Here is a 144,179-nt window from a genome sequence, read left to right as displayed (position 1 = left end):
AATCCGCGCTGCCAGGTGAAAAGAAGCGGTGATTGGCTGGACGTGTGTCGGAGGAAGCACGTGGTAGCCTCCACTCTCCCAGATGATCTGACTGTGGGGGGTAAGTGCGCAGCGACCAGGAAGGGACTGGGAATTGGCATACGACTAACATTGGGATGGGAGAAAATCGGAGGAAAATGGAGGGGGAAAAAGACCAAAAAAAAAAAAAAAAAAAACAGTACTGCATAACATACATAATAGTATACATTAACTTTTTTTTGTATTATTATTATTATTATTATTATTATTATTATTATTATTATTATTATTATTATTATTATTATTATTATTATTATTATTATTATTATTATTATTATTATTATTTTAAGCCAGTAGATAATTACAAGATGATTAAGAACCACTTTTAGTGCTATTTAGCACCCTTTTTGTTAGTTGTAAACAGCAGGCCTTTGCAATAACAGGTTAGTTAACTAAGTGGTTTGGTTTTATTCTATGTGTAGGCCTATATACGCCTAATGAGGGATGATACAATTTTAGTTAAACCATCAAGGTCTTGTCACTGGTAATCATGGAGCATATGATACTAAAACTTCATCTTTCTCAGAGTTTACTGAGCAAAACATCAAAGATAGATCTTTTCATGACCAAGTAGCAGAGACATTGGTAACACAGAATAGTTCCTATCCTTGTCATCATGTCATCATGTCACATGTCATTATTACAGAATACACATCATAATAGAGGCCTTCCACTAAATGTTTAGAATGCCCATTTGTCCTCATTGTTGGAAGAAACAATGGCTGCTATGCACAAAACAAAGGCTGCTGATATGAGAAATATATCAACAAAAATGGAATCAATTGACGTTTTATCACTGCATCTTATAAACAACAAGTCACAGTGGAACAGTAACTGTAAAGGCCATATGAGTGTTTTTGTTATAGATTATTATTATTATTATTATTATTATTATTATTATTATTATTATTATTATTATTAGTATTATTATTATCATTATTATTATTATTATTATTATTATTATTTCCAATAGAAGGATATGATTTATGGGAATATTATGATTATCTGTGTAGCCAATTGAATGGACTCTGTTGTACTGTGGGTGGATCACCTGTCAGGCGGATCAGCCACAGCGCGGCGGAGATCATAAATTGGTGATAGGAATCAGCTGGGTGGTGTAGCCATGGGGGAAAGGATACAATTTTCTGACCGCTTTAGATAGTCTTAGAAACGCTTTGAACCATTTGAACCATTATAGGAACAATAGGATCGCTTTGATCACCTCTCCCATGTAAACCATTTATTTTCTAAATAAATCGGATATCTGTGGTATCTGATAACGGAACTCAAGGTGTGGAGACTATTATTTGGATGGAGCGCGTACTGATTACGTCCCCGGTTGCCAATAGAAGCGGACCCAGGAAGAGGCCGCTACAGTAAAATCATGCTTTTCTGTTGTTTTACCTACTCTACCACTGCACAGAAATCAGGACTTTTATTTTGAAAGTCGTTACCTGTTACGTTCTGGTTGCTGACTGCTGTCTGGAACCACCCACCATTCTGTCATCTGTCACTTGGCTACTGTCACCTGTCTCCCCTGTCACTTAGTGCTGTCACTTAGGGTATGGTTCCTGATTGGCTGTCACGGGGGTGTGTGTGGAATGTTAGAATGTGGTGTCTATTTAACCTTCCTATCTTCTGCTTGATCTCCGTCAGGTCTTCATTATAGCGTTCGGAGATAACACGGCGGTTCCGGTTCTGGACCACCACTAAGCTCCATTATTCTTATCCTCTCTTCTTCCTTCCACTCGGCATTGTATCCTAGTATTACTCTTTGTGTTCTTTACTATTAAAATGAACCTGCTTAAGAGTACACCATCTCCGTCTCTGTGATTGCATACCACAATTGGAACTCACCTACCTCCATCCTGACAGTTACCAATAGTTACAGGCAGCCATGTTGGAAGAAAGATAATTACACCAGCATGCCATGCAAGGCCTCTATTAAACATGTTCAGTGCATTTTAACACACATAGGTCTTCCTACAGTAGCCTCTAGTATGGACAGCTGTGCATGTTGTGACGTACCTGGGTACGTGGGTTGGTCATTACCATTATTACTGTATTTATGACACCTTCTGAACATCAGGTTAGTATATTTAATGTGTTATGTTTTGTAGGTGATGTGTGTGTGTGTGTGAACATGAGAGCTAATGCTGTCTCTTTTCTCTCCCTGTCAGGTGCTGCCCATTCCTACTGAAGAGTGCTGATTGCCTAATGAATGACAGCTGATGGCAATCACCTCAAAAGGGATGGGTAGCCAAATACCTGACAGCACACACACGTCTGGGCGCCTCATTCTGTCAATTGCTAGTGACCAGAGAAGAGTGAGGTTGCCATTGCTTGCCACTGTGGTGGAATTGATACTGTGCTTAGCTACTGCTTCGGGTGGACTAAAGTACCCGTATATGTACATGGATATTGTTGGCCTCTGCGCCACTCCTCCATTGGAGTAAGGATTCTCCTGTTGGCTTTAGGCCTAGATCCCACTGAGTGTGGAATTGTACTTTTGGTACCTTTGTTGGGGGTTTTCCCAGTACCAACCCCTGGCTGGTTGGTGAGTGTCTGTGGGCGCTTACCTAGTTTACTTTATTATTATATTTACCTTGTCTGTTCTCCCCTTAACCTTCTCCCTGTTTGTTAATTGTTTGTGGGTTGTTTTTTCCCTTTGTTGCCTATCTAAACATCAGTGGAGGTTTCAATTCCTACCCGGCATAATAAATAAAATTTACTATTTTTGGAACAACGTCTTGTGTTTGTTATTACCTACCTGCCCGGGACTATTTTGAAAACATTTACTGAGAGAGGCTGTTTCTGTTCATGTACAGCCTGCTCCAGATACCATTCGGTGCGGTCGTTAGACCTTCGTACATGACACATGTACATATGAATTAATCATTATATGAAGGGTTATCATAGGAACCATCATATGAATGGACCTTTGTGTGTATTTTGTGCCACTGATCTCGTTATTTCTTTCAAATATAATACCTGTAATATTGATGTTTGTAAAGCGCATTTCGTTGGCAACTTTACATTGAGAAAAATAACAAAAGACTTGTAAGTAATGGGTGCATCAGAGAGAAGTCACCCAAGGGAGGAGGTCCCACATGCTGTTTTAAGCTTGCAGAATATAACGAAAGGTTATCCTATAACCTAGTTATATGAATACTGGCAGAGCGTCTCGCTCTTTCCCATTATGAGATATCTCTTATTATATCTCCTAGAACCTACTGTGCTCACGAACAAACAATTGCACTCCATGCACGTGACCAGGCCACGCCCCTGCGTCCTGCTATATGACGCCGGACATGGTCACACTCTACCTTCCTCAGAAAAAGTTTCCAACACTGAAAACCCAACCAAGGGACCTCAGGGCGCTAAGAGCGAGACGCTCTGCCAGTATTCATATAACTAGGTTATAGGATAACCTTTCGTTATATTATCATACTGGTCATCGCGTCTCGCTCTTTGCCATTATGAGATATGGGACAGAGAAGACGCGTGACCCGACAAGTGTACCCCCTGAGGGCCCGTAAGCCCCACCACCAGGGAGGAGGGGAGTCCCGTCCACCCGACCGTCCTAACGAAGGGGGGGAGGCAGTCAACTCCACCAAAGTGCGGAAAAAGGGGGAACCAGAGACCCCTGAAAATGCACAGCACAGGCGGGACCACGTGTGACACAGCACCCCGTGGCACACACCCACACACCCCTGCTAGCCCACCAAATGGCGGGACGCAGGAGAGGTCCCAGACCTCAGAACCACCTGGGAGACAGAACCCCCAGTCATGTCCACAAGGTAAAACTTAACGAAGGGACCCGGGGAGGACCAGGAGGCCGCAGCACAGATGTCCAGCCAACGTGCAGCAAAAGGCAATGCCCCCGCTAGTGGACTGCAACCTTGCCCAAGCCCGACCGGGCCCGACCCGGCCCGGCGGGTTCGGGCTGGGTAGGGCTTTTTTTTAAATAAATAATTCGGGCTCGGCCGGGCCCGGGCAGCCCCTCCTTTTTTTTTTTTTTTTTTTTTCAGTTTCGATTTTGCGCGGTGACGATTTAATAATAAACTCGAGAGTAGAACATGTGCTCTTGTGCTGGCTGCTGAAGGACGGTAGCCATGGAAGAATTGAAGCAGAAACTAGCTAAGGGGGAGCTTCTAAAAGTTGCTAATGTGACTGGGAAGTCTAGTTTGTGGAAGCACTTCGACCTGATTGTAAGTAGTACAACTAAGGAGCCTATTGGAAGTGTGCAGTGTAGAGAGTGCAGCGCAATTTTAAAATACGACAGCAAAAAGACTGGCACGTCCTCCCTCTTGCGACACGTTGAACGCGGTGGCTGCGGTCGTTTGAATGCTAGTCAGTCACAACAGTTGCCACTGACAGCCTTCCTTCCAGCACCAGTGCCAACAAAAGTTAAATCTGCAATATTGGATAAATGTGTTCAGTTCTGTTGTCGGGATATCAGGCCCTTTCAATCAGTTGCCGGAGAGGGCTTTGTGTCTCTGGTGCAAGAGCTCATAAATGTTGGAGCTACATATGGCCGTCTCCCAGCTAAAGACGTGCTGCCGCATCCTACCACTATATCGAGAAAATGTCTTGATATTGCAGCCACAAAAAAAGACGAGCGCGTCAAGGAAATATCAGACATAATGTCCAATGTAAATGTGGGGATGACCACCGACATGTGGACCGATGATTACCGCAAGGTCAGTAGTATACATGTCACACACACAACACAATTCACAGCAATAATAGTAATAAACAAATTGCTTGCCAGACTCGCACGCTCTGTGTTCAGCATCCCCGCAAGTAGCAGCAGCAGCGAGAGAAATTTCAGTGTCGCGGGGAGAGTAGTGGATAAAAGGAGAACCACGCTGAAGCCATCTACGGTGGACTCTATTCTTCTCCTCCACGACGCATTTAAATTCTAAAGGAATTAAATGAATAATGTAAATAGTTCAAGAGAGAGAGGCAAGGTTGGCCAAATAGGCATTATGCCCTGAAAGGTCGATTATAATTTATTATTAGCCTATACGTTAAAGTTCATTGTTATTCGATTTTGGACATCTGGAGTGGACTTTGTTCAAAGCGGTAGGCCAATGCCATAAGCCAAATATTGTATTATTATTTTCTGATTTATAAGTTATTATTTTCTGATTTATTAGTATTTGCTGGTGTGTGGTCACGCTTCCCTGTTCTGTTGTGCTTTCATATATAAATATTGCTCTGCTCGAAATCTGATTTCTGATTTCTGTTTGTTTGTAGTGACTGGGTAGGCTATTGTGTCGTGTGTGTGACTGTGTGTGTCAAAGAAGATTCCATATAGCCTTCAAATTACGAGTTTTACGAGGCTGGCTCGCGCTGGGAAATAGAATTTGCGAAAAAAGGCTATATAATGGTTGTTAATTTTCAGCATGATATGTGTTATTTAGTTAGACCTATTGGACATTTTCGTTTTTGTTTATTTATTAAGTTAATATATAAACAGTGTTTAGAATATTTAAAACAAAAAAATAAAAAAAAATTTGGCTATGTTATAATATATATATTAATGTTTCTTTCGTTTTCACTATCTGTTATTTAGGTAGACCTATTGAACATTTTCGTTTTTGTTTATTTATTAAGTTCATATAAAACCGTGTTTCGAATATTTAAAACAAATACAAAAAAAATTAAAATTAAAATTAATAATAATTAAAAAAAAATCGGGTTTTCAGGCGGGCTAGGGCCTAAAATATTATTTATAGTCGGGCTTATTTTCGGGCAGGGCCTGAAGTTCAAGGGCTCGGGTAGGGCTCGGGCTTTATTTCAAGGCCCTTGCAGACCACTAGCCCCCGCACAACCAATGTGACAGGTGCTGCTTGGACAGCGCCTCACCCGTGCAAGGGCCACCGTAACAAACAAACAGTTGAACGGAAGCCCTGAGAGCCCGAGTCCTGAGGTAAACTCCCAGTGCACGGACAGGACACGACAGGTGAAGGCCCGCCTCCAACTCACTAGCGTGAGGAGGCGGACAAACGCCTGAACCACAATATCCCTGGAGCGAAAGAGCTCCGGATATTCTTTGGCACGAAGACTGGATTAGGCCTCAGGGTCGCACAGCTATCGGCCGAATAGACAGGCACTCAGGCCGCACCGAGAGAGCACACATCTCACCCACGCGTTTAGCGGAGGTGATGGCCAAAAAGAACACAGTCTTCAAGACAGCAGATCCAATGGCGCCTGCTCAAGAGGCTCAAACAGGGCCTCCGACAACCGGCCCAGGACCAGTTGGAGGACCCACTTGGAGACAGAGAACGTTCCACAGGCTTGAGACGCAGAGCGCCAAGCAGGAATGATCCACGAGAGGGTGGCTGAACAATGTTTCGCCCCCACACTCGACCATACGCCACTCCCCAGCGTAAGCCGCGGTAGAGGAAGGAGCGCGCGCGTACCGGATAGCATTAAGCACAGAATAGTCAAGACGCATCCCCACCAGATTCACACTGTCAGCAGCCGAGCCTAGAGGCTGCCCCAGAACAGGAGGCAGATCAGAGTTCCGCGTGCCTGAGAGAGGGCCCGCGGTGACCACGGAACAGGCCACGGCGGGGCCACCAAGAGCTGAATCAGGGCCGGGGACCACACAGCTGAGCCCCAGCTCGGCGCGACCAGGACCAAGTCCCGCGCTCCCGACGTACCCGCCCCAACAGCTGAGCTATCAGGTGTAAGGGGGGGAATGCGTACAGAATCCGGGACGGCCACGGAATCGGTCCCAGACCTGCCCGACTATGTCTGGACGTAATCCCCACTCGTCAGGGTGAGGACCGCCCCGCGAAATCACACCTGCACCCACATTCACCCTGCCGGGGATGTGGAGAGCCCTCAGGCAGAGCAGATGGAGAACGCCCATAGCCAGAGCCCGACCGCTGCCCGGTGCAGACGGGGGGAGCGCACTCCACCCTGTCTGACAATATACGACGCTGACGTCGTGTTGTCCGTCCTGACCAAAACATGCTTACCCACCACAAGGTGGTCGAGCCGTTTGAGGACCAGAAGGACTGCCTTCAATTCCAACACATTGAATGTAGCGCAGACCGGGCAGCATGGCAGAGAGAGAGAGAGAGAGGAGAGAGAGAGGCACCAGACCCTCCCCAGAAGACAAGGTCCCCCCGTACTGACATGGGAACCTTCAGCAGCTTCCATATGTCTCACACCGGGTCCATTTCCATACTGGAAAAAAACCACCTCTGCATCCTCCTCATGAAGAGGAGGCCAAGAGGGACCCCAGCAGCAGGCGCATCACGGACAGCGCCGTAACCGTCCTAGGATGGAACCTCCCGAGCGTGCCGAGAACCCAACCACTCGCCACCGCTCCGAGAGGGATGCCCATATAGACCTTGAGCTTAGAAAAAACCCAAGTACTCCACCCGTTGACTGGGAAGAGGAGAACTCTACTTCCAGTCTACAGCAAACCCCAGGCTGGTGAGACACCACCTGCCTGGTATGAGACCTGGCGATCTACCCTGACCGGCCAAGGACCGTCGTCCAGGGCAGAATACAATTCGTAACCCCCGATGACGCAGAGGCCCCAGAGAGTAGCTGAACGGCAGCCTCTGGTACCCGAACGCTAAGCCCTGCAAAGGAAGCGTAGGTAAGCCCTAGGATGGAAGATCGGGATGCGAATACGCATCCTACAGGTCTATGGAGGTGAACGAGGCCCCCACCTGACAATAGGCTCTGTACCAAACCTGAAAATGGGTGGGGTTGTGCAAACTGCAACACAAGTCCCCGCCTCAGCGTTCTCTCCATCCACCTCGACATATGGCACTGCTGTAGCCATATGTGATGATAATCCCAAGCGCACCCGCCGCCACTTGGCGCTGGTCCGCCAGGAACTGTAGATAGGCGGCCCGGTCCCACCCGCTGTGCGTTGCCAACCCTGGGCTCGCCAACCACACGAGCAGGGCGTCTCGTGGAGCTGGGATATCGCACCCTGACACTACCAACGAGGCAATCGCACCCAAGGGGGGACCCCGACAGAAAGGGCCGGTTTGTTACGGGGGAAGCTGACATCACACTGGGTGACAAAAGCTCCCCCACTGAACACCTCCCCGGCATGGATTGCTGAGGAACTTTTCTACAGCTGGACATGCAAGGCGTGAGGTCCCCACACTGCCCGATAGGGTGGGTTCCTACACACCGTAGCCCTGCAGTGTCTTCCGGCCGTGGGAGGCACTAACGTGATACCCGGCCTGGCGAGGGTGGGGCTGGGGGCACTCGCGCTGCGACCCCCGGGGCCTCAAGTTCCCCCGCTGACAACCTTCGTCGTTGACAGACACAACACCAGGCTCACCAAACACAGACGCAGAACGTGTGGCGTGGGAGCCGCTTGACAGCACAGCATTCTCACGGACAGACACAGGCCTAGCCAGCAACTGGGTGTCAGCCCCTGTCCCCATGAGAAGCGAAACGTGGGGCCGCTCGTGTTTCACTGAAGGCACGCAGCCCGCAGCCAAAGGGAACAAATCAGAGCCCGTATCCCGCTGGTGTTGGGGGGGGGAGTGACCGGAGAGCGAGCTAGACACAGCTAGACGGCAACGTTTTTTTAGGGCGTCTAATGTAGCCGATCCCTCGGCCGCGAAGGCTGTCGGCCTTGTGATCACCTGTTGTATTTGTGTCCAGGGTACTTCAGGCGGGGGAAACATGGCCGCTGGTTGGGGGCCTCGCCATAGCTGCTGGCGAGGCCGCGCCCTCACCTCTGGCTGCACGGTGTGAGGCGGTGTGGGGCCTAGGTCAAATACCGCCCGCGCTCCTGTGGAAAGACCAAAGTCCCTCTGCGGAGAGGGGAGCCCTGAAGAGGGAAAAACCTTCTCTCCTCCTCAAGGGGAGACTGATTCAACCAAAGATGTCTGTAAACAAGCGTTGACAGCATCCTAGCCCTCCCTGCGGTTACAGCTTGCGGCTAGGTCAAAAGCTAATAACCTCAAAACCTTGCACGATGTTTCGACGTCGGCTGGCCCTAAGGCCCCACCACCCGACACCATTTTTGACAGAAAAAACAGCAATTCGAACAATGTTGCTAGTCGCTGCTAATTCTATACCGCGGCGGTATAGGCTTTAACAGCCCACCAGCCACCTGCCGGGCCGACTCGCCTCATGGCGTCGGCCGGGCGGGACACCGTTCCACCATGTCAGAGGCAAAGGACTGATGCCACCTGCTTCACAAGCACGGAGCACCAGTGGTGGCTGCAGACAAAAGACTACTACTAGTGAAGCACTGCCTCACCAGTAGGCATGCAGCAACCTCCACTGTGGTGTGCACCCATGAAGGGGTAAATGAATAAATGAATGAAAACTCCACTAACACACTGCAGAATGGGCTAGCCCATACACACAAAAAGCACACCAGCCCTGAGCCTCAGCCCATCCACCCATGAAAATGGTAAACAAGCCCCCATCAAAACCCCCAACATTAGACACCGATTGACCGTCAGCATGAATGGTTAAGAGGAGGGAAGACCTTTTAGTAAAGACAGCCCTCGGCGGGGAACAAAGAACGGAGACCCAGCATTGTAGCATTAGCATTAGCCGCACGCACTAGGATAGTTGGGAAAACACCCAAAACAGAGTCATGACGACCATGTTTTCCCAAATATCCTGCCCCTCGCGCCAATACATCACACGGCTGTCTCACGGGACAACAAGCAGTATTACTCATGCTAGCATCAATGCCTGACAACGCAGGCCTACCTGTGCGCGACGTAGCTCGACTGCTAACCGTCACGCGACGTCCCTCGATCCGCTGTCACGAGATGAGGAACCCCAGGACAGGCCCGATGCGCTGTTAGGATGTGCCGAGAAAATACCAGGGGCTGGTGAACCTCCGGCGAAAACACCACATTGTGTAATTTCTCCCTGCGGTTCATAACAACTAGTTCACGGAGTGCACTGCAACGTCCGTGTTGGAAACAAAAAAGAGGAAGGTAGAGTGTGACCATGTCCGGCGTCATATAGCAGGACGCGGGGGCGTGGCCTGGTCACGTGCATGGAGTGCAATTGTTTGTTCGTGAGCACAGTAGGTGCTAGGAGATAAGAGATATCTCATAATGGCAAAGAGCGAGACGCGATGACCAGTATGATAATATAACTGACTTTATTGTGATCAGACAACGTTTCAACCCAGTGGATCTTCCTCAGGTCTCGGGTTGAAAATGTGCATGGAATGTTCTATGTAAATGAAGCTTAAATATCAATTGGCTGATCCAATGATTGATCGATTGTTTGGTTGATCGATTGATATAATATTGACCATGCGCTTCAAACTTATAGGTTTGTAAGAAGCCACAGTAAATAATCAAACAATGAGTCCAGGGACACACCTCTATATCGGGAGAGGAGAGCAGAATGCTTGTCAAGTCATTAAAAAAACAGTTTATGATTCTGTACTTATAATTGCTTTGTTTCATTTGATTGCACTGCCTCCTTCGTGCCCACTCTGTTTTACCACGCTGCTCCTCTGATTGGCATCTGATCTGCTCTAATTAGCATCTGATGTTTAGTTAATCTCTGTGGCTCGTTAGGGATAGGATTAAAGTCTCTGGTGTCATCTATCTGGCTCTACACACACTTTCAGCTGACACACGCACTTTCCCTCCATCTGTCTCTGCCTCTGTGTCCTGCGTTCCTTACCGGTTTACTCTGTGCACTGGGTATTCCGTAAAGAACCAGTACAATGATGTTAAAGGAACACGCCAACTTTTGGGGAAATTAGCTTATTTACCATCTACCCTGGATTTAGACAAGCAGATACATACTCTTTTCTTCTCTGTGCATGCATTAGGCTTAGGGAACAGCCGGGCCGTTAGCCTAGCTTAGCGTCATTCACTGGAAGTAGGTGTGCCAGTGTAGCCTAGATCCCAACAGTCAGGAAATACACTCCAAATACAACTCCAAAGCATTCCTGTAAACATGTTGTAACAAGTAGGTTATGCAATGTTTTCAGGGAAGCAGATTGGATATCTGAAATTATTTAATTATGTGATTTGATAGCTATCAAAGGGATGACATCTTACTAACGACAACAGTTCTAACATGTTGGGCAATTTTTTTTTATATTTTGTGTAAAAGAATGCAATGACATTGAAAAACACAATGTTCATTGTACTGAATCTTTACAATACTATACAATACATTCTGTATTCCTCACTAGTTCACTATCTATACACTTTGTATTCCTTACAGGTACCCTAACTGGCATGATATACTTTCTGTATGATATATAGAAAGAGAGAAAGAGATAAGTGTGTTGGCAAATTTCCCTATCAATCCTCGCTTTTTGTTCCTCTGGAACAAAACATCAATAAATAAAATGCTATATAAAACATCAATAATCAAAATAAAATATTTCACATGTTCTACCTAGCAACACAGTGCTTCAATCATTCATTTTAACTCTAGTAACATTTAGTTGAGACTTTCCAATGGCTCTAGAACACACCATTACACCAATACATTGTAATTTCAAAATGTTCTTATGTACTTGTATTTGTAAATCTGGTATGTCATAAATGTATAGATGTAGCAGTACTGTCTATCTGTATGTTATGTATGTCATATATGTTATGATGAATTGAAAATGGGGGACCCTGATGTAAACAAGACGAAAGTCTTTCTCTGGTCTGCATCATCTTAACAATTGTGTGTATTGAGCTGTACTGTATTGTACCCATTCTGCAATCTGTTAATACAATTTTCAATCAATCAATCAAACCAACTGTGTCGCCTGTTTTATAGCAACACTACTATCACGACATCTAAGAAGGGAGATCCCCCCTTGAACGGCCCTTCTAAGGTTTCTCCCCTGCACATTGCCTGTGGTACTTTTTTCCTATTGCTAGGTTTTTTGTGAGTTTTTCCTTACCTATGTCTGGGAGTGTTGCATTCATTTATTTATTTTACATTTTATTTTGGATTTCATGGTGTTTTTGTTTTGTTCTTGATTTATAGTGATGTTTCTTCTTGACTTGTTTAAAGAAGACGTGTCCGGCCCATGGGGACATTAACGTGTTGTCGGGCCTTACAAATACATTTGAATTGATTTGATTTGATTCATTGTACATAATAAAGAAACAACAGTGACACTAATAAGAAAGTACTTTAGAATGTGTATTTCTGTGTTTCTTAATTTTAAAGGTTTCTAAAGGTTGCTGGTAGGAATTATAGAGATTGTAACAGAGAAACCACTCAGAAATCCACCAGAGGACCAGCGTGCTTTTGGAGCAGGGTTGGTGGGCGTGTCGCCGGTTGGCATCTCAAGCCGTGGGTCCATACTGGTTGGCCTTTGAGTTTTAACATTGTCCTGGCAACAAGAGCACTAGTTAATGTGGACACCTGTGTCACGGTTCCTACCTGGCCTCTCTCTCTCTCTCTCTCTCTCTCTCTCTCTCTCTCTCTCTCTCTCTCTCTCTCTCTCTCTCTCTCTCTCTCTCTCTCTCTCTCTTGTTAAGTCAGGTGGAGAGTGTGCAGGTGTGGCAGCTGAATGACGTCTGTGGGCCAATGACGTCAGTAATATAACCCCGCCCCAGATGTCATGAGGCTGCCAGATCGTAACTTCGTATTTCCCAGTTAGTCGTGTTATTCTGCTCTCTTGTATTGTTCTCTATTTCATTGTTCTTCAACCTTGTCTAACCCTTGTTCTCATCCTTCCCCGCAGTCCTACCTGGCTCTTCACCCTGTTCTCTGGCTCTCGACAAGACGTGCTCTGATCCCTGCCTGCCTGACAAACTCTCCTTGCCTTTTCCCGGAATGTATGAGGACCTGCACCCGTTTTGATCTCTGCCTGGCTGACTCCCCTGGCCTGTACCCGTTTTGACCCCTGTCTGGTTGACTATTCCATTCCTGTGTATCAACCCCTGCCTGTCTGACTCTCCTGCCCCGCGCACTTTATTTTATTATTATTTTACCTAAGGAGACTGGGTCAGTGTCACCTGTAGTGCAGTGCTTCTGACAATAGCAATGTGTGAGGGGAACATTAAAGCTTCTGGAATTGTGTATGTATTCAGCTAGTATCTAATATGAACTCAGCCGCATGAATAATTATGAAATGATTTTCGATTGTCTCATTAGTGCCCTTGAGTTGTGCCCTTCCTGATGACTTGTCGTACAGAACTTGTAAGTCGTTTTGGATAAAAGCGTCAGCTAAATGACTAAATGTAAATGTAATGTAGTGGTGACAGTGGCTCAGGAGGTAGAGCTGTTGTCTGGTAATCAGAAGGTTCCCGGTTTGATTCCGGCTATTCCCGGTAGCGTGTCGAAGTGTCCTTGAGCAAGACACTTTAACCCCTAACTGCTCCCGATTGGCAGGTTGGCACTTTGCCTCTGCCATCGGTGTGTGAATGGGTGAGTGAATGGGTGAATGTGAGGCAAAAAGTTGCAAAGCACTTTGGATAAATGCAGTCAGTTTACCATTTACCATTTACAATTTCATCAAATGGGCGGAAAACAATAAAATGGTATTATATGTGATCATCGATTAATGTGTGTAGGCACTTTGATCGAACCTCTCAGATCGAACACAGGCCCTTTCCCACTGAGCCCTTCGACCGACGCCCAGACTACTTAGCCTCTTTGCTTCCCGGTGTCTTCTTTTCAAAAACGCAGATCACAAGAGCACTAGTCGCTTACTAACCCATTCAGTTTCAGCTCGCCTGACTGCCACTAACACGATCCCACCGCCCTCTGGTGACTTGGTCGATAGCGACCCCTGATCCAACTTCCAAAAGATCGCTATCCCATCCTGCTATGGGTTATCTAGAAACTAGGACCGTTTTCACCAGCCTCACTTGTTCACAGAGGTTGCTTATCTCACCCCTCTGCCATGTGTGGGCTGTCGCCTCCGACGTGCCACGCGTTGCCTACAAAACTACGCCGGCTAGATGTCCATTCATCCTTCATTAGACACGGAGGCCTTCAGTCCATCTCCCCAGCACTATAGGGAGGTGTAGTCTGACGTCACTTTAGTTTCCCACACAGTCCACCCGTATAAGGATTTATCCGAAATAAAGTTAGTTATAAGGTTTTTAATTTGTCGTTAAAAAATAACTACACTTACCAGTAGAACACCTGCCGTTCAGTGCTGTTTTTTCATGTTGAGTTATAGATTGTGGATGAATACACACAGAAAGGTACACCATGCCAATGTTCATGCTTTATTTGTTTTAAACTAGACGATTTAGAAATGTGTCCATTGGAAATACATTGCGATTTCAAGAGGCGTGGACCGTGCAGGAAACACCAATGGCGTAACCACTACACCTCCCTATACACATCTTTTCACGTGCCCGTGGTACTTTGCAATTCCGCCGCCTGTTGCAAAGGGTGCTGATCCATTCCCTACCCTTCAATTAGGTGAGCACTGTCTAGCAGGTCTGGAGGAAGAAAAGGGTGTAAAAAGTACCCAGAAATTATACTTGGTGGTACCATCTCAAAATCATACTCAAGTAAGATTCAGAGTATCTGGCTAAAAACACACGAGTAAAAGTCAAAAAGTTTCTACTTTTAAATGTACTTAAGTACTGAAAAGTAAAAGTAAAAACCTTTTTTCTGACCGTCTATTCTTCTGATAGCACCACTAGACCCAGGCCTTTCTATCCTCTTTGTTTTACTGTGTCCTACCAGTTTTTATTACTTTCATTGCTTTATTATGTTTTTAATCCTATATCTTGCACCATATTGTTTTGTTTTTGTTGCTTTCATTGCTTTGCTATGTTTTTCTTTCTTTCTTTTAATCTTATACCTTGCCTCACACTATTTGTTTTTATCAACTTGCTTGTGAAGCACTTTGGTGTCAGCTGCCGCTGCCTGGAAATGTGCTATACAAATAAAACTGACTTGACTTGACTTGACTAGCAGGTGGATTTGATTGGCTGTTTTTAAATAAAGTGCGGCCACAGGATTAATAACGTTAACGTTAGTTCGGCCGGAGAAACAAAATACTAATTAAAATGGTTGGACCTGTGAGATTTGTACTTTGTACTTTGTAGGTCTGTATTTTAAAAGTAAGGAGTTTTTTTTTTTTTTTTTATGTAATTGAGTAAAAGTACAAGTATACAAACCTAATAATACTCGAGTAAAGTACAAATCCCCAAAAACAATACTTAAGTATTGTGACGAAGTACAATTACTCAAGTACTTTACACCCCTTTGTGGATCTAACTTGGGACAGGGTGGTGTAAAGGGCGTTGAGTGGGGCACTCTGGCCCCATTGATTGTAGTTGGTCTTTAATACATCTGATGTGTCCTCATTAGAGGGTGGAAATGTTTCCCTCTTTACAGTAAAGCGGTCTTTTTAGTGGAGCCAATATTGTTACACCCTTTACTTGAGCCCATGTTGAATTTGGATGAAGATTAACTTTAACATTTAGTTTTGTCTATAACTTTCTCAAATTGTCTCCCTAAATTATGTAAGTATGTCGGTTAGGACTTTTCAGTGCCACGGACGACATATCTCGTTTTATCAGCCCCCCCATTGAGTGCCCACGATGACAAATATCGCTTTATTTTTTTATTAGCGATCTGAATTCATATTTCATCAACCGAGTCTCCCGTTGGTACACCAGCCCCTACAGGAGCTCAGATTGGAAAAAAGCGCCCCCTATCGTCTATCCCTGTGTAACTGCAGGTCAGTCGCTTAGACTGACCTGGGATCTGTAGATCTCTGGGGGGGGGGGGCCAACTGGCTCCTTGTGCTGGCGAGCAGTCTGCTCAAGAGGGATCTGCCCGCGGGACGGAAATCAGCCTGGAATATATATTTACAGCAGCCAATAATCAATCAATAAGCGTGATCGATATTTGGAATGGCAATCAGGAATTGGAATAATCTTTTTGGAGAACATCTGATCTAAGGTAAGGAGTCTGTTACCAGTCTTAGGATAATCAGAGCTGTATTCGCTGAGATAACAGCGTGTCCCCTATGTGTGATGTGGCTGTTTGGCTGTGATCGCTGATGAGGAAATAAGATAATCGATTTTTCAGCTCACGTCTATAGCGTGCATACGTACACATATACTATCGATAATCTAGCGTTTATTTGAAAACGATTCATAAATAGGCCAAAGAATTACAACGTTTTTGTGTATACTAGAATATTCCAGTAAATGTCTTTTTATCATGGAATCTTTATATTTTCCTTGAAAACGAGGGCTTTTGAAAATGCTATAAAACGAAAATGAACCGATAAAAAAACAATCCGCTTCGACAATGTTGACTGCAAACGAGTCATTGATAAGCGACGGGCAGATTAGACACATAGCCATAATTTAAAACATAGATTAGGCGTTTTTAACGCTAACATTGAAGTGGATGGTGGCATTCAACCGGGTAAATCAACGTTAATCAAAGGCACTATTAAGGGGTATTTTTAGATTAGATTAGATTCAAAGTTATTGTCATTATATATCATAATGTACAATGTACAGGTGATAAAACTGGGTACAAAAAAATACAAATTAGTACTACTGTGTGTTGTGCTAAGTACAGTATTATAATAGGTACACTGTAAAAAGTAACCAGCATTTCACAACATTTAACAGTATTATCTTACAGTAACATATTGTAATTAAGGCCTCCTGTAATATCCCAACAAATACATGTAAAAAAGACAGTATCTTTTGATTTCACATTATATTATTCTTATTTCACAATAAAATACCGCAATCAAAATCCTCTGTAATATCACATCAGATGTTGTAATCTCACAATAGCATACCAACATATCACATTATATTATTCTTATTTCACAATAAGATACCGCAATCAAAATCCTCTGTAATATCACATCAGATGTTGTAATATCACAGTAGCATATGAATATTTCACATAATTTATTTATTATTTCACAATAAAATATTGCAATCAAAATCCTCTGTAATATCACATCAGATGTTGTAATCTCACAGTAGCATATCAACATATCACATTATATTATTCTTATTTCACAATAAGATATTGCAATTTTATACAAAACAAGACGAAAGTGTTTCTCTGTAATATCACATCAGATGTTGTAATCTCACAATAGCATATCAATTTATCACATTATATTATTCTTATTTCACAATCAAATATTGTAATTTTATACAAAACAAGACGAAAGTCTTTCTCTGTAATATCACATCAGATGTTGTAATCTCACAATAGCATATCAACATATCACATTATATTATTCTTATTTCACAATAAGATACCGCAATCAAAATCCTCTGTAATATCACATCAGATGTTGTAATCTCACAGTAGCATATGAATATTTCACATAATTTATTTATTATTTCACAATAAAATATTGCAATCAAAATCCTCTGTAATATCACATCAGATGTTGTAATCTCACAGTAGCATATCAACATATCACATTATATTATTCTTATTTCACAATAAAATATTGTAATTTCATACAAAACAAGACGAAAGTGTTTCTCTGTAATATCACATCAGATGTTGTAATCTCACAATAGCATATCAATTTATCACATTATATTATTCTTATTTCACAATAAAATATTGTAATTTTATACAAAACAAGATGAAAGTCTTTCTCTGTAATATCACATCAGATGTTGTAATCTCACAATAGCATATCAATTTATCACATTATATTATTCTTATTTCACAATAAAATATTGTAATTTTATACAAAACAAGATGAAAGTGTTTCTCTGTAATATCACATCAGATGTTGTAATCTCACAATAGCATATCAATTTATCACATTATATTATTCTTATTTCACAATCAAATATTGTAATTTTATACAAAACAAGACGAAAGTCTTTCTCTGTAATATCACATCAGATGTTGTAATCTCACAATAGCATATCAACATATCACATTATATTATTCTTATTTCACAATAAGATACCGCAATCAAAATCCTCTGTAATATCACATCAGATGTTGTAATCTCACAGTAGCATATGAATATTTCACATAATTTATTTATTATTTCACAATAAAATATTGCAATCAAAATCCTCTGTAATATCACATCAGATGTTGTAATCTCACAGTAGCATATCAACATATCACATTATATTATTCTTATTTCACAATAAGATATTGTAATTTTATACAAAACAAGACGAAAGTGTTTCTCTGTAATATCACATCAGATGTTGTAATCTCACAATAGCATATCAATTTATCACATTATATTATTCTTATTTCACAATAAAATATTGTAATTTTATACAAAACAAGATGAAAGTATTTCTCTGTAATATCACATCAGATGTTGTAATCTCACAGTAGCATATCAACATATCACATTATATTATTCTTATTTCACAATAGAATATTGTAATTTTATACAAAACAAGACAAAAGTCTTTCTCTGTAATATCACATCAGATGTTGTAATCTCACAATAGCATATCAACATATCACATTATATTATTCTTATTTCACAATAAGATACCGCAATCAAAATCCTCTGTAATATCACATCAGATGTTGTAATCTCACAGTAGCATATGAATATTTCACATAATTTATTTATTATTTCACAATAAAATATTGCAATCAAAATCCTCTGTAATATCACATCACATTTTTTTTATCTCACAGTAGCATATGAATATTTCACATAATTTATTTATTATTTCACAATAATATATTGTAATTTTATAAAAAAAAACAAGACAAAAGTCTTTCTCTGTCATATCACATCAGATGTTGTAATCTCACAATAGCATATCAACATATCACATTATATTATTCTTATTTCACAATAAGGTGTTATAAGTGGTTGCTAGGGTGTTTCTAGGTGGTTGCTGTTATGGGTGGTTGCTAGGGTGTTTCTAGGTGGTTGCTAGGGTGTTATAAGTGGTTGCTAGGGTGTTTCTATGGTTGCTAGGGTGTTATAAGTGGTTGCTAGGGTGTTTCTAGGTGGTTGCTAGGGTGTTATAGCTGGTTGCTAGGGTGTTTCTAGGTGGTTGCTAGGGTGTTTCTATGGTTGCTAAGGTGTTATAAGTGGTTGCTAGGGTGTTTCTAGGTGGTTGCTAGGGTGTTTCTAGGTGGTTGCTAGGGTGTTATGGGTGGTTGCTAGGGTGTTTCTAGGTGGTTGCTAGGGTGTTATAAGTGGTTGCTAGGGTGTTTCTAGGTGGTTGCTAGGGTGTTTCTAGGTGGTTGCTAGGGTGTTATGGGTGGTTGCTAGGGTGTTTCTAGGTGGTTGCTAGGGTGTTATAAGTGGTTGCTAGGGTGTTTCTATGGTTGCTAGGGTGTTATAAGTGGTTGCTAGGGTGTTTCTAGGTGGTTGCTAGGGTGTTATAGCTGGTTGCTAGGGTGTTTCTAGGTGGTTGCTAGGGTGTTTCTATGGTTGCTAGGGTGTTATAAGTGGTTGCTAGGGTGTTTCTAGGTGGTTGCTAGGGTGTTTCTAGGTGGTTGCTAGGGTGTTATGGGTGGTTGCTAGGGTGTTTCTAGGTGGTTGCTAGGGTGTTATAAGTGGTTGCTAGGGTGTTTCTAGGTGGTTGCTAGGGTGTTTCTAGGTGGTTGCTAGGGTGTTATGGGTGGTTGTTAGGGTGTTTCTAGGTGGTTGCTAGGGTGTTATAAGTGGTTGCTAGGGTGTTTCTAGGTGGTTGCTAGGGTGTTATAAGTGGTTGCTAGGGTGTTTCTAGGTGGTTGCTAGGGTGTTATATATGGTTGCTAGGGTGTTTCTAGGTGGTTGCTAGGGTGTTATAAGTGGTTGCTAGGGTGTTTCTAGGTGGTTGCTAGGGTGTTATAAGTGGTTGCTAGGGTGTTTCTAGGTGGTTGCTAGGGTGTTATATATGGTTGCTAGGTTGTTTCTAGGTGGTTGCTAGGGTGTTATAAGTGGTTGCTAGGGTGTTTCTATGGTTGCTAGGGTGTTATAAGTGGTTGCTAGGGTGTTTCTAGGTGGTTGCTAGGGTGTTATGGTGGTTGCTAGGGTGTTTCTAGGTGGTTGCTAGGGTGTTTCTAGGTGGTTGCTAGGGTGTTATGGGTGGTTGCTAGGGTGTTTCTAGGTGGTTGCTAGGGTGTTATAAGTGGTTGCTAGGGTGTTTCTAGGTGGTTGCTAGGGTGTTATAAGTGGTTGCTAGGGTGTTTCTAGGTGGTTGCTATGGTGTTATAAGTGGTTGCTAGGGTGTTTCTAGGTGGTTGCTAGGGTGTTATAAGTGGTTGCTAGGGTGTTTCTAGGTGGTTGCTAGGGTGTTATATATGGTTGCTAGGTTGTTTCTAGGTGGTTGCTAGGGTGTTATATGTGGTTGCTAGGGTGTTTCTAGGTGGTTGCTAGGGTGTTATAAGTGGTTGCTAGGGTGTTTCTAGGTGGTTGCTAGGGTGTTATATGTGGTTGCTAGGGTGTTTCTAGGTGGTTGCTAGGGTGTTATAAGTGGTTGCTAGGGTGTTTCTAGGTGGTTGCTAGGGTGTTATATGTGGTTGCTAGGGTGTTTCTAGGTGGTTGCTAGGGTGAAAAGCATGGTGAAGAGGTCGTGACCCGGGTGGGCGGGGTCTGCCATGATCTTCCTCGCCCTCCTCAAGGCCCTGGAGGAATGTAGGGACTTGAGGGAGGGAAGGGGGCAGCCGATCACACTCTCCGCTGATCGTATCACCCGCTGCAGCCTTGTCCCTGACCGTGGCTGCAGGGAACCAGGTGATGATGGAGAGGGTGAGGATGGACTGGATGATGGCAGTGTAGAACTGGACCATCATAGTCCTCTGCAGCCTAAACTTCCCTAACAGGGGAGCCTATATCATTGGGACAGGTCTCTGCTCATCAGCATGATGAGGCTGCTCCTTTTCTCTCATTAACTTATAGGTTAACCCAAACTCTTTCATTTGTTGAAGAAGACGATACTTTTTAAGAATCGTGCCTGATGACACACTCAGTGCTGGTTTTTGGCGGCGTGGGCCAGGAGTTTGTTTGTTTGTCCTCAGCTCTCTTCTGGGGATGTTGTGGAATAGAAGGGCCTTTTGGATTTTCGGATTCCTTACTTTGCTTCCTGATAGCATCTTCTTTGTTTCCGTGCCTGGTGAGTCCAGTGGTGATGTATTTGTAGCCTTTTTTCTGCGCATTATTGTTTTTATCAGGTTGTTTCGTTGCTTTGTTACATTTGTAATATTCTTTCATCGTTTTTATTTCTCTTGAATGCCTTTTTTGCATTTTACTTCGTTGCTTTTCCTGTCTGGGAGACTCCCTCCACTTTCTGGCATTGTTATCTAGAATATCCTGATCTGATTTTTATCTGATCCTGATTTTTCTTGAACTCTACACTTGTGACAACTGATAAGATTGAGACAACTGACTAGCAAAATATGATCCTGTTGATCACTCCATACCATAATGTATTACACTATGGATGGAAAGAGTCAGATAAAGGATGATGTAGCAATCTACAGTAGACACACATGGACCAGTCCTATATTAAGAATTATTATAAAGATATTAAGATGAAATATCCATAGTTTACCACCATTCACCTTTGCTCTGATGATCTAAGTAAACAGTATAATAACAAGAATAACTGTTTTCTTCTGTCTTGTATCCCTTCTGGGATATGAAAGGGCAACATGGAACTCCTTCCCTGCTCTATAAGAGGCAAGAGTGTAAATGTTTGGTAGTGAAAACTACACACTGCACCATTATGATTTTACATCAATCAATCAACCACGTAGACAAGTGATATATTTATATTTATGTATTAACACATGTGCTGGGAAAGTAAGACAATTATTCAATAAGCAGACCACAGCCTGCCCATGCTCTAAAAGTCAGAAGTGTATTGTAATGCATGCTATTATATGCACACTTCTGTGCAGATACAACTCTGAAATAACATTTAAATCCTTTACCATGTTCAAAAATAGTATAATAATAGTATATTATGAGGTTATTGATGGATTTGTCAACTCCGTCAGCTTACACGTCAACTCCGTCAGACACACAATCTGATGGAGTTGACGTCTGACGGAGTTGACAAAAGTGCACACATTTTCCCTCCAAGCCTGTATTGTGCACTGCAGCTAGCTAGTTTTTTGGCAGTTGCTAGCTGTCTTAATAATCTCACTGAAACACTTGAATTCAATCCACAATTGTTTTTTAAAAGTATAATAACGGAGAGATGGTGTTGACATGTTCCAGCTGTGACCATAGGAATATTGACATTGTTTGTTTAAAATATCAAAAAGTATCAAATTTACCAGACCATGTGTGGTAGTGTTGCATTCACCACAGGCAGGAAAAGGAAAAGGGGTCCTCTGGGATAGAGCTGGCCATGCTATTGCCTGATTTAATTAGGTTTATGAAAAAGTCTGACGGAGTTGACATAAACTGAGGACACAACTTTGATAGGCAGATTTCTATGGAAAATATTATTTGAGTTTTTATACATTGTACAATTATACATTGTTTTATACATTTATAACCCTTATCCTTGATTTGATATGTATGTTTTCACAAGTGGAGAGGTTTTTTAAGCTTTTTTGGGCTTGTCAATAATGTGACCCTTGCTGAGGACAAGAAAATTAACATGGGAGCTTCTAACCACAGATTATACATTTAAACAAATATCCCACAAAAAACAAATATATGTGCTAAAACATAACATCAGTATACACAATACCTTTAGATTGAACTTTGTGAGTATGTCAATCATTATTAATTTCTTTATTTTTTATATAAATTAGACTTTTCTATGTAGGACATGTTTTGTCCCGACTCTCAAGAATCAGTGAACTGTAAGAGTAGGATATGTACAGATATAGATATAGTATCTACAGATATGTAAAAGGAATATGTGCAGGTAAGTACAGACAGGTGTGGATAGATACTGTATATGCGGTGAGAATAAATATATACGTATATATATACACCATTATTGTACATGCTATCATACAGAGATATGGGTTATATGTAGGGATGTTCGATATTGGCTTTTTTACCGAAACTGATATACCGATATTGTCCAACTCTTAATTTCCGATACCGATATCAACCGATATCAACCGATACCGATATATGCAGGGTTTCCCCCCCAAAAAAACGGAATAATTTCAACATTACATATCTCTTGTCGTGGAATTAACACAACATTATGCATACTTTTGACAATAAATAAAATCAGAATTTGTTCTTACTTGCTTGCCTGGGTAAATGAAGGTTAAATAAATGTAAAAAAAAAAATTAAAGATTACAAAATAATTTGAAAACCGATACTGATATTTTCCGATATCACATTTTCATGCCAATATCGGCCGATAATATCGGACATCCCTAGTTATATGCAGGTATATATATATGCGTTATATACAGCACTGTTGTACATGCTCATTTCTCATAATAATTTTAATGTGGCGCTATTGATCTGGACTTTGTATAGTATGTTCCTTGAGGCTAATAAACACTAACTGTGTGGTTAAGATAACTTACTGACTCCTAGTGACCTTCAGAATGACATGTTGCAACATGAAGAGACCCAGGTTACAGCAGAGGAGCCCTAGACCAGGTCTCACAAGAATGGCAGGCAAACCAAGTATTTATACATGATAGATATAAATAAACAGATAAATGGAGCCTTGACGTACATAAGATAGTTATAAATGTGATGTACAGACTGTACAGATATGTACAGATATCAGGGAATGACTTAAATAGAAGGCTTTGTGTGTGAATATGTGTGTACAACAAGTTGAAGGCTATGTGTGTATGCTTTTACATGTGTAATAAAAAAGGGTGGGGATAGCGTGTGTAGTAGGTAATGTCTGGGAGTGTATGTGATTGTGCGTGTGTGTGTGTGTACGTGTATGTGTGTAGTGAGAGAGAGAGAGGGGAAAAGATCATGTGTGTGTTAGAAATAGATAAAGTGTTGGCAAATTTCCCTATCAATCCATTCTTTTTGGAGGGGGGGTAGTGTGTGTAGATAGATATGTCTGGGAGTGAAGGCCATGTGTATACGATTGTGACAGAGAGAGGGGGAGATAATGTATGTGTGTGCGTTAGAAAGAGCGAGATAAAGAGAGAAGTGTGTTGGCCAATTTCCACATCATATCTTTAACAGTCTTTCGATCCCTCTCTACCGCCCCTCTCTCTATTATCTCTCCAACCCCCTATATCTCTCTATCTATATCTCTCCAACCCCCTATCTCTCTCTATATCTCTCCAACCCCCTATATCTCTCTATCTATATCTCTCCAACTCCCTATCTCTCTCTATCTATATCTCTCCAACCCTCTATCTCTCTCTCTCTCTCAAATAGAAAATGCAAAATGGGCTTTACTGTAAAGAACTGAATGGTATCAAATGTCGCTGAAGCATATTGAAATAGCATACAGGGAAAAGAATACCATGTTACAATATTACCATACTCTCTCTCATCCTATATGCTAGATTAGAATGAATCCAATACAACAACATTCCGCTGGATATAAAAAATATACTGTTGTTTAACTGCATACAATTTCAAATCTGTCTGTCTGTCTGTCTGCCTGTCTGTCTGTCTGTCTGTCTGCCTGTCTGTCTGTCTGCCTGTCTGTCTGTCTGCCTGTTGTCTGTCTGTCTGCCTGTCTGTCTGTCTGTCTGTCTGTCTGTCTGTCTGTCTGTCTGCCTGTCTGTCTGCCTGTCTGTCTGTCTGCCTGTTGTCTGTCTGTCTCCCTCTCCCTCTCTCTAAATTAAATATATTATATTGGCATGACTATTATCTCTCTCTCTATCTCCCTCTCTCTCTCTTCCTCCCTCGCTCTCTCCCCCTCTCTCTCTCTCTCCCTATCTCTCTCTCCACCACTCCCTTCCCTCCAAAAATAGAATCTGTTACGCCTCATTTTAATAACACCGATATCTTAATAACAATCTCATGTCAAACTTAGCAGTGCAAGATAGTGCCAACCACAGTTCAGGTTTCTCTATGTGCTCCATATAAAAACTGACTCGTCATCATCAACAGCTACACACTCCCAGCCCACGGCTATGTGAGCCAAGAGAAATGTGCAGCGAGAGAAAACATCCCCATGAGATTCTCTACACAGGCCCGAGTCTCAGAGTGTGCGGAGAATAACATTTTCCTGACGTGTGGAGAAACTAGACAGACTACCTTTGACTCGGCCTGTCACTCAGGACGAATGATTCAGTGGCTGACGGGCCAAAGAGCTGGAGGGGGGGTAGTGTATTTCATGGTACTATGGATGATCCATGACTGTGCCATGAAATACACACACACACACACACACACACACACACACACACGCACACACCCCTCTAGCATTTCGAGAAAATTACGTGAGAAAAAGCTACAGTAAAGCATTCTGATTTGTCCTGGGAAATCCACACACCATCAAATAATGTTCTTATGTACCCCAGTTGCTATTGCATGTACTTATTTGTGTTTCATTACAGGTATATGTACATACTTACCAACTGTTTCACCTGTTTTATAGCAACACTACTATCACCGACATCTAAGAATTTCACTGTATACCCTGGTATGTATGTTTACATTTAGTAAACATACATTTAGTATGTGACAAATAAACCTCTTGATAAGAAGGGAGATCCCCCCTTGAACGGCCCTTCTAAGGTTTCTCCCCTTCACACAACGCTTTTTTCCTATTGCTAGGATTTTATTGAGTTTTTCCTTACCTTCGCGTGGGGTATGTCTGGGAGTGTTGCATTCATTTATTTATTTTACATTTTATTTTGGATTTCATGGTGTTTTTGTTTTGTTCTTGATTCATTGTGATGTTTCTTCTTGACTTGTTTAAAGAAGACGTGTCCGGCCCATGGGGACATTAACGTGGGTTGTCGGGCCTTACAAATAAATAAATTTGATTTGATTTACACAATAGAAAATACTGTAACTTTTATGTGATATTTTGGCTATAGCCCTACGAACACGGATGCAAGGAACAATCGTCTTCCTCCTGAAGACATGTTAAAGGAGTAATTTCATGTCCCTAATGTCAACTCTTTCATTATGGATATTATACTGTGTGTATTATCTGGTATGTCCTAAATGTATAGATGTAGCAGTACTGTCTATCTGTATGTCATGTATGTCATATATGTCATGATGAATTGAAAATCGGGGGACCCTGATGTAAACAAGACGAAAGTCTTTCTCTGGTCTGCATCCCCTTAACAATTGTGTGTATTGAGCTGTACTGTATTGTACCCATTCTGCAATCTGTTAATACAATTTTCAATCAATCAATCAAGCACGTTGGAAAGCCTGTGTGGATGCATTAGAACCGTGAATGGGGATGAAGTGGAGGATAAACCCACTAATTCAACAACCTTTTTATTTGTGAAATTGAAATTGAGTTGAGTGAAATTGAACACTCAACTAACCGCCTCGGCCAGTCCTTCATACCAGCGGCCATCAGGCTCCAGAACAGTGGGCAGGGACTGCTGCCAGACACCCAACTACTAGGAACCTAAAAGGACAATATACCTTATGCATACCGCACCTTATGTGAATACTGTATACTTCATCAGATCATATATTTAGCATTTTAGCATTTAGCATTTTTAGATTATATATTAGATTAGATTTAGATTATTAGATTATATAGTGCATATATTTAGCATTTAGCATTTTAGCATTTATTATTGTTATTATTTTTTAATTATATATTAGATTAGATTTAGATTATTGGATTATTAGATTACGTATTGTAACTATTTATTGAAGGGGAAATATAACTGAGAGAGCATACATACCCTCATCTCGCACCTTGTTGCCCATATGCACATGTCCATGAATTATATTGATTTGTTATATTGTTTACACTGCTTTTTTACTACCTGTACCCCCCCCCCCCCATGCTGCCTGCATTTCCCCAAGGGGATCAATAAAGGAATATCTTATCTTATCTCTTATCTAATGTACCCACCTTTCTAAGCTGATATGTTGCTATATGATCATCTGAATGATTGAGATTCACTGTACAAATTGTAGTAAGTGGTATATTGGTGCAAGTTATATTAAAACGGGGTGTTTTTGATTCAATGAAATAATTTGTTCTGACCATCAACTGGAGTTCATCGTTTACCCACCTTTTTTTCACCACTACTGCATCACTTGTTAGAAACTATAGAATAGAATAGAATATGTTGCATTCATTCGTGAAGATTTCTACTTATTATCATCCATTCATGAAAACGTTCACCACCTTTTCACCGCTGATAAATCCGCTATCGCCGCCGCTGCATGTAGTATTATCATCATCGTCATCAATGGGGAATAATAAATACTGCAATGTGGCCTTTGTTCCCAGTGGGCGTGGCCAACCCAGAGGGGCGTGGCTCGAGGGGTGGGTGGGTGCGTGGTGACGTCACGGGTCGGGTCCGCCGAAGGAACTGTCAATGGGCAAAAAAATAAAACGAGGAAAACTTTATTTTTGGGAATGCCAAATTGGGAATGAAGCGTATCGACGACGGGGGGTGGAATGAAGAAGCCGAACTGAAGGAACCCCTCGCTGGGTTGTAATGGTGTTGTTGTTGCCCGTACTACGGTGTTGTTCGCGTCGCAGACCGTGTTTCTCCCCCTCGGGGTCGCAGCCGCCGCCGCACGGAGAGAGAGCTAGTGGGGCTGCAGCAGCGAGCTAGCAGCAGGTTAGCCCACCAGCTAGCCGAGTTGTTGTGAGAAAGTGAAGAAGACGGCCAGCTAAACAACAAGGGGCTCGATCCACCGACACAGACCTATGCGACTGACATCAGGTAATAATAACAACCCGTTCTCCCTACACCCTCCACACGCCAACCCAGTGCTCTGTTGAACGGGATGCATTATGTAAATCTGGGTTGTTGTGTTGCTGCAGCAGCAGGGAGGAAGATGGCTATATTGCTCGTGTGTGGTGGACAAGACAACTTTCCTCTCTCACGATTTATTATAATAACGCAGATTGTGGCCGCTGCTGGTTCCCACCTGGCTGAAAGGGGGGGACTCTGTTTACCAGCCGTAATGTTGCGGAGGATTGAGGTATTTGACACGTTGCTTGTTGTTGCACAACTGTTACTGTACTCTGCTCTGCAGGACCAGCAGGGTGGTGGTGGACCAGCTATCATCATCATCATCATCATCATTGATCCGTCTCATCCAGAAAGGGCACGACCGGGGAGGAAGCGGGGGAAGCTAGGATACGGTGCTTAAAAAAACGTTTTCGATTCCCTTTCTATCACGTCTTACAATTGTGTTGTAGGCCTGCTGCTGCTGCCCTGTTCAGAATGATTTCCACTCGTGTTATTCATCATCATATATCACCAGATGCTATAGTACTACTGACAACAGCCTGTAATCCTCGTTGTTGTTGAAAGTGTGTTGTCGAAATTCTCTGTAGTGTCGGGTCAATCCGACATCTGTCAATTCAATCACCCCTGGCTGGTGGAGATGATGATATTCGGCATTTTATTTACATCCATGACGTGACCTACAAACACGACCACACGCATGTTGGGGTGGGACCCACAGACCGACTGACCGCCCGGGCTTGTTGTTCTGTGTGAGAGCTGCTGGAGCGAGTCCCCCTCACTCCCGTGCAGCAGCAGCAGCAGCAGCAATGCGGTAGACAAGCGGCCGTTTTAGATTTCCACTGGAAGAGGGTAAATTGAACCGCTATTATTTATGTTGGTCGATAGGCCACGGGGTCATAGTTTGCTGACGGCGGCCGATAGAGGGGAGGAACAAGGTCAAACGTGGACCGTGGAGCTTGCTTGCCTGCCTGTCAGTGCAGTCACGATGAGGCTGTCCCATGGGGCGCTACCAACCAGCCAGCCAGGTGATGAGTGAGTGAGGAAGCATGTTGTGTCTGTCTCCTGCTGTATCTTTTACATTGTTTATCTCCTCTGTTTGGAGTCAGCTGTGTTGTGTCATGTCTGTGTGTATGTGTCTGTGGCTGTAGTGTAGTGTGGGTGTAAACCCAAGACACATTTCCCAGCTGATGGGACAATAAAGTGACTCTTGACTTGACTCTCCCGTGGGGCGTTACAAACCACTGAGCCAGGTGATGAGTGAGGAAGCTGCTGTGTCTCCTCTCTCCCATGAGGCGGTACAAACCAGCCAGCCAGGTGATGAGTGAGGAAGCTGCTGTGTCTCCTCTCTCCCATGGGGCGTTACAAACCAGCCAGCCAGGTGATGAGTGAGGAAGCTGCTGTGTCTCCTCTCTCCCGTGGGGCGTTACAAACCAGCCAGCCAGGTGATGAGTGAGGAAGCTGCTGTGTCTCCTCTCTCCCATGAGGCGGTACAAACCAGCCAGCCAGGTGATGAGTGAGGAAGCTGCTGTGTCTCCTCTCTCCCATGGGGCGTTACAAACCAGCCAGCCAGGTGATGAGTGAGGAAGCTGCTGTGTCTCCTCTCTCCCGTGGGGCGTTACAAACCAGCCAGCCAGGTGATGAATGCCAATGAATTATTCAGGGACATGCAGCATATGATCAACGTGGCCCTGGAATGCGCACACGGCTTTCGGAAACAATAAGAGGCTCTCTTTAGTACCAACAGCAGGATCAGGACGGTATAGCCGTGCGTATGGCTACCGGCTAATACACATTCCTTGTTGAGCTAGCCCTTTCCGTTGAGTGTGGTGGTCGGAAGAGGTGAATGGGGGCAGTTGTTCCAGAGCCTGAGACGAGTTGTACAGTGGATCGACTTTTGCTCACAGGGTCATGGCGAATTGTTGTCTTTTCGTCTTAGGGGGGACGGTAAACACTAATGTGATTACCTGCCTCCATTAAAATGAATAATTTAGAAAACGGTAGTCTATTTCTATAGCGGATATACCAGGGAGGCAGGGAGTGCTAGTCGGCTTATATCCCAGGGAAGAGGCACCTGGATCATTGTGTTATTGTCCACAAGTGTAACTAACTGCCATGGCCCCTTTCTGATGCCTGTGTTTTTATTGGTTTTCTTGTGACAGTTTGTCATGGGACACCTTCCTTAGCATCACACTCACACTCTGCATTCTTGTCCAGTGCAGCAGGATGGGGACAGTATGCGGGCGCATGGCTATGAACTTTTAAGAGTATAAATAGAACGTGAAGGTTACATGCCTAAAGCATTGAGGCTACATGGACCAAAGGTTTAGCCTACTGTACATTCATTTAGTGGTGTGTCCCCCCCACACACACACACACACACACACACTGATGGAAAATCACCACCACTTCTAGATAAGGTTAGGTACAGAACTCTGTATTTTTATGGGTACCGACCGAATGACATCGGTACTACAGAGTACCAATTCACACTAGATAAATCGGTACCAGATTTCGGTACTTTTACATGTTTAGTATAAGAGTGTAATATAGGCTACTAGACAAGTGGGAGCCTTTTCCCACAAATATATATATTACTGTCCCGTCTCTTGGGTCTTTGGAAAGACCAGACAAGGTCAGAGTAGTTTGATAACATTTACTGAGGCTGGCCATATAATGTTGAAATTTAAACATTATAAATACATGATCATGCGATTTAATTTGTGTGGTGTGTTACAACAATAAATAACAATGTTATAAATAAATAACAATGTTGAAATTGAGAAGTTTGGACTTATTTTTTACAACTGAAATTATATATTTTTGTTATTTCAGAGTTATTTTCTCGTGCCGAAAAAGGGTACCATTGGGTACCGATACCGAATTCCAGGAACTGGTACCGGTATTGATTCAAATGTGAACAGTACCCAACCCTACTTCTAGACGGGTGGAGACTTGAGATTTCATCACGTGGCCTCACACCCACAGAGCAAACAATTACCAATTACACTTCAATTATTATCAGTAGTACTGTTGTGATAAGAATCCAAAGAATACATTTTCCTTTTAAACTGCAGAAAGTTCTGGAACTGATCCTAGAAATGAGACCGGAACCGAACCTGAAGCGAACACGAGTGGACCTCCCGCTGCTCCAAGTCATCTCTTAGGGGACAAATATGGTTAGATTTGACTGGATTACATTCTTAAAATGCCAGTGCTACTCGTCTATCTGGCGGCCAGTAATAACCCGATTAGGGCCGTGCACAACATGATGTTTCAGCATCTTTATCGCAATGTGCGCATATCAGTGGTGACATCGCGAAGGATACAATGTTGTTGTATTTATTTTTTTGGAAGGATGTTGACACTTTCACTACCACACTACAGACAGTTAACCCTTTCACTACCACACTACAGACAGTTAACCATTTCACTACCACACTGCAGACAGTTAACCCTTTCACTACCACACTACAGACAGTTAACCCTTTCACTACCACACTACAGACGGTTAAACCCTTTCACTACCACACTACAGACGGTTAAACCCTTTCACTACCACACTACAGACGGTTAAACCCTTTCACTACCACACTACAGACAGTTAACCGTCTGTAAACAGCCTGTGATCTCCTGGGTCTCCTCTAGACACCACCCTTCTTTCACCCATTCATACTGTGGACGAGCCTCGTTATTTTAGGGACAAGCAACATGTGTTATTAATATTACGCTGGATCATATACGTCAAATCAAATCCGGGTACTTTGTCTTTTTAGCGGCCGCTCGCAGTTTTGGGGGAAAAGACTGCACACCACATTTCTGCTGATCACTATTGTATTTGGCCTGTGTATAAAAACTGTCGGCAGAACACATACATTGTTTATTTCGTTAGTACATCATAAGTTAAGTCGAGCAATTGCTTTGCAACACTGGCCGTCATTGAGCACTTGTGCTATTGTGAAAAGTTAAGTTTGGAGTTTTTCAGGCAAACTCCTTCAGTCTTGCCCTGTGGTATTTCCCCCTGAAACTAAAGAAGTCATGACCAAAACCCCAGAGGTAATGACTATTTCTGGGACTTGGTAGTCTTCTTCGGCAGGATATATTGTCTGTTTTGTCCTAAAGTTGTAATTCGTGAGCAAACATTTATCCTGATCACTCCCCAAGTTGTTTTCCCCCCAGAAAGAAGTGTGGCCTGATCCCAAATCAGGGCAGATGATGTGATTTGCCCGTTTGATGTATGGACTTTTAGCCTGGGTTGATGATTGATAGATGAGCATTATGGAGAGGTTAGTCCTGGAGCAACTCCGCCCGGTGATCAAACCCCACCTAGACCCACTCAAGTTCGCCTACCAGCCCCGACTGGGGGTAGAGGATGCTGTCATCTACCTACTGAACCGAGCCTACACTCACCTAGACAAGCCGGGGAGCACTCTGAGAGTCATGTTCTTTGACTTCTCCAGTGCTTTTGATACCAAAGGCCTGGGCTCAGGGTTAGAAATTTAAAAAAAATTCCCAGGGCTTTTTTTGCCCCCCTTAATTTATTTTCGGGGGCTTTTTTTGTATTTCGGGGGCACAGAATTTTTATGATGATAATTAACAAAGATTATAAAACATTGTTGACAATTTTTGTTTACAGTCTTCGTCCCTATGTTTGATAACGTAATGTTAATGTCTCCATATATAGGGCTCTACGCTAACCTTTTTCCCAAGGATTGCACATGTGCTCCTAAATAAAATTTTAATAAATAAAATCTAAATAAAAATTTAGGAGCACACAAAGAAATTTAGGAGCACAGTGAAAATTGTTCAAGTAACACAGAGTTTATTAACAAACTATTGATTACATGCATATTATACTGTGCGTGTGCATACTAAGGGCTAAACATCTGTGCAAATAGCACATACCACCAAAATCACAAATTGGCCCCATGCCGCAAAGGATATCGGTTGTCAAGCTGCTTTTGTATGTTGTAGTCTTGTCACGATATCAACATTTTGACTTTGATACAGATAGGAAAGGCAATGGAATATATTATTAGATGACAGAACATGGAAAATTCTTTATACAATTATTTAATTCATTATAATTGAAACGCTATTGAATAATAGTTCATTAACACTTTCTTTGCCACGCTTATGTACATCCTTATACCATCCTCTGCCAGCTCTATTTGTCTATGGAGAAGTTCCCCTTCTTTGCAGGGCTATAACTTTTTAAATTGTATTGCTAAATTGACATTACTATGGCCCATTCGACGTCAATTATCTATCGTTCAGGATGTAGGAACGTTATACTTTTTCATTCACATATTCATACTAAAATACGGTCTAAAGTATAAATATGTTTTTATCGTTTTCTGCAGCATTCTGCAGAACGTGATTTATAGCCCTAAATGCATTATATTGATGATCAAATACAGTTTGATAGCGATCGGCGCGAGATAAAAAATGTCAAATGGACGTGCTTCTAGAAGTTACTACGTATCATCTGATGTTGACCGGATGGGGGGGGGTGTTTATAATTCCGTGGCCAATGTTAGATGATTCATCTAGTGTGGGTGATATGATCATTAGAGCAGTTTGTATCGAACACGGTAAAAATAAACGCTGAAACTTACCCCAGTCTCCTCGGGCCGTTGGGCGATGAGCGTGGAGCAAAAATATTCCTATTATGGGATGTTGAAATATGCGATCCATCTCCAGGTTGTATAATAGTATATATGTCCAAATCATGTTGTTTATCGAGTTATTGGTAACGGATCGCTATCCATTGTGTCGCGCTCGAGTCCCGGGACCTATAGCGAGTGATCGGACCGAATTTGGATGAGCACCAGTTTCCGTTTCCGGTTTCCGGTTTGGGCTATCCACCGATCGGCCACCAGATGGCGCTCTTGAACCGTTGGAGAGTTGAGAGGGGATCAACAGTAGATCTCAAGTCTCCGCGGGAGAAATATGATTGCGATCACAGATTTTTGAAATATTGATCTCAATGACGTGTTACGGCGTCATTGGCAGAATTAGCATGGCGGGGAATGACGAGTTAAGGCGTCCTTGGCAATTAAAGTGTTAATAGTCAACACAATTATTCTGTTACAGCTACAACTGAGCTATAATTTATACGTATAGCTACTGTCCATCAATGTCTTCCTTTTGAATGAAATAGGTTCAGGAGAGAGAGATGTAGAGAGGGGGAGAGGGAGAGAGTGCGAGACACACACACACAGGGACCGAAACTAAAGCCCGCCGCCCGCCAGGGGCGGTCAGTTTTTACCTTTGGCGCTTGACACTTAGAGGGCTGCCCGCCGTGTGGCGTGTAGACGTATAGTTCATAACGATACTCTTATTTTGATTGTGCGAGTACAGATTATAGCCGCTCTCGTCTTTTTTTTCTCCGCCGCGAGATCGTTAAAAAACTACAAGTCCCACATTGCACTCAAGTCAACGGTCCAATCACAGTAGAGTGACGTGACTGGTTTCATGAGAAAGAAAGCAAATGACCAATCGGAAGCTCTCATTTGGCTTGTTTACTTCCTGAAACGCTACCATTGCGATATGCGGGCTGAGCTACCGTTACTGTTTAAACAATGACCCAGTCAACTATTCACTTTTAGTTTAATACATGACGAGGCATTGTCTAACGGTATCTAGCTGGCTAGCTACTGATGGCTGCTGATATCAACAAATGCTCCAGCAATAGTCGACTCGAGTGCATAATACCTCCGTTCCCTCGTTAGCTAGCTTAGCTAGCTCACGTTAGATCTTATCTGTCCCAGTAAACTAAATTGTCTTAACGTTATCTACCGGGCTAGCAGTAGCTACAGATAGCTCCTGATATCAATGTCTTATAACATTGATTGAATGCGTATTCTAGCTGAGGGCATGTTGAATGTGATTTGACAAAATAACCGTAACGTTAAAAATAGGGTCCAGCTGCATCGCCGGAGAATCCTTGCATGCTGAATGTAGGGTCTAGCTTAATATAGGGTCTAGCTGCAGGGCCGGAGAATCCTTGCTGGAGCTGGAGGCTACTCAAGTATACACACAGACAGTGGAGCTGTTTGCAGATAGCAAGCATTTTGACTTATTGCGTGGTGGCGATGTCTCGCAGATAATACAACTACAAGTATGATTATATAATATATATTTTATTTCAAATTTTTTTTATATAAAATATATATATTTATTTTGAATTAAAAAAAATTGGCAGGTAAGAAATATGCTTGGCGGGTAGACTCTTCCCATCTACCCGCCACTGGCCGGTGAGTCAAAAAGTTAATTTCGCTCCCTGCACACACACAGATAGACGCAGATATTCTCAGCCCCCGTTTCCTCTGAGCGTTCCCAGTGATGGCTTACTATGTGCGTGTGTGTGTGTGTATGTGCGTGTTCAAACGGGAACGGGACACACATCTGTGCAATAGCACACACCCGTCACACCACCAAAGTCACTGGCTGGCCCACAGTGTGCGTGTATGTGCTAACTTCGCTAACGTTATCCGCCTCAGTAACATTAGCTGCCTCGCCGGATTCATCTTTCTGGGCTATATAATAATAATGCAGGACCTCTTTATGGGGTCTTTATTCGGCATGCAACGAACTGGACATGCAATTGGAGCGGCACACACACACCGGGATACACACACACACACATGCATTGTCTTTTTCTCAGTCGCCGATGCGATTGAGTCTCTGCGCCTAACCCATCCCGTCGTCCTTCCCCCCATGGGCAGCCGGGAGCAGATAGGGCGTCAACGTGAGCCGCACCCCGGGGACCAATCCAAGTGCTCCTGTCCGTCTTCGTCAAGGACGCCACAGCGTTAGTGATCTGTTGTTGTGCATGTTTTTCCATTGGGTTTATCTTATCGGGGGGAAACCCTTGCGAGCACGGGGAGAACATGCCAACTCCACACAGAAAGGCCTGGGAGATACCCCACCTGGGTACCTGGCATCATGGAAACCTGGTCCCCAAGCGGGAATCGAACCCTGGACCTTCTTGCTGTGAGGCAACAGTGTTAACCACTACACCAGGGCTATTCAACTAAATTGTTCAGGGGGCCACATTGTCAGAAACCCAAGGGGCCAGGGGCCGGACTGCCACGGCGCCTCCCCGTGCTATGAATATATGTACACTTGACACAACACGCAACCACATTTTCACAACTTTTATTTAACTACATTGCAAAAGTAGTATACTTTTCAAAAAAAGTGCTTCATTTATGTGCCACATCTGCAACATCTCCTGCAAAAAGTGCTTCATTTATGACTGTGCAACAACTGCAACATCTCCTCTTCAACATTTCAATATAAAAATAAAATAAAAAAGAAACAAGTGCATGATGTGCATCTGAACATTCTAACATCAACACTTGAACAAAAAAACACATTTATAGTGCAGCTGAGCTTATGAAAAAGTGCTTCATGTCTGTGCAACAACAGCAAATCACAGCATCTTATTAGCACTTATTGTCCACTCTTAACTCTCAAACATCAGGGGGGTGGGGGGCAGACAGGCCTAGCCTACATACACACATCTAATGAGAGCGATTGCACTTCTTTGACTGGGCAATGGTAGAGAAAGAGGGTTCATAGGAAGTGAGGGCTACCCGCAAACAGTGATGCAAATGCTCATTTGTCAAGGAGGCACGGTTGCTTGTTTTAATGGCATTCATGTGAGAGAAACTGGATTCACAGGTGTATGTTGAGCCAAACATTGTTAGCACAGATATTGCCAGCGTTTTTATTTTGGGGAATGTCTTGACATGAATACACTTTATCCAAAATGTTGTGGTGGATTCATTCTCAAGTGCCTGCTTCAGAGCAGATGATGCTTGCATGTCAATTATTTCAAGTTGCAGGAGACCTTCATCAATGTGAAGTGATGCAAGGAACTCTTGTCCTTTTGTGGAAATAGCAGCTACATTGGCAAATGGGTTGCTCACAAAATGCATCAATTCTCTGGACATGTCAAATTCATCAAATCGACTTGCAAAGTTTTCCCTCAATTTATCAATGAAATCTGTCATTAATTGAGTGACTTTTGGCTCAATTGTGCGTGTTAACGTTGACATGAAAATAAAAAAATTTAAAAAAATAAAAATTTAAAAAATGTTAATAATTTTTTTTTTTTTTTTTTTTTTTTTTTTATTATCATGTAATCTTTGGCGGGCCGGTCAGAATCATCCCGCGGGCCGCCAGTTGAATAGCCCTGCACTACACTTTTACCGGATCTCCTCTCTGGTAAACAAGAATACCCTGAAGCAGGGTTCGAAATTAACGGGGGCTTGGGGCAAAATGCCCTCGAAAATTGACCAAATGCCCTTGATAATCAGTTAAGCGGGGCAAAAAAAGCCCCCGACAGTTTACTAATTATATATATAATTATATATATGCTCTACAGTGCGTATTTGCCCCTAATAATATGTGTGTGTGCACACCGGAAAAATCATTTACTTGCAGTGCGAGACAGACGAGTGATTGTGAAGAGTACAAAACAGCTCCGCTGTTAATAGTTCAGATTGAAACTGGACTGAAATTCAGTTTTTGGGTGGAATGTTTGTTCCAAGGAGGAGGGAGGCGGGGCCCGCTGCGTGTTACAGGGAGATGCTTCCAGGCACTTGAGAGGTGCGAACACAGAGAGAGCGCTCTGCTCTCATCAAGCATTACACTGCTATCTTAACGTTAGCAAGCTAAGCATCTGCATAGCGCGACCCGTGTAACGTTAAGTAACTTGTGTTCGGCGGGGAAAGACCGTTCCATTTGTAACACAACTACAAAGAATAACATCAAAATCCGATCCCGATGCGCATTTCCTTCATTCCACAGCGCTGAGCGCGCAACGTATTTCATTGATCTATCTGGCCAGAGCCTATACTCAGAAACGTTGCGTGTGTGGGGTTTTTCATCAATTTGAAACAAGCCTCTTGACTGTTGGAATTAGGGATGTTAAAAATAAAATATCTAATAATATTATTCAATATTAGACATTCATTGATCCAGAGGCAACCGGTTATTCGTCTGCTATTTGTAGATGTATCAAGAAAACAACACAACTTGCCCTCAGGGACAATAATATTTAATCTATTTAGATAGAGTATGTATGTATTATTTACAGATAATTGAAGGTACGTACCTCAAAACATGAAACCAAGCCATGATGTCACACATCGTGTGTGTGTGTGTTACTTGAACAATTGTCACTGTGCTCCTAAATTTCTGTGTGCTCCTAAATTTGTATTTAGATTTTATTTATTAACATTTTATTTAGGAGCACATGTGCTCCTTGGGAAAAAGGTTAGCGTAGAGCCCTATATATGGAGACATTAACATTACGTTATCAAACATAGGGATGAAGACTGTAAAAAAAAGTGTCAACAATGTTTTATAATCTTTATGTTAATTTTCATTATAAAAATATTGTGCCCCCGAAATACAAAAAAAGCCCCCGAAAAGCAATTAAGGGGGGCAAAAAAAGCCCTTGAAAAAAAATGTTAATTTCTAACCCTGCCCTGAAGACTCTAGCAGGAGCACTCATTCAAGGGTACTACGACTATGCTTGCACCTCATGGTACCAAAGCACCTCAAAGGCACTAAAAAACAAATTACAAACATCTCAAAACAAGCTAGTCAGACTACTACTTGACCTGACTCCTAGAACCCACCTCACCCCTGCCCACTTTGACAACCTAGGATGGCTTAGAGTAGACGACAGAGTACAGCAACTTGCAATGGGCCTGGTCTACAAGATACACTACGCGACCAAGGTACCCATGTACATGTCAAAATACTTCCCAAAGGTCAGTGAATACCACGATCACAACACCAGAGGGAGCTCCACAAATCATGTAAAACCCAGATTCGGCTCAAACAAGGGACTAAACACGTTTCGCAATTATGCCACATCAATGTGGAACGCCCTGCGGCCCCTGCCTAAAGCTGTAAAGGAATGTGAATCACTACCCACCTTCAAAAACACTCTCAAAAAACACCTACGTGAGACTGCAATTCGAAACTGGCCCCCACAAATGTCCTAACCTAGTTGTACAGAAAATGACCAAGTAAGGCTTTGTCAATATTCCAATGTACAGTGTAAAATGTGTGTCCCCCCTTCCCAACCCCCCCCCCCCCCCCCCCCCCCCACCTCCAATGTACAGCCCTCACCCAACCCACCCAACCCCACCCCACCCAACCAACCTCCTCCAATGTACAGTTTCTATGCCAAATGTATATACACTCCTTTTCTGGACACTTTTGTATCACAAACAGTACTGTATTTGCAAATCTGATATGTCATAAATGTATAGATGTAGCAGTACTGTCTATCTGTATGTCATGTATGTCATATATGTTATGATGAATTGAAAATGGGGGACCCTGATGTAAACAAGACGAAAGTCTTTCTCTGGTCTGCATCCCCTTAACAATTGTATGTATTGAGCTGTACTGTACTGTACCCATTCTGCAATCTGTTAATAAACTTTTCAATCAATCAATCAAAACCACCGTGCCGCCATGGCTTCATGGCTGGCTGAATCTTTAGCGTTGTCTGATTCTGAATGTATAACTTGCCTATGCCGGTACCGTGACTTTCTGTTCCAGGCAGCACGTACTGTGTTTATCGTTTCATTTCTCTCGTGAAACCAGCCGCGTCACCACAGGAAACGCTACTGTGATTGGACGTTTATGCCCCTTGTGGAATGTGGGACTTGTAGTTTCTGAACTATTAACAGCGGAGCTTGTAATCTTCACTCGCACACTGCGAGTAAATGATTTTTCCGGTTCGCACACACAAATATTATTAGGGGCAAATACGAGTGAAATGCTTGCACTGTAGAGCATATATATAATTATGTATATAATTCGTAAACTGTCTGGGGCTTTTCATGCCCCCCTTAACTGATTTTCGAGGGCATTTGGTGAATTTTCTAGTGCATTTTGCCCCAAGCCCCTGTTAATTTCGAACCCATTCCAAATATCGATCACGCTTATTGATTGATTATTGGCTGCTGTAAATATATATTCCAGGCTGATTTCCGTCCCGCGGGCAGATCCCTCTTGAGCAGACTGCTCGCCAGCACAAGGAGCCAGTTGGCCCCCCCCCCAGAGATCTACAGATCCCTGGTCCTGCAGTTACACAGGGATAGACGATAGGGGGCGCTTTTTTCCATTCTGAGCTGCTGGAGGAGCTGCTGTACCAACGGGAGACTCGGTTGATGAAATATGAAATCAGATCGCTAATAAAAAAATAAAACGCTAATACACGTTGTGGGCATTCAGGCATTGGGCTGATAAAACGTCATATGACGTCATGGGCACTGAAAGTGTTAATGTTGAGCGATTTGCAGTGTCAAATTTCCCTCGGGATAATAAAAGTATTTCTATTCTATTATCTGAATACAGTGGTGTGATCATGGTGAGTCTACCTCATTTCCCCCTTTCAAAATCACCCTAGTCATTGTTAGAGTTATTCATTCTTTCCTAAATCGAGCTCTTGAATTTAAAAGCTGCATATTATCTGGTGAAATTATGGTGTTAATCGAATTTTTTCATGTCGCCAAAAAAATTAAACGCAGTGTAATTCCCCCCCCCTATATTGTGCTGGCTGGCCCTAGTCATTTGTGTCATTGCCCAATCATAATAGTTCGTTAGTTAATTGTTTCAGGGATAAGTGATTTTTAAGCGGCATTGCCTCATTTTAAGCTGGGCATTTTCTGTGTTAATCAGGAACGGGTCTATAGAGGCATTAAAGGTGTTGCAACGACAAAGTAGTAAAGAAAGATTAGGGCCGGTCTTGAATAATTCAATCAGAAAATAATCCTCAATTTGAAAGGAGCGTCTCAACGCTTTGAATAATTTCGTTGATGGGTATCTCTATGGCGTCTGCCAGAAATATACAGAAGAGTATTTTCTGTCACAAGCAGTAGCACTTCTAAATAATGCTCTGCAGGCGTTAACACTACTGTTTCTGCTGGTACATTTTGTATAATAATAATAATAATAATAATAATAATAATGAATAGATTATGTATATAGCACCTCTAGCACCTCATTTGCACCACAAGGTGCTTCACTAAAAATTTATATCGGGTTGGTAAAAAAAACATAGCAGGCCAGATTAAAAAATGTATCATTAAAAGAAGGTGGCTTGCTGGTAGAACATGGTTTTAAGGCCCGTTTTGAAGGCACCGATGGAGAGGGGGCGGGAGTTACAGAGGCACTCGAGCCAAACACTTGATTTCCTGATCGTCCGGAGGTGTGTGTGTGTGGGGGGGGGGCTCGTGGATGGTGATGAGGTCACTGAGCTAGGAGGGGCTATGACCGTTTTAGGGCTTTTATAATGACGACAGGAAGGAAACATTTTCTGAAACAAAGCATAATTTCAACTCCTCAAAATTGCAAAGGCCACACGGTCTACCACATTTATAATATTTAGTAATAAAGCACTTACTAAAGCAGTGTTTTCCCCGTCCAGTCAGAATAATGGTCCTCAGAGATCAGCCCTGGAGATCAAGATGAGAACAGAGAGCCTCTCATGGCCTCGCTGCCTCATTCAACAACAGCCTGGAAATCTATTGCTGCTAATCCTCCTCCTGGGAAAGCAGGTCAGAAGAGGAGAGAGAGGGTTGAGTGATTGACAGTCAGATAGGTGTGGGGGCGGTAAAACGTTTGAACCGGTATATGCAGATAGAAATCCGTGCCACGGTAGAGATTTGACCGGCTGTACCGGTACAAGGCTACTTATAGGCCCTTTGGCAGGTGAAAAATACTTTTTCACATTTACAAATGTAACACACAAAGCTAGTGAAATGCGCGCTGCCATTAAAAGATAATAAACAGTCAAGAAGCGGGCCCATTATTGGCTACACAGAAAAAAGATGCATGGTGGGCAGCTAGCGTGATGTGAGAGCTCCCGTTCCCCACGCAAACAATAATAATTAGTTGGAAAGAAAGGTGCTTCGTCCATCATCATCATCCGGACATGGTTTGGGTTTAAAAAGTCGGACATTGAGCAGAAAACGTATCTGCAAACGATGACGTGGAGCGAGAGTTGTTGCCGGATGCGCGCAGAGACCAGCAGTCCCTCCACAGACACAAGCAGTCGCTCCACAGACACAAGCAGTCGCTCCACAGACACAAGCAGTCGCTCCACAGACACAAGCAGTCGCTCCACAGACACGAGCAGTCGCTCCACAGACACAAGCAGTCGCTCCACAGACGCAAGCAGTCGCTCCACAGACACGAGCAGTCCCTCCACAGACACGAGCAGTCCCTCCTCACGTGGTTGCTTTTTTTTTGTCATAGGGAAACTGGAAAACCACGGTGGTGCTAAACGAAAAACCACAACACACACATCACTAGCCGAGTCATTTTCCAGTTCCCGTATGACAAAAAAAAGCAAGTGGTGGAAGGACATAACAAATTCCATGTTCAATGACCTAAACTAACGTTAAGCTGTGAATGTCAACTAAACTGGTCCCAAAACAGTTAATCTAATCCTGGAGCTGCTCATAGTGGAGCGAAGTTGGTTGGGGCGAAGTTTGGTTCATATTAGGGAACCCCAGCTCAAACTGGGAGGAATGGGAGGGGTTGCTGAGTCTCTCTCTCTCTCTCTTTCTCTTTCTTTCTCTCTCTCACACTCGCGCCTCTCAAAAAACCAACTGGATAGTTGATGATAATAAATATTTCACTTTAGCTGAAATATTCTAAAATCATTAAGTTTGCTTTGCTATAAGCCATTCTCCCCCTCTTGTCTGTGTGTGCATGCATTAAATTAATTGTTACCATTAGGCTTGGGCGGTATGACTTTTTTCATACCGTTATACCTTGATTGCCTAATACCGCGGTGCACGGTATATGACGGTATGACTTTCATTCATCAGCGGGGGGGGGGGGGGGGGGGCAACCCAACCCAACCCAACCCAACCCAACCCAACCCAACCCAACCCAACCCAACCCAACCCAACCCAACCCAACCCAACCCGAGTTACCAAGTAAACAAATCATCGTCAGCTCTCAGAATGGTAGTCCCGCACCGGTAGAAGCCTGCACCGTTTTAGCGTTAGCATCTAGCCATGGCAGACTATTTGATTCCTTAAGGGCTAGAAATTGCCTGGGTTTTGGTATGCTCCCGAAATGCTCCCGTTGTTTGGCTACTTCTATGTGCAGTGAAAACTACTTGAATGCTTTATAACCTAGTCATTGATTTAGTTCAGGGTAATCTAAGATTAGCCGCAGAGCTAACGCTAGTTAACGTGAGCTAACGCTAGCTAATCAAGCTCAGTAGCTCACAGAGAGAGATAAACAGCTGACAGCGGATAGTACAGGACGGTACAAATACAATAAAAAGGCGGGTGGGGGCTGTTGTGTAAACCTTGTACTCTTTAGTTCACATATAATAAGAGACGGATTATTTGCTTGCTCCACCAGTGCACCACAACAACACACACCAACTCTCGTCACAACGCTTTACGGTATTTTCACAGCACTGTCGCAACATTACCGTAAAACGTGAACACCGTTGTGACCCACTCGCTCCACTAGAGCGGTCTCGCCCTCTGCTGGCGCATGTGTGCACTACACTCAGTGTGTGCACTACACTCAACTCTGTTTCACTGTTATAGAAACTGAAGCGCATCTGTGATTTTGACGGTGACTGACGGTATTGAATCAATACCGTCGGTATCTCTAAATACCCCGGTATACCTTAATACCGTCATACCGCCCAAGCCTAGTTACCATCCCAGAGTATTGTACTGCTCCTAAAGTATTTTTTATGAACAAATATTGATATACACTACCATTACCGTCCAAATGTCTAAATATACCGTGATATCGATTTTAGGCCATTACCGCCCACTAGGGGTGTAACGGTACGTGTATTCGTCCCGCGAATTTACGGTGCGGCCGTCACGGTGCGGTACGTGCAGCCATACGATGAATACGTGACAGCGCAAACACACCAGTCGCGCATGCAGGCACTCGCAGGTTCCGTGCGAGAACAGCGTGCGTGGCCCGGCACACAGAGTCCGACTTCAGAGCGAGCAAAAGTACACAGAGAAAGGCACATTTACATTAGAAGAACAGCTGCAGCATGCAGGGTCATTACAATTGTACATATTTTTTCGTTTTCTTGTTCGCCCAATAATGTTAACCATATGAAACCAATGGAAAGACACACACACGCCGCGCATCGCCAACACACACGCGTCGCCAACAAACAACATTCTCCCCCGCCGGACTCACGCTGATCAAATAAAAAAAAGAAACTTACTTTTTTGGACTGATCATCTGAGCTCCTCTCCAGTTGAACTGCTATTGTTTAAATACAAATAATCCTCTGCCATTGTTGTAACATGTCATCTGTTCTGAATCTCTAGTATTCAGTCTTGTGCAGTTAAATCCTCTCTAGAAGTGAAACTGAAACTTACCAAGGATAAGTTGTTAAAGGGCACTAGGCAATTAATTTACTCTGGATGCCTGAACACAGAATGACACCAGTATCACTGACTACCACGGCAAGCCTATAGAAAATTATTCTATTTAATAATAATAATTATAATAATTATCATAAATCTAATATATAAATTAAATTAAATAAAAAAATTAAAAAAAGGTATTTAAAAAAAAATAGTATATTAACACTATGCCGTCCGTCCACGAGTATATACGTGTTTCGATTCCATGCGTTGTGGACCAGAGCCACGTATATACTCGTGGCAAGTTGTTATTGTTTTATTCCATATTTATAACGCTATTAACGTCCGCTATCGAGATCCATTACCTACCCACATATTTGTTTTTCGAAACATGCACTACCAGCCAGATCCGCTTAGGGGCGCCATCGCTCCACTGCAGTATCATTGAGGGGATTTAAAAAAAAATAAAATAAAAGTCTTTTACAGTCCTGTGGGCGGATCATAGAGCCTTAGGCCTGCCGCGATAAGCAATAAATCGATTAATTGCTGCGATAATTAAAATGAATGCAATGATTTTGACGGGCGCGATTAATTGCTATTTGCGCGTTTGTTTTAATGAGGCGGAACCAGTGCCGCTTGTCAGTCACTGTCCGTGTTGGGAGGCGGGCCGCTGACGTTACTAGAGTACAGCACGGGAGCTCCGTGGGGCAACGCCACAGCTTAACTACATTTCTCAATAGTGTTGCTCCTTTTAACCAAGTAGCATTATTTGTAGTGTAACGTTAGCTATTTTTAGACCCAAGTATTATTTATTTATTTTTAGACTCGCTACTGCCCGGAGAAACTGGACTGCTAAATAAAGATGAAAGATAGAGCTTTGATTCTCATTCCATGCTAACAACATTAGCTAAATACCTAACAAACGAAATACAACGTATAGCATAGCTACAAGTACAACACAGAATAACGTTAATACAATTACATGCATCATTGTTTACAATGAACGGGTGGGGCTAGTCAAAGGACTGGACACGGGGACAAGTTAAACATGAATTAATTTATTATAACACTCCGGTAGTTTCGAGTCGTGCTGCAGTGCTTACGCACCACAGCTATTCTATTATATACTGCTTTGACGCTTCCTCCTCATCGTTGATTGCCTGTAGTAGCTGCATCTAACGTTAGTAGCTAACGTTAAAACTACCTAAAGTTAGTTGTTCACCAACAATCTCAACATTTGTTATTAGCTCAAAAACAACCGGACGAGACAAGTTGTCGGCTCATATGTTCTGCTTAGGATAATCACAACAATACTTCCGGTCCGGTCGGTGGGCTTCAAAATAAAAGTCTAAAACCGGAAAAGACGGAGCGGTGGGCTTCAAAATAAAAGTTTTGGGAAATAAATTTCTCAAAAAAAATTCTCTAACCGGTCGCAATAATATCGCTTATCGCGATATTTTCGGGGGCAATTAATCGCCCAGCAAAATGTGTTATCGTGGCAGGCCTCTAAGAGCCTCGATTCCAAACGAAGACCCTCCACCCTCCATCCGAACGTATTTTTCAACCTGGAATAATGGGATTTATGATTAGCCAATGTACATATCGATCTACCAGAATCCGATGACTAATGAAGAAATGGCCTGACGGTAGGATACTATTACCCCAAATTACAGCTGGATTGGACATTGTTTTAAAACGTGATAGACCACTGACATTGGCTACCTGAACGCACACTCTATTGCTAATCAATAATACTAATCGGCGTTCCCCGCCGCCCCCATTTCATCCATAGATGGTCTGTAATAGTCCGGATGCTACGCAGTTTGTTTTATTTCATTCGTATATATACAGCAGAAATGGCGTTTGATATAACGGCGCCAACGTTTAGCCTATTTTCTAGCTTCCTGAAAAAAAGAAGAGACGAAAAGCGCGATAAACCTTATATTGGTTGGTATATATATGGTATATATATACCAACCGATGGATTTTTATTTTCTTTAAGCCATTATGAAGGCACGGTTTATGCACTCAAGTGACAATGAGAATGGACAGATAGCAATACTATAAATTAGGGGTGGACGGTATGGTCTAAAATTTATATCACGGTATAATTTGAAGCATAGACAGTAACGGTATATATCACGGTATCATCGTTTTTGATAAAAAATTTTATTTTATTTTATATATATTTTTTTTTATAAAATATATATATTATATAATTAGACTTGTACTTGTATTATCTGCGAGACATCGCCACCACGCAACAAGCTCCACTGTCTGTGTGTACTCTAGTAGCCTCCAGCTACGGCCAGGATTCTCCGGAGCTGCACCTGGACCTATACTCGAGTAGCCTCGAGCAGAGCTACGGCCAGGATTCTCCGGCGCTGCACCTGGACCCTATTGTATTGGTATAACGTTAGCAAGCCCTCAGCTCGAATACGCATCGAATCAGTGTTATAAGACATTGATATCAGGAGCTATCTGTAGCTACTGCTAGCCGGATATATAACGTTAATACAACGCCTCAGTGAATTATTTAGTTCAATGGGACATTTCGTTTTGAACGGTGAACTAACAGGTAGCACACACGTCTCTACTAGACTTTGTGGAGTGTTTGTTGATGTCAGGAGCTATCGGTAGCTGGCCGACTAGATACCGTTCGGTTAGACAATGCCTCATCATGTATTAAACTAAAAGTGAATAGTTGACTGGGTCATTTTGTAACGGTAGCTAAGCTAACGTTAGCTCAGGGAGACGCCGCCGTCCTCCCGTGTGCCGTGTCCCGTCCCACTAGACTACTAGACCCGTGTTTACATGCGTGCGGTAGGGGCTGGCACGCCCACTGCGCGAAGCCTCCTAAATAACTTTTTCCAGTTCGCACATATCTATTATCTATGACTAATTCTATCTATTTTTAGGGGCAAATGCGAGTGAAATAGTCGCGCTGTGGTTACATGACGTCATTGCTATTTTAGAGCTGCACTACCGGTTACACGGTATAGTCAAAATCCATACCGTAGAGCAAATTCATACCGTTTATACCGTATACCGTTTATACCGTCCACCCCTACTATAAATGATATATATAGCTCTTAGAAAGTACATCGGTTTGTAAACAATCCTCTGTCCTCTGAGGTAGGGCTGGGCGATATAACGATAACGATAAATATCGCGATATATTTTAATAATCGATATCGAATATCGAAATAAAAAAAAAAATCGTTTTTTTTTTTTTTTTTTTTTTTTTACCTGCAACAGGGCAGTTTTAAAACCAGAGACAGTGGACAGACTTGTCTTTCTTGCCTGCAACTTAAAGTAATGGCTTTGCTTGTCCAAATGACAATACTGACCAAATTCAGATTTCTTTTTCTCTTGTCCATTTATTTTGTTTGCTTTCTAATTTAAAATACATTTTGAAACCGTCTGTACACAGTAGGCTATGTGTGCTAGCAGAACTAGACTCCAGTCACGAGTCACAGTGCACATGTGCGGTGGTTTGTCCACCAAAAAAGCGCCAAAAGATCGAAAATAAACTAGCAGAGCCAGAACTGTTCAACTCCTCTGGAGCCACAGCCAGCAGAGAAGCCGGTTTACTTTAGCTTTTAAACCAGCTGCAGCCTGAGAACTGGAGTGTGAGGGGATGTAACACTAAAGATGGCGGCAATGACAAAGAATTGCTGCAAAATAAACATACATCTGTTGTTAAAAAAAAAAGAAAAAAAATGTTTTTTATTTATTTATTTTTTATTTTTTTTATACTTATAACAATTCGATAATTATCGATATCGAGAAATAAAATAAAATTATCATATCGTTATCGCGATATGATTTTTTTCCATATCGCCCAGCCCTACTCTGAGGCATAAATCGCAGAGGGGCTCCGGTCGCCATAGTGTTAATAATAATAATTATAAATATTTTTTTTCTGTTGTACCGAACTCGTACCAAACCGTGACCCCAAGGGTACGTACCGAACCATGGCTTCTGTGTACCGTTACACCCCTACTGCCCACCCCTACACTCGGATCAGACCAGGGTTATTATAGTTTGGCATTTTTCATTATTCATTTTTAAGTTATGTTTTCAATTCAGTTAGAATTTAAATAGTTTCCAGAGTTTATTATTATTATTATCTTTTAAATTGTTCAGGTTTAGTTTAGTTTTTATTCGTTTTTATTAGCATCCGTTAATATAGATCAGTGGTCAGCAACCTTTTTGACATGGAGTGCCTGTTTGAAATATAGTTGTAACTAGTGTGCCTCAACAATATTCCATGCATCGTACTTTTTTTTCTCATAATCAGGTCTTTTTAATGATGATTTTTACATTATTACATCATTATTGTTATTGTTATTATTAACAATATTATTATACCAATTCCAAGCATAAGAGACTGTTCAATTTGTTGACATTTGCTGCTAGAAAGAACATCCTATTGTTTTGGATCAAGGCAGGGTTTCCGTTAGAATTTTTTTTTGCAGGTCTGAGTGTCCGGTAGATTTCAATCTACCGGACAAATGGGATAAATTCCGGTCAGAGTTTATTGAGCTTAAAAACAATTGATATGCCTATATAAAGAATGAGATCATCAAGGCATTTATAATATTTTAACTTAAAACTAGGCTACTTTTGCGTATATACAGTCATTAATATATTCCAAATAAAATAAGTCCCTCGAGACTTCGTGCTGCTGCCGACTTGAGGTGTCGGTGGGCAGTCTGCCCGACCTTAATAAACAGCAGTCTGTTATAATCACATTTTTATGAGCTAACGAATTCCGTTATATTGGACATTTATATTAATTATATCAAGCGAAGAACTGAACATTATCGTGGGTTTGCGTGATTTATATCTCCACCTCCCAACGACTTGGTGCTGGTCATAATGTCCGGTGAAAATAATTCCCTCTAAACACAATTTGATTATTTGAATTGTATTAAAATAGGCTAAAATTAAATAGCCTATGCGATGAACTAAACAATCATTTGTTTCATCGTTGCTTCACCAAGCAGCCGGTCTAATAATGACATTCTGTTGTCAGCGCGAGCTGGCTGCTGATATATTTACGTGAAGCATGGAGCAGCAGTGTTTTTAGGTCCGGTCTGGAAACCGCTCAGCAGCGCCCCCACCCAACAGCTGAATTGCCAATGGCTGAATTGGAGTACTGCACCCTGCCGGCCGGCAGATGGATGCTTCTCGCAAATATATCAGCAGCCAGCTCGCGCTGACAAGACAATGTCATTATTAGACCGGCTGCTTAATGATTGTTTGTTTCGTTCATCGCATAGGCTATTTAATTTTAGCCTATTTTAATACAATTCAAATAATCTAATTGTGTTTAGAGGGAATTATTTTCACCGGACATTATGACCGGAGAGATTAAATATGTCGGACTTCAACAGATTTTGCCGGTCAAAAACCGGTAATTACCGGCTAACGGAAACGCTGGATCAAGGACGAGGTCCCGTCAATAAGGTCATGGCACAATATCATAATGGAATGTATCCCCTGTGAATATATTACGTGTATGCTGCATTCCAAGTTGGACACTTTTTATGAGATCTGGGACCCTTATCTGTCACATATTGGGCCTGCACTATCCACCACTGTACTCGCCGGATTTCCCCATTACCAGTAACCTCCCACTGCTGCCTTGTTTTGTCTGACTGTACTGGCATTGTAAATACTGTACATGTCCTATTGACTACAGTGGTACTATACATGTTCTCTTGACTGCGGTAATACTGTACATGTTCTCTTGACTACAGTAGTGCTGTACATGTACCCTTGACTACAGTAATACTGTACATATCCACTTGACTACAGTAGTACTGTACATGCCCACTTGACTACAATGATACTGTACATGTCCTCTTGGCTACAGTAATGCGGTACATGCCCACTTGACTACAGTGATACTGTACATGCCCTCTTGACTACAATAATACTGTACATGCCCACTTGACTACATTGATACTGTACGTGTCCTCTTGGCTGCAGTAGTACTGTACATGCACTCTGGGCTACTAGGGAATACACGGTCATATGCACACGTTCACAACACACATATATGCATGTACACATAAAACATATACATAGGTAAAGCACACGCACATATGGGTAGGTAGAACACACATATATAGCACACGAGATAATGCGCACACGTGAAAGCCACACTTATTTTATTTTATTTATTTTATTTTCTATTGTCATTTCCTTATTTAATTTTTATTGTCTTTTTTCTTTTTTGTTTGCCTGTCTTGTGATGTTATTACTGTTGTTAGTGTCATTATTTTTATTATTGTTAACGGTATTGTATTGTGATGTCTTGTTCTATGTTAGGTTAGACTACTGTAATGCACTTTTCACAGGTCTCCCTAAGAAAACCACAGAGAGGCTTCAGCTAATCCAAAACTCTGCAGCCCGACTAATAACTAGAACCAAAAGGAGAGAGCACATTAGTCCAGTCCTAGCCGCTTTACACTGGCTTCCTGTAACATTTAGAATTGACTTTAAGGTCCTTCTCCTTACATACAAAGCTCTAAATGGACAGGGACCTAGCTACATCGCCAACACTCTAATAAATTACACACCAGCAAGAACACTGCGATCATCAGCTGCTGGACTACTAGAGGCTCCCAGAAGCAGTCAAAAGAGGATCGGTAATGCAGCCTTTATCAACTATGCCCCAAAACTATGGAACAAACTACCCCAAAACATCAGGGAAGCCAACTCGCTAGACATCTTTAAAAGACAGCTTAAAACCTATCTCTTTGCTCAGGCATTTCACTGATAGATATCTGCTACCACCTAGTGGCAAGAGGAAACATCAGGGATATCCTGACACAACTTGTATTTACCTGCACTATTCTTACCCTGCCTACTCTTATACACTGCCTATCAAATTCATTTGTCGGTTATTGCACTTTTTACTTCTTACTGATGACTATTTTTAAACTGAATCATTTTAAACTATTCTTATTATTTGCTAGATCCAAATGTGAAACACTGATTATTTATGACTATTTTTAAACTGAATCATTTTATTCTTATTATTTGCTAGATCCAAATGTGAAACACTGTGATTATTTGTTCATGAATTACAGGAGTATTACTGAATAGAGAGCCTATTAGGATGCTAGATCCTAATGTGAAACACTGTGATTTGCCATATCTTGCTATGCTCGCTCATGCCTGTATTTTTTATGTCCGTTCTATTTTATAATTTTGACTATTTTTAAACTGAATCATTTTAAACTATTTTTACTATTTGTGTTACTGAAAACTGTAAGCGGAGAGCCTATTGGGATGCTAGATCCTAATGTGAAACACTGTGATTCTACCTGTCTATCTTTTTATGCTCGCTTATGCCTGTATTTTTTGCTGTTGTGAAGCACTTTGAACTGCAACCTCTGTATGAAAAGTGCTATACAAATAAAGTTATTATTATTATGTTGAAAATTGAAAATAAAAACATTTATAAAAAAAAATATATATATATATTATTATGATGGTTGTATCAACCCTAAATCTGAGTTGGGGGGGGGGGGGTGCAATGCAGACAAACAGCTGCATACAGTCCCATTTCACTCACATTTGCCCATTCATTTTTGGACACATCACACACCATCCGTGTGCTGTCATAGCTCCACCTACAGGCCTAATGGAGAACACCAGGAGAACACCAGGATGTGAATGGAGGGTGAATGTGAGGTATATCGTGTAAATAAGTTTTGATTGATTGCAAGACTACACTGTAAAAAAAAAAAAAAAAAAAATTACCAGAACCTAAAAATATTGAGTTCAGTTACTGTGCATTAATGTTTTCAGTTTTCAATCCATAATAAGTTAACAGAAAAATAAGTACACAACCACATTATTTCAACCTAATAAAACTGTTTATTGTCATTGTTTTAAGAACACAAGTTGACTTGGTAATACTCACATTTTGAATAAAACAAATGGCTTTTAACATGTGCAATGTTCAATGAAATAGAAAAATAAATAATAAAATGTGTTGATTAATCCCACTGGTCACAATGGTGACCGTAATAATGTTTTTGTTATAAGGCTCTGCAAATGTTACTGAATGATGTAGCAATGTATTTCCAGCTAAATTGAAATAATAAACAAATAAAGGGTCTCAATTAAATATGTGGTAGTAAAAATAACCTGTGGGAGGATTTCAACAAGATAAATGCGACAACAGTGCAAAATATTTCACTAATATTTCAAAGCAAAAAGAATTATAACTTTTTTTTATTTTATTTTTTTAATGCTGCCCCCTGTGCCTATGCAGGCACATGTGCCTAGGGTTGCCTACCCCTGATATAGATGGTATTGCATCAGGGGCTAATTTAGGAAGTTCAGAAGGTATTGTGTTTGTGTCACAATTGACTCACAGTCATGTAGACATCCATGCCTCAATTATGTGCCTCATGCTTGCCGTGTTGGACATGACATTTTCTGTATATTTTTATTTTAGTTAGTTTTGTAAAGTACACAATATGGTTTCAGTTTGTTTTAGTTTTAGTTAGCCTAACTATAACATCCTGGGACCAGACTCATGTCACATCAGGGTGTCTCACGGGACCGGCACGAGGAAGCGTCCCCGAATGACCCTGACGCACCGGAACCAGCAGCCAGTCTCCTTGTTGACAGATTTGAGCGTTTACACCAGACGCACCGCGGCCGTTACACCAGACGCACCGCGGCCGGCTCGCGGTCTGCAGCGGCGGTTTGTGCGTCTGGTCTATTTGCAGCATGAGCTGTGAGCAAATCGGACAGAAATATACAGATTAGAAAACCCATCAGAACTGGATAAACAAACGCATTATTAAGGTTTTAATATGTTAATTTTAATTGTATATCAGTCAGTGAAGGTACAGAATGATGAAGAGTAGGATGTGCTTTATCAATATATATATGTATACACTAGGCCTGTCCCCGATTAAGGATTTGTATAATCGACTTTGACTGGCCCGAATTTGCCCCCCCCCCCCCCCCCCCCCCCCCATCACAAAAAAAAGAGAAAAAGAAAAAAAAGGGTATAAATAATATATATATATATATCTTTTTATCATTCTATTTGGGCTGTGGGGGGGGGTGCTTAATTGACTGAAGCCTTCTTGTCCTCTGCGAAAGCATGCAATGAGTCCACTGATGGATACATCTTGATATTTGTCTAATGTGTTCATTAGACGGGTGAAACCCCCTTTCAGTGCCTCTGTGCCCGTTTTCTTAGGCAGTTAGCCTCGCTGGTATGCACGCCATTAGCGTTAGCCACGCTTCTAGGCCTCTTTTCTTTTGTAAAGAATGATAAAAAAACATATATTATACTTTTATTTTTATTTTTTTTGCATTCGACTAAGGTTGGCAGTCAACTACGGCTCCTTTCGATCGATTTAGTCGACTAGTCGAGGTCAGCCCTAATATATATAAATGCAGTCCGTTTGCAGTGAGGAGAGGAGGATGGAAAGCCGAGAAAGACACGCACAGAGGAGAGGGGTTGTGGGACAGCGAGTGGAGAGATGTGGGGGAGAGGAACAGCACAAGGTGATGGAGAGATACAACAGAGAGGTCCGAGTGTCCTAGACAGGTACAAACAGACAGACTGGCATCACTCACACACCATTAGTTATTATGAGAGATCATAAGAAACACCTCGTTGGTTTTTGAAGATCAGACTATTGTCATCACTATACTATATAGATGCAGAGAACAGACGATGTAGACTAGAACATCAAGTCCCTCACATACAACCAACACCTGAGTGGTAGAATGCAGATGTACCGATACTGGTATCAGATATTGGTCCGATACCAAGCTAAAATAGGATTTGGGAGAATTTCCCCAATTTCAAACCTTTATTTATTCTCGAAGGTCACTGAGGTTTCCCTCATTTACAATGCTGTCGAGATTACATTCATATTCAAACAGCAGAGATATTTGTAATCGTGTTTTATAATTGTTAGTGGGGTATTGTTCTTTAGGCAGCAGAACAATAGACCATGTCTAGAGGGTTCAGAGTGGAAGTAGCAGCATTTCTATGAGAATGTTAAAAGAAAACAATGGTATGTGCAAGTCAGTAATGTATGCAAATCAGTAATGTATGCAAATCAGTAGCAGTGACGGCTGTAAGGTAGCACTGTTTGCCCTCAGTCACGGGTCATTAGAGCTGTTTATTCATGAGTCTGACTGCTTGGCGGGGGGGGGCAGGTCTTGAGGCTGTGGTACCGTTTGCCAGACGGTAGTAGCTGAAACCGTTTGTGGTTGGGATGGCTGGGGTCCTTGATAATCCTACAGGCTTTGGTGATATCTGTTTGTATATCCTGGCCCTGGTGGAGGGGAGGCATGGTCTCCCTCCTGAAACGGCTATCTGTGATGGTCTCCCTCCTGAAACGGGTATCTGTGATGGTCTCCCTCCTGAAACGGGTATCTGTGATGGTCTCCCTCCTGAAACGGGTATCTGTGATGGTCTCCCTCCTGAAACGGGTATCTGTGATGGTCTCCCTCCTGAAACGGGTATCTGTGATGGTCTCCCTCCTGAAACCGACAGCAAGCAGGAGCGGAATGGCCAGATACGAGGGGCACAGGGTTTTGAATGCATTCTGGACGTGTCTATTTCTATGGAGCACCCATCCGGCAGGCAGAGAGAATTGATGCCTTGATTGTCTGCCTAACCCTGGAGCTACCTTTCTATTAGTGTTGTCAAAAATATCGAAGTATCGATACATATCGATACTGAATATTTAAAATGGTTTCGATACTCATTTCCCGAAATACCGATACTTTCTGCAGTATCGGTACCAGCTGGCGAGTGTTCTACCTCAAGTTGTTGATGCGCTGTTCAGAGCACGCTTGCCCCTCCGCCTGCTCCGAGTCCAGCCCTCTCCCTCACAGAGCCGTCTTCAGTTTGTAAATAAACATTTTAGCTGAGTGAAGATGGCAAATGCAGAGCCTCCGCAACTTGTGCTTGTGGATAAAGAAAACAGCAGAAGTGCTGTTTGGAGGTACTTCGGGTTTGAGTAAACAACGAAGGACAAGCTAAAGCTGCCCCAATGCTATTTGCACGCGGTGTTAGAGCAGTGCCAACGAGGATCTCCATAAAGAAATGAAAGAGGTTCGTGACAGCTGCTCTTTCAACGTCACTGTGACTGAAGCATTAAACCATTAACTCTAGTTTAATACATGATACGTACTGATGGCGCATAATATCAACAGCTGATTAGTTGTAACATTAGAGCTAGCAACTGCTAGCCTTTAGCTCCGTTAGCTTAGCTGGCCACTTTTACAATTACTGCATGGAAACGGAGTAACGTTAACGTTTAAACTTTCAAAACCTCTCAAGGGACACCTACGGGAGACTGCAATTCAACACTGGCCCCTGTAAATATCCTAACCCAACCCCCTCCAATGTACAGTCATTTACCTAGTATGGTTTTGTCAATAGTCCAATGTACAATTTTGTTTGTTTGTACAGTGTCTCTCCCCCCCCCCTCAATGTACAGTTTTGCTTGTATATACAGTGTGCCCCCCCCCCCCCCCCAACCACCTCCAATGTAGATTACCCAGTATGGTTGTCAATATCCCAGTGTACCCAACCCCCCCCCACCCAACCTCCTCCAATGTACAGTTTCTACGTCAAATGTATATACTCCCTTTTCCTGACTCCTTCTGTATCACAAACAGTACTGTATTTGCAAATCTGGTATGTCATAAATGTATAGATGTAGCAGTACTGACTATCTGTATGTCATATATGTCCTGATGAATTGAAAATGGGGGACCCTGATGTAAACAAGACGAAAGTCTTTCTCTGGTCTGCATCCCCTTAACAATTGTGTGTATTGAGCTGTACTGTATTGTACCCATTCTGCAATCTGTTAATAAAGTTTTCAATCAATCAATCAATCATGTCGAGGTCATACAATACTACAGTCGACATAAGGTTAACGTTACCCCGTTTCCATGAAGTGTTTAAATGGCAGCAATCTTGTTGAAAATGTAATGTTACTAAAATGCTCCGAGCATAGCCTCTCTCTCTCTCTCTCTCTCTCTCTCTCTCTCTTGTTATCTTTAAATAAAAATCGAAACTGTTACTAACTGTAATACAAACAGTTCAGTTTGTCAGGTACATGCAACACAGATTACAGTGTTTACATCTGTCTGCTTGGGGAAATACCATGTTCTGCATCTGCAATTAAAATGATTGAAGTGAGATGAACAGTTATTTTTAAATGTGTGATCTAAAGATAAACAAAGGGTTTTAAAAGTGTTATATTTATCTTCTCGTATAGTACCAGAGAGAAGCTGAGGAGAATCAACCAGCAACAAAAGCTAAATTTGTTTAAAAAAATATATATATATATATATTTTTTTTATCTTTTATTTTTTTTTATATCGAAATGGTATCGAAGTATCGATACTTTTCAAGGTATCGTATCGAAGTCGAAATTCCAGTATCGTGACAACACTACTTTCTATTTGTACAACCAAAAGAAGTCCTGTCCTAGTATGTTGTTGTGAGACTATCTCTCTTCTTTCAGTGCATTCACACCAGGGTTAGAAATTAACGGGGGCTTGGGGCAAAATGCCCTAGAAAATTGACCAAATGCCCTCGAAAATCAGTTAAGGGGGGCAAGAAAAGCCCCTGACAGTTTACTAATTATATATATAATTATATATATGCTCTACAGTGCAAGCATTTCCCTCGTATTTGCCCCTAATAATGTGTGTGTGCGAACCGGAAAAATCATTTACTCGCAGTGTGCGAGTGAAGATTACAAACGCTCCGCTGTTAATAGTTCAGAAACTACAAGTCCAGTTGAATGCCACCATCCACTTCAATGTTAGCTTAAAAACGCCTAATCTATGTTTTAAATTATGGCTATGTGTCTAATCTGCCCGTCGCTTTATCAATGACTCGTTTGCAGTCAACAGTGTCGAAGCGGATTGTTTTTTTATCGGTTCATTTTCGTTTTATAGCATTTTTAAAAGCCCTCGTTTTTCAAGGAAAATATAAATATTCCATGATAAAAGACATTTACTGGAATATTCTAGAAAACACAAAAACGTTGTCATTTTTCGGCCTATTTATGAATCGTTTTCAAATAAACGCTAGATTATCGATAGTATGTGTACGTATGCACGCTAGAGACGCGAGCTGAAAAATCGATTCTCTTATTTCCTCATCAGCGATCGCACACACAGACACATCACACATAGGGCAAACGCTGAGATCTCAGCGAATACAACTCTGATTATCCCAAGACTGGTAAAATAGATTCCTTACCTCAGATCAGATGTTCTCCAAAAAGATCATCGCCATTCCAAATATCGATCACGCTTATTGATTGAGTATTGGCTGCTGTGAATATATATTCCAGGCTGATTCCCGTCCCGCGATGACTTCCATGTTGATCAGACTTCTTGCCAGCACAAGGAACCAGCTGGCTCCGCCTCTACATATCTACAGATCCCAGGTCAGTCTAAGCGACTGACCTGTAGTTACACAGGGATAGACGATAGGGGGCGCTTTTTTCCAATCTGAGCTCCTGTAGGAGCTGGTGTACCAACGGGAGACTCGGTTGATGAAATAGGATTTCAGATCGCTAATAAAACGATATTTGTCGTCGTCGGCACTCAGTGGGGGGGGCTAATAAAACGAGATATGTCGTCCGTGAGTGAGAGTAGTAGCAAGGCTAACCAGTGGTGTCGGGTTGAGTGAGAGTAGCAAGGCTAACCAGTGGTGTTGGGTTGAGTGAGAGTAGTAGCAAGGCTAACCAGTGGTGTCGGGTTGAGTGAGCGTAGTAGCAAGGCTAACCAGTGGTGTCGGGTTGAGTGAGAGTAGTAGCAAGGCTAACCAGTGGTGTCGGGTTGAGTGAGAGTAGTAGCAAGGCTAACCAGTGGTGTCGGGTTGAGTGAGAGTAGCAAGGCTAACCAGTGGTGTCGGGTTGAGTGAGCGTAGTAGCAAGGCTAACCAGTGGTGTCGGGTTGAGTGAGAGTAGCAAGGCTAACCAGTGGTGTCGGGTTGAGTGAGCGTAGTAGCAAGGCTAATCAGTGGTGTCGGGTTGAGTGAGAGTAGCAAGGCTAACCAGTGGTGTCGGGTTGAGTGAGAGTAGTAGCAAGGCTAATCAGTGGTGTCGGGTTGAGTGAGAGTAGTAGCAAGGCTAACCAGTGGTGTCGGGTTGAGTGAGAGTAGCAAGGCTAACCAGTGGTGTCGGGTTGAGTGAGAGTAGCAAGGCTAACCAGTGGTGTCGGGTTGAGTGAGCGTAGTAGCAAGGCTAACCAGTGGTGTCGGGTTGAGTGAGAGTAGTAGCAAGGCTAACCAGTGGTGTCGGGTTGAGTGAGAGTAGCAAGGCTAACCAGTGGTGTCGGGTTGAGTGAGCGTAGTAGCAAGGCTAATCAGTGGTGTCGGGTTGAGTGAGAGTAGTAGCAAGGCTAACCAGTGGTGTCGGGTTGAGTGAGAGTAGCAAGGCTAACCAGTGTTGTCGGGTTGAGTGAGCGTAGTAGCAAGGCTAACCAGTGTTGTGTCGGGTTGAGTGAGAGTAGCAAGGCTAACCAGTGTTGTGTCGGGTTGAGTGAGAGTAGTAGCAAGGCTAACCAGTGGTGTTGGGTTGAGTGAGAGTAGCAAGGCTAACCAGTGGTGTCGGGTTGAGTGAGAGTAGTAGCAAGGCTAACCAGTGGTGTCGGGTTGAGTGAGAGTAGCAAGGCTAACCAGTGGTGTCGGGTTGAGTGAGCGTAGTAGCAAGGCTAACCAGTGGTGTCGGGTTGAGTGAGAGTAGTAGCAAGGCTAATCAGTGTTGTGTCGGGTTGAGTGAGAGTAGCAAGGCTAACCAGTGTTGTGTCGGGTTGAGTGAGAGTAGCAAGGCTAACCAGTGTTGTGTCGGGTTGAGTGAGAGTAGTAGCAAGGCTAACCAGTGTTGTGTCGGGTTGAGTGAGAGTAGTAGCAAGGCTAACCAGTGTTGTGTCGGGTTGAGTGAGAGTAGCAAGGCTAACCAGTGGTGTCGGGTTGAGTAGCAAGGCTAACCAGTGTTGTGTCGGGTTGAGTAGCAAGGCTAACCAGTGTTGTGTCGGGTTGAGTAGCAAGGCTAACCAGTGTTGTGTCGGGTTGAGTGAGAGTAGCAAGGGTGATATCGGTCTCAATATTTAGTCATTTAATATAGTCAGGAAATGTAATTGGCTCATTTCCTGACGACGCTCTCTCCAGGTTTGAAGCGCGTTCTCTCTGATGCTGCAGGCAGGAGTACAGTCACAGTGTAGCGTGTTCTCTGTGATGCTGCAGGAGGAGTACAGTGTAGCGTGTTCTCTGTGATGCTGCAGGCAGGAGTACAGTGTAGCGTGTTCTCTGTGATGCTGCAGGAGGAGTACAGTGTAGCGTGTTCTCTGTGATGCTGCAGGAGGAGTATAGTGTAGCGTGTTCTCTGTGATGCTGCAGGAGGAGTACAGTGTAGCATGTTATCCCATAAACTATTTCCTGTGCATTTAAGAAGGGAAAAAAATGGCCGTTGTTCCCCTTTTTAATATGACGTTGAAATGAACCAGATCTGTGCACAAACAGGCTTCAAGAGACAAGATACTCGAGGGCATTGATCCCTCTGTCAAACACACATGCACACACACACACACACACACACACACACACACACACACACACACACACACATACACACACAAAAGCATCTGACTTTTGTTCCTTATTTGTTGTTGTGTCCTCATCTTGATCCCCCCCCTCTCTCTCTCTCTCTCTCTCTCTCTCTCTCTCTCTCTCTCTCTCTCTCTCTCTCTCTCTCTCTCTTGTGTTCAGACACTCCTCTTCTAATTCTATGGCAGACACCCACGCCTCCCCTCCTCCACTCCCTCCTCCTCTCTCCTCCCCTCATCCCCTCCCCCACCACAAACCTCTCTAGCCTCATCTTGAAAATCATCTTTTCTTTCACCGCTGAGCCATTCCTTAAATCTTTTTAGGGACTTTATTGTGTATGTGCACACGACGCATGTGTGTGTTGCACTAAACAATAAGCATCATAATCCCCATGTGAAATGCGGTATAATACAGGGCTTTATTTTTCACACAAATACTAAACGGCTCCCCTGTGTTTTTCTCTCCCACCAGATGCACAACCAGTGATGCAACCGTATGCGATTTTAATATTTTACACAAAGGGAGAAGGAGTCTAAAAGAATGACTATCGGCGATTAGCCTCAAAATACCATAAAACACTATAAAATATCATAGCTTCTAAAAAATAAAAATGCTTACGGTTAAGCGTGACATTGTTAATGGTGGTTCACACTAGTGATATCAGTCAGCCTGGGGCTGCTTTATTACATCACTGCGCCCAACGCCCCTGCTGTCTGTTTCTGTCTCCATCCTCCCCCTCTCCTCTTGTGTTCTGTGTCCCCCCACCCCCTCCGTCGCCTCTCCTGTTTCTTTCATCCTGTCTTTACCCCCCCCCCCTCTCTCTCTCTCTCTCTCTCTCTCTCTCTCTCTCTGTGATCTCTCCTGCTCGGGCGGAAGTTCTGATGTCACCTGCATCAGACAGGCCACGTCTCACCGCATATTGTATCTCTCCGTCTTTCTCATTTCCTCTCTCTCTCTCTCTCTCTCTCTCTCTCTGTCTGGGGCCTGGCTGAGTGATGCAGGGAGGCAGCTTGCCCACTCTCACCTACCCCTCCCATCATCACACTCCTCAATCTCACCTCTCTCTCTCTCTCTCACCTCTCTCCTCTCTCTCTCTATTATTTCTATTTCCTAATTATTTAAATTTCTTTTGTCTGTCATTGTCTTTTCTATCTCCTGTCTTTCACCCCCTCCCCCTCTTCTCTGGTGGTGTCTCTAGGTTGAGAGTGATGGTCATCGATTGATTCCCACTGTGTGTGTGTGTCTCTCTCTTTCTCTCTCTCTGTATTAGGTGAGTGATGCAGATGAGTGTTGACTGGTTCTCTCCCTCTCTCTTTCTCACCCTCTGTTTCTCTCTCTCACCCTCTTTGTTTCTCTCTCTAGGTGAGTGATGGAGATGAGAGAGTTGACTGTGTTGTCTCACCCTCTCTCCTCTCTCTCTCTCTCTCTCTCTCTCTCTCTCTCTCTCCCCTCTCTCTCTCTCTCTCTCTCTCTAGGTGAGTGATGGAGATGAGAGAGTTGACTGTGTTGTCTCACCCTCTCTCTCTCTCTCTCTCTCTCTCTCTCTCCTCTCTCTCTAGGTGAGTGATGGAGATGAGAGAGTTTACTGTGTTGTCTCACCCTCTCTCTCTCTCTCTCTCTCTCTCTCTCTCTCTAGGTGAGTGATGGAGATGAGAGAGTTGACTGTGGTGGCTGGCAGCTTCCTGGGGTTCCAGCTGCTGTTCTCTGTGGCTAGCCCGCTCCTCTCCTCTGCCATCTCACCTGGCTACGGACGCCTACCCTCCACCAAGCTCACCGAATGGAACTCCAGGTTGGTCACCAGAACGGGGGGGGGTTGGTTGGTTGGACCTGGACATTTGTCAAAAACATCACTACATGACAGGAACAGCACCACTGTCCCTCTACTGCTGGCAGGCTGCCCTGCTTAGGGATGGGTACCGAATTCGGTACTTTTGAGGTACCGAACCGAAACACGTCGGTACTACCGAGTATCGAATCAAGTGAGAAACCGAAAAAAAATAAAAAAAAATAATATTTTTTTTTTATTAATTTCCTTTTTTTCCTTTTTTTTTTTTCTTTTTTTTTTCATGTCAACGTTCACACGCACAATATATGCTTACCTAGGATTTGACTTGATTCAACAACAAAGCAGTCGGAGCAATGACAAGCCGAAAACTGTCGAAATTGTAGTTATTTGAAGTTTGGATTTTTTTTTACGACTGAGGTAGGTAAATTAAATTTCGACAGTTTTCGGCTTGTCATTGCTCCGACTGCTTTGTTGTTGAATCAAGTCAAATCCTAGGTAAGCATATATTGTGCGTGTGAACGTTGACATGAAAAGAAAAAAGTAAAAAAAAAAATTAATAATTTTTTTTTTTTTTTTAAGTACCGAAAAAAGGTACCGTTGGGTACCGGTATCGATTCACAGGTACCGGTACCGGTATCGGTTCAAATGTGAAAGGTACCCATCCCTAGCCCTGCTCCTCTGTGTATTTGTGTCTGTGTATAAGTTAACATTATTATATACATGCCAACACGTCTGTCAGGGCCCTCTCATGTCAGAAACCATCTTGCTACAAAGCAGCCGATGTACTGTCTGCTACTGTACCACAGAGGGAGTTAGCTTGGTGACTCAGGCATCTTCCCCTTCATGCTGTGGGAGTCGGAGACTTATTTTGAGCAGCAATATTTCAACCCACGTGAGACGTCTTAATGAAAGCTACAGTAGAACTCTTGTGAAATAATTCCAAAAAACGTTGATACCATTTTGACTAGGGTTGGGTACCGTTCACATTTGAACTGATACCGGTACCCGACGGTACCTTTTTTCGGTACTTTCATTAAAAGAAATTCCGTTGTAAAACTAAACTAAAGTCTAAACTTCTAAATTTCAACATTGTTATCACACCACACAAACTAAAACCCCTCCCTACCTCCCTCTCCCAAACTGTTCCTACAACGATTTCTTAATGTTGCATGATCATGTATACATTTATTATGTATTATTCTTTTTTAAGTTTAAATATCAACATTATCTGGCCATCCTCAGTAAATACTATCAAACTCCCCTGACCTCATCTTTCCAATGAACATAGATGGGACGTGTGCGCACACACACACAAAGCGATAATGGCTTATAGCAGAATTAATGATTTTAGAATATTTCAGATAATAGGGCGGCTACGTGGCGTAGTGGGCAATGCGCTCACCACGAAATCTGGAGACGCTGGGCTCGCCTGTTCGAGCCCAGCGCTCCACATTTGCTTTCAGTTTGGCTGGTCGTCCATACATTGGCCGTATTAGGGGGTGGGAAACTGATGGGTGGGGATCGGGCGTTGTGGACAGCGACTCCTACAGGTCGGTTGGTGCGCCTGCGCAGTAGAATTAGGAAGTGTCGGGGGCAGCGTGAGCCTCCCACGCGTTACTCCTCGTCACTGAGAGATCGAGCTGCGCAGGTGAAAAGATGCGACTGCTGTTACCTCAAGTACCGGAGGGGACTTGTGCTATGTATGACTTAGTCCACATTGCAGCCGGCTTGTGGGAGGCAAGAAACAGCGTTCGTGACAGGTAAGGCTGAGCCCGAACGTTCGAACGTTCGAACGTTCGTTCGTTACGCTGACATTCGGACTTTAATTAATAGGTTCGAACGTTCGGTGAAAAAAAAAATAAAGGATGCGCACGGGGTTCAGGTGATGTGAATGCGAGGCGCTCGGCTCAACCAGTATGGTCTGCCGGGCTGCAGCGGGATACTATTTCTCAACCAGAGCTCTATTTTGATTGACAGGCGATTCTGCCAATTACGTCACACCGCTTGCACCCGCCTCTGCTGTTACCACCAATCGGCAAGCCTCAACAGACTTACCGTAGCTACCGGGGAGCCGTAGTTAGCTCCCCGCCGAGGAAGTAATCGGTAACAAGGTTTCCGTAGGTGAACCTGCAGAAGGAAGGATCATTAATGAATACCATCCTTTTTCGGCCACGGAGCGCGAGCTTCATGGCGGGAGGTGGTTGCGTTGGAAACAACAGCAGGCGCACGGTGGACAGACCCGTCCACCGTCTACCTCGGAACGGTGGTAGGGCGGACGGGCGGCAGGCGTGTTGGGAGCCTGGCCGTTCCGAGGTAGACGGTGGACGGGTCTGTTGAGGAGCGTGCGCCTCTCCTCCCGGCTCCCCTCCCCGTCGACCAAGAGTGAATACATGTTATTGAACGTGTAACACTAACTATATAACGTTATTAATGCCACAAAACGAATGCATTTGTTTATCTAGCCCCTTACATGACTGCAAGGGCTATTGTTTATCATACTTTGATTCAGTAGCTTGTTTATTTTCTCCTGAGTGCTTTGTTTAATTACATGTTTACATGAACAGCCACCACTGTAAACAACATGTTTTTCACCAATAGACTATGCAATGCCGCCCTCCGTAGGATCTATAATAATACAATAAAAAAAAAAATTATTATTAAAAAAATGAAAAAAAGTATTTTATTAAAATTTTTTTTATTAAATATTAAATATTTATTAAATATTTATTAAAAAAACGTTCGTTCGATAAACCCTGGCGAACGTTCGAACCCTAAAAACAGGGTTCGGGCTCAGCCTTAGTGACAGGGGAGGGTTGAATTGGATGATACGAAAATTGGGATGGGAGAAAATATAGAAAATGGGAGAAAAAGTGGATAAAAAAAAAGAATATTTCAGATAATGAAATGAAATGTTTATCATCAACTATCCAGTTGGTATTTATATTTCTAGTGTAACGTTTGGCTACTTTAAATCAGCGAGAGAGGGAGAGAGGCTAATGGAGGTAGTGCACCCATGGGCTGGACAAGTCTTCTTTAAACAAGTCAAGAAGAAACATCACATTGGGGCGCTCCAGTAGCACACCATATAGCGCGCTATAGCGCGCTGAGTCCCACTCCCGGTGACCATTTGCTGCATGTCTTCCCTACTTCTCCTCCCGTTCTCCCTCTCCTCTATCGGCCCTGCGTGGCCAGGAAAAAATCTGTAAAAATGCTAAAAAAAAGATAATTTAAAAAAAGAAGAAACATCACAATAAATCAAGAACAAAAACCACCATGAAATCCAGAATAAATGCAACACTCTCAGACATACCCCAGCGAAGGTAAGGAAAAACTCACAAAAAAACCGAGCAATTAGGAGAAAAGCACCACAGGCGATGTGGAGGAGAGAAACCTTAGAAGGGCCGTTCAAGGGGGGATCCCCCAACTTTGATGTCGGTGATAATATAGTGTTGCTATGGATGATCGATGGGTGGAGAATAAAACCGGTGAATAGTTGGTATGTATGTACATATACGTGTAACAACGCATATATGTACATGCGATAGCAACTGGGGTAGATAAGAACATGTTTGAAAGATTTAAATAGAATAGAGCTAAGAACAACAATAACAAAAGAGAAATCATAGGGAAACGAGCGCTGGTATGAAAATAAGATAAAGGCTAAATGTCGAGGCTTGGAGCTCAAAATATCAGTCATATTCCGTTTGCACACATGTATATATTCCACTCGGATCCATTTGACGAGACATCACCACCTTTCAGATTCAGATTTCTTTATTCACCATATTGTACAGGTACAAATGGAACGTGATTTGACATTTCAGTGCATGATTGATTTTTTTCACAAATAGGAACAACATAATAATAATAATGATGAATAAATAAGTGCAAAACAGGACAGAACAGTGAGACAACAATAAGACTAAAAAGTGCAGTGGTAGGGGACATGGATACAGTGCAGCACAGTTCAAGTCCAGAGGTCCAGCCCTAGCAGCTCGCCATAGAGGGGGGGAGGGGGGGAGCAGGGGGACACCTGACTCGTTTACCAGGCGAGCTGCTGAGGGGAAGAAGCTAAGTCTATGGTGGGACTTTAATGTCTTGGGATGGAGAGGGTGAGCCATCACCTTGGCCATCACCACGAGACATCCACTCACAGGGAGACAGTGACAGTAGTATAGACATATAGTATGCACTATGTAGTACCCCTGTATAGGGTGCTTACTCTCATAAGATCTCATTCCCTCCATAGAATTATTTCAGGGGGAACGTTTGAAATGGAGATGTTGGACAAAGTGCTTAAAATGTGTACTAATAATGATAAATTAGATTTATATAGTGCTTTTCTAGTACTCAAGGTTGCCTTAAGGGGGGCGGGGGAGTGTAGGGGGGGATCAATGTCCAAAAAAACACATTTTCATTTGTTTTTTGGACTTTGTCCCTTCCCTCCACCTGTTTAAGTGAGACACTATAATGTGGTCAGAGAAGGAGGCAGGCTCCCCTATACAAGGCTAGTGGCACACCTACTTTATACTGTAAAGTAAATAGGTGCTTCTGTTGACACTGGCCACTAGCATCATACTAATACTAATCACCAACAACCACAGTATGTTAATTTCCAAGCTCAGTAAGTAGTGTCATTCACGGGCTCTATTTGGCACAATTTTGGAAATACACACAAACGCGAAGCATGGTTTTTATCTGATAAGGCTATTGTAGTTGTGTTTGTTCCAATGCAACGTTTCGTGGCAACGTTACTGCAGTGTAGTCCATAGAATCCTTGTTTGTTTTCCTGGTACGCACACCCACACAGAGAGACTTCTGTTTGTTTGAGCTAGATTTCTGTTTCAGTGTCAAAAACAAGCACTTTTTACTGAACGTACATTACTTGGTAACCAAATAAAAATAAGAGGGAATCACACACACACACACACACACACACACACACACACACACACACACACACACCTACACACGCACACGCACACGCACGCACACACACACACACACACACACAAACACAATGGTGGCTCACAATGAACAGGACAATCATTTAGCAGAATATTAGACTAATCGATCGAAAGGAGCGTTGTCGACTGCCAACCTCTTTTTTTTCATTCTTTCCAAAGGCACTGAAAGAGGATTTCACCCGTCTAATAAACACACTAGACAAATATCAAGATGTATCCATCAGTGGACCAATTGCATGCTTTTGCAGAGGACAAGAAGCCTTCAGTCGACTCCTTCAGACATTAAGCACCCCACAGCCCAAATGGAATGATCCAAATAAATATATATATATATTTATTATTATTATAAAAATATTTGCACTACCAGTCAACTATCGGCAAATTTTGGCCAATCAAAGTCGACTATACAAATCCTTAGTTTATCCGGTTAGCTCTACAGCTAATGCTAATAACACCAGCAAGCGAACCCATCAGAGCTCCCCGTCAACACCCCTCTCTCGGGACGATGGCATTTAAGAAAGTATCTGCTGTTAAAATGACAAACAGCATTGACACTTTAATTCACGGTCGATTAAAAACACGTTTGTTTTATAATGCTCACTCAGCAGACCGCACATGTTTTTGATAAATTACGTCATATGGTATCGGAGCGCAGAATTAGAGGGTACTCGCCGATACCGATACCAGAATTTTAGGCAGTATCGGAGGCATTTCCGATACTGGTATCGGAACAACTCTACTCAGGACCTGACATCCATATCACAGTACCCCGTTAAGCTACGTTCACACTGCAGGAAAGAGTGGCCCGATTGTTTGTTGATGCAGACTTCTTTGCTCATATGTGACTCAGATTTCATCACAGTGTGAACGGCACAAATCACACTGAATCTAGATATTTTCAATTCTGATTTGGCCAACTTTCATATGTGGTCCTAAATCGGATACAGGTCAGATTATTTGCAATGTGACCTCAGTCTGAACAGTCATATCAGAATTCATGCGGCTTTATGTCACTCTAGATTGACATTCATCACAATTCTGTGGCGGGAGTCACTCTGTGAATACAAACATGGAAGACGGCTGTGATGGAGGTCGGCAGTGGAGGGGGGGTCAGTGAGGTGTTAACCTTATAAGTATTTGTGGTGATACTTCTGTACTAAGCAAAACTTGAAGAGCATATTGAAAGAAGAAATGTCTCTCTTTCACGTCCTTCTTGCACCCATTGTCATCTGCTCAAGAATTATCTGGCCTCCACGGCACATCAACTTATGTCCTCCATGTTTACGTCCATCTTCGTTATTGTTAATTTACACATGCGGGTTAGTTCAGGAGCGTGACCACTTCACACTGGAATCTGATAATCGGCCAAACAAAAACATCTGATATACATTTCACATATACTTTTTTTAAACACCAGCACACATTGTCCATTGTGTAGGACCTCCATCAACGGGTTCCTAATGTAATGTTTGTCAACATGTTTCCGGGGGAGATGGGGCGGTGTGTTTTCTTCTGTCATGACGTGCTTTATCGGGGGGGTGTGTGTCTTGGATGTGGATGTGGATGTGGATGTGGATGTGGTAGGGATTGATGTGTGGGGTGTTTGGGGGACTGACTGTTCCGGGGGGTTCATAAGCCTTAGAGCGACATTGTACTTATTTTATGCCTATTCTTGAGTCTGCACGTTTATTCTGTCAATTGTGTGCTGATTTTATGCCTATGTTCATTTTATACTAATTGCTGTGGGGCACTCTGGACTGCGGTCTATGTGTGGGGGAAAAAAAGGTACGATATAGATAGTTATTCATATTTATTATTGTTATATTGTAGAAATGTGTGCATTCAAAAGTCTGTAAAGTCTCGACGACATTGAAAATGAGGGTGACCTCATTTGTCTTTTCGAGAATAAATAAAGGTATGAATGAATGTTTATCTACGTCAGCCTACTTGTCAATATGTGATTGGTTGTTGTTACATTCAGTTGAATTAAAGAGACATTCATACAATGAAACGGCCTACGCACTGGAAGAAACCTGACGGATATGGATACGGGCAAAATCACATCCCTAAGAGATTCATAATGTCTGTATCAGTGACTTCTTGAGTTTACCGCTGATGTGGAATCATTTGACCAGATATTATTCACAGAGGTAGAACAGCGTCTTTGATTTAAGGATAGAGTTTACTGACAGAATGACATGTTGCAACATGGAGAGACCTAGATTACAGCAATGGCCCTAGCCTAAAGAATGGCGAGCTAACAAAATATTTATACAGGAGAGTAGACAAAACAAGTGGAGCATTGACGTACATGATATGAATTATAGATATGATGTACAGAGATATCTGGAATTATAGATATCATGTACAGAGATATCTGGATAAAGACATATAATTACTTACTGTATGAGATATGTGTGTACAAGTTGAAGGCTATGTGTATGCGATTGTGCTTGTGTGTGTGATAGTAAGAGACAGAGATGAGAGATAGTGTGTTTGTGTGTTAGAGTGTAAAAAAAAAAAATAATAATAATAATAATACAAAAAAAGTATTAATAGATTACTTAGATAAATCATCAGTAGTAGCTCCAGATACAATCAAATGTAATATCCTACGTGGAACTTTTGAAACCACAATGTTGATGACCATCAGCCAGGCCAAACCCTTACATGGAACATAACCAGTCAAAGGCCAAGTGCTGATAGGAGCTGAGGTCTGGTTCAGAGGTGTTGTGTAACAGCCAAGTCATACTCTGTGACCGTGGTCTTCATGAGAGAGGGAGGGGGAGAGGGAGACATCTGGAGTGAGAAGAGAAACGGACAGAGAATTAAGAGTTTCACAACATCGGCTTGTATCGGTCATTTCCCCCCCTGGGGTCTTTGGGGTGCGTTCTGGGGCGGATCCTGTTGGGTTGGGTTCCACACATCTGTCTTTGTTTTATCACCGGGTTTGGGTCCAGTCAGTGTACAGTAGGGTTTCAGAGCCGAAATGAAGCTATTCTTATTTGGCTTCAGGATGAATGTATCTGGGGCCATTCTGTACTGAAGGAATTCTTTCTCATAGTTGTAGATTTAGTCAACTTATTGATTAGTTGATTGAATCGCCAAATCTGTAAACTTGCGTTTCCCCCCACATGCAGGAAAAACCTCTGTTCCACCACTTTCCTTTGTTTTGCAAGAGATAATGGCCTTGCACAAACAAGGAAAAGGATAGAAAAAGATGGCAAAAGCACTGAATGTTCCTAGAAATACAGTTGGAAGCATCGTTAGCAAGTTCAAAGTTAAATGTGACTACACTACCTGGACGTGGCAGAAAGAGGAAGCTATCAGTGGCTGACACCAGATTCCTGAAGAGGCAAGTGGTCAAAAACCCTTGAGTGACTGTAAAAGATAGATAGATAGATAGATAGATAGATAGATAGATAGATAGATAGATACTTTATTAATCCCCTTGGGGAAATTAATCTCGCAGCTCACACAGTATACAGACATTGACGGTTCTCATTCAGTTATTTCATGTTATGTCTGCATCATGAATTAAAAATAAGCACATGGTAAAATTCAATAAAATCATATCTATCAATAGGAGCGTGATGAGATAAAAGCAGGTGTATAAAACAAGTGTGTAAAAACAGGTGTAAAAATCTGCAGCAAGACTTGGTGGCAGCAGGCACTGAGGTTTCAGTTTGCACAGTAAGATAAAATAAGATGATCCTTTATTAATCCCCTTGGGGAAATTCAGGTGTCAAAGCAGCATGGGGGGGGGGGTACAGGGGGCAGGGATACAGAGCTTCACAGTCCTATACAGTCCAGTATCTATATACACTATGGGGCGCATACTAAACACTGAAGGGTTCCATGCCCTGACTCCAAGACGTACACCACTACTGACTCAAAAGCACAAGAAAAGTTGGCTCCAATATGCTCAAAACTATATTAAGCCACAGATGTTTTGGAGTTCTGTTCTGTGGAGCTTCTTGGGCCTAAGGATCAGCGGTATGTCTGGCGGAATGAAGCATATGCTGAAACGAACACCCTGCCTACAGTAAAGCATGGTGGTAGGCTCTGGGGCTGCTTTGCCGCTTCTGACACTGGTAACCTGCAGCGTGTGGAGGGCATCATGGATTCAGTCAAGTATCAGGAACTCTTAGGACTGGAGTAAACGTCATGCCGTCTGTGATGAAGCTGAAGTTTGGGCGTCATTGGACTTTCCAACAGGACAATGGTCCCAAGCAGACCTCAAAGTCCACCAAGCAGAGCTCGAAATAAAAAAAAATTACGTGGTAGCACTGGTGCTCCCAACTTCAAAAAGTTGGGAGCACCAGCAAAAATTTGGGAGCACCCACCAAAATGTAAGGAGCACCAACAAATGCAACAATATATATGGAATATTCTTTTTATATATATTTTTTTAATTATTTTTTAAACATAACATCAAATTGGACACGCAAGCATTAACAGTAAACATCCAATGAAATCACCATTTGAATCATTATAAGTGTAGTTTACGAGATATATACCTAATACTTGCTATCTAATACCCTACATACATTATGCTCTTGCTCGCTCACCCCCCCCGGACCCCTACTTGGATAATCCATCCATTTTCATTCGTTTCTAACCAGGCACTATTCATATGCTACCTTTTATTCTCTCCACCACTTCTAACCAGATTGCAATGTTGGTTTCACTGACACCTAAAATTCTTGCTGTAGAAATTTCTAGATAAATCACATCGAGATAGGTAAGAACCCATACCTTCCGGCACATTTTTTCCGGTTGAAACCATCGTGATGCTATCAGCTTTTTAGCAGCTGTGAGACCGGTTAAAACTAGTCTCTTTAGCTGTATAGGGGCTGCAAACTGAAAAACATCATTCAAAAGCAATACAGAGGGGTGTACAGGTATGTTCAGAAATAAGAATTCTGATAATTGCTGGGACACTTCTTTCCAGAATATCTTAACCGGTGGGCAATCCCAATACATGTGCATAAATGTACCCTCATCCCCATTTGTACATAAGGAACATCTGGAGTCTTGTTTAAGTCCCATTCTGTTCAATCGTATAGGAGTCAGGTATGTCCTATGAATATAATTAAGATTAATTTGTTGATGGTCTGGGTTACGTGACGCAATTCGAATGTTTGCCCAGACTTCTTGCCATCAAAATCTATTTCCAAGTCTGGTATATCCCTCCTCCAGACTGAGTCTAGGGGGAGGATTCCATACGAGGACGTTAGTAAGTGATGATAAAAATCAGATACGAAGCCTCTCGATGTCTCTCTTTCATAGAAGAATTTGTGACATCTGTGGTGCTCAATTGGTATCCTTAATGGGACTCCATGAGCCTTCAAACAATCTAATAACTGTGCATAAAAATAATATGTGGAACTGGTGAGGTTAAATTTTTTATGTATCTTGATAGCTACAAAAACCTCGTTTGTTGAAAACATCTCCCAATGTGTGTATGCCCTGCTTTTCCCATTTGGGGTATCTTATAGGTCGTTTTCCAATAAGGAGTGCATTGTTATTGAATAGGGTATGACTATGCCATTTATGTTGGTTAGAATATTTTGTTTGTGTTTCACGCCATATCCGGATCACATGTGTAATAAGGGGGCCAAATTTCAATTTGCATTGCTTAAGTGATAATATGGTGTATACTATGTCCTGCAGTCTATGTGGTGCTACTATATTTTCTTCTAAGTTTCTCCAGGATACAGATGCTTGGGAATCAAACCAGGTTGTCAGTGGTCTTAAAGAGTACGCTTTAAAATAGTGGTAAAAGTCTGGAAATGCCAAACCTCCGTCGGCTTTGTTTCTCTGTGCGGTGGATCTTTTTATTCGTGGAGGTTTGTTATTCCAAATAAATGTATATGCGGTGGAGTGTAATTTCTTTCCAGTAACCATCAGGAGGGGGTAACGGTAACATTGAGCTAATGAAGTTGATTCTAGGTAAAACATCCATCTATTGATACTCGTGCCTGTACTGAGTTTTTAAGTTTGGACCACCTGTCAAAGTCGTATTTGATCTTATCTTGGAATTGTATGTAATTGTACTTCACCGTTTGGCTTATAGTAGGGAATACCTCAACTCCTAAACATCTGAAGTGTTTAACCATTGGTATTTTTTCTGGAAGGAGTATATTCTTTGCAGGGGCATTAAGTGGAAGGAAGGCCGACTTTGGCCAATTTATCCTAAATCCCGATAGATTACCAAAGTCATCAATCAACTTGAGAAGATGAGGCATTGAGGTGTTAGGGTTTTGCATGAACAATATTACGTCGTCCGCATATAAACTAATATGATGTTGTGTGCCCTTAATTGCGATTGGTTCTATGGATTGGGATTGTCTTATATATTGTGCTAAAGGCTCTAATGATAAAGCGAATAATCCGGGACTAAGAGGGCAACCCTGTCTGGAAGAGCGCGATACCGGAAAGATTTCGGAGGCGATTATACCTGTTGTAATCATGGCCGATGGGTCTTTGTATAATACTTTAATCATATCAATGAATCCTTTTCGTAATCCCATTCTTTCTAGTACTGCCCATAAATAAGACCATTCCAACCTATCAAAGGCTTTCATCGCATCCAGGGACAACATCGCTATAGGTGGGGTATCATCCTTGCTGCAATCTAGCACATGTAATAACCGTCTTATATTATCCGTGATCAAGCGGCCTCAATATATATGTAATATATAGTTTTTATTGATAAAAAAAAATTACAATATAACAGTACTGTAATTAGACATTTTGAAGGTATGATAACCTTGTTGGGCAAAAATACCCCGGTTCACGGTATATCACGATATTCGGTAATAAAAAAGTTTCCCATTGAACAAAACGTCTTTTATTATCAGCTTTTCTTTTTTTTTATCTACTTTTTCTCCCCATTTTTTCTATTTTTCTCCCATCCCCAATTTCGCATTGTCCAATTCTACCCTCCCCTGTCTCGAACGTTGTTAGGCCATGCCTCCCACAAGCCGGCTGCAATGTGGACGAAGCCTTGCATCACGTGTCCCCTTCACGTTAGTTTCATTAAACAACTTAAACAGTTCTTGTGTAATTTGTTTATTGTAAACGGTTGAGTAATTGTATATTTAGCCAATAAACCTAATGTGCAATGGGGGTTGAATAGTTTTGATTGAAAGCGGCATGAAAATATATAGAAATCAACTAACAGTCTTGGTCGACTAAGACCCAACCGACCGGTGAATCAACGAAGAGGGGGCCGCCCGAAAATGTATACATTATCTTCATAATTGTTTGGTTTTGAGAGGGAGATTGGTCTATATTCTAATGTTGTTTATATATATGGTCCTATGCATATATATCTCCCATTATCTCTAGCAATAGTGGCAGTTTTCTTGCTATGGTGGGCATTGGTGGCCCATCACTGCTGAGAGAATCTGGGGAAAGGCTGAGCTAAACTGACTAGCAGAGCTGCCCCTTATTAGTTAATTATTCGGTCGGTTTGACAAGTCCATTTTTATTCTTTTTTCCATGCCGAGTAAGTTATTTCCAGGAAAATAAATTATATGCCCACCGGCCACCTCTGGCAAGCACTAGATTTTAAAGAGGTCCTAATGCATAATCTGTAATCTAATTTTACAGATCGATTAATAAGCAAATCCTATGACTGTCAGCTGACAGAGAATTTCCAGAGTCTAGCCCTGCTGACTAGACTAGACGACATTGTCATTTTATGGTTGACCCACTTCCTTCAGCCAAGTTCCTTCATGGCCGTTCCATTCTTAGACGCTCAGCTCCAGCAGGATGACCCTCCCTGCTGCCAGCAGTTATAACGGGCTCGTCCACCCCCCTCATCCAGCCCTGCCATAGCTGCTCTCGGCCAGGCCTGAAGCCAGCTGCTGTGGCCTGGGGGGGGGGGGGGCAGCTGCTGCTCCCTGGAGTCAGTTTAGTTTAGTTTAGTTTATTCGGATCCCCATTAGCCATTGCCACAGGCATAGGCTAAGGTTAGGCTACTATTACTGGGGTCCACACAAATCAATACAATACAATAAAATCAATACAATACAATAAAACACACCTCAATAACACATCAAATATTATATAATAAAATATCTAAGTTCACCAATCACACATACTCGATCATGTTTCAAGGCATATATGTTCACTTAAAGTACAACAATACAACATACAAATATTCAAATCTAAGTTCACCAATCACACATACCCATCAGTGGAGGGACAGTGGGCCATAATACAATATGATCCATTATCGTATTATATGTGATTTATGAAAGCGTGATACCGATTTTACATTCTATAAATGTTAATGAACGATAACCAACCACATATTAACCAATATTAATGTGGTATATTTCATATCGCCGAGCTAGGAGCTGCTGTACTGAGGGTGTCAGTAGAGAGACTGGTGTACTGAGGGTGTCCGTAGAGAGACTGGTGTACTGAGGGTGTCAGTAGAGAGAGACTGGTGTACTGAGGGTGTCAGTAGAGAGACTGGTGTACTGAGGGTGTCAGTAGAGAGAGACTGGTGTACTGAGGGTGTCAGTAGAGAGACTGGTGTACTGAGGGTGTCAGTAGAGAGACTGGTGTACTGAGGGTGTCCGTAGAGAGACTGGTGTACTGAGGGTGTCCGTAGAGAGACTGGTGTACTGAGGGTGTCAGTAGAGAGACTGGTGTACTGAGGGTGTCAGTAGAGAGACTGGTGTACTGAGGGTGTCAGTAGAGAGACTGGTGTACTGAGGGTGTCCGTAGAGAGAGACTGGTGTACTGAGGGTGTCAGTAGAGAGACTGGGAAGATGTAACCAGGGGGGGATTCTACTGTATTATAGGGTATCAGTAGAGGTACTGGGGCTGGTGTAATGGGGGGGGGGGGGGGGTTGTACTGTGTAGGATATCCGTAGAGGGTCAGTGGGCCTGGCTTTGGAGAGATAAGGGGCCGTCGGAGACTTGAAGTGTCTCTTCAGAGGCCCAGATAATCACTCCAAAGGTCATGGCTGCTACAGTGTGAGGCCTGAGAGACACACACACACACACACACACACACACACACACACACACACACACACACACACACACACACACACACACACACACACACACACACACACACACACACAGAGATACAGATGGACATACATATGCACCAATAGATATGAGAGTTTGCTCTTTGCTTCATTGCATAAAGGGAGTGATAATGTATTTGACCATGGCTGCAGTTAACATGGTCCCACACATCAGACCGGGTACTTTGGCCTTTTTCGCGGCCGCGCCTACTTTTGGAGGAAACTCAGATGCTGTTCCTTCCGTTGTATATCTGGCCTGTATAAAAACTGTCGGCAGAACGCTTACATTGTTTGAAAAGTTTGTTTGTTAGTGCATCATATTATTTACTTTCCAACACTGGCTGCCATTGAGCGCTCAAACCGTTATGAAAGGTTATAGGTCTGATCAGTTTTCAAACGGGCCTCTTCAGTCTTCTATGGTATAACAACTTCCTCATTCAGCTGCAGGATATCTCCTCATTTCCCTACCTGGGCATTTAATATCACGCTTATGAATCACCTGAAACTAAGAGGTAATGACTATTTCTGGGCCTTGATAGTCTTTGTTGTGATTTATATCCTTGCGTTTTGTCCTAAAGTTGTAGTTTATTATTTTTTTGATCTACTTTTTCTCCCCATTTTAAATTTTTCTCCCATCCCAATTTCGTATTATCCAATTCTACCCTCCCCTGTCTCGAACGTTGTTAGGCCATGCCTCCCACTGGTCGGCTGCAATGTGGACGAAGCCTTGCATCACGTGTCCCCTCCGGTACACGAGGAGGCAGCCGTGGCATCTTTTCACCTGAACAGCGCGATCTCAGCGTGGGAGGGACACGCTGGCCCCGATGCTTCCTGATTCTGCTGTACAGGCGCACCAACCGACCTGTAGGAGTCGCTGTCCACAACGTCTGATCCCCACCCACCGGCTTTCCCACCCCTAATACTGCCAATTGTATTAGTATGAACGACCAGCCAAGCCGGAAGCAACGCCGAGAGCTGGGCTCGAACCCAGTATCTCCTGCGTTAGTGGCGAGCGCCTTGCCCACTGCGCCACTTAGCCGCCCCTAAAGTTGTAGTTTATGAACAAACCCAAAAAGAGGTGTGGCCATCAAAAAAGAGGCGTGGTCATCAAAAAAGAGGCGTGGCCAAAAAAAATCTGTGCGGATGACGTATTGCCGGTCTGATATTTACCTCCATGATTGCTCATTGTTACAGTTCCTGTTTTCTGGGAATATTATTATTATTATTGGCATAGTAACCTCCTATTGTTCTATATAATCATGTCAACCGGGGTGTGTGTGTCTCTGTCTCTCTCTCTCCATCTCTATCTCTGCTGCAATAGGTAGCCAGACCGTGTGGCAGAGAAGATGCTTTCTGTATCCATAGGCGTTCCAAAAGCGTGTTGAACCTAATGTGCAAATGTCATTTGATCCGCAGATTCAATAAAGTCTTGTCAAATGTTTGTGTCTCCAGGTTGGTTTCCACAGTTCATGCACTGATCGTCGGGCTCTTCTGTCTGTACATCCTGCGGTACGATGACGCCGTCAACGAAGACCCCGTCTGGTAAGAGAACGTGACAGTATTTGGGTTCAGTACTTCATTATCGTACCAATTCAGTTGTTAGGGATGGATGCAAGAACATCAAGCACAACCTCCACAATATATATATATATATAACTGTAGCCTTAAAATAATATAGTAAAACTAAATTATTTATTCTAGAAGTCTGAGCTGAAAACACATCCTCAAAAAGTTATTTACATTAAAAAGAAAGGTTATTTTGACAGATCTTATCGTTGTCACTTTAGCAGGCAAAAGAAGGAGGGGACAGAGGTGTCTCCAGAGGTGTAGTTTCACTGGATTTGCCTCATTATTGTTGTCTCTCTCCTCTCTCTCTCTCTCTCTCTCTCTCTCTCTCTCTCTCTCTCTCTCTCTCTCTCTCTCTCTCTCTCTCTTGTCTCTTTCTGACTACTACTGTATCTAAATCTTCTTTCCCCACAGCTCTCTCTCTTCTCTGCTTCAATGTCTCTCTCTCTCTCCCTTCCATACTCGCCACTCAATCCATATCTCTCTCCCCCTATACACAAACAACTCCTCTCTCCCCCCCCCCCTCTCTCCCTCTATACACAAACAACTCCTCTCTTCCCCCCCCCTCTCTCCCTCTATACACAAACAACTCCTCTCTTCCCCCCCCCCTCTCTCCCTCTATACACAAACAACTCCTCTCTTCCCCCCCCCTCTCTCCCTCTATACACAAACAACTCATCTCCCCCTCTCTCTCTCCCTCTCTATATACACCACGCCTCTTTCTCTCGCGCTCTCTCCATACACATCACTCCTCTCTGTCTATCAATACACACCGCTCCTCTCTCTCTCTCCCTGTCTCTCCCAATACACACCACTCTTCTCCTCTGCCATTCCCTCTGTCCCTCTTCCTCTCTCCAGTTCTCAGAACAGACAGGGTAGAGAATCCCACCAACAAGGCTTCTTTTCATACCATACAACAGCAGCCTAGTCTTGCCCTAGTCTCTCTCTCTCTCTCTCTCTCTCTCTCTCTCTCTCTCTCTCTCTCTCTCTCTCTCTCTCTCTCTCTTCATGTGACCCCCCCCCCCCCCACACACACACTGCCCCTCCAGCTGACCCTCCTAGCAGCACCCCGCATCTCTGGCCGTCCAATCAATAGAGCACTTCCCTCGCTCTCATTGTCTCTCTGTCGGCCCCCTGGCCCAGCGTCGTTGATGGAACGAAAAAGAGGAGAAAGGGAGAGAGGAGGAGGAGGGGTGGGTGTGGGTGTGGGTGTGTAGGGCACCCCATGCTACCATCCTTTGAATGTTTTACATATAGCCTGCCTCCTCCTCCTGCATCCTTATCGTTGGTGTTTAGAAGAGTCCCACATGTTTTTATCAGCTCTAGTTTTCCCTGGTATCATTGCTTTTAGCTAAAAACCTTTGCAGTATTGAGGACAGAGTCGCCTCCAGGGCAGCTCCTCCCACCAGACATTAGTCAGACCCACCTCCTCTCCATTCCCTTCCGGTAGCCCCCCCTACCCCATCCCTCCTTGTGTGTGTGTGTTTATTCAACAATAACGTTTAACTGAGCCTCATGGTTATTATGAGATCGAGACACGGTAAGATTTCAGAATATAACAAAGGATGGCTTTTCTAATTCACACAAGTAAGGTTACAGATCTGTGATTCAAACGCATGGGTATGCAGAATGAAGTGATGAGCAGTGACCGACGGCAGGTTTTATACACGTACATTTAGTGATGAGGTAATGGTTGTTCACACCCAAAAGGCGGTTACCGTTGTCATATGTTGCGTCTGTAAAGTCTCAATCTCATCCAGTCAAACGTCCCTGAGAACCAGTTTGTTCTGGTATAGAATACGATACATTTAAAACTGTTCTCAGGCCTGTTAGGACCCCCAAACTAGGGGATAAGGATGGTCATCCTCTCACAGATGCTGTCCGGGTACCACTCTCACACAGCCCTCTGCTCTGTCTGGGCCCTGGACACCCCAGTGCACTGTACTAGTTACTCGTCACAAAATCAACATTCTGTTCTCTATTCCAGGTAGGGATGGGTACCGAATTAGGTACTTTTAAAGGTACCTTCCGAATCACGTCGGCACTACCGAGTACTGATTCACGTGCCTTCCGTCTGTGCCACATTTCGGTACTGTAAAAAATTTCTTTCAATTATTATTTCTTTCGGCGACGTCAATGCTTCGTTTACCGCGGAACGAAACCTATGAAGTGTGCCGCATGTTCACGTCAACGTTCACGCACAATATACGCTTACGCTTACCTAGGATTTGACTTGATTCAACAACAAAGCAGTCGATTAAAGGGTTATATAACTAATATATATATATATATATATATATATATATATATATATATATATATTCCGATTAATCCCCCAATATTGGTACTGCATACTGGGCAATAATGGCGACTTGTTTACTTCCGTTACTCCGTCGGATTCGTGTATACCTCTGCCCCTTAATCATTTTACAAGTACAGTAGGAGAACACGAACGGATCGTTATTGGGTAACCCAACGTTTTGGTCGTGGGTAATTCCTCTGTATTCTCACATCCTCTGCTACAATCAAGATGTTAACTGTTAGCTGACCGCAGTGGCATTAGCGTATTTGCAAGCTTTCAATGAGACATGGACTGTATCGAATGCTTCGAAGCTTCGATCATAATGTTGACATTCAAATTCTAAATCAACATTTGAATTTTTAATTTTTAATAAAATAAAAAAATATATATATTTTTTTAATATTTTTTTGTCTATTCAATCTGTTTAAACCAATGGGGGTTTTCTTCACAGTTGCAGTTAAAGATTAGGCTACACTAATATTATAATATTATACTATAAGTCGTCACCATCACTTTCATACCAACCGTGCCCTTATTGGATTATTTATGTTGATGAAACTGATGAGTTATATTCATTAAAGAAAGTTGATTTAATAAAAGAAAAAGACTCATTTAATCAGATTAATCACTTTATTCAAATTGAGGATTTAGTTTAAAAAAAAAAAAAATTGTTTTTTGTATTTTTTTTCTGTAATTTTTTTTAAATAGACATTCGAAGCTTTGTTCGAATACTTCAATCGAAGCTTCGAATGTAAAAAAAAAAAAAAAACATTCGGTACAGCCCCAAACAAGTCTATCAACAAGAGCATATTCATTAGATATCCAATACTGGGGCGCCCAAGTGGCCAACCATGTAACGCGCTGCGTCGCGAAGTGGCCGACCCGAGTTCGATTCCCGGACCCGCCGTCCTTTGCCGAATGTCTTCCCCCCGCTCTGTCTCCTGTTCTTTCTCTCTCTCTCTCTCTCTCTCTCTCTCTCTCTCTCTCTTCCCCCCCCCCCCCCCCCCCGACTGCCCGGTAGTAAAAACAATAAAAATCTACCAAAAACATAATCAATACTAACATTATTTGTCGACATACGTCATAATGACGGTCACTCTTTAGGTTGCCAATGGGTCATGGCTAATTACTGGTCTGCCAGCACCCGCAAGGAAGATGCTAACTGTTAGCTGACGGCACTGGCGGCGTTAGCAGTTTGCAAGTTTTTTTATTGAGACAGAACCTGAGACAAGATTATTGTAGACAAGAGTAGGGCTGACCTTCGAAGCTTTTTTTTGGCAATCGAAGCTTCGGGGGCCGAGCTTCGATTTTAATTCGAAGATTCGATTTAAAAAATGTTTACAAATTAAAAAATGTTTATTGTTTTTATTTTTATTTTTTTTATCTTATGTTGTGGGACTTGTACAGCACTTTGGTAAACTTTGTTGTTTTTAAATGTGCTCTATAAATAAAGTGGATTGGATTAATTAATTAAGTAGCCCCTTTCGTGACTGTGACGCAGCCAACAAGGTTTCACTCGGCTGTGTGATTTAATTCAAGGTGGATCGCTGTTGTCATTTGAACAACTTCAGATTTCATGGGAACTACCAATCCCCCAAATCAAGAATGTTTAAGATGAATGAAGTAAGATTTTGATTATTTGAAATATGGCCTGTGTAGACTAAACTATGCACAGAATTATGTCAGTCTACAAGGTCCGGATTCTACACGGTCCGGCAATGTAGACCTTGTAGAGACTCCACTAGAGACCAATTATCAGTGAATGTTCATGCATTTTTAAGAAAGGCTACTTCCACAAAAAAACAAAGAACTCACCAAAACATCTCAGTAGCACCTTATCTAAATGTTCTATTTCATATATGGAGATTCATATTTATTTATGTATTGCATGCATTTCTACATTTTATTTCCTATTTTGTTTATTCATCCCAGTATCTTTCTTTCTTATGTGTGGAATTCTACAAGGCATGTAGGTGTATATGTGTTTGAGGATGATATCCTTCAAACAGGCAATAGTGATGATATAATTTGGGCAGTGCTGAGCTGGGTTACTTTCCTCCAGTGTATTTGTCCCCCGGCCCCACCCAATGGCCCCATGCGCGCACACACACACACACACACACACACACACACACACACACACACACACACACACACACACAAAAATTGAAGTAAAAAATAAAAAATGAAAATCGAAAAGCGAGAGACTAAACCTAATGCTCTTGTTGTTGTTAGCTTACATGCTAACGTGAATGGGATCGACCATAGCATTACGGCTAGGCTAGCTACCATAGCAGTACCTACCTGGGTTCCATCCTAGAGGAAAATCTTTCCTGTGACAAAATGGCATCCAATGTAATAAAAAAAGTCAACCAACGAACTAGATTCTTGTACCGGATCTCCTCTCTGGTAAACAAGAATACCCTGAAGACTCAGGCAGGAGCACTCATTCAAGGGTACTACGACTATGCTTGCACCTCATGGTACCAAAGCACCTCAAAGGCGCTAAAAACAAAATTACAAACATCTCAAAACAAACTGGTCAGACTACTGCTTGACCTTACTCCTAAAACCCACCTCACCGCTGCCCACTTTGACAACCTAGGATGGCTTAGAGTAGACGACAGAGTACAGCAACTTGCAATGGGCCTGGTCTACAAGATACACTACACGACCAAGGTACCCATGTACATGTCAAAATACTTCCCAAAGGTCAGTGAATACCACGATCACAACACCAGAGGAAGCTCCACAAATCATGTAAAACCCAGATTCGGCTCAAACAAGGGACTAAACACGTTTCGCAATTATGCCACATCAATGTGGAACGCCCTACCCAAAGCTGTAAAGGAATGTGAATCCCTACCCACATTCAAAACCGCTCTTAAAGAGCACCTACGGGAGGCTGCAATTCGAAACTGGCCACCATAAATGCCCAAAACCCCCACCACCTCCTAATAGACAGTCTCCTCCCCACCGCATGTATATATTCCCTCCCCGCCGTATGTATATTTCTCTCCCACCCACCCACCCCCTCCTAATGTACAGTCCCCTCCCCATCATATGTATATACTCTGTCAGGATCTAGGGGTAACAGTACTGTATATTTGAATACTGTTTATGTCACAAATGTATCAGTACTAAATACCTATATGTCCCTATGCCATAAATGTCATGTATGTTGTGTATGTCATAAATGTCTATATGAATTGAAAATGGGGGACCCTGATGGAAACAAGACAAACGTCTTTCTCTGGTCTGCATCCCCTTAACAATTGTATGTATTGAGCCATACTGTATTGTACCCATTCTGCAATCTGTTAAATAAAGTTTTCATTCATTCATTCATTCATTCATTCATTCATTCAGCTAGTTGAATGGATAAACGTTATTTAACATTGCAGAATGGGTACAATACAATACGGCTCAATACAAACAGTTGTTAAGGGGGGGTGCAGAGTCATCAACACAATGTACCACCAAGAGCGGAGAGTTTATGTCTCTCAAAAAGCGAGAGACTAAACCTAACGCTCTTGTTGTTAGCTTACATGCTAACGTGAATGGGATCGGCCATAGCATTGCGGCTAGGCTAGCTACCATAGCAGTACAGCAGCTAGTTGAATGGATACACGTTATTTCGATGGCACAAGCTTCGAACATTAAAAAAAATCGAAGTAAATTTTTTTTTTTTTTAGCTTCGATTTTTTTTTAAATGTTCGAAGCTTGTGCCATCGAACGAAGCTTCGAAGTATTTAAGACAGCCCTAGACAAGAGTATACATGTGGTTAAGGTGGTACAGAACGAATACAATGGTACATTAACCACTAACAAACGCACATGCAGAACAAAAACAAGTAGATTATTAATTTCAATAAAGAATATTCGTTGACAGCCCTACAAGTACAATTAGTTACTGCACACTACATCACCCCTGAGTGGAACATGGAAAGCCAAACTTCCCCCCACTGTACCGAAAACCTGTACCGAACCGTGACTTCAAAACCGAGGTACATACCGAACCGTGGTTTCTGTGTACCGTTACACCCCTACTAGTTGGTGTTTAAGTGAGAGACGCTCCCTGCTACTAGTTGGTGTTTAAGTGAGAGACGCTCCCTGCTACTAGTTGGTGTTTAAGTGAGAGACGCTCCCTGCTACTAGTTGGTGTTTAAGTGAGAGACGCTCCCTGCTACTAGTTGGTGTTTAAGTGAGAGACGCTCCCTGCTACTAGTTGATGTTTAAATGAGAGACGCTCCCTGCTACTAGTTGGTGTTTAAGTGAGAGACGCTCCCTGCTACTAGTTGATGTTTAAGTGAGAGACGCTCCCTGCTACTAGTTGGTGTTTAAGTGAGAGACGCTCCCTGCTACTAGTTGATGTTTAAGTGAGAGACGCTCCCTGCTACTAGTTTATGTTTAAGTGAGAGACGCTCCCTGCTACTAGTTGGTGTTTAAGTGAGAGACGCTCCCTGCTACTAGTTTATGTTTAAGTGAGAGACGCTCCCTGCTACTAGTTGGTGTTTAAGTGAGAGACGCTCCCTGCTACTAGTTGATGTTTAAGTGAGAGACGATCCCTGCTACTAGTTGGTGTTTAAGTGAGAGACGCTCCCTGCTACTAGTTGGTGTTTAAGTGAGAGACGCTCCCTGCTACTAGTTTATGTTTAAGTGAGAGACGCTCCCTGCTACTAGTTGGTGTTTAAGTGAGAGACGCTCCCTGCTACTAGTTTATGTTTAAGTGAGAGACGCTCCCTGCTACTAGTTGGTGTTTAAGTGAGAGACGCTCCCTGCTACTAGTTGGTGTTTAAGTGAGAGACGCTCCCTGCTACTAGTTGGTGTTTAAGTGAGAGACGCTCCCTGCTACTAGTTGATGTTTAAGTGAGAGACGCTCCCTGCTACTAGTTGGTGTTTAAGTGAGAGACGCTCCCTGCTACTAGTTGATGTTTAAATGAGAGACGCTCCCTGCTACTAGTTGATGTTTAAGTGAGAGACGCTCCCTGCTACTAGTTGGTGTTTAAGTGAGAGACGCTCCCTGCTACTAGTTGATGTTTAAGTGAGAGACGCTCCCTGCTACTAGTTTATGTTTAAGTGAGAGACGCTCCCTGCTACTAGTTGGTGTTTAAGTGAGAGACGCTCCCTGCTACTAGTTTATGTTTAAGTGAGAGACGCTCCCTGCTACTAGTTGGTGTTTAAGTGAGAGACGCTCCCTGCTACTAGTTGATGTTTAAGTGAGAGACGCTCCCTGCTACTAGTTGGTGTTTAAGTGAGAGACGCTCCCTGCTACTAGTTGGTGTTTAAGTGAGAGACGCTCCCTGCTACTAGTTTATGTTTAAGTGAGAGACGCTCCCTGCTACTAGTTGGTGTTTAAGTGAGAGACGCTCCCTGCTACTAGTTTATGTTTAAGTGAGAGACGCTCCCTGCTACTAGTTTATGTTTAAGTGAGAGACGCTCCCTGCTACTAGTTTATGTTTAAGTGAGAGACGCTCCCTGCTACTAGTTGATGTTTAAGTGAGAGACGCTCCCTGCTACTAGTTTATGTTTAAGTGAGAGACGCTCCCTGCTACTAGTTGATGTTTAAGTGAGAGACGCTCCCTGCTACTAGTTTATGTTTAAGTGAGAGACGCTCCCTGCTACTAGTTGATGTTTAAGTGAGAGACGCTCCCTGCTACTAGTTGATGTTTAAGTGAGAGACGCTCCCTGCTACTAGTTGATGTTTAAGTGAGAGACGCTCCCTGCTACTAGTTGATGTTTAAGTGAGAGACGCTCCCTGCTACTAGTTGGTGTTTAAGTGAGAGACGCTCCCTGCTACTAGTTGGTGTTTAAGTGAGAGACGCTCCCTGCTACTAGTTGATGTTTAAGTGAGAGACGCTCCCTGCTACTAGTTGGTGTTTAAGTGAGAGACGCTCCCTGCTACTAGTTGATGTTTAAGTGAGAGACGCTCCCTGCTACTAGTTGATGTTTAAGTGAGAGACGCTCCCTGCTACTAGTTGGTGTTTAAGTGAGAGACGCTCCCTGCTACTAGTTGGTGTTTAAGTGAGAGACGCTCCCTGCTACTAGTTGGTGTTTAAGTGAGAGACGCTCCCTGCTACTAGTTGGTGTTTAAGTGAGAGACGCTCCCTGCTACTAGTTGGTGTTTAAGTGAGAGACGCTCCCTGCTACTAGTTGAGACGCTCCCTGCTTGATTGATTGATTGATTGAAAACTTTATTAACAGGTTGCAGAATGGGTACAATACAGTACAGCTCAATACACACAATTGTTAAGGGGATGCAGACCAGAGAAAGACTTTCGTCTTGTTTACATCAGGGTCCCCCATTTTCAATTCATCAGGATATATATGACATACTTGACATACAGATAGTCAGTACTGCTACATCTATACATTTATGACATACCAGATTTGCAAATACAGTACTGTTTGTGATACAGAAGGAGTCAAGAAAAGGGAGTATATCCATTTGACGTAGAAACTGTACATTGGAGGAGGTTGGGTGGGGGGGGGGGTTGGGTACATTGGGATATTGACAACCATACTGGGTAATTTACATTGGAGGTGGGGGGGGGGGGGGGGGGAGAAACACTGTATAAACAAGCAAAACTGTACAATTGAGGGGGGGGGGGGGGCTACTAGATGCTACTAGTTGGTGTTTAAGTGAGAGACGCTCCCTGCTACTAGTCAACTAGACCCCTGCATTTCACTGTATACCTGTATGCCGTGACAAATAAAACTCTTGTATCTTGTATCTAGTTGGTGTTTAAGGGAAGAATATCTCTGGAGTCTCAGGGACATTCCTCCCTTAAACACCAACAACAGGGACAGGTTGTCTTTGCCTAACTTCTCCTCCCCTGTATAATAATGACAAGACAACCCAACTATTTCATCGTAACAGATCTGGCAGACCCAACACATTAACTAGCAACACATTGACCACTGTAGTTTTGCAACCATACCGTCAATAATAGTCATTTATATTTTGTATAGTCGTAGCAGTTGGAAAGACGATGTTTCAGACTAGGTGATTGATCATGAAAATGTTTATGTACAAGTGACATACGTGACCCTAACCCTTTGAATACGCTGCTATCGTAATGTTTTGCTTGTAAATTGTTATGATGCCATATAAAACCTCAAAGGCACTGTACGCACGCAATAAAGTGAAAAAGAAACCAGGGATATTGTCTAGTATTCACGACTTGTCATTTTAACAAGAACATCTTACAATTATTCATGATGAACATAAATACAGAGAAATATTTAGGAACATACTTGTATAGTTTTAATATTCGAAGACATCTGTGCTGATGGAAATGTTTGTGTACAAGTGACATACATGATCCCTTTGAATATGCCGCTATCGTAATGGTTTGCTCGTAAATTGTTACGATGCCATATAAAACCTCAAAGCCACTGTAAACACGCAATAAAGGGAAAAAGAAACCATGGATATTGTCTAGTATTCACGACAAGAAATATTTAGGAACCTACTTGTATAGTTTTAATATTTGAAGGCATCATGCTAATGGAAATCTCTGAGAAATGTTCTATGATCCTACGTCTCTGCTATTTGACGGGCGGAACAGGGCTTATGAATGAATTATTCACCCTTCACAGAGGAAAATACACCACAGGAAGTTTAATTAAGTTTAATAATCCTCAGAAATGTATAGATCTATAGAATATTCTCCTAACTAATAGAGCTACTCTGTGGAGCCCTGTGGAGCGGCGTGAGCGTTGATTCTGCAGGCGGTGTGATGGTGTTCTAATGATGGTGTTATAATGATGGTGTTATGGCGTCATAAGGACCCGTCACACAACCGTATTGTTCTGCCTGCTGGTCGCTCAACATTCCTCGACCGGCCAGACTGTGAGAACCGGTATTATTTGGTGCGTCTTTGGCCTTTTCACCTCCAGGTTGCTGCCGGCTCTGCCCCCACGCCGCCCTAGTCATGACTCATTATCCTCATCAGACCCCACCGGCATTTGAACGCATGGAATAGGTTCCGAGATTCTATCCCAACAGTGATATGATGTGAGGGGGAAGTTTACCAATAAGGACTTTAATAATAAACAAAGATAGTTACGCCCTTTCAACCAGAGAAGGCCATCCAACCATTTCATAAAGGACACAGTGGTAGGTATCATATCTGTCATCGGTAATAGATCTTAGGGCAGAATGATGAACACTGGGGTTTAAGAGTTGAAGCTGCAGAATGCATATTAATGACATTGCCGTAGTCCAACAATCCTCTTTCTACTAATCACAGGAATGCTGGGTCTATTTTTGTACACGGGGTTCGCACAAGGTCATTGAAGTGCTTAAAATGCTTGATTAAAAAAAAAAAGGCAAGGCCTGGAATTCTTTAAACGGCTAATTTTTTAACAAGGTGCTTAACTCTTTCTCTGCCAGCTATTATCCTCATCCTGTAGTAAATGTGCCATGCTTTAAATTATAGGCATTTTCACTGTGCGTTGTGGTGTTTGCAGGGCTATATCTATATTCTATATTATAGCTATGGAGACAATACTATGGCTCATTTGACGGTAACTATCCCTCGTTTAACATGTGAAAAGAATAAATTTTTTCATGTATACGTTTGTGTGTTATCCCGTCGTGAATATTGTATAGTTTCAGAGTGATCCTGGCTAATTCCTGGAAACAGCGTTATGGAGCGATATGTGAATTTTGCTAAATGCGTTCGCGTTGCTCGCCTGGACATGCTACTCTTTCCAAATCAAAGGTATATAATAGGTATTATGTTTCATCATGAATGCATCAACGGCATTCGTTTTGAATACTACATACGTTGATCGGCTGGATCGATATGAAATCATTGTAGGATCAAGGTGGAATTGACTGTAGGATCAAGGTGGAATTGACGTCAGATAGTCCTTACCTTTGATCAGGGTTATTCCAAAAAGAATATTCCAATTGTCTGATCGCGATTTCCAGTATTGATGTCCATCGGGTCCCCGACATTATCTGGCACAACACATGCATCGAGGGGCCATGGACGCGTTCCAATGTTCTGGGATGAACCGCTAGACTTGCCTGGACCAAAAGTCTCCACCCGGACAACATTAGATGTGACACAGTCTGGAACAGGGTTTCAAAGGGTGAGTGATACTGCCACCTAGCAGGATATGGCCGGTATTGCACTCTCGGGGTCTCAGTATGCCTTTTAACAGTAACATAGAGGTCCGTGACACTGAATAGAATATTAAAATCGAAAAAAAAGGAAAACTGACCAAATAACGTATATATACGTGATTGCCGTTCAACGGTTGACGAGCAAACGCATATATATACGTGAATGGCGCATATTGAGTTAAAAAGTCCTTGAAATTCAAATCAACCATTCACATTGAATGTTCATCCATGATCAAATTGTTCTGAATCAAGAAATCGATATTTTTTTCTGTTTTAATCAAATCTGACTAGTCGCTGTCTCGCACGCTCCAACTGCTTTTCCTCATGTCTTCGTGTGTGTGATGCTCTAGCTGCTCTAGATGCTTAAAAAACAGCATTTAAAAGTGAATTGTATCCTTTGAGTGTCATCCTTGAAAATTAAAAAAAATAGTGCTTGGAAACGTACTTAAAAGTCCTTGCATTTAATTGCAATGTCTGTGGGAAGGAACCCTGTGGATCTCTTTCTGTACAGGAAATCAATTTCTGACATTTCTGACGATGGTATCATATAAACTAGAGGAAGTGCGAGGGATCCAGGGAGTGATCTGTGAGTCGTGTCACATGTAGCTCACCAAGGTGTCTGTTGGTGCAATGCATTGAAGTCCATCATTTGGTTTTAATGCTTAAATAAACAGGGGATGTTTCAGTGAACCTTTAGTGAGTAAAGTTGGACACTACATTGTGTGAGTATTAGTAACATTACTATTGCTGAGTAATGTTACATTTGGTGGGGTCAATATGGCCATCTGTTGTTGCCTATTGGATTTAGCCATGTTGTGATTATTTGCAGCATATACATTTTTTATTAAAGTGAACACTCCCGAACTCCGCATGCGCAGATTGATAAACCTAGATCTCTGGACAATCCAGAGAGACTCCGTGGGTAATCTGTGCATGCAGAGTTCGGGAGTAGGTACGGAAAAGTGACTATAGCTCGGCAGAGGAAGTGACGATCGACTTGGGTCTCTCCGTTTTCAGGAGACTCTGGCGTATACAAGTCTATTGGATCATGTCTCCAGCACCCCCACAGCCGTAGCTACAACCGTTAATGTTGAGGCTCTCATCCACATTCATTCATTTTCTCCCCCCACTCTCCTCTGATTTCAGAATACTGGAAGTGTTGCGGTGGTCTATTCAGACCGATATGGAAATGGAACTCGTGTATACCATAGTAACTACTAATTCATATTCCCCCGGGCGTTCTCAGTGTCTCCTCTACCATCTTTTCCAATTCATCGTCTTATCAAGCAGATTCAGAATGTATACCTGATGACATTGACAAGATTTGGGAGAGAGATGCTTGTGTTCACTAATATCTTTGGACTGTCTTAGACAATAGGAAATAACATGTATGAAATATTAAATTGAGCATAGTTCCTATTTTTTTCCTAAGTGAAAATGTTTGAAGCCAAATCATACTGATGTAATTATCAATATACATTTGGACTCCCCGACCCCAGCCCTACTGACCCCAGCCCTACTGACCCCAGCCCTACAGACCCCAGCCCTACAGACCCCAGCCCTACAGACCCCAGCCCTACAGACCCCAGCCCTACTGACCCCAGCCCTACAGACCCCAGCCCTACTGACCCCAGCCCTACAGACCCCAGCCCTACTGACCCCAGCCCTACAGACCCCAGCCCTACTGACCCCAGCCCTACAGACCCCAGCCCTACTGACCCCAGCCCTACAGACCCCAGCCCTACTGACCCCAGCCCTACTGACCCCAGCCCTACAGACCCCAGCCCTACTGACCCCAGCCCTACTGACCCCAGCCCTACAGACCCCAGCCCTACTGACCCCAGCCCTACAGACCCCAGCCCTACTGACCCCAGCCCTACTGACCCCAGCCCTACAGACCCCAGCCCTACTGACCCCAGCCCTACAGACCCCAGCCCTACTGACCCCAGCCCTACTGACCCCAGCCCTACTGACCCCAGCCCTACAGACCCCAGCCCTACAGACCCCAGCCCTACTGACCCCAGCCCTACTGACCCCAGCCCTACAGACCCCAGCCCTACTGACCCCAGCCCTACAGACCCCAGCCCTACAGACCCCAGCCCTACTGACCCCAGCCCTACAGACCCCAGCCCTACAGACCCCAGCCCTACAGACCCCAGCCCTACTGACCCCAGCCCTACAGACCCCAGCCCTACTGACCCCAGCCCTACAGACCCCAGCCCTACAGACCCCAGCCCTACAGACCCCAGCCCTACTGACCCCAGCCCTACTGACCCCAGCCCTACTGACCCCAGCCCTACTGACCCCAGCCCTACAGACCCCAGCCCTACAGACCCCAGCCCTACTGACCCCAGCCCTACTGACCCCAGCCCTACTGACCCCAGCCCTACAGACCCCAGCCCTACAGACCCCAGCCCTACTGACCCCAGCCCTACTGACCCCAGCCCTACTGACCCCAGCCCTACAGACCCCAGCCCTACAGACCCCAGCCCTACAGACCCCAGCCCTACAGACCCCAGCCCTACTGACCCCAGCCCTACAGACCCCAGCCCTACAGACCCCAGCCCTGAGTTTCCTTTGATTATTAAGCTATCTCTTAAGTGGGGGGTTGTCACCTTCAGCTTATCTTCCCTGGCTATAATTATTGTTGGGCGGTGGTGGTAACGTGATATGACTGATTGCTGAACAGGATGTGGGATGGTTACTTGTGAAATAGACATTAGGTTAGTCGCTGGACCAGGGGCGGGGGAGTTGTCTCTCTGCGGTTGTGACTAAAACCAGTACGAAATAAATTCCATATCTTACATTTAGACCTGGGCGTATACCAGTGTTTACAATTTGTCATCCATCTATGCTTGGGAGTATTTCATATCATGACATGAACGGTGATACACAATTCTGGTATCAAAACCAATGATGAAAAGTAATAATAATACATCTATTTTATATAGTGCTTTTCCAGATGCTCAAAGATGCTTTACATGGGTAGAAGAAACAAAACTATGGCAAAACAAAAATAATACATGACAAAATAAAATAAAACCGACAGAATTAGAGGTCAAAAGCCAGATTTAAAAGATGTCAGGGTGTTTGCATCACAGGGCATTCCAGAGGGAGGGGGCAGCAGCAGCAAAGGCCCTGTCGCCCCAGGTCCGGAGCCTGGTCGTGGGAGGTGTTAGGAGGTTGGCATCTGCAGACCTAAGTAAAAGTAGGAATATTAAGTCGGATTTATTGCCAAATTGTTTCATTTTGAAACCACATCACACATTACCCTGCTGTCCAGTATTCTAATGTGTGATTTTCCATCCCTAAGAATGTGTCATGATGTATGTCATCTGAGAAAGTATTTCTTTCCTCCGTATTGCCCAGCCCTGTCCTAAATGCCATACATACCAAGTTAATCATTGGTTTGGTGGTTGAGCCAGATACCGTCTATATAAGGAGGAGACGGATCACTGTGGTAGCTTTTCATACCATGAAACTAGTTGCTACAAAATAATTGAATGTGATTTTGTTGAGGTGAAATGTGAGTTTTAAAATATGTTTTAAATTATTAACAATCTCTGCTTGGCTGGGAATCGTTCGATGAGTGGTTACCGTGGCAACTAAGGACTCTGGGCAGTTGCGTGCATAGAAGCTGGTCTATTACAATTATTATTATTTTTTGACCAAATTAACCATTCTGGGTTGTCTGTGATTTACCAGTGACTTAATGTGAAATAATGAATTACAGATAACTCTCCATTCAAAGAGACCAGAGACTACTTTATTCTGGTTATTTATGGGGCAGGGTCAAAACAGGTCAAAATGTTTCTTTTATAATTATTTTTTAAAACCTTTACACAAGTCATATTCATAATTGATTTCATACAGTTGTACTTGTATTATTGCATATACCAGTAGTTTTAATTTGGTTTCTGTTATTAATGATTCAATAATAAATCCATACTTTTTTTATTCAATGTGTTTTAATAGGAACTGATCATCAGAATCTAAATGAAAAGAATAAAAATGTCTCAACAATTTTGGAAACGGTTCCAATTTGGAACAGATTTTCTCTATGCCCAACCCTAAGGGTGAGGTCTCGTTAGCCTCTTAGCCCGACTGCACGTAGCATGAAAACTTAATTCCTCGTCCACAAGAACAGTGCGGCGTCTGTTAGCCCTCCTCTCCTCGAGGTCAGAGAAGAGGACGTTGCCCTCGTACAGAAGGTCAATACTGTCACAGGCGGCTTATAGCTACACTCTTAAAAAAAGAAAAAGGCTGTGTTGAAATTTGGATTGTCTTAACCCTTTCACTACCACACTACCAAATGGTCAACCCTTTCACTGCGACAATACAGAAGGTTAACCCTTTCACTGCCACACGACACAGGGTTAACCCTTTCACAACCGCACTACAGAAGGAACCCTTTCACTACAGACGGTTCCTTCTGTAGTGTGGTAGTGAAAGGTTAACCTTCTGTAGTGTGGTAGTGAAAGGGTTAACTAAACACATGAACTGCTGCATTGGAAAACTACACAGCATGTAATAATAATAGCAACACAATCTTTTATTTTTTATCTACTTTTTCTCCCATTTTCTATTTTACTCTCATCCCAATTTCGTATTATCCAATTCTACCCTCCCCTGTCTCGAACGCTGTTAGGCCATGCCTCCCACTGGTCGGCTGCAATGTGGACGAAGCCTTGCATCACGTGTCCCCTCCGGTACACGAGGAGGCAGCCGTTGCATCTTTTCACCTGCACAGCGCGATCTCTCAGTGGTGAGGAGTAGCACGTGGGAGGCTCACGCTGCCCCAGTCACTTCCTGATTCTGCTGTGCAGGCGCACCAACCGACCTGTAGGAGTTGCTGTCCACAACGTCCGATCCCCACCCACCAGCTTCCCACCCCTAACACTGCCAATTGTGTTAGTATGAACGACCAGCCAAGCTGGTAGCAATGCCGAGAGCTGGGCTCGAACCCAGCATCTCCTGCATTAGTGGCGAGCGCCTTGCCCACTGCGCCACTTAGCCGCCCTTAGCAACACCATTTTAAACCGGGTTGTGTCTTTTCTTTTAACACATCTGTATGTGTTTAGAGACGACCCATCCTGTGTTCTTTCAACACAGCCTTTTTGACACGGGATGTCTTTAAAGATCCCTTCCATTCAGAAACACACTGATGAAGGCCGGATTGGACCAAAATGTTTTCTTTGCAGTCAACTCGTCTCGGAGGCGTGACTCTGACTCTGAGTTGCATGTGCGATGTCACTAATGTGTCGAACCTAACGCGGTCCGGCACGTGGTAACCTGACACCTTTTTTTAAAGCAGGTTTGTGTTTTTAAAAAGCGTGGTTATTTAGGGACAACCCCACCCTGTGTTGTTTCAACGTGTCTTTCTTTAGGTCGCTTTCACATATAGTTTTGGTGGACTCGGTGCGGTTCTGGGGGTGAAGTTGCAACATTGTTGCATTCTTCTTTTGGTTCGCCTGCGTTCACATAGAGAAATCTGTCAGCGGACCGAGACCTTCTGAACAATGTCACGCGGTCGAAAAGGGCGCTTGTCTATTGGACAGTGGAAATGTGTGTGTGGCTGCAAGCCCGTGTGTGCGCGCGCGCATGTGTGTCTGTGTGTGCTGTCTGCGAGTCCTCCAGATCAGCGGAGTGAGTTTTGACATGGCATTGATCCATTGTTCTATTGAAGCACATTACCACCATCCTCTCGCTAAACAACTTGTAGACCAATAATAATAATATAATAATAATAATAGTATTGACGTGGCATTGATCCATTATTAATGCTGTGCGCCTCGGTAATAATAATAAGCCGCGTGTTTCTTCCTTCTTCCCAAGATGCACAGTTAGATAGATAGATAGATAGATAGATAGATAGATAGAGATTAGATGCAGTGTGCTTGTTTTGCAGTGAGTGCTGCAAGCAGTGGTAATAATAATCACTTCCTATATTTGGTTCGCGTTTGGTCCGCTGAAGCCGAACCGAGACCTACGTTTTCAGGCGGACTAGAGTTCGCCTGCTTGGTCCGCGGACCGAGTTCGACGCGCATTCACACAGACCCGAAAAACCGGACTATCGAATTCTGGTCCGAAAGTCCGGACCAAACAGCCCCTGTGTGAAAGCGACCTTAGAGTGCAGGAACTCTGTTTTTACTGTACAAACCCCTGGTGGAGCACGAGGGGTCACGAGGTCAGCAGAGGTCAAGGCTCAAGGGTTTTCACCTGGAGGGTAAAGTGAGCCGCCATGTGTGTACGTCAGTGTGTTTGTGGTGTATTGTTACACACACACACACACACACACATATATATAACCCATGATCAGGCCCCTTGCTATATGATACCCCTCTGACTGATGGCAGTGACTGATGACAGTGTCAGTCGGCCATAGAGGGAGTGTTCATTGTTATTTTGACTACAGTCGTCTAGCGCATTGTGTTTGTACGGACGGCCAGCGGTTATCAAGATTTTAGACGGGGGGGGGTTGGGGGGGTTCATTCAGATAAAAGGGAAGTTCCGCCACTGGCTTTCATACTATCTCCCCAGACAGGAGAATGACTATTGGAAAAAAACACACACGCGCGCACACAAAACAAACGGTGTTGATGATTGGTGCTCCGGAAGGGGAGATACTGCACACGTGCAGCAGGAACCAAAAGGTGCTCCTGCACTTTCTCAAACGACCTGACCTTCCTCTTCCTTCTGAGACATGACTTTGAAAAAGTGGGAGATTGAATTTCCCTTCCTGTTTGGCGCTTGTTGTTCTTCTGTAGTTCGGTGGCTTTAGTTTGGTCCACTACAGTGGGATACGTACTGGGGAAACGCTAGTATGCAGTCAGCATGCTTAAAGATAATGCTTAAAGGCATATTAGTTTTGCTTTATACACTAGGGTTGAGTTAGAGTAGGAAAAATATATATATAATTTTTTTTTAAGTGAAGCAAACTATTCTTATTTAATATTTTTTGTATATTTAGAGACAGCCTAATTGATCTAAAACATGCACATGCTACTGTTTCTGTTTGTTTATTAAAACCAGTTGATAGGCCAATGACACTGCATTTCCATATGTGGAGTGAAACTGTGGAACAGTCTGAATGTGGTACTAAAGCAATGTCCAAACATGAGACAATTCAAACTGAATTATAAAGAAATAATTTTCACGAGGAAGGGATTTGACATTCACGGGTGTTAACATTTTTATTTTATTTCTTTCATGTTTTACATATATAATTGTTTTGTTTTGCATATGTTTGTTTTGTAAGGTTTTAAATTAGTACATTCATTTGAGTAGTGGAAAAGGGGTAGGATTAAATAAGTGTATACTTCTTCCTACTCTTTGAACATGTAAATTGAGTTATGTTTTGTAAAAAAAAAATCCATTTCATTGCTATAGATCAATGATTTGTTTTTGTTTTATATTGTTTGTATTTAAATGTTCGAAATAAAGATTCTGTCAACTGAGCCGATCAACGTTCTGAAGGATTATCTGAAGTGCCTATTTATGTGCAATACCCTTTGATTTTAATTATCCATTCGATTAAAAAGAATAACTGATTTTAACTGAAACTGAAAATTTTAACTGAATTAAATGATTTTCAAATATTCGGTCTTAACTCATTCAGCGCCGGAGGCCTAGAGCATCTTAGTTCCTACCACGCCAACACTTGTAAAAGATAGGAATAAGTGGCAGTGTTTGCAGGGCTATATATATATTCTATATTATAGCTATGGATACAATACTATGGCCCATTTGACATCAACTATCTATCGTTCAATATGTGAAAAAGAATACATTTTTTCATCAATACGTTCACGTGTTATACCGTGGTGAATATAAGTATAGTTTTAGAGTGATCCTGTCTAATCCCAGAAAACGACGATATGCAGCAAAAACGTGAATTTCACAAAGTGTTGCCGTTTCTCGCCTGGACACGCTACTATTTCCAAATCAAATGTATATAATGGGTATTATGTATCATCATGAATGCATGAAAGGGGGGAGGGGGGTAGTTTTTTTGATGCTTTTATCGTCACCAACGGCATACGTTGTAGTGTAACGTTACACACACACGTTGCAATCGAGGTGAAATCATGGTTGGATCAAAGCAGGATTGATATAATTTAGTACTTACCTTCACTAGGAGGTACCCCAAAAAGAATATTCCAATTGTCTGATCGTGAGTCCAAGTATTGGTGTCCATCGTGTCGCCAACATAATCCACCACAACAGATGCATCGGGGGCATTTGACGCTTCTCAATGTGATCGGGATACACGCTCGACTCGCCTGACAAAGAAATGTGCGCCCGGAGACATTTGAACGTTGCACAGGCCAAGATATAAGGTTTCAAAGGGTGCTGCCACCTGGGAGGATGCGGCCGGTATTACACTTTGGCATTCTCAGGATGATTCCCCATGTTAACCCAGAGTCTGTGTGCCTGTAATGAAATATTGAATAAAAGAAATAACGATAAAAACCCGACTATACTCGGGTCTGGCGCTGAACGGTCGGCGAGATAACCTGACTATCCTCGGGTCTGGCGCTAATTGAGTTAAGAACAGTAGACTATTCGAAAATGATTTTGGTCAGTCATGCACATCCCTAGTATACACACACTCACAGACTCGTACATTGGGCAAACAGAAGCCCTCCCTATGTCAACATTCAACGCTGCTCCGTCGACCCGGTTCACTTTAATCGGGACCTTTTAGAGAGTCACACAGGGACCATAACAAAACCCAATCGGTCGTGATTACAGCTCAATGACTCGTGATCACTGGGGTTTTAATTCCTGCGTTAATTAGTCTGCAACTAGCTTTAAGAGTAAGTAGCTTTCTCCACGTTGTTTAGCAACAGCCTGTGATGCTGCGGTCCAGGGGTGTAAAAAGTACCCAGAAATGATACTTAAGTGAAAGTATGGGTACCGTCTCAAAATTGTACTCAAGTAAAAGTCAAGAGTATCTGGCAAAAAAAGGAGCTATACAAATAAAGTTATTATTATTATTCTGATACCAGGTGTTTAATCAAAGAACCCCGCTTTCTAGTCTTGCACAAGGACCAATCAGCATGGGTATGGGCGGGTTAATTTTCCATTGATGGGGATTTGATTGGCTGTTTTTAAATAAAGTGTGGCCGCAGGATTAATAACGTTAACGTTAGTTCGGCCAGAGAAACAAATATACTAATTAAAATTGTTGGACCTGCGAGATTTGTACTTTGTAGGTCTGCATTTTAAATGTAAGGAGTAAAACGTTTTTTTTCTCTGAAATGTAATTGAGTAAAAGTACAAGTATACAAACCTAATAATACTTGAGTAAAGTACAAATCCTCCAGTATTGTAACGAAGTACAATTACTCAAGTACTTTACACCCCTGCTGCGGTCGCACCAATTTAACATTCCAGCGATGATGTCACAACGGCTGCTGGCTATCGAGCGCTAATAGACGACAACATTCTCAAAGGAGCCACGTTTGTTTCCTGTTGCGGTGTTTGCTGATGCAATAGTTGACAGGAAATACATTTGTCATCCAAACTGTTCCCCTGGAAACAGAAGGCCGGTGAAACCCCTCTGTAGACTGTCAGTGGAATTCCCGTTGCCAGGGAACAACTTGGACCCACGTTCATTTCAAGTTTTGTTTTATTTGTCAAGAATAAAGTCCCAACACTACAAAATATACAATATACAAACTAAAGTACAACCTAAAGTACAATGAAGTAAAAATGCAGACAATGGGGTAAAAAAATGCAAACTTTTTTTTGTTATGCTGAAAGTAGAAATATCTTTGTAATAAATAGATAAAATATGGTGTAGTGTTAAAAGTGTATAAAGTGAGTGTTAAGGGTGAGTGTGTGCATGTAATGTAGATGGATGGGTTAATGTTGCATAGATTCATTGAATTTCCTGTCAGTTATGGTTCCATTTTGAATATTTATGTCCTCCAAGTTGAAACCGGTGGTAGATGGTGGAATTCTAAGATGGGATTCTCAGGAAAAACTCCTTAACAGTGTGTGTTTGTGTTCCACAGGGGGGAGCCCTACCTGGTCAAGTTAAATGTTGCCATAACCTGCGGCTACCTACTATACGGTAAGAAAGAAAGACTCATATCACCATAATCATCTGGAATCTTTTTTCCAATATCAATATCTGTTCTGATGTCTGTTCACGTATGCAAAATCACAGGATGAATAATTCAATTGAACAGAGTGATGAAGTAAAGAGCGATATCAAGCCAAAACAAGTGACATGCCCTCAAATATTGAAGAGTGACGCACCGATACCACTTTTTCACCATCGATGAACCTTCGGTGTCGGCCTCTGACACGGACCAATCCTATCCATCACTTTTACTGAACAGTATAGACTTTGAGGTCATTGGACAAAATATTATGTAAGTGATAATGTATAGCTACGAGGTCATTGTCGCAAAATAATTGACCGACACTGCGTTCTAAACGCAGTGAAGGTCAATTGTTTTGCGACAATGACCGAGTATAGCTATACATTATCCCGCTTATTACATGGCTAACTTACTAACAATATACCTAATTCATTTTACACCATCGACAAGACGAGATCAAATGCAGACGCAGTTGTTCTGTGGCTCCTCTGTCATCGCCGGCAGACGGCAGGTGTGTGGACTTGATTGCACTGATGTAGTGCAGCTGTGCATAATGGTAATGCTTAGCTTTCGTGACTGCGATCAAAATGCTTGATTGTGATTGGTCAATAGTGCTCTGTTGCCCCTAACAGCGGTCATTATTGCGCGTTGCCCATGACAGCGGTGAATTATCGAGAAATAATTGACCGCTGTCAGGGGCAACCGAGCGCTATTGACCAATCACAATCAAGCATTTTGGCGAATGTTAAAACGCCATGTAATAATGAGATATAATCAATTGTTCTCCATTAGAGAGAGTTAACGTGTCAAAGATGCAGCCAATCAAGTCACTTTGCTTTTATTCCTGGCATGTTGGTATCAGATTTTAGTATCTGGGAGATTCTCTGATACCAACATTCTGTTTTAGCCTGGTGTCAGACCGATATCCGACACTAGTATCGGCAAGGGTTAAAGTGGGATTTGGCAGGTGGCTGAAGCGCTGAACCCTAAGCTATGATGTAGGAGGAGGGGGGGGGGGGGGGTGGTGACTCATGCCTGTGGTGGACATGTTGTCTTTATGTACAGGCTATGCTGTGCTGCTGTGGTGGACTTGTTGTCTTTATGGACAGGCTATGCTGTGCTGCTGTGGTGGACTTGTTGTCTTTATGGACAGGCTATGCTGTGCTGCTGTGGTGGACTTGTTGTCTTTATGGACAGGCTATGCTGTGCTGCTGTGGTGGACTTGTTGTCTTTATGGACAGGCTATGCTGTGCTGCTGTGGTGGACTTGTTGTCTTTATGGACAGGCTATGCTGTGCTGCTGTGGTGGACTTGTTGTCTTTATGGACAGGCTATGCTGTGCTGCTGTGGTGGACTTGTTGTCTTTATGGACAGGCTATGCTGTGCTGCTGTGGTGGACTTGTTGTCTTTATGGACAGGCTATGCTGTGCTGCTGTGGTGGACTTGTTGTCTTTATGGACGGGCTATGCTGTGCTGCTGTGGCTCTGGGCTGTGCTACTGCTGCTCTACAATAATATTAGCAGATGCTACATGGGCTGTCATACTATCATGGCTGCATAGGCGGCGTGTGAGCTGGACATTAGGGTAGGCTATATATGGAATGGTAGTCGCGCGGAGCGCACAAAATGTTCCCTTTCTTTTTTGCTTGCACGCAAACGGTGCTGTCCAGGTTCTGATGTCATACAATACACACACTACTAGGCTACTACAGCGAGCCCCACTCATTTCATATAGTGCAAATTAATTGTTCAAATGAAGGCATCCAATATGATTAACTATTGTCTTACCTTAATGCAACAAAAAATGCGACGTTTCGCGCATCAATGATCTTTTCTGCTTTAAGTTTGTCTGTGAGATCACCTTCAATGTGAAGCGGACTCAGTTGTAGGGCTGCAACGATTAGTCGACATAATCGACGATGTCGATTATAAAAAATCGTTGACGAGAAATTGTTGCGTCGATTAGTCATTAAAAAAAAATTATTTAATTTTTTTTTTTTTTTTTTTTTTTTGTGCACTACCTATCTTTGTGAGAGTGGCTTCTCAGGGTTCCAGACAACATCATAACATGATGATCCCATAGCAAATTTTGGACATTGAAAACATTGTTCCCCTGCAGGAGATGATGATCAGACTAGACACACAATACATTACACACGCACTCCTCTCACTCACACACAGCGATCAGAGTAAGACACACACATACACACTCCTCTCACTCACACACAGCGATCAGAGTAAGACACACACACATACACACTCCTCTCACTCACACACAGCGATCAGAGTAAGACACACACACATTCACACTCCTCTCTCTCACACACAGCGATCAGAGTAAGACACACACATTCACACTCCTCTCACTCACACACAGCGATCAGAGTAAGACACACACACATACACAAATTACACAGTACACACCTCTCACTCACACAGCGATCAGAGTAAGACACACACACAAATTACACAGTACACACACTCTCACTCACACAGCGATCAGAGTAAGACACACACACATACACACACACACGGACTCCTCTCACACACAGCAAACAAAAGTTATTTAAAGTACACTTCCACTTTAATTTGTATTATTTAATTTATTTATCTTGTTATGAGTGATTGCTGTATTGTTCTTCAAATACATTTTCATTTAAAGTGGCTTAAAGATCCAAATTCAAATGTTTCATGAGTCATTATTTTAATTTGCTATGGGATCATCATGTTATGATGTTGTTGTTTGGTCCTGACAAGAGTCTCAAAGTCTGGGGTGATGGTAGACAAGCAACTCTGAGGTCATGCTCAATGTCCAATCTGTTCCTCTGCTCTGTCTTCAGCTGGACCAGAGCTGAGAAGCCACTTTCACAAAGATAGGTAATTAAAAAAAAAATTAAAAAAAAAATTGGTGTTGTTTACATTGGTTTTCGATTAGTCGCCTAATCGAAAAAATAATCGGCAGATTAGTCGACTACCAAATTAGTCATTAGTTGCAGCCCTACTCAGTTGACCGTCTCTCCTGGCGCATATTGTTGTCCAGTTTTCGGATGCGCCTCATTGGGAAAGAACGTTCACAAGTTGCGGTGCCGACGGCAATGAAGGAAACGTTTTCCGTAATTTGGATCTCATCATGCTTTGAAAACATTTAGTAGCTCTAAAAAGTTTCCACGGTTTGATTAACTCTGACTCAGTCTCATCATGCCCTCGGCCTCAGGTGATCCGTGTTATGCCCAGGCGGCATTTAACTTGGAATGGAGTTCCAGGTCTTGGCAGCTCTCACGGAGAGGGCTGCTTTGCTAAATGTACTTGTCCTTAACACTTTGATTGCCCAAGGTTAATTCCTTTTTACCTCCTTGAATGCCCAGGGCCACTTCAATGTTAACGTTAATATCGCCTAATCTATGTTTTAAATTATGGCTGTGTCTAATCTGCCCGTCGCTTATCAAAGACTCATTTTCCAGTCAACATTGTCGTAGCAGATTGTTTTTTAATCGCTTCATTTCCGTTTTCTAGCATTTTGAAAATCACTAGTTTTCACCGAAAAAATAACACATTCCATGATAATAGCCTTTTACTGGAATATTCTAGAATGTTGTCATTGTTCGGCCTATTTATGAATCGTTTTCAAATAAACGCTAGATTATCGATAGTATATGTGTGCGCATGCACGCTCGTGCCGCCAGTTGAAAATCGATTCTCCGCGTTACTGACCAGCACAGCCAAACAGCAATATCACATAATCACATAAAAGCTTATATCTCTGTGAAAACGAGTCTGATTATCCTAATACTGGTAACATAGATTCCTTACCTGAGATCAGATGGTATCCAAATGGATTATTCCAATTCCTGATCGCCATTCGAAAAAAATCTATCTTTTTATTGATTCACCGTGTATACTGTAAAAACACATAATCTCCGCTGCTCTGAGGCTCACTAGTGGAGCTGATCGACGCCGGCTGCGTGAGTGAGAAGTAAAATGTGGAGTCAGGGATTTTTTTCCCCATTCATTTTCATTGAGTTCAATCCAAAAGGGTGAATTACCATCTGGGAGACGATAGGGGGCGCTTTTTTCACATCTGAGCGCCTGGAGTGGTTGGATTTCCAACGGTAGACTTGGTTGATGAAATATGATTTCAGATCGCTAATAAAAAAAACAAGAAAATACGAGAATTCTCGTGAGTGGGCATTCAACCCGCGGGGGGTAAACCCGTGAAAACTCGGGTTGGGCAATCAAAGTGTTAATGGAACAGCCAAGTCACCCGGTACAACAGTTCTGAACCCGAACGCGGAACTGCAAGTTTGTTGGTAAAAGACTACACGCGAACATGGAGGTAAAAAATCGGAAAGTGGGGGTGGGGCTAGACCATGGAGGGTTTTGAAGACCAGACTGGCATCGGTTAGTTTGGTGATGCGGCGTGATTGGTTACTGCCTGCAGTCTGGAATGTTAAACGGCCACCACACCTACTGCCATTGACACCTTGGTTGGCCGACCCTTGCGTATTGTCACCACCGGGCTGCAGCAGCCCACACACACACAATATCGTAGCCTAGGCTGTCTATAATAATGCGCAGACTGGGTCGGCATTGCCTCCCCGTGCCTTATATACCCGCCGCCTATGCATGGCTGCTTTCCAACCTCTAGCCATGGTATAAAAGTGGAATTTGGCAAGTGATACTGAAGAGCATCATCAGTTTAAACTCACCTTGATGACTGATGCCCTTGACCTAACCTAACAGAGACCATAGACACCACAGCCTGCCCTGCACTAGGTGAAGTTAGTCCATTACTAACCTAACAGAGACCATGGACACCACAGCCTGCCCTGCACTAGGTGAAGTTAGTCCATTACTAACCTAACAGAGACCATGGACACCACAGCCTGCCCTGCACTAGGTGAAGTTAGTCCATTACTAACCTAACGGAGACCATAGACACCACAGCCTGCCCTGCACTAGGTGAAGTTAGTCCATTACTAACCTAACAGAGACCATGGACACCACAGCCTGCCCTGCACTAGGTGAAGTTAGTCCATTACTAACCTAACGGAGACCATAGACACCACAGCCTGCCCTGCACTAGGTGAAGTTAGTCCATTACTAACCTAACAGAGACCATGGACACCACAGCCTGCCCTGCACTAGGTGAAGTTAGTCCATTACTAACCTAACAGAGACCAAAGTCAATAATAAAAATAAGACTTAAGAATAAAATACGGTCCGGGATTTACATTTCCTATGTTATGTATATACATTCTAATATTAAATATACAGTAAAAATATACAGAAATCTACAGTAAGTGTAATATTGAACAATGTTGTTTTAAAAGTAAAAGTCCAGGAAGATGGTAACTGTCACTCTGTGCTCAGTGATGCAGTGAAGCACAGTGATGCTATGAGAGGAAGTATTAACGTTGTAGCTCGACATTATGCACTGAATATGAAACTGCATTGGGCTGCATATAATTGGCTATAAATTACAACGTTAAGGCTTTGATTATGGGTTTTCCTCCGTCGGAATCTGCATGCAGAGGTTGTTTAGTGTAAATGTGAGGAGAATAAGTTGTTCTTGCCTTCCCGGATCTCTTCTGGTAATGGACTGTGGCCCGTGTGGACTGGACCATAGCGGTAAATGTACCGACGCTCACGTAGCGTAATTCTCACACTCAGTTGCTGTTTAATCATCTCTGTTGTAGAGAAAACTAATCTGTAATGCGCCCTAACAGCAGACTTAAACAACTCTGGAGAATATTATGGGATATACAGTAGCTCATGATTTCCACTTATATCCACTGGCGGCTACTCTCCCCACCTCACCTGGACAAACCCAGTTATAAAAATGGGTATCTGTTTTGCCAATGTAAGGTGCCGGAACACAGTTCCAGAAGGTTCCTGCAGTGGGCAGGGACTGCTGCCAGACACCCAACTACTAGGAACCTAAAAGGACAATATACTACCTTATGCATACCGCACCTTATGTGAATACTGTATACTTCATCAGATCATATATTTAGCATTTTAGCATTTAACATTTTGTTTGTATTGTCTTTTTCCCCCTCCTTTTTCCGTTTTTCTCCCATCCCAATGTTAGTCGTTATGCCAATTCCCAATACCCTTCCTGGTCGTTGCGCACTCTACCCCCTACCGTCGGTCCGGGAGGGCGGAGACTATCGCATGCTTCCTCAGACACATGTGTAGCCAGCCCACCGCTTCTTTCCACCTGGCAGCGCAGACTCTCACTGGGGGAGTGTAATGTGCGGAAGGGTCACACTACCTCTCCCAGATCCTTCCCTCGCTGTGCAGGCGCCCCGACCGAACTGTAGGAGTCTCTGTTTACAACGACCACGACCCACCCCACCGGCTTTCCCACCCGCTGACACTGCCAATTGTGTCAGTATGGACGGCCAACCAACCCGTAGGCACCGCAGCTGGATTCGATCCCACTGTCTCTGTGGTGGTAGACAGACGCTTGGTCCGCTGCGCTACCCGGCCGCCCCCGCATTTGAGCATTTTTAGATTATATATATCAGATTAGATTTAGATTATTGGATTATTAGATTATATATTACATATATTTAGCATTTAGTATATCTTTCAGACTATATTAGATTAGATTTAGATTATTGGATTAGATTATATATTGTAACTATTATTGTAGGGAAAATATAACAGAGGGCATACATACCCTCACCTCGCACCTTGTTGACCATTATGCACATATCCAGAGTTAATTATGTTATGTTAATCATATTGATTTGTTATATTGTTTACACTGCTTTTTACTACCTGTACCTCCCCTCCCCCATGCTGCTATGATCCCTGCATTTTACCAAGGGGATCAATAAAGGAATATCTTATCTTATCTTTTAACCCCCGAGTATTGTATTGGTACATCCTTAATATAATACTGAATATCTTGTTTCTGAGATACATTTTGTGGTGGTTGTTAATTGTAAATAATCGTGTGCAACAATATCATAATCTTATCACAACATCGATCCCAATATTATAAACGGTAATGTTGAATTATCGCCCAACCCTACTCACTCTTCTATCTAGATGTTTGGAAAACGGACATAATTTTTGTCTTGTGTACAAACCCTTGTGTAAATAATAATTATCCCCATCATCTACTGTACATAGCAACATGTGAACAGTAGGTGGCTATACTGCCCTAGATAAGAAAACTGTAATTACTGTTTAGAACTTCGATACAGCAGGTCAATATTTCTCTTTACTGTGTTAAACCAAAATGTATTAGATAAGTTAATAATAATTAGTTAAGAAGACTTTTTTTTTTTATTGTTTGCAACATGGTGGATAATGTCATATTTCTTGTGTTGATAAAAACATGTCTTCATTGTAACAAAAATGCTCAATAACTCATTTTCAACAACATATTGTTATAAGTACAATATTTCCTTTTCCTTTTGTAGGGCAGTGTACCGTATGTTTATACAAACACTCTTAGGTAATTAATAATTATCCTTGTGTATAGGAGTAAAGACACCTTGATAACGGTCTTTATAACAGGTGTGTTGGTGGAACAGAACGGTGTATAGGAGTAAAGACACCTTGATGTCTTCACTTATTAATATTATTTAAAGTAACGTTGGGACCTTCTTCAGGTTTCAGAGGACATAATATTATGATGTATCTTTTCAACAATTTTATATGACTTCCTTGAATCTGTGGAGCATGTTACTTAAACTAAATATAATTTAATTATTTAATTATTTATTATCCAGCACCTCTTTCTTTCAGTTTTTTTTTATTTGATTAATTATTTCCTTCTCTGCCTGGCGGTCCCACATCCCCAAAAACGGTGCGGTTCATTAGGTAGGCAGTGTTCCGGGTTCTAATCAAAGCTAATGTATTGCTCGTCTCTCCCCCTGTCACGTTATGAACGCCATATCATTCTGAACAACTTGTCTATGCTTGTTAATCTGAAGACCTCAACCCCTCCCAAACGAGAGTGTCTATGTCATAAACAGTGTTGGGACTAACGCGTTACACACCCTAATCTTACAACACTACCCCCACTCACTTTTTTTTTGCTACTGTCTACATTGTATATAGTCCTGTATATACTGTCCATATGTTACTTTATGTTTATAGTGTACTATATGTTACTTTATGTTTATATACAACGTGGGAAGGGGGAAACCCAATTGCATGTCTTTGTATGTCTTGCACATTACGAGAGGTGACAATAAAGCTGACTTTGACTTTGACTCTATACAATGTGGTCATTTTTAATTGTATGACCACATTGCTTAGCAGAGTTCAGTAATGTGAATGCAAATGAATGGAAACTGTCAAGTTGATTAACAGATTTTGACTGTAAGAATCTGTAAGGGCATTAATGGGAGCAATTGAAATAATGTTGTTTTGTTTTTTAAGTAACTTTAAAAAGGTACTTACACTTTTGTGTAAGTAATCGGTAAAGTAACTGAGTTACTTTTGCAATGAAGTAACTAGTAATGGTAACTAGTTACTATTTGTCAGTAACTAGCACAACACTGGTCATAATAAATAACATCTCCGACTGCCAGATCCATACGGAGACGGGGCAAAAACCCATTCTCCATAATACGTTCCCCTTTAAACGCTAGTGAGGGAGTGGCAGTGGCGTCCCGCCTCCTCACAACAGCTGTAGTTAATAGTCTCCTGCTCTCTCTACCTGCTAACCCCCCCTGTTCCTCCTCTCTGCAGACCTGGTGCTGCTCGCCCGGAACTGGGCCACTATGGGAGACAGCTTTTTCGTCTGTCACCACTTGGCGGCGCTCTATGCATATGGATACGTCTTGGTGAGTCATCTGTATACTGTTGCTTCAAGGAGCCCCGTCGAGTCCTACGTTCACACACTGCAGACAAAAGTGTTACTCGGATCAGTTTACTCTGGAACACCCTCCCTCAGACCATCAGAGACTCTCCCTCACTCTCCACCTTCAAATCCCGACTCAAAACCTACCTGTTCTCCCCAGCCTTCAACCTTCCCGAATCCCTCCAACCTACCCCCCCCCCCCCCCCCCTACGTTCTCTCCTCTCCTGCCCCCACCCCCGCCCCTCGGTTTCCCTTACTTACTTCCCGACTGTCTCCCCTACTGACTCCTGTATTTGTTGTTCGTTACTCGTGGTTTTATGTTCTTTCTTAGTTTTTTTTGCCTATTGTCAGCTACTTTGGGTAATTGAAAAGCGCTATAAACATTGTATGAATTGGGCGGCTACGTGGCGTAGTGGGCAAGGCGCTCGCCACGAATGCGGAGACGCTGGGCTCGCCTGTTCGAGCCCAGCGCTCCACATTGCTTTCAGTTTAGCTGGTCGTTCATACTAATACACATTGGGCGTATTAGGGGGTGGGAAACTGATGGGTGGGGATCGGGCGTTGTGGACAGCGACTCCTACAGGTCGGTTGGTGCGCCTGCGCAGTAGAATCAGGAAGTGTCGGGGGCAGCGTGAGCCTCCCACGCGTTACTCCTCGCCACTGAGAGATCGTGCTGCGCAGGTGAAAAGATGCGACTGCTGTTACCTCAAGTACCGGAGGGGATTTGTGCTATGTATGACTTAGTCCACATTGCAGCCGGCTTGTGGGAGGCAAGAAACAGCGTTCGTGACAGGGGAGGGTTGAATTGGATGATACGAAATTGGGATGGGAGAAAATATAGAAAATGGGAGAAAAAGTGGATTAAAAAAAAAAACATTGTATGAATTATTATTATTAGTTTGTTTCGTGACAGTGTGAACGGCACAAATCGCATGGAATCTCATCTTTTCAATTCTGATTTGGGACACTTTAATATGATACGGGTCAGATTTTTTGCAATGCGACCATAGTCATATCAGAATTCATCCAGCCTTTACGTCACTCTAGATTGACATTCATCACAGTTCTGTGGCGGGAGTCACTTGGTGAATACAAACATGGAAGACAGCTGTGATGGAGGTCGGCAGTGGAGGAACAGTGAGGTGTTTACCTTATAAGTATTTGCGGTGATACTTCTGTACAAGCAAAACTTGAGGGGGGACGTATCATAACCGCTCTGTGTTTGAAAGCAAATTGAGAGAAGAAATGTCTCTCTTTCACGTCCTTCTTGCCCCCATTATCATCTGCTCACAAATTAGCCTCCACTGCGACTTGTGTCCTCCATGTTTACTCTCATCTCCCTTATTGTTCATTTCCACGTGTGGGTCAATTCAAGAGTGAGACCAGTTCAGACTGGAATCTGAAACAAAAGGATCTGCTCTGAGCAATAAATCACAATTGAGCACCAAGGCCTGCAGTGTGAGGCCTATGTATTGAAATGTAATTATATTGATTTGTTATATTGTTTATACGGCTTTTTTTCTATTCTGTTTAATTTTTACTTCTCCACTATACTATAATTATGTCACATGTACCATGTCTTATACTACCTGTACCCCCCCCCCCCCCCCCCTTGCAATGTACAGTGTTACTTGTTTATACAGTGTGCCCCCCGCCCCCCCCCCAACCACCTCCAATGTAAATTACCCAGTATGGTTGTCAATATCCCAATGTACCCAACCCCCCCCACCCAACCTCCTCCAATGTACAGTTTCTACGTCAAATGTATATACTCCCTTTTCTTGACTCCTTCTGTATCACAAACAGTACTGTATTTGCAAATCTGGTATGTCATAAATGTATAGATGTAGCAGTACTGACTATCTGTATGTCATGTATGTCATATATGTCTATATGAATTGAAAATGGGGGACCCTGATGGAAACAAGACAAACGTCTTTCTCAGGTCTGCATCCCCTTAACAATTGTATGTATTGAGCCGTACTGTATTGTACCCATTCTGCAATCTGTTAAATAAAGTTTTCATTCATTCATTCATGCTGCTATGATGCCTGAATTTCCCCAAGGGGATCAATAAAGGAATATCTTATCTTAAGATACAACAATAGGAAGGACTAGGATGTTGTCAGGTGTTGTGTTTGGTGTTAATAACGGGTTGTGTTTGATGTTTGGTGATGATCTTCCTCTTTTGCTCTTTGCAGACCCGCGGAGTGCTTCCTTACTTTGCCAATTTCCGTCTCATTTCAGAATTGTCCACGCCGTTTGTGAACCAAAGGTGAGCCAGTTTTACCACCGGTATCCCAGCTATAGTGGAATTTCAGTGGTATCAGTGGAATTGCGTTGCTAGGTTAACAGCTCGAACCAGAGTTTATTTCCTGGTGTTTGATAATACCGACAGCTGACCGGAAGTCAAAAGTACTCCATTTTGGAATGTTTGAATGTTGCCAAGTCTAAATAATTCTGAACATATCATTTAACAACAAAAAGATGGAGACAGAATCTTATCGTAATGTGTAACCATTTATTCGGGGGGGGGGGGGTCCTTGATAGAAACCTGCTTGAGGCCATAGATCTAGAACCATAGAAAACTAGAAACATAGAACCACTGCGACAGATGCACAGATTACTGCCCACACTCATCTCTGTGAGTGAACGCGTGTTCTCTCATTCTGCATCTGTATTGACGTCTCTCTATATCTCTTATCCCCCCCCCCCCCTCCCAGGTGGTTCTTCGAGGTGCTGAAGTACCCGCGCCAGGAGCAAATGGTGGTGACGAATGGCCTGTTGATGGCCGCGGTGTTCTTCCTGGTGCGCATCGCCGTCATGCCGCCGTACTGGGCCAAGGTCTTCGCCACCTTCGGCACGCCGGCCTTCGATCGGCTGGGCCTGGCCGCCCAGGTGGCCTGGATCTCCTCCTGCATCGCCCTGGACATCCTCAACACCGTCTGGATGTACAAGATCACCCGCGGCGCCTACAAGGTGTTCACCGGAGCCCGGGCGAGGAAGGGGAAGGGGGCGGAGGAGGAGGTGAAGGAGGGGGCGAAGGAGGGCGTGAAGAAGGAGGTGGCGGACAAGCTGAACAATGTGAACAACCACACGGACTGAGAGGCGCGTCAGAGGAGATGCAGGCTACAGACGTCAGGGGGGAGAGGGAAAACTCTTAATATATACACCCTCCTATCCCCCTACAGCCTCTCTCTCTCTCTCTCTCCCTCTCTCCCTCTCTCTCTCCCGGCTACAGCTACCCTACCCTTGCCTCGCCATCTCTTTTGAAGTTGAGCGGTAGTCCAGGTCTTCTGGGTCTGACCCTGAGAAGGAGGAGGCTGCTCTGTCTGTCACACTGAGCTTCCGCCGTCTCCGTTTGTTTTCACGGACAGAACTGGTACCCACCGCTGGGCTGATGGCCTTTGGTTGGAGGTGATGTGGTAGAGCTGACGAGCACACTGCTCTCTTTCTCTCTCTCTCTCTCTCTCTCTCTCTCTCTCTCTCTCTCTCTCTCTCCCTCCTCCTCACCTTTCAACTTCAACCGGTCATCCTAAGTGTCTGTAAAGACAGGAACGCAATAATCGCAGAGGAATACGATCACAGACCCTGACCCCCCCCCCCCCCCCCTCTCAGACAACAGTTTCTCTCTCTCTCTCTCTCTTTCTCTCTTTCACACACTATCAGAAGCCTTTTTTCGGTTGCCCTTTGCATGTCCCGTCCACGATTGGGAGGAGCTGGACCCTCCTGTTTTGGCCTGCAGTATAAGGACTTCTCATACCGAAGCCATACAGTGTGTGTCAACATATATATACAGTATATATATATATATATATATATATATATATATATATATATATATATATAGGACTCCTGTCTTAAACTCATCGGTTTGCCAGACCTCACAAACGGATAGACACAGACACAGACAGAATGATGGACGGACGGACAGACAGACAGGCGGAAAGAAAGACACCTTAATGCCTCTTATACTCTTACCTGCTGTGGCCTCCATCACCAGCCATGCCCCTCCAATCTCCCCAATAATGGTATCTGTAACAAAGGACAGAGTGTATTACAGATGTGTCAGGTCATTCGGTCCTCCAGTAATCTACCCCCCCCGCCGCAATGCAAAGCCTCCGACGTTCACTTCTTGCTGTCCGCTGGCGTTGCCGCTGACGTTAGCTACCAGTTCAGGGGGGGGGGGGGGGGGGGTCTGTGGTCCAGTGGGGTTAAGGTGGGGGTGGGTTTACACATGAGTGGATGTGTACCAGCTTCGCACTGTGGAGGATGTGAAGTGTGGGGACAGAGAGTTGTCCTTTTGAACCCACGTCCTCCTCTAGTCTAGAAGAATCACGGGGGGGGGGGGGGGGGGGGGAGAAGACGACGACGACACATGCACGTTACGAGGGACTGATGACCTCCGTCACCAACCAAACAACCACAGTTATGGATTTCAGTGTTTGCTCATCAGGCCCTGGGCTCTAGGGGCTCGTAGCCCTCTCTTTATGTCGCTGTTATCCCGTCGGTTTCTCTCGTTAAGACACCCACCCCTCCCCTCCCTCCCTCCCTCCCCAGGCGGCCAGAGAGACGTGTCTCACTCACTTCAAAATTTCACTGTAGCTCCTCTGCCCTGGAAGACGACAGGTCAACTCTGTTCGGGCTCCTGATTTTGGTGATTCTACTACCTCTTCCCCGCCCGGCCTTATAAAGACTTTTGACAAGTCCCTCCATGAGAATACAATTATTGTTTTGTTTTTTCTGCTGCTTTTACTTTTCAAAGAGGGATTTTAGCCTTTAAAAAAAAATAAAGGATGTCCTCTCTCTGGTTCTGTGTGGTCGGCCTGAGAGAGGTCTTCTCTCTCTGCTCTCCGTCTCTGGAGGTCCAGAGCAGCACTACTGTTTTAACTCCAACACTGTGTCCAGTCTGTCTGACCCAGGCGCACCTTCCGGAGGGGCTTTTATTAAACACTTCCAGCGACGCCAAGCGCCTGTTCTCAGTGACTCTGGTGCGCGTGGCGCCCATTTTAGAGGGAGGTGGGTTCAGGTTTGCGGAGGGGGAGGGAGAGGGGGGGGGGGAGTTGCCTTCTACAAGCTTGTGTGAGAGTTCATATATGTTTTCATGTGTGTGAATGTGTGTATGTGCATATGCATGCATATATATATATAAATATATATATACGAGTGTGTGGTGCCTTTTGTGAAATGCCTCACGTCCTCCTCTGCAGGCGCCACAGGAAGCTAGCAATATGTTTTAAAAGGAAAAGGCCCGTCGTCGTGGTGATAATCACCCGAGATCCACTTTCACCCTCGAGCGGAGCAGCCGGACCGCGATGAAGTCGGGGTCTGCTGTTGCCGTGGTAACCGATCTTCTGTTAAACCCCCCCACCCCACCCCCTGAGATTGATTCGGTTTGATTTTGTAATCGTCACTGAGAGCACGTGATCGACGCGTTCTGCTCAGCGACCCCTTTAGCGAACCTTTGGGGTTCGATGGAACATGAGAGCTGTATATTCATTATGTTAATCTACAAGTGAGGGTTGTGTTCCGAAGCAATTCATTTTAAGTAGCGTGTTCTTCGTCTCTTTTGTCTGTCGGAGCGTATTTGAATGCATGTTCTTGTTTTTATTTAATTTTTTGTTTTTTTATCTCTGTGCTCTCCTCCCTCTTCCTGCTCATCTGTAATTGGATGGATGGTTCTGGGTGGGAGGGTCTTAGAAGTTAAGAGGATGTTTTCACTGTGCAACTACAAGCAAAGGGGTTAGATGAGGAGAGAGGGAACGCGGGCTGGAGGACGGATCGGAGGATGGTGCTTGTGCTGAAAACTCCACGTTAGCGACGGCTTCAGTCAGGAATGTCCATTTCAATATTGTAAATAAGATATTTTCTCAATCTGATGTCAAGACTAGCCAAATCGTTAGTCTCGCTTAATCTCTCGTCTGTAAATCGTCAAAAAGAAAAAAGGTGAAACACATCATGCACCCAAAATATAACTGAAATCCCTTTTTTAATAATAATTAAAAAAAAAAGATCTTCCGAATGACGTTCTGAGTTTAAAATGTCAAATGTTCCTAAGACACTAAAACATGGCTTCAATCGAATAAGCCTAATGTACTTTTTACCGGTATAAGCAACTTGTACGTGTTCACTCCGCGGGGTCCCCGGGGCTGCTGGTGACGGACGTAGCCAGGGAGGGACGTCTCCTCCTTCGTCTCCACTGCGAAGCACACTCCCTTTGACCTCCTGTGTGTCTGTCTGTCCACCAATCACAGAGGAGGGGCTCTCTTGTTGTGCCTTCACACAGACAGGGGGGGATGTAACGGAGTCGGCTAGAGGTTCAAGATTAGCATGACTTTTCTTTTTTCTTTTCTTTTTTTTAATGTAAAAAAACCCATTGATTTCTGTGTTTCCTTCTCTCATTTCTCTCGCAAGGGTAACGTCAGCTATACTCTTATGTATACTATGTGTATATATTTTTGTACCCTGCCTGCACAATGAGTAATCCGGCCAAGTATTATTACTGTTTATCCAAAGTCGATCCCTCTTCGGGGGCCTGTTTTGTGTTGGTATGTTCTCTCCTGAATGCAGGGGGCGTGTTGTTGATATGAATGTTGAGATTGGGGTATTTAGTGGCATTAAGATGAGATGAAAGTGTCCTAAAATGAGACTGGAAAATATGATATATATTTTTACACTCAGCTACATGGAATAGCTGGCTCGACTCCTGTCTCTCTCCATCTCTCTCTCTCTCTCTCTCTCTCTATCTCTCTCTCTCGCTCTCTCCCAGGCCTGCAATACTCAAAGCTGTGAATTGAAACTAAACAAAAAACTGTTAATATTTTTAAAGTCGAGGCAAATTATAACACGTTAACGAATAACTACAGTGGAGGAGTCCGTCGGTTGAACTAAAAAGCCAGACTGAGACGTAACATGTTGTAGTGCTGTTGTCTTTAAGCCAGCGTCAGACTGGAGACGGCTCCTCGGGTACGTCTACATACAGATTGCACAGGTGAGAATAATAATGCGTTAATCCTATATTGTCCAAGGAATGGACAAGCTGTTGACTGGAGAGAGAACTTGTATTTTGTTCATGAAGAGATTTCTGGTTGTATTTCAAAACCTGGCGTTTTGCATCTCACCGAGACCCCCCCCCCCCATGGGTTCCTTGTCAAAATTGACAATAAGCGATACTGACAAACAATGATAATGTGCTTGGCGGTGTGGCTGTAAGGCCCTTACGTCAGTGCAAAGTGTTCTGGTATCGGGACTGGACAGCCATGTCGCCTTTATGTCCTTAGAGAGGCCAGCAGCATTCATGGTGTATTTAGAGAGAAGGTACAAGTTGCCCCCCCTCCTGACCCCCTGACCCATGGGCCTGTATTTATCAAGTATGATCGCTGATCTGAGGCCAGATTGCCTTATAAGTCATAGTGAGGCGTGTGTGGTCACACGTGACCCGAGGAATCTGATCCCCGATCAGTGCGCTTATTATTAGAAGTGTGATCAATATGGGCCCGGCAGGGGGGTATTTCACACAGGATTAGCAAATTGGCCAAAAAATATTTAACTACCTATATTTAAAACTGTTGTGAGGGTTTATTGTGGATGGGAATGCAGTCATACATATTGATAATAGTTAATTAGGAACAAAATATCAGAAGTTATTCAATAATCTTTTGGATAATTACCTGCCTAAGTGTAATCCTGCTTGTTAAAATACCCCCTCCCCTGATTTCTACTATGGTAATGAAGCCACTGGTTGACCAGTGGCGTTTGCATGACAAATTTGCAAGTCTGTTTCCCTTTTGTGACGTCTATCTTAACCGCAGTCGCTGCATCAAAGTTAGTCGGGTGGCTCTGGATATTTGTAATGTAAATCCAGGCGTTACGGGCAGGATCCTTTTTAATCGTTCCGCCGCCATCTTTTTTTTCCCGGTTTCTTCTCGGGTTCCCCCTGTGGACTTAACGAGCTGCGCCGTCGTGATATTACTAATGGTCGCACATGAATATAGAAAATAACTACATTTGAACAAGTCACGATGAGGACTATAATGGAACAATGATGTAATAGTAAAATAATATGAAAGTGGTTTATGAGTTGATAATAGAAAAAAAAGAAAAGACCACAAACTGATGATCAATTGACTTTGCCAGCTGCTTGTTTTTCTTTGCCTTTCATTTGTTTGTTTGTTTGTTTGTTTTTTTCCCCTCTTTTTAAAGCAATGCAATCTCTTTGTTACCGTTGTTGTCATTCTCTGGAGATTTTAATGTGAAACGGCGAACACTACAGCAGACCCTCGGTCTCTTGTCTCAGCATTACCTTGTGACTCAGATTGTTGTCGTCAACAATGACCACTACTAATGATGATGTTTAATTGTAGCGCTGAAGGTTGAGACTTACTTGAAAGTTTTGCTCTTCAATAAAGTTGAAGACCGAAAAGAAAAAAATATATTTAAAAAGTTGCCTCGTTTTTTCCCCCCCGCTCATTTTCCTTTATGTACTTTATTGAATGTTTATGTTTTGTCAACATTTCCCATTGCAGCAGCAGGTACTAAGATAAGACTATGATATTCCTTTATTGATCACCTTGGGGAAATTCAAGTGTCATAGTAGCACCGGGGTAGGAGAGGTACAGTTATGTGCAGGGCAATAGAAAGACAATAGATGTAAGTAATATAACATTTGAATACATTTTAGGCGGCACGGTTGTGTAGTGGTTAACTCTTTGACGGCCACTAGCTTTCGCCATCTGCACTGTTTGGCGCCAGCGTTAATGAACATCAGCGTTAATGAACATTTTAGCGATGTTTGCAGACCCATCGTGTGTTCTGTATTATAGCTATGGAGACAATAGTATAGCTCATTTTACAGGCATTGTTCATAGTCCATTACTGACTAATCAGTTAATTGTTTGTTTTACGTCCGGTAAGCTACGACACTGATCGGTACAGAAGCATGTTTTACGTTAAAAAAAATACCAGCAGGTTACCTAAGATGGCCCTTACCTCAGTCAGAAAGTACTCTAAAATTAATAAATCCCAGTCTATCCCAGGACGATCGCAATTACTCATGTATATTGGGCATGGCTACCATACAGGAAATAATAGCTCTGAGGCACCAAATCTTCCACCGATTGCTATGTTGTGATCCACTCCTAGGCGGAAACAGCTGGAGTGGATCACAAGACAAGTGATATCCTCAGTTCCCAGTTCAAACGGTAGGCGATACTGCCACCTGGTGAGATTCGATCGTCATTGCAAGAAGGTCCTGCTAGAAGGTCCTGCATTCGATTCCCGCTTGGGGACCAGGTTGCCAGTTACCCAGGTGGGGTATCTCCTGGGCCTTTCTGTGTGGAGTTTGCATGTTCTATATATATAGCTGTCGCGTCCCTGACAAAGACGGACAGGTGCACTTGGATTCTTCCCTGGGCACGGCCCCACGCTGCAGCCCATGTCTGCTCCCGGCTGCCCTTGGGGGGGGAAGGACGACGGGATGGGTCAAGTGCAGAGACATTTCATCGGCGACTCAATGCATGTGTGTGTGTTCCTGTGTGTTGCCCATCTTGCATGTGTGTGTGTTAATCTGCATGACAAATAAAGACTTCTAAGATAAAAATAAACAGTTTACAAAAAGGTGCAGATGAGGCACTGTATACCCCGTCGGTCATCATACACACTGCGCTAGAGTCCCTGCAGGGTTTAGAGGTCAAGACCTTTCTAGCAGTTCTCTCTCCAGCTGCTGGCAGTAGTCCATGTCCCCGGTTGTGGAGCCATGACTGGCACAAAGGACTGGCTGAGGTGGTTAGTGGAGTGTCCTGGGGGGGGTCTGTAGCTCCTCATCTTGGCTAGCACACGTATGACCTACTATAGAGGGTTCTCCTCTTTACAGTCAGATTTGATTGATTGGTTGGAAACTTTATTAACAGATTGCAGAATGGGAGGATGCAGGCCCGAAATACTCAAGTTTCAAGTTTCTTTAATAGTTGTCATACAGAAGTACAGAATACTTTCATACAAAATGCTTCTTACTGTTACGCTCCAGAGACTGTGCTAGACTTTCGTCTGGTTTACATCAGGGTCCCCCATTTTCAATTCATCAAGACATTTATGGCATACATGACATACAGATATACAGTACTGTTTCATCAAGACATTTATGACATACAAATATACAGTACTGTTTAAGAGAAAGATCATAAAAAATATACATTCGAAGGGGAAGAAACTACGTTGGGTGGGGGGGGATTTGGACATTTACCGTGGCCAGTTTCTAATTGCAGCCTCCCGTAGGTGCTCTTTGAGAGCGGTTTTGAAGGTGGGTAGGGATTACATTTTTTTTACGGCTGTGGGTAGGGCGTTCCACATTGTTGTGGCATAATTGCGAAACGTGTTTAGTCCCTTGTTTGAGCCGAATCTGGGTTGAACATGATTTGTGGAACTCCCTCTGGTGTTGTCGTCGTGGAATTCACTGACCTTTGGGAAGTATTTTGACATGTACATGGGTATCTTAGTGGTGTAGTGTATCTTGTAGACCAGGCCCATTGCAAGTTGCTGTACTCTGTCGTCTACTCTAAGCCATCCTAGTTGTCAAAATGGGAAGGTGTAAGGTGGGTTTTAGGAGTAAGGTCAAGTAGTAGTCTGACCAGTTTGTTTTGTGATGTTTGTAGTCTTGTTTTAGGGCCTTTGAAATGCTTTGGTACCATGAGGTGCAAGCATAGTCGTAGTACCCTTGAATGAGTGCTCCTGCCAGAGTCTTCAAGGTATTCTTGTTTACCAGAGAGGATATCCGGTACAAGAATCTTGTTCGTTGGTTGACTTTTTTGATTACATTGGTTGCCATTTTGTCACAGAAAAGATTTGCCTCTAGGATGGAACCAAACCCAGGTAGGTAATTTCATCGTTCCTTGTGACAATATTGTCACCCACTGTAACAGAGAAGCCGTTGGCCTTGCTGAGTTTGTTATTTGATCCAAAGAGAATGGATTCTGTTTTACCCAGGTGTGATCGTTTATCAGCAAGCCAGGTGCAGATTCTGCCGAGTTCAGAGCTGAGGGCTTTTTCAACCTGCAACTTGTCCCTGTCAGAAACCAGCAGGCTGATGGCATGTCATTTGCATAAATTAGGAACAGTAACGGTCCTAGTATGCTTCCTTGTGGAACACCACAGCTCACTGGGAGGGGGCGGGACAGTGTACTGTTCACCTCCACCATCTGTTCTCTCCCCTCCAGGTACTGTAGGATTGCGTCCAGCTCACTGATGAACTATCTAAAGTAAACCAATTGCCTTTAGCTTATCAATCAGAATGGAGTGATTGACAGTGTCAAAAGCCTTTTGGAGGTCCAGCATGACCATGCCGCAGTATTTGCCCGTGCCCACCTCGTGTTTGATGTGGTCGTTCAAATAGTAATAGGCCATCATTCATTAGTATGAAAATCTTTAGTCTTTATTCCACAGTGAACAAAAGATGATAATGAGTAGGGGTATCGGCACTGATTATTCAATTGCGATTCACAATGTTCCCGATTTTGATTTCAGTTTAATTGCATATGGATTATATTAGGCTCGATGGCACTGCTTTCCGGGGGAGCCAGCGTCAGTCGACATACCATCTTTTGACTCAGTTTCCGTAGTGGTTAAGCAGAAACTTGGCACATAGCAAAGTAGAGACGTCTGCAGGACGGGAGACGCTAGAAATTACGTTTAGAGAACAATCCTCACACATTTACAGAAAAAATGCATAGATTAATTATCAATCTTGGGAGTCAATTTGATTCAAATGCAACTATTCTATATTGATGTATTTTCCAGACCCTAAAGATGAGAGCTTCTTGTGTGCCTCCTCCACTAACTTCTACTGTGCTCTTTGGTCACAGGGATCAGAATATTCAGTAGAAAGTGTATCTAAGACACTCATGTGAATGAACAATTAAAGGAACACACCAACATTATGGGAAATGTCTTTTCCAGAGTCAGACCAGAAGATAAGATACCAATTTCCTCTCTCTGTGCGTTCAGTAGAAAGCTATCCGGCTGCAAGCTAGCCTAGCTTAGCACGAGTAAATGGAAGCGAATACAGACCACTAGCCTAGCTTAAAACGGGGTCATCCCTATGTTCCCCGGGTCCTATGTTCCCCGATTGATTGATTGATTGATTAATTGATTGATTGATTGATTGAAAATGTTATTAATCTTTATTTTATTATTAATGTCCGCCTTGTTTCGAACTGGTTAAGCTTGGCGACTCTTTCGAAGTTGGTTAAGGTTAGAGTTTGGAATCAGGGCTGGTGGTCTGACTATCTATCGCTACCGGGGAACATAGGACCCGGGGAACATAGACATGCTCCCCTTAAAACTCCAGGGAGAGACTAGCTTGCAGCCGGATCTTCTTGTCTGACGGTAGCACGAGAAGACTGTAAGCGCATTTCCCATAATGTTGGTGTTTTCCTTTGAGAGTCTTGGACCTCCATCATACGTGTTTTAAAAGCCTTTATTCAGTTGGGCTACAACATTCAAAGGTTTTAATTTCAGTTATGCATACTGTAGAATGGCATGCCATAAATGTTATGACTAGGAATGCAATACCACATTTTCACTGACGATAACAGTTCAGTGTACCATACTCTTTTAAGTATTGTCCATTACAGAGTAACAACCTGATCTCATCTGTTCATTTTACTGAACAGTATAGATTTCGACCATTAACTCATTGACTGCCATGCTGTTTTTCCATCTTTTCTCCCTGGCGCCAGCGTTATTGACCATTTTCACGATGTTTGCGGACCCATCGTATTTAGTCATTATGTCACTTTTTATGAGTTTTGCAGCTGTTTCAAGTAAGTGTCTCTTCTCAGGCCATGGTTAGACTAGTGTATTTGTGGCGTTTTTTTATACGTTTTTGAATACGTTTCATGTCCCTATTACACAGAAATGCGTTTTTTGGCGTTTTTTTGTGGATACGGCTGAAACGCAAAATTGTGTTTGCGTTTTGGAGAAACGCTAAAAAACGCGCAGACAACAGCGTGTAGTCTGCATGAGCCGTTGTTGCGAAAACGCCCATGCGCAGTAGATACCATCTGCGTGCCCTTCCGGTGACAGAGAGCTGTCCCAAACCAAATAGCTGCAGCTACTATGTGTTGTCAAGTTATTGTTATAAGGACCCCAGTCCAAGCTACAACAGTCTGCATTCCCTTAACAATTGTTTGTATTGAGCCGTATTGTATTGTACCCATATGCAATATGTTAAAGAAGGTTTACATCCATTCATTCTGCTAGCATTACCGATTGGCACTGCCACTGGATAACATGAGCTAGTGTTAGCTATCAAACCCTGTTAGCTCAAAGCTCCTCTTTCAACTTAACAAGCATTAAACAAAATGGCCCAGTCATCTATTCACCTTTGTTTAATACACACAGCGTTGTCTCTAATGTTATCTAACCACTGATAGCTCCCGATATCATCAGTTTGGTGCTGGCTAAGTAGCGTGAGCTAACGTTAGCTTCTAGCCACAATGCTATACTGTTATAATGGCAAATTCCATTGACGTTAGCATGCAGCTAACAATGCTACCGGTCGTTTTTTAGACTAAACTATCCGCTCTTGGTGGTCACTTGTGTTGATGTTAGTTTTGTTTCATCAACAAATGACAGGCAGAACACACAGTGAATGTATCCGTTTTGTTTATTGCACTTTTATTAGGCTTTGCTGAAAAATAATTGCTGCATTGAGTAAATATGCAAGATGGTGGCGCGGCATAGGCCTGCCTTATTGACATTTTCTTTGCTGGAGCTTCCAGGAAGTGTATTGGCACATTCAAGTTCTGGTTGAAATTGCCTTTATGTTTGCCACCTACTGCTTTGGCAGTGTATTACATCAGTGTGCTCGGGTGACAAAAACGAAAAAAAACCGAAAGTGTGACTCGAGGCGCACGACGTCGCGGCGAAACGCATATGACAATGATACGAAAATGAAACGAAAGGTGTAACCGCACCCTCAGACTCTTCATCACTGTTTTGTTTTGTGTTGTTATAGTAGGATCTGAGTATGTCTGATGTTTTCTCTCTTATTGTAACAATACAATCCAAGCGAAAATCCTGGGCGCCAGTTTGGACGCCATCTTGAAAATGATGCCTTTCCGGAAGGTGTATTTTCCTAGATTTTTAGTATGTTCACAAGCATGTCTAGAGGTACCAGAATCAAGTGAAAAATCATAGTTATATATTTTTTTCTATTGAGAGATATATAGCCATTTTAAGCTTGGTCTGCCGCCATTTTGGATGCCATCTTGAAAATTAAGCCTTTCTGGAAGGTGTATTTTCCTAGATTTTTAGTATGTTAGTGAACATGCCCAGAGGTACCAGAATCAGTTGAGAAATCCTTTGCACCATATTCTCAATTTGAGATATAGCCATTTTAATATCTCCACCGCCATCTGGGACGCCATCTTGGAAATGGCGGCTTTCGGGGGGGGTCGATTTTGGTCGACTTTTAGTATGTTATTTAGCACGCCCAATACTATCGGAATCCATCGAAAAACCTTTTGTATCAATTTTTTTTGGGTTAAGTGCTTTTTTTTCATAGATTGACTCGCCTACTAGGCGATCGCCATTGTCTCACTGCTGCTCGCTCCCAGTCCCTAGTGCTTTGGGGCGGCCCCACACTAAACTGGCCCATGCAGTTCAATGTCGGGATTCGATCGTCATTGTAATTATAACGTAGCCAGAGGTCCCAGGCACACTCACAAAGGCCTGCGTGAGTTTTTAGAATAATAATAATGAAAAAAAGGAAAGGGGAACGAAAAATGTGATATCTTGTTATTGGCGCTCAAGTGTTGGCTCTCAGAAACGAGATATATATTTTTTATAATACATCCACATAGCTTTTAGAAAGGTGCAGAATAAAAGTATTGCTTTTCCCCAAAATAAATGTTTGATTAATGAATTTTTTAATGTTGGCAGGTCCAAAATAAATGTTGCGTGCATGTATCCCCTCCCTACTTCCCATTTCCCCATGTGGGATGCACCTGATTGGATAAATTACATGCTCTAGTGCAATCTCTAGTGCTCTGTGGATGTATAAAAAATGGTTTAACAAAAAACAACAACATTACACTACATAATGTTATCTATACTAGTACCTTTAAGTTTGAGGATTTAGGCCCGTTTTGGCCCGGTATCGATACCAGTATCCGTATCGGTGCATCCCTAGTTCTAATGTCAGCTAGTTCTAGTTCTAATGTTCAGGGGGCGACAGTGGCTCAGGCGGTAGAGTGGTCGTCTGGTAATCAGAAGGTTCCCGGTTCGATTCCCGCTACTCCCGGGCAGCGTGTTGAAGTGTCCTTGAGCAAAGACACTTAACCCCTAATTGCTCCTGATGAGCAGGTTCGCACCTTGCATGGTCGTCTCCGCCATCGGTGTGTGAATGTGTGAGTGAATGGGTAAATTGTGAGGAACAAATTGTAAAGCGCTGAACGTTGCTCGCATATTCCCCCCACTGGCCGGTTGTAGGGAGGATAGAAGCCGGACTCTCATTGGCGAGGTGTAACGTGTGGGAGGCTCACACTACCCCCGCCATTTCCTGTCTCTGCTGTGCAGGCGTCCCCCAACCGACCTGTAGGAGTCGCTGTCCACAACGTCCAGATTACCACCCATCGACTTCCACCCGCTGACTCTGCCAATTGAGTTAGTATGATGGCTGGCCCAAGCCGGAGGCAACGCCGACACCCTGAGTCGAACCCGGTGTCTCTTGCGTTGGTATATATACAGATGCAGCACTGAAAAATCGAACCTCTGCTGCTCATCTTCTGCTCCTCTCCTGCCTCTCCTGCTGTAATTTTGTGACTCCTATTGTTCTGGACCGGGCCAGATTTCACACCTCCACTGCCTCCCACAGGCTGGGGAGATTTTCATCTTACATTTGTATTCGTCCCAAACGCCCCAGCTCCATCCGATTCCTTCGCTTTTTTCACTGTTTACTTATCATGCATTGCAACACTAATATATGGGCAGTACCCCAAGTCAGACTGCCCATATAAAAATTATCTTGGGGGTCTGAGGGCAGTAGCCCCCGACCCCCTCCCTGGGGAAGAACTTAAGTTAAGTACCCTCCATTTGTTCACGTTGGGACCCAGCCACCAGCCCCCGAAAATTAACACCAGAGTGCTAGTTCTTAAGTGGCACACAAGCAGCACACAAGCAGCAGAATAAATCTGAATTTTCAGTGCTGCATCTGTATATATATATATGGAAAGTCAGCCAATGAAAGGTGGGTGAGGGAATACAAGGGAACTGGTGGTCAAATGAAGAACAGGAGCAAGTAAAAGAGGTTGATGGATGGATGATAATTAAAAGAGAGAGAGGAGGAAGAAACGGACAAAATAAAGAGGGGTTTAAAAGGAGATGAAAGGGGTTAGATGAGGAGATCGACTGGAACGGAGATGAAAGACGGATGTGGAGGAGAAGAAGAGGAACGTGAAAGAAGGGAATGGGGAGGAGAGAGGGGGGGGGGGGTGATCTGAGCCCCCATTGGTCTCTGATTGAATCCAGCTCTACCGTGTGTGTGTGTTTGTGCGCGCTCGCCGGTCAAGGGGCTGGGTCAGAACAGAGACTGTGTCTGTACAGCTTTTACCAAACATGGTCACGTAACCGAGGCTGAATGAAAGTCAGCTACTACACAATCGTAGACAGTCTGGCCTCACATGCAACTACTCTGCTTCTTTTCACTCATGCACAGAAAGACCACCAACACCTTACACACACTCGCACACACTTTCTGCCACTTAATGGGCATTATCCTCGGTCTAGTCATGACTTAGGTATGATATCCATACGTGATATTCATATGATATTCCACGTTCACTCGGCTGTGGCCACCGGCTTCATATGTGTAACATGTAAACGTGGGTGTTTCACCCTGTGGTCAGAGTGCGGCTGAATCTACAGGCCTGTCGCTTGGCCCTGTGACATCAGAGCTACAGGTCTGTCGCTTGGCCGGCCCTGTGACATCAGAGCTACAGGTCTGTCGCTTGGCCGGCCCTGTGACATCAGAGCTACAGGTCTGTCTCTTGGCCCTGTGACATCAGAGCTACAGGTCTGTCTCTTGGCCCTGTGACATCAGAGCCACATGCCTGTCTCTTGGCCCTGTGACATCAGAGCTACATGCCTGTCTCTTGGCCCTGTGACATCAGAACTACATGCCTGTCTCTTGGCCCTGTGACATCAGAACTACAGGCCCTGTGACATCAGAGCTACAGGTCTGTTGCTTGGCCCTGTGACATCAGAGCTACATGCCTGTCTCTTGGCCCTGTGACATCAGAGCTACATGCCTGTCTCTTGGCCCTGTGACATCAGAACTACAGGCCCTGTGACATCAGAGCTACAGGTCTGTTGCTTGGCCCTGTGACATCAGAGCTACAGGTCTGTTGCTTGGCCCTGTGACATCAGAGCTACATGCCTGTCTCTTGGCCCTGTGACATCAGAGCTACAGGTATGTCTCTTGGCCCTGTGACATCAGAGCTACAGGTCTGTTGCTTGGCCCTGTGACATCAGAGCTACATGCCTGTCTCTTGGCCCTGTGACATCAGAGCTACAGGTCTGTCTCTTGGCCCTGTGACATCAGAGCTACAGGTCTGTTGCTTGGCCCTGTGACATCAGAGCTACAGGTCTGTTGCTTGGCCCTGTGACATCAGAGCTACAGGTCTGTTGCTTGGCCCTGTGACATCAGAGCTACAGGTCTGTCTCTTGGCCCTGTGACATCAGAGCTACAGGTCTGTTGCTTGGCCCTGTGACATCAGAGCTACAGGTCTGTCTCTTGGCCCTGTGACATCAGAGCAAGTTTGAGTTTAATGGATTTCTGCCTATAAATGTAAAAACCCTCTTTACACACGTTGCCTGCTTTGGGTTTGTTCCACGCAGGCTCTGTGGCTCTTGGGTGAGCGCTATATTGAGCAACGTGTTGTTATATAAAAGATAATAAATACATTATTGGGATTAGAGGCCTATTTCAGATAGGTATTCATCCAAAAGAGCTTTCCCAGACTTGGGGGAAAACAATCACGCGTCAAAAAATCAACATTCCAGACTTTTATTTTTTTCTGAGAAGCTATAAAGTTAAGAGAATGTTGCTGGGTAGTTGTAACCCTTTAGTCATTAACCACTTTGTTATCGCTATCGTCTACCATAATCACGGAAGCATTTCACAAGCCCACTCCTGTCCTATATAGTGCAGTAGTGTGGGTCCGGATCAACAAACCATGCTTAGCTCACAAACTACAATTTGACCTTAAATTAGTGTACCAAAAACAGCTATGTCTAATGAGACAATTCTATTCATCATTTATTTTCATTTAAAGCTAGCTTTCTTTTGGAGATATGAGTTTGAGAGAAATTGTTAGTCTTAATAGTTAGTTATTTTTGTCCGATGTAACACTTTGAGTCTTAGTGACCAAATCCAGGTTTGTTTGAAACGTCCAGTCATACTGTACACACAGACAGGTTGGAGTTACGATGCTGTGAACACAGTCCTGCTGAATTATTCTCAACTACGTAGGTTGTTGAGACCTTCTACCATAAATAGCCAGACAGACTGGGATAAAGAAGTGAAGGAGAGGGGAGAGAGAGAGAGAGGGAGGGAGCTTTGGAAATGCCCCTCTGAGATCACAGTAGTAGCTCTTTCTCCTTCTCTCTCACTCTGTCTTTCTCCTTCTCTCTCTCCTCTCTCTCTCTCACTACTCTCTCTTTCTTGCTCTCTCTCTCTCTCAGCTTCTGCAGCTTTCTATGTAAACAGTTGAAGCAGCACACACACACATATTTTCACTTTGTCAAATATTATGACTCTTGATAGTCGGTATTTTACCCAGATCTCCTCCGTCATGCAGGTTGTCCTCCTTGCGGTGTTACTTTGCTGACGTATCGTCTCTTTGAAGGACTCGTGAATTCGAAAACCCCGCTATGCATTTGCTTTTCAGCGCCGAAATGATGAAGTATAAATCTACCCGGCTGTATCAAAGTGTTCCTCGTTTATTTAGATTGCGGTGAATATGATGATCCACAGCCGGCCACGGGACAGCGACTGAAGCGATGGTTGAGATAACGTTACCAAACCTTGTCGGATGCCGTGAGGCGAGATGCTTTACCGCCACAAAGTGAGAATGCTGAAAAACGCCTATAACATCATAATCTGTGAGCTTGAATCTACTGTTCTACCCAACCTTGGCTTCTTCAGGATGGTCATGGCTACAACGTCCATCGATAAAGTATTTTTTACCATACAGTAGAATGTACACAGAGTAGAATGTTTAACACAGTGACCCCAAAGCCAACGTCAACACTCAGAAGCCCAGAAGCAGAGCCCGTGTCAGACAGTGGTCTGACCGTTGTTGTCGGCGTGAGGAGTTCCTTCTCTCATCAGAGATCCATCCCTGTTCCTCCCCAGGAGCTCTCTCGGGCCTCTCCCCTGCTCCCATCATGCCCAAATAAAGTGTCCAAATTCCTTGTGTGTGTGCCTCTTCTCTCTCCCTGCAATGTTTATAAGACCCTCGCTTGGTCCTGTTCCCCACACTTTGTGTATGTGTGAGAGAGTGTCTGCACAATGTGTGTGCATGCACAAACGCTTGTGCGTGTGTGTGTGTGTGCGCGTGTGTGTGTGTGTGCTTGCTTCGCTCTACATCCTACCAGTCTGTTTATGGTGATAACATAATTTTCGTTTTGGCATTGCAGCCACTTCAGTAGCTTCACGCCTCAGAGAAACACCCATGCGATGAGGTTCAACCACGCTGGTAGTTTTAGTCCTTCACTGGTTATTGTCTATATGGTGGTGGAAAGTACTCAAGTATTTATTTATCATTTCAAGTACGGAATTCCTTGTACTTGTTTTTCTACTTCAAAGGAAATATTGTGCTTTGTATTTGTGTTTATCTGAAGCCATCAGTTACTAGTTACTAGTGCTTTTACTTTTGATGCGTAAGTAAATTCAACGTGAAAGGGTTAGGTATAACTGTGTACTTATTCGACGACTGCTATTCAATATTTCCATTTGGTTACTGCATGTAGTCATTGCAAGCGCATGTTCTAATTAGCAACGCACCGATATACCGCAGATATACAGTCAGCATCAGTCAATTTGGATTTCAAAAACAAAAACTGAATTAGTCCAATGGCATTTTTGGGAGTGAGTTGCTTAACCTTTGTGTGGTGTTTTTGTTACTCAGGGTCTGGTGGACCCACAGCATTATTGGGATTTTAAAAACAATGAAGCCATAACAATTTATGTAAAATCAATAAAAGTGATCACATCAATTTGTGAAGTGTGAAAAAGAATCCCTATAATCAAGACATGAATGGAATAAATCATGTTTATCTGGAAGAATATAACTGAAACAAGGTGGAGGCAGACGGTGAAGATACAGTGAACCTTTTTGTTTCATTTTTACCATATTGACTTGTTTTCGCCTACAATTTCCACTCTTTGCAGGCCCCGAACACCATGTATGTAATATAAAGCAGAGGTACAGGTAGTAGAAGACATACATGTACAGGTCACATGTCCACTCTTTGCAGGCCCGAACACCACGTATGTAATATAAATGTGTAGTGCAGTGTGCATGTTATTTTACATGTTCTTCACAGAAAATTAACCAAGGCCAATGAGTCTCAGGTAAAAACACCTTTTTAATTGTAAAATTTCTCTTTTAGTAAACATTGAAGACGGGTCCCACAGACCTGAACACCACTCAAGGGTTAATCCATGTGCCAAGAGACCAACAGCAGAACATTAACAAGGACATTTGTTTAAAGAGCAAGTCCATTTCTGTTTATTTCTTCTTTAAATTTACAAGGTTGTGTCTCTTATTTGTTACTACTGTAATAGCCCTCTTCAACTCCTTATTCCACTTGATTACCTGAAGGTAGCCAACATTTTAATCTGTTTTGTAATTGAACCTAAATTATTATTGACTGCCAGGGCTGGCGTGCGTGCGTGCGTATAGAAACGCCCTACTATTCACCCATATCATTGGTGTTTAAATAAGAATAATCTTATACTATACTATCTATCTATAGTACTGTATGTACCAACCTCCCCAGTTGATGAGGGGTTAATAGAATCTCTCAGCTGGAGGGATGTTGTGAGACCCCCCACAGAGCCTCCTGTAACAGCGTCTGGACATTCTCCTCTCCACCGTGGCATCAATATCAACCAATGACTGGTGGCCACAGCCGGCCTCCCGAAAACTAATAGTTAATTTACCTCTTCGGTTATTATTATTTGTAATAGTTAATTTACCTCTTCGGTTATTATTATTTGTAATAATTAATTTACCTCTTCGGTTATTATTATTTGTAATAGTTAATTTACCTCTTTGGTTATTATTATTCGTAATAGTTAATTTACTGTACCTCTTTGGTTATTATTATTCGTAATAGTTAATTTACCTCTTAGGTTATTATTCATAATAGTTAATTTACCTCTTTGGTTATTATTTTTCACCATTATGTAACTATGTAATTATTAAGTCCAGTGAGATGCTTACAGACATCATCACCACTACCAACAACAACAATATATCAGTCTATACCATCATCATCATCATCATCATCATCATCATCATCATCATCATCATCATCATCATCATCATCATCTTCAAATATCCCTCAGTACCAATGTATTATAATGTAGTACCAGTGTATTATAATATATTATTATAATGTGGTACCAGTGTATTCTAATATAGTTGTATAATGTGGTACCCATGTATTATAATGTAGTATTATAATTTAGTACCAGTGTATTATAATGTAGTATTATAATCTAGTACCAGTGTATTCTAATATATTAACAACTGTATTATAATGTCGTTTTGTAATGTGGTACCAGTGTATTATATAGTAGTATTATAATGTGGTGCCAGTATAGCATAATGTTGTACCAGTGTATTATAAATAATGTAGTATTGTAATGTAGTACCAGTGTAATATAATATAGTATTATAATCTAGTACCAGTTTTTTATGATAAAAGTATTATAAACTCCACCATTGCCCAGCTGAGATCATGCTCAGCTCTGTGTAAACAGTACATCATTGATTTAAAGCCCTTTCTCTGTTGCTGGGTTACTGTGTCTGATCCCCATTAATCTCTCACTCATTGTCTATCATCATATCACTCCCCTAAATATATCTCTGTCTCACTCTCACTCACACACACACACACAGAGACACACACACACATACACACCACAGCCATCATCCTACCCAGCGAGATCTTTCCAGAATGTTCTCTTCCAGCCATGTCTGCATCTTTACCATATGCCACCAAATGACACACACAGCCATGTTTTCACAACCATAACGACTAAGCCTAACCCTTATCCTAACCATAACTATAACCATAATGGCTCTATATCCTTCACCCTAACCGTATCCTAACCATAATGACTACATGCCTAACCCTAACCTTATCCTAATAATATTAATAATAATAATTAATTGCATTTATATAGCGCTTTTCTAGACACTCAAAGCGCTTTACAATGTAGGGTGGAGATTGCCTCCTTCACCACCACTGGTAGCACCCAACCTTGGGCTACAACAGGCTCAATGGCTGGCATACACTGGCACCAGGCACACATCACACTACACAATGGCTGAACAACCTAAGCATAACCATAATGACTACATGCCTAACCCTAACCTTATCCTAACTGTAAACTGAGGGGTACAATTCCCTGACTGTATTGTTAAGTATGGTATTATTAAACCACTACCTCTTGTACTTTAACTTCTGGCCATCCAGTACATGATATAGATATGATGAACACTTTCCCACCTGATGAAACGAAGTCCACACAAATGTACAAATCGAATATTTAATATAGCAAAAGGTATATACAACGTTCACTTGTTTACACTTATGATTTGAAATGCACTTGTATGGCAAATGAGTATTCGTAGGTAAATCAACATTGAATGTCCAATCTCTGGTTACGCAGGGAGTAAGTATACAACCCGGTTCTTTAGGGAACTATAGCGATGGTACTTAAATGATTATAGCTGGATACACTAAGGGGGGGGGGGGTCCCGCTGGTTGTAAGACAGTAGGAGGGGGGGGTTAGAGAAGCCGCTGGCGGTATCCCATCTGGCCGACGATTTCTTGGGAGAATTCAAAGTCTTGAACACGGTGCCCACAGAACCTCGGTCCGCAGATGAATACAGCTGGACCCTCTGGTGGACGGTAGCTGCCGGTCCACAACGGAGAGACGTGAGGCGACCTCACTGGTGTAGAGCGCCGTCTCACCTGGACTCCTCTCCGGGGGGTAGTTCCAACACTCAGCAGTGTTGGCCGTTATCCATGGAATAATCAAAGCACCCAAAGCATAATCCAAGCCGTGGAAGGCTCGCCGTCGTCCGGGTAAAGTAATCCAATGTACAGGTCCAGTCGCCCTGGCCCGGAGCTCCTCGGATGCAAGCACCACTAGTGGTCTGCCCAGCCTGGTTAAGACTCCAGATAACGTCAGGAACGATGGGGGTACTGATAACTTTATAACTCTAACCGAACGATGCACCATACATAATAGACTATTATTAGCTTAATAGAAATACGTCAACTCGACGGTATAGTGCCAAACTATGACAATTCAACTATTAATCCACACGATATCTCAATGCCTATTCTGAGGCCAAGTAGGCCTTACTGCACCACACGTGCGTCGTGGGTGAGGCTTCGCGTCTGTTACTCGGTTGGAGGGTAAAGAACTAATGGACTAAAAGAAAGTTCTACTTTACTTGCGCCATATATATATGCGCTGTGAACAAATAGTACCATTCGTATTTCGCCAGACGTATTCCTACGCGGAACCGGGCTTGCCTCGGCATGTTGGGCGGCACGATTGAACTTGAACCTAGGGGTATGGCTGCTGGCGCCAGGTTCTCGTCCAATGGTAGAATGAAACTATTATGGGCTGTTTAGTAGACTAAAGGGATATTCAGTGCACATTGTACAAGGAATATACAGGGGATATCAAACGATATACAAATACTATTAAATATATATCCATAAATAAATATATATATTCGGTTTAATCTGATCCTTCACAACAGCCGCCCCCTAATTAGTCCCACCTAATTAGCTAAGCAGAGACAGATTAACCGCACTGTCTACCACTCAAGGTCCGCTGTAAGGGTCAGTCAACTCACAAAGTCATGGGGTCATGGTCATCATCGATAGTATCTGGGAGTCGGGGCAGTTCTATTAGCCTCGCCACGGGTCGTGTGTAAGTTCGCCCTTGGATGAGTACTTCAGCTGCTCGGACCTTGCCATCGGCACCGGTGATCACTTTGCTTACGCGGCCAGCCGGCCACATAGCTCTGGGTAGTGACTGGTCGATAATCATGACGACTGTTCCTTCTGTCAAATTGTCTCTCTCTTTTACCCACTTCTGGCGGGTCTGTAGAGACGGTAGGTAGTGGAGTAGGAAGCTGCTCCAAAACTTGTCAGCTAGTACTTGACTGTACCTCCACATTCTTCGGCCGTTCGCTTCTTCAGGCCTGTACATTGTCTGGGGTAGCGCGGGGTCCAGCCGCACCATTAAGAGTGTGTTGGGGGTGACTGGGTCGACATCTGCTACATCACTGGAGACGTAACCGAGGGGCTTTGAGTTCAATACTCCCTCGATCTCCGTGAGGACTGTCATTAGGACTTCTTCCGCCACAGTCTGGGCCCCAAGCACGGCGTACAGGGCTGTCTTTATAGAACGTACTTCTCGTTCCCAGGTTCCACCGAAGTGGGGTGCGTTCGGGGGATTAAACTGGAAGTCAATCTGGGATGGAGCGAGGTGGGTCTTAAGTTCTGGGCCCATAGCTTGGAAGCTCTCTCTCAGCTCTCTTTCTCCGCCTTTGAAGTTTGTCCCGTGATCAGACAACAATGTAGACGGTTTTCCTTTCCGTGATGTGAATCTTCGGAAGGCCATAAGGAATGAGTTTGTGCTCATGGTCGGAAGGAGCTCGATATGTATCGCTCTGGTGGTCATGCATTTGAATACAATACCCCACCGCTTCTCGGTTCCTCTTCCTCTCTTTATATACAACGGGCCAAAACAGTCCATGCCTGTGGAGTGGAATGGCTTGTCGCCGAGTCGGAGGCGACAGGGGGGTAGGTCAGCCATCCGTGGTATGCTGGGCTGCGCGCGCCACTTTCGGCAGTCTAGACAGGTTCGCTGGAAGCGTCGCACCGCTTCTCTTCCTTGAAGTATCCAATAGCGACGTCTGATCTCCGCGAAGACTCTCTCTGCTCCTGCGTGGTGTACATCCTCGTCGTATTTCTTTATGATCAGCTCTGTGACCATGTGTCGGCTGTTCAAGACTATCGGGTACTTAATGTCATCCGGTAGATCGGGGGCTCTCCGCAGGCGACCACCCACTCTGATGAGATTATGGGCGTCACTCTCGGGTGCCAGGTGGAGCAGTCTGCTGTCTGATGGGACGGGCTTTCCTCCCTGTAGACAGTCTAGCTCATCGGGGAACGAGTCTCTCTGGGCTCGTTGTAGTAGAAGAAGTTCTGCTTCTTCGTAGTCAGCTGCTGACATGTCGGTGGTGGACTGAATCTCTGGGTGGTGCCACAGGAATGTCTTTTGCTGCGCACTCTCTAGGGTAATGCAGTCATCTATGTTGGGGTCTGTGGAGGCGACTGTGCTCAGTCCACAGAACATAGGTTTCTTGTTCTCAGCCTCCTCGTTACTTGCTTCCCGTGGGGTGGGCGTAGGCCACTCTTCTTCGGGGAGCTTGAGGACTTCTGGTCCGTCACTGTAGATGTTGCGACGGGTGAGGTCATCCAGAGACATTCCCCGGGTGATGACGTCAGCTGGGTTGTGTTTGGTGTCCACATACCGCCAGCTCGCTGCTTCTGTTAACTCTTGAATCTCGGTGACTCTGACTCCCACGAAGACTTTGTATCTGCATGAATCAGACTTGATCCATGTGAGTACTGTCGTGGAATCTGACCACAAGATTGTTCTGTGCACCGGAATGGTGAGTTCACGTTGGATTAACGTGGCTAGATGCGCTCCTGCTAGGGCTGCGCAGAGCTCTAGACGCGGGATAGATTGTTGCTTACGTGGGGCTATTCTTGAGCGAGCCAGGATGAAAGCAGTGTGTATCTTTCCTCCCTTCTCTTGGGCACGCAAGTAGGCCACCGATCCATAGGCTACTTCGGAGGCGTCGCTGAAGACGTGTAGATCAATCTTGCATGTCTCTGGCCTCACTGAGGATGGGAAGTAGCTGCGGCGTATATTGACGCCTGGGAGTGAGCGGAGTTCCGTCTCCCACTCTCTCCATGTTGAGGCAAGGTGTGCGGGTATTGGGTCGTCCCAGCCCTGGTCCTTGTCCCATAGTGCTCGTACAATCATCTTTGCCCTGGTGGTGTAAGGTAGAATACATCCCAACGGGTCATATTGTCTGGCGAGTGTTCTGTACACACTCCGTCTGGTGGTCGGTGTCGCCGTCGACCTTCCCTGCTCTGGAGTCAGGGGTTTGTGTCTATAGTGGAGCGAGTCTGTTTTGAAGCGCCAGACTAGTCCTAGTGTCATTTCTTGGGCTTCTCCTGGGATGGTCGCCATCCAGGTCTCGCTGCTGGCAGCCTTGTCCGCGGGGGAGAGGCTGCGCAATACGTGCGGGTCACTGCTGGCCCACTGCCTGAGATCAAAGCCGCCTTTGATTAGGGAGGCGCGTAGCTTGATTAGGAGAGCCTCGGCTTCTTCTTGAGTCGAAACGCTTTGTAAACAGTTGTCCACGTAGAAACTGTTCTTCACACTGTGTCGGACCTCTTCATCTGCTGCTGGGTCCTCTGCGACGTGTTTCTGTAGTGCAAATGTAGCACAGCACGGGCTGCATGTGGTTCCGAAGGGGAGTACTTCCCACTGGTAGATGGCTGGGTTCTCATCTCCGATCCTCTCTCTCCATAGGAACCGCAGCAGGGGCTTGTCCTCCTCCACTAGTCTCACCTGCAGGAACACCCCTTTGATATCCCCGCTGATAGCCACCTTGTCCTGGCGGAAGCGCAGTAGCACGCCTAGTAGGGAGGGGCCGAGTGTGGGGCCGGGCAAGAGCTCTTTATTCAGATTTTGGGATCCGATCTGGTAGCTGCAGTTAAACACAATGCGATCCTTGCCGTTGTGGTGGACCTTGTGATGCGGCACGTACCATGATTCGGTTGTCTGATCGGCCTCTTTAATGTCAATCTTTGTCACGTGTCCCGCTGTGATTAGCTTCTCAATCTCAGCGCGGTACACACGCTCTTGAGCGGGGTCTTTGGCTAGGCGCCGCTCCGTGTTCAATAGATAGCGCTCCGTGGCGTCTTTCTTTGCGTGAAAGGTGGGCATTCCCTCTCGCCTCAGGAGTGGAGTTGCGTATCTCATCACTCCGCCGACTGTGACTCTCTTTGTCCCCTGCTCGAGTAGGTTGATGGCGTAAATGTCTTCTTTAGAACGAATATCTTTCCTTCCGTTCTTAAAGGGCATTGTCTCTAGTGTCCATAGCCTCTCGACATGCTGCAGGAGAGTGGTGTCTTCTTCTGTCGTTCTGGAGTGGAGGCAGCTAGTGGCTGCTGTTCGGTTGAGAGATTTAGCGTGGGGGCCTTGTAGGGTCCACCCTAGGCGGGTCTCGACTGCTGCAGGACAGCCTCGGGGTCCTGTATGGACCCGGTCAATCGGGACTATGAGTTCTGCATGGTCGGAGCCTATCAGCAGGGTCGGGGTAGCGCCGTCTATGAGCGGGATAGGTAGTTGTCGCAGGTGCACATATTTATCCATCAACTTGGCGATAGGGTAGGTGTACTGCGATAGTCCTATTTCTTGGCTGGTGAAAGCATTTGTAATCCTATACCGTCGCTCCGGCTGCCCGTTTGCTGCAATAGTGAAGGAGACATTCTCGCCCTTTATCGTCTTTAAATCTCTTCTTATTGTCCGAATCGTCATTTCGTTCTCGCTCCCCCGCAGTCCCAGCTGGGCCGCAGCGGACGCGAGCAGAAGGGTCTTCTCTGACCCGTCATCAAGGACGGCGTAAGTGTCCATGACTTTATCTTGGTAGCTCAATGTCACACGGACTACCTTTAAGAGCACTTGGGCGCCGCTGCTGCTGGCGGGGTCAATGTACATGACACTTGCCTTGGTGCCGCTCGATGGTGCAGGTGAAGGCCGTCTTCTGTTACTGTCGTGTAGTATATCTAGATGGGCTCCGTCGCACCGACTGCACCTTTTCTTTAGGCGGCATTCGGCTGCCATGTGACTGCGCGCACATCGGTAACAGCGCCTGTTGGACTTTATCCATTGACTCACTTCTTCTGCATTCATCTTTGTGAACAGGTCACATTGTGACAGCCAGTGTTCTTTCTCACAGTAGGGGCACGCCATCTTCCACTTCTCTTTTCTCGAGGGGGTACTGTGGCTCTTACTGCTCGGTACTGACTCTGATTGGTGCATGACAGTCACCGATCTTCTTCCATCATTTATTCTCCTGGGTCCCTCTCTGGAGCTTGGCATGCTCCGCCCGAACGTATCCAGTCGTAAGCTGCTGACTTCTCTCGCCAGGAAGTCGGCTAGATCAAGGAGGGATGGTTCGGGGCCGTTAGGATCCCGGTAGTCTCTCTGCCGCCTAAAACGCTCTTGTCTTGCGGGTGGCAGCTTCTCCAAAATCCTCTCGACGTTAGAGTTGGCGTATAGCTCATGCATGCCCTTTTCCCGTTGCGCTCCCAGCATCCCTACCAGGGACTGCACTTTGATTGACAGGTCGTCTAATGAGCGATTGTCTGTTGCTGGGGGTAGGCGATCAATATGCCTTATCTCTTGGATTACGTAATCCCATATACGTCCATATCTCTGGTCCAGCGCGGCTAGGGCCGCTGTGTATGGGGTCGTAGAGGTGGCATAGGCTAGCGCTATATTGTGCGCTCGCGGTACTTTCAGGTGCTTCAGTAATATTGCATACTTGTGGCGTTCATCAGCGACATCCACCATCATTGTCTCTAAGCACATCCGGAGCTCCGTGTACTGTGCTCGATTCTCATAGGTGAAGTCTGGAAACGACGGCGTGGCAATGTATGACGCCGTGGATGGCTGATACATCGGCGAGCGTTGGGGGAGAGACCTCCTAGGCGAGTCCCCTCTTGCGCCTCTCTGTGGGCTGGTACCGACAGGGTACCATGGCCCGCTGGTCCAGGTGCTATTCCTCGGGGCTGGTCGTGCGTCGTGCTCACCCGTGAATAGAGTCGGGGGTCTGTAGCGCAGCGCCGCGGGGGTATAGCCTGGGCTGTACTGGACCTCCTGGTCCGGTGGAGTACTGTGCTGTCGTCGGGCTTGGTTCTCCTCCTCTCCCTCTTCTTCCTCTATCAGGTCTTCCAGATCCTGTAATCGTTTATTTAGCTTCTCCGCAGTGTATGCCGCTCCTTCCTTGTAGCTGGGTCTCGCTTGGACCGGTCTGGGAAGGGGGTCTGCGGGGGGTATAGGCTTGGTCTGTTGGTCAAGTTCAGGGTCGCTTGCTCGGTTAGGAGACGCTGCCCTTGACTGTTGTCTCGACGAGTTCCTTGAACCCCTGGCGGAGGGAGAGGGTGTTGCCTTGCGGATCAGCTGCTCCATTAGCTGAGCTTGTAACTTGTCGCGCTCGACTTCGTGCTTGGTGAGATCTGCTTCTCTTTGAGCACCGGCAGCGGCGCGCTGGGCGTCGGCCCGGTCTCTTGCCATATTCTCTTCCGTCTGAAGGCGTCTCATCTCCAGGCGTGTGCGCTCTTCTTCGCTCCGTTGTTGCGCTTGGAGTCGATCGCGTTCGCCCTGAAGTCGGTCGCGTTCGGTAGAGGCTGTCAGGCTGACGAGGAACGCCTGTTGTAGCATCCTCTCCGCTTCGCTGGGGGAAGGCGGTTGTGGAGGTGAGCCGCTCCTGGGTGAGCCGCTCCTGGGTGTACTCGTTGGGGAGTCCTGGAGCTCTATTTCCTCGGCGCTCTCCTCCTCTTCTTCCGTGCAGAGTTCTCTCTCTGTAGGGTTGTCTTCCTCCCGGGGCTGGTCGGGGACTACTTCTTCGGTATTGGCGGGGGTAAAGGCATGTCAGCTCCCTCCTGGTCCCCACCGTGAGCTTGGTCAGTTACATTAGGACCTACTAGGGCCTCTGTGGTCGGGGAAACCTGGTCGTTAAGGTCAGACATAATTTTACTTTCTACTTTTACCGCGTTTACCGTTTGTCGAAGGCTAGGTAGTTGACTGACAGCGTAATCCTCTAAGTACTGAGGTGGCTGTCGTCTGCGCCGCGGGCGTTCTACGTTAGGAGGACCGTTTCGTGGAGTGTTCATCATAGGCCATTTTAATATTAATAACACTATATTAATATTACACTAGTTACCCTCCGGCTCGAAGGACCAATTGTAAACTGAGGGGTACAATTCCCTGACTGTATTGTTAAGTATGGTATTATTAAACCACTACCTCTTGTACTTTAACTTCTGGCCATCCAGTACATGATATAGATATGATGAACACTTTCCCACCTGATGAAACGAAGTCCACACAAATGTACAAATAGAATATTTAATATAGCAAAAGGTATATACAACGTTCACTTGTTTACACTTATGATTTGAAATGCACTTGTATGGCAAATGAGTATTCGTAGGTAAATCAACATTGAATGTCCAATCTCTGGTTACGCAGGGAGTAAGTATACAACCCGGTTCTTTAGGGAATTATAGCGATGGTACTTAAATGATTATAGCTGGATACACTAAGGGGAGGGGGGGGGTCCCGCTGGTTGTAAGACAGTAGGAGGGGGGGGTTAGAGAAGCCGCTGGCGGTATCCCATCTGGCCGACGATTTCTTGGGAGAATTCAAAGTCTTGAACACGGTGCCCACAGAACCTCGGTCCGCAGATGAATACAGCTGGACCCTCTGGTGGACGGTAGCTGCCGGTCCACAACGGAGAGACGTGAGGCGACCTCACTGGTGTAGAGCGCCGTCTCACCTGGACTCCTCTCCGGGGGGTAGTTCCAACACTCAGCAGTGTTGGCCGTTATCCATGGAATAATCAAAGCACCCAAAGCATAATCCAAGCCGTGGAAGGCTCGCCGTCGTCCGGGTAAAGTAATCCAATGTACAGGTCCAGTCGCCCTGGCCCGGAGCTCCTCGGATGCAAGCACCACTAGTGGTCTGCCCAGCCTGGTTAAGACTCCAGATAACGTCAGGAACGATGGGGGTACTGATAACTTTATAACTCTAACCGAACGATGCACCATACATAATAGACTATTATTAGCTTAATAGAAATACGTCCAACTCGACGGTATAGTGCCAAACTATGACAATTCAACTATTAATCCACACGATATCTCAATGCCTATTCTGAGGCCAAGTAGGCCTTACTGCACCACACGTGCGTCGTGGGTGAGGCTTCGCGTCTGTTACTCGGTTGGAGGGTAAAGAACTAATGGACTAAAAGAAAGTTCTACTTTACTTGCGCCATATATATATGCGCTGTGAACAAATAGTACCATTCGTATTTCGCCAGACGTATTCCTACGCGGAACCGGGCTTGCCTCGGCATGTTGGGCGGCACGATTGAACTTGAACCTAGGGGTATGGCTGCTGGCGCCAGGTTCTCGTCCAATGGTAGAATGAAACTATTATGGGCTGTTTAGTAGACTAAAGGGATATTCAGTGCACATTGTACAAGGAATATACAGGGGATATCAAACGATATACAAATACTATTAAATATATATCCATAAATAAATATATATATTCGGTTTAATCTGATCCTTCACAACACTAACCATAATGACTACATGCCTAACCCTAACCTTAAGAAACATAACCATAACCACAACCATAACCATAATGACTATATCCTTAACTGTTACGGTTTCACCTCCACAGACCTCCATACCTGTCTCACCTGCAGCGGCAGAGGTGAACATTTCAATTTCATTTCATTTTAATGAGTTACACTGATGGATGGAGATGCCACACCTGTTCCAACTCAACCACTCTGCCTACAAGAAGCATGGTTCTCCATTTAGATAGATAGATAGATAGATAGATAGATAGATAGATAGATAGATATCTTTATTGATAATAAACATAAACATATAGAGGCCCACCATTATCAAAAGGATAAAAACGCAAGAAAGCTTACAGCTTATTTCCATTGCGGTCCTTAAGATGTCTGTGAGTAATATGCACTGGTGAGTGTATGCCTGGATGTGTGTAGGTGTATGAGTGCATGTGCATGATACAACATGCACTGAAAAAATAAAAGAAAGAAAAGGCATCTGCCTGGATACCCTTTTGCCTATAACTCCCCCACCTGTCTTTCACCATACTTGTCACTTGGACTGACTGTGACTACATGCCTAACCCTAACCCTTATCCTAACCATAACCATAATGACTACATGCCTAACCCTAACCTTATCCTAACCATAACCATAATGACTACATGCCTAACCCTAACCTTATCCTAACCATAACCATAATGACTACATGCCTAACCCTAACCTTATCCTAACCATAACCATAATGACTACATGCCTAACCCGAACCATAACCATAATGACTACATGCTTAATCCTAACCTTATCCTAACCATAACCATAATGACTACATGCCTAACCCTAACCTTATCCTAACCATAATGACTACATGCTTAATTCTAACCTTATCCTAACTATAACCATAATGACTACATGCCTAACCCTAACCTTATCCTAACCATAACTCCTGACACTAAAATAGCTCCTTTTCCTTGTCGGGTCTGGCCAATGTCCCCACAAGGACCAGAAAATCATATTTGCATCACTTGTGGGGACCTTTGGTCCTCACAACAGTAAGAAAACAGTGGCACACACACACACACACACACACAGACAAGAGAGAGACAGACCCAGAGAGAGAAGAATGAATCAAGCCCTCTGGAGAAGCAGCAGCAGCGATACCGCCTGTTCTGTTCTGTTCTGTTCCCCTCTGACGTTCCACTCCACAGATCATGGATCTGCTGCATTCCTTTCCCTGTCATTGGCCGGGGTGGAGGGGTCGGGGGTAAAGGAGCGGGGGGTGGAGGGGTAGCACACAGTGGAGAGAGGAGCGACGCACTGGATTAAAATAGGAAACCCAGCTCATTGTTCCTGGTGCGTGACGTCAGCTACAGTGTGGAAGCCTCCATGCGCGGCCACACTCATGTCAGCCCTTCTGGAACAGGGCCCCACTCTACCATATAGGGCCGTGGTTCTCAAGGTGGGGTCCGGGGAGCCATCGGGGGCCTCCTTGAGGGTGTTCATTTCACAATTTCAACCACTAGAGGTTTCGCCCCATGAGGAAATATACACAAGTGAGGTTTCATTTTCTCTCCTTCTTTGGGTCGCCTATTTATTTGCAGTCGTAAAGGAGATCCAGATCACGTGATGAATCGACGTGAGTTAAGTTAAGAAAGTGCTCAGCCTGTGAATGAACACGACACTCTTAACTTAACCATCTTCAGCTGATTACGTTTTCGGGAAAGAACTTAAAACAGAATGATATGGTTCATCATCAGAGGTAACACGGCCATCTGGAATCATTACATAACAATAACATGTTCTCAGGTGGGGGACCCTGGGACAAACTCTTATCCAGCGTGTGTCAATCTGTGGGTCTGTGTCCCGACGTGTGTCAATCTGTGGGTCTGTGTCCTGACGTGTGTCAATCTGTGGGTCTGTGTCCCGACGTGTGTCAATCTGTGGGTCTGTGTCCCGACGTGTGTCAATCTGTGGGTCTGTGTCCTGACGTGTGTCAATCTGTGGGTCTGTGTCCTGACGTGTGTCAATCTGTGGGTCTTTGGTAGGACCAAGGTTGAGAACCAGTGGTACAGGCTACATGTGAGAGGGTGCAGGGTACATGTGAGAGGGTACATGTGAGAGGGTGCAGGTCGGATACATGTGAGAGGGTGCAGGATACATGTGAGAGGGTGCAGGATACATGTGAGAGGGTACATGTGAGAGGGTGCAGGATACATGTGAGAGGGTGCAGTTATCTGTGAGTGTGATACCAGGCTGACAGTGATGTTCCTCAACGTTTCGTTGCATTTAATCTCTAATGGTTCACTGATAAAGGTGTTCAACCATAGACTGGAAAATGATCTTTGGCCTCTCTCTCTCCACAGGCACAACTAACAGCACCATGGATTAACACCCTGTACATCTGTATCCACAGTCACACACACACACACACGCACACACGCGTATGGAAGCAAATGAGTGCCAGAAGTATTTGAATTTAATCAGACACTGCATTTATAGCATTGAAAATAAATTCAAATACTTCTGGCACTCATTTGCTTCCATACACACACACACACACACACACTTGCTTGTCCTGTCATTGACATAATATGAGGGCAATTAATTGATGGATTGGATGGTGGATTCATTGATTGATTGATTGACTGTTATCTTTTGTATCCCCATTCATCATCATCATCATCATCACCATCATCACTATATTATCGATCATCATCATCATCATCATCATCATCATCATCATCATCATCATCATCATCATCATCATCATCATCATCACCACCACCACCACCACCAAGATACTTGATTCCTGCTCGTCCTTTACAACTAACTAATAACCCGAGATAATTCTGAGAAATGACACTGACGTCATCAGTGGAACCTTTCTCTCTCGATACAAGGCCAACTGCAAGGATGAGAATTACATCGAATGGCACCGAACGCGTTGTCTTATCTTTGAAAGATGTGAGTGTGTGAACCACCGCAATCCGCTATATAATGTGACAATGACAACACACCGACAGGAAAATGAACTATAATAATAATAATAATAATAATAATAATAATAATAATAATAATAATAATAATAATAATAATAATAATAATAATAATAATAATAATAATAATAATAATTAAAAAAAAACGCACGACACAAACGAAATGCATATTCTCGGCAGAGAAACGGCTGGAAGGTGGAAACAGTGACAGTGATCAGAGTGTAATGCCGGAGCGGTGACATCATCCCGATGGAGAGGGAGGAGGAGGAACTCGCAGATGGGAAGAGTTTAAAACAGAATCTGGAAAGTGTTGGAAAGTTGTCCTTACTCGGCTTCATCGCAGCGAGCTGTACGGCGATCTGAGAGAGGAAGATATACCTGTTGTTGCAATTATCCACGGATCTGTCTCCACAGGAACACAGGACTTGCACCCCTTTTCTCACCAGGACAAGAGAGAGAGAGAGAGAGAGAGACACAAGAGACCCGCCTCTCCATTTTAAAGGTCCCCTTCATCTCTACTACAGTGAATTAGCCAAAGAGGATAATGTCACTGCACTTCAGGAGCGGACCAGCCTTCGGACTCTCTGCCGAGGTCAAGAGTAAGGTAGGTCTGTGTGTACTTTCATTATAACGGGATCGTTGTTGTTGTGACACTGGTGTTATAATGTAACAGTTACATACATCAGTGATGGACCTGGACCCCCAGACGCGTAACGGGACGCGGCCAGGAGGATGCTGTTGGCACCTGACGCACCCAGGCCTCTAGTGTCCGTGCGGACAGGAGAGGCTTCTCTCTCTCTCTCTCTCTCTCTCTCTCTCTCTCTCTCTCTCTCTCTCTCTCTCTCTCTCTCTCTCTCTCTCTCTCTCTCTCTCTCTCGAATCACACGCTGCTTCCTAGAGTTAGTTGCTGGAAGTCTTGCTTGTTACAATCGCAACAAAAGTCAACAATAATTGCCACGACTATTCATATACACACACAAAGTACAGTCAGGGTGGGGAAACACTCGCTAAACTTGGTCGTTTTATTAAATACCCAACAACAACGAATACATGATTAGATCTATGTCTATCACCAGAACATCCTAATGTTATGGCATCATCCATCTTGGATGTAAAGCCATCTGTACCCCCCCCCCTCTCACACACACACACACACACACACACACACACACACACACACACACACACACACAACAACAACAACAACGAAATAAGATGAAACATCTGTCATAATCTCTGGTGTCAGCTGGTGCTCCATGGGGAGCTGTCATCACAGCAGCAGTCCTGGTTAGGGAGGTTCTTCGAAGCCCGGGACGTGTTTGAAGGTTCATCACTCCATCATGCTTAGTGTTGCTGTGTCACAACAGAGGACAGCGTGTTATGGCAATATGGCAGGTGATGGAGTGAGTCACAGCACTGCTGCTGCTGCTGCTGCTGATGAGAGAGAAGACATCCAGAGGATAGATACTGTCCCCAAGTCACTGTCACTGAGATGTTGTTATGCAGAGGATAGACTGTCCCCAAGTCACTGTCACTGAGATGTTGTTATGCAGAGGATAGACTGTCCCCAAGTCACTGAGATGTTGTTATGGATCAGAGGATAGACTATCCCCAAGTCACTGAGATGTTATTATCCAGAGGATAGACTGTCCCCAAGTCACTGAGATGTTGTTATCCAGAGGATAGACTGTCCCCAAGTCACTGAGATGTTATTATCCAGAGGATAGACTGTCCCCAAGTCACTGAGATGTTATTATCCAGAGGATAGACTGTCCCCAAGTCACTGAGATGTTAT

General features: G+C 43.6%; 2 protein-coding genes across 2 annotated transcripts in view; both read left to right on the top strand.

Moving 5' to 3' along the window:
- Positions 1 to 27,472: 27,472 nt before the first annotated feature.
- tlcd4b (TLC domain containing 4b) lies at positions 27,473 to 111,491 on the top strand. The gene is made up of 7 exons (XM_084328715.1): positions 27,473 to 27,769; positions 61,494 to 61,646; positions 77,122 to 77,211; positions 98,699 to 98,757; positions 107,505 to 107,599; positions 109,818 to 109,891; positions 110,340 to 111,491. Exons 2-7 carry the CDS (start codon positions 61,501 to 61,503, stop codon positions 110,719 to 110,721), a joined length of 846 nt encoding a protein of 281 aa, XP_084184841.1. The 5' UTR covers positions 27,473 to 27,769; positions 61,494 to 61,500; the 3' UTR covers positions 110,722 to 111,491.
- A 31,221-nt stretch (positions 111,492 to 142,712) lies between these two features.
- Positions 142,713 to 144,179, top strand: part of cnn1b (calponin 1, basic, smooth muscle, b) — a 28,922-nt gene continuing 27,455 nt past the window's right edge. The window contains exon 1 of the mRNA XM_084329920.1: positions 142,713 to 142,988. Within this exon, the coding sequence (XP_084186046.1) occupies positions 142,929 to 142,988 (60 nt within the window). The 5' untranslated portion in view covers positions 142,713 to 142,928. The remainder of the gene's footprint in view (positions 142,989 to 144,179) is intronic.

The sequence above is a fragment of the Notolepis coatsorum genome (assembly GCF_963971535.1).
Source record: "Notolepis coatsorum genome assembly, chromosome: 14".
Classification (NCBI taxonomy): Eukaryota; Metazoa; Chordata; class Actinopteri; order Aulopiformes; family Paralepididae; genus Notolepis; species Notolepis coatsorum.
This window is presented reverse-complemented; position numbering and strand designations above follow the sequence as displayed.

What these genes read in the sequence shown, in the direction of transcription:
- tlcd4b (XM_084328715.1), top strand. Translation starts at nt 61,501, where the DNA reads ATGGAGATGAGAGAGTTGACTGTGGTGGCTGGCAGCTTCCTGGGGTTC. An exon ending in GTCAACGAAGACCCCGTCTG is followed by an intron (nt 77,212 to 98,698) that starts GTAAGAGAACGT and finishes TGTGTTCCACAG; the next exon opens with GGGGGAGCCCTACCTGGTCA. An exon ending in CTGCGGCTACCTACTATACG is followed by an intron (nt 98,758 to 107,504) that starts GTAAGAAAGAAA and finishes TCCTCTCTGCAG; the next exon opens with ACCTGGTGCTGCTCGCCCGG.